Genomic DNA, 123,110 nt, shown 5'->3' with positions numbered 1-123,110 from the left:
CCCAGACCTGGATTAAAGCATTCGCCAACTCCTGGACAGTCTGTGGTGCAACGTGATGTTGGTGGATGGAGCGAGACATGATGTCCCAGATGTGCTCAATTGGATTCAGGTCTGGGGAACGGGCGGGCCAGTCCATAGCATCAATGCCTTGCTCTTGGAGGAACTGCTGACACACTCCAGCCACATGAGGTCTAGCATTGTCTTGCATTAGGAGGAACCCAGGGCCAACCGCACCAGCATATGGTCTCACAAGGGGTCTGAGGATCTCATCTCGGTACCTAATGGCAGTCAGGCTACCTCTGGCGAGCACATGGAGGGCTGTGCGGCCCCCCAAAGAAATGCCACCCCACACCATGACTGACCCACCGCCAAACCGGTCATGCTGGAGGATGTTGCAGGCAGCAGAACGTTCTCCACGGCGTCTCCAGACTCTGTCACGTCTGTCACATGCTCAGTGTGAACCTGCTTTCATCTGTGAAGAGCACAGGGCGCCAGTGGCGAATTTGCCAATCTTGGTGTTCTCTGGCAAATGCCAAACGTCCTGCACGGTGTTGGGCTGTAAGCACAACCCCCACCTGTGGACGTCGGGCCCTCATACCACCCTCATGGAGTCTGTTTCTGACCGTTTGAGCAGACACATGCACATTTGTGGCCTGCTGGAGGTCATTTTGCAGGGCTCTGGCAGTGCTTCTCCTGCTCCTCCTTGCACAAAGGCGGAGGTAGCGGTCCTGCTGCTGGGTTGTTGCCCTCCTACGGCCTCCTCCACGTCTCCTGATGTACTGGCCTGTCTCCTGGTAGCGCCTCCATGCTCTGGACACTACACTGACAGACACAGCAAAGCTTCTTGCTATAGCTCGCATTGATGTGCCATCCTGGATGAGCTGCACTACCTGAGCCACTTGTGTGGGTTGTAGACTCCGTCTCATGCTACCACTAGAGTGAAAGCACCGCCAGCATTCAAAAGTGACCAAAACATCAGCCAGGAAGCATAGGAACTGAGAAGTGGTCTGTGGTCCCCGCCTGCAGAACCACTCCTTTATTGGGGATGTCTTGCTAATTGCCTATAATTTCCACCTGTTGTCTATTCCATTTGCACAACAGCATGTGAAATTTATTGTCAATCAGTGTTGCTTCCTAAGTGGACAGTTTGATTTCACAGAAGTGTGATTTACTTGGAGTTACATTGTGTTGTTTAAGTGTTCCCTTTATTTTTTTGAGCAGTGTATATCCTCACGTACTTCGTTCCCCGTCTAAAATAACTGGGGCATGACACCCTTGTCTGACGTTGCTGCTTAATGTGTGACATCATGCCAAAGACCTAGATCACTGTGATATTGTTATTAAAAAGTGATACGTGTTTAAAAGGTCTGTGACAGACACACACGCACACACGCACACACACACACGGCTGTGAAGGATACTAATGGCATCATGATCATGTCTTACCCACTTTATACTTAAGCAATAAGACCCGAGGAGGTGTGGTATATGGCCAATATATGATGCTACGCGTAGTGCCTGGAAATATCCCTTAGCTGTGGTATATTGGCCATATATCACAAATCCCTCAGGTGCCTCATTGCTATTATAAACTGGTTACCAACATAATTAGAGCAGTACAAGTAATTGTTTTATCATATCCATGGTATACGGTCTGATATACCATGGCTGTCAGCCAATCAGCATTCAGGGCTCGAACCACCCAGTTTAAAATCAATGTTTAATTCCCTTTTGAAATGACAGGTGCAAACAGTCTGGCTCCATGTGTGGTGGTATATTATTTTATGTACTTTGACTTTGATATTTCACAAAAGAAAGAAATGCACAGACATGAGTCACTTTTTGAAACACTTTTATTTTTCCTCTATGCTTCCCAAAAGAAAAGCTCATATACAAACAATGTGTTCTTACAGAGGTGAGGTTTTAACAGGTGGTGGACACATGTACAGCTAAAATGAGTAAAACAATCCAAGTAAAAACATTTTAAATGTCTCTCATTGGCAGCAGTCTAAGAAAACTGAAATGAGTCAGAACCCCACTGTAGTGTATAATATCACAGTTTTGAAAGCGTTGGTGTGGTGTCTACAACACATCAGCATAAAACAGCATTAAATACATTGACTTTATTCAGCTTTATAAAACAAAAAACATGACAATGAACTGAAGGACAAAAATGTTCTTCTGTATATTAACCTTTCATTAAATACACTAAACATAATACAAAGGAAAGCAGACCATAATAATATTATCTCATGCTGTTTATATATATATATATATATATATATATATATATATATATATATATATATATATATAAACATATATATATATATATATACGTCACATTCAGAAGTGCTGGCTGGGAATGGGTTGAACATACAGTAACACCTAGGCTTTCATTTCAGTATCATAGAGCCAACACTTGGAGGGAACTAGCGGTTTCAATGCAAACCAGTGCCATGGAGACCCTGCAGCTGCTCTGTGATGATGTCAGAGGGGGCAGGGTGTCAGAGTGGGCATAGAGAGCTCGCTGAGGTTGAAGCTGAGGCTAGTGCCGGCTATCATACTGCTTTATAACAGATTCTATACGGTATTAAACTGTCTGTGCCTCTCTCCCTCATGGTTAGTGCCTGGGACACATGAAACAGGGCATGTATTGCATAGACCCTATGATATGAACAAATAGTGTGTGAGAGATTAGATTTTCAGTTGTTCACCTGTTGATTGAACTACATAATGTCCCTTTGTATGTAAAAGGCCCTCAGTCCTTACCCTGTTCCCTCCAATGTCCGAGGGGACATGTCATTCTGTGGTAGACTACCCTGGCCACATATCCCACCAGTGTCAAACACTATCAATAAATACAAGTACCAAGCAGTAATATCACAGTTGTAACATCGGTACAATACAATTAAAGGTTTATATCATCATATAGTAACAATATACACATACAGTTATAGTAACAATATACACATACAGTTATCTGATAAAGGCAGCTTCCTAAAAGATTATCTAGGAAAGTGATAGCAGTGAGATGATGATGGAGACAGAGGGCAGAACAAACTGACAATATATCAATGACAGAGGGAAAGTGAAGTGATACGAGAGAGGAGGAGGAGTGGAGGGGAGAATAGAGAGGGAAAGAAAGCATGAGCAGAGGAGACTGGAGTGGGGAAGAGATCATGGAAAAGGAAGGAGAAAAATGTGAAAACGACTGAGGTGAGATAGGAAAAGACGAGAGGCAAAATACACCATGCTAAACTTAGACCTAACATTCAATTATCTGTACTAAAATTGTACAAAAAAAACATTTCCAGCAAGGTAACTAAAGTTAATGGACACAGCTGGATAAACCATTCCTGCTTTAAAACATCACATGAATGCACTGGCTAGACCATTATCCTCAGCCACATTCCTTAAATAGGCTCCTTAGTAGAACAGCAGGTCGGCCAGGTCGCAGCATGCTGCATTCAATGACATTCACAAACTTACAGCAGAACAGAAACACATCTCCTCAGATGTACACACACAGACAGACAGACCAGCACGACACAGACACACACACACACACACACACACACACACACACACACCACCACACACACACACACACACACACACACACACACACACACACACACACACACCACACACACACACACACACCACACACACACACACACACACACCACACACACACACACACCGCAGTACTCCATATCCAGAGACTGCCAATGGGCCACCCTAAAAAGCTTGTGCAGTGCAGGTGCAGCAATGTTATGGCTGAAAGGTAACTGAATGTCCTGCTAAACAGCTCTCTCTGCTGGTACGATGCTGGCATTACAGCTGTTCAAGGCCGACATTTGAAAGCCTGAGTAGCTTGAAACTGAAGGTATGTCATGAAATAGCTATGTTGATTATTTTTCTTTACATTGATTGAGGATATGGTATGGATATGCTTCCATACATATTCCGTCAGTAAATGTCTTGCTGCTTCCCCCCGTCTATTAGCCTACAAGGCCCTGCTCACGCATTTGGCACATTACACATACACCCACTACATTATTCCATATGTCTGTTTTTCATGTAGCAACAACAGCAAAACATTACGCTGTGACAACATCAACAAATACCTTCAAAGTGAATCATGCTACCAATTTAAAGAAGAATGCCCCTCTCACTCGCTTCAGAATACTTCAGGCCAGGGAGTTGAAATAATGATGGGAATTTGATTATGGTATTGTCCCACCTCGCTAGATCTCCTTTCTCAATCTCATCATTGTTTGATAGATACATAGGCATTTAGACAAAACTCAAGACTGTGCTGGTGCCTTTATTGACCCTTTACATACAGAATACTATGTAAAAACACATGATTATCATAGATCACTTTCAGGACATTTAAATACAGGGAATGTATAATATCAACTCTATGTTTATTTTATGCATATTCACCAGGATATATTGTAAAACGACATATATAATGTATCATACAATATAAGCATAATATAGTAGTTGGCAGGTTATTAGAAAACATATGCCATACGTTTACTATAATAACACTTATGTATAATGACACTTGTAACAGTACACAGGAGGAGGGGGAGAATGTCCAACATCAACAGGTTATTGTAAAATGCTGTACAAATATTGAAAAAACAAGTACATTCAGGGTCTGCCTGGTGAGTGTTAAAACAGGTCTTATAAACGAGTGATTACACAGGGAGTAACAGGGAAGACATGTCAATACAACAGGATTGGTACAAAGACAACATAACCCAAACATTTTTTTTTCCCCAAACAGAAGAAAAAGGCAGAGCTCGATGCAGGCATGCTGAGAAAAAACAACATTCACGCACAGAGTAGTAAAAAGAAGCCTGCTGCAAGACAAAGCTAAAACAACTGGCTAGGTAGGAGGGTTAACAACTGTTATTAAAGGGGCAATCTGCAGTTTTGAACAATAACATAGCGGTTACCCTACCACTGATTTGGTAAACAGCTGAGGGATGGGGATGGCGTTTTGAGGCTATACCATGTTTGTTTACAATTACATTGTTTACAAACAAAGGAGTTAAACAAGTTTATATTTTGGGTTGAACTAAGCTCATGAGGCATTGATAGTTTTATTCTTCAAGAATCAATGGGCATATATATTAATCGCAGAAAGCCCCTTTAAGGAAAAGCAATTAAGAAACAATGGGCCTCTCTTGCTGAGAGGATTATTAAGTACAATTACATTTTTTTAACTTGTGTGTAGCTGTACAGTAGTAAACTAGTGTGGCTCAAATGACATCAACCACTCTGACAACCCATTTGGAAAAGATGATAGAGAGGGGAGCCACAGTTACCCCCTCTCTGAGACAGAGAATGTGAGAACAGGGGAACAGAGAGAGAGGGGGCAGAGATTGGAGCGGTCTGAAGTCACGAGAGCATAGTCTCTCGCCCTGACTTGGGCCAGGAGGGAGGGCTGCAACTGAGCCTCCATCGTGGATCCGGGTGTGTAGTGCACTGCCATTCTGATCCACTAGAGCCACCTTGTTGCCATCACATTTGCCCCAAAGAAGAGTTCAGGAGCTGTAAGTACCCTGGTCGTTAGCCTCCCTCATGGAATGTGGACACACCCAGATGTCGTGGAAAAAAAGGGAACGGCAAATGCAATGAGTCGAGGATCTAGCTCCTGTTACTACAGTACTGTAACATGTGTTCAAATCAATAGCACAGTCATCTGAGACTTAATGTGTCAAACGTGTAAACATGTTTGGTCCCAAATCAGAGGAAAACATTTCAAGAAAAAAGGCTGTAGGAGGGGTTTGTGGGAGAGGTGCCCTGAAAGAAAAGGAAAGAAAAAGATGCTGGATGGGAGTCCCTGTACGGCGGCGTTACTGCTTACGGGAGGAACCTCTGTCTTACCATACGGTATGGTACCGTCTATTAACGTATGCAGCAAGCCTTCTCTGGAATACCTTCTTTCCAAGCTACATGACCTCTCCAACGCTCCTCCCTCCCTCCTGTCCCAACGCACCGCTGGCATTGGCCAGTCATAGGATCTGCACCGCTGCACCTCCCCTATTGGCCGAGGAGATCGGGGGTGCCGGGTGGGGGCGCCATGGGGGGGGGGCATGGTGTATACAGTACACTCTCACCCCTCTCCTTTTCAAGCTCTTATAAGCCCCCTCCACTGGATTTCAAATAAAAACTTGCGCAGGGAGACAAACCTGCCACGTCATCACCACCCGGCGCCCCGCCCTGCCTCACTTCTTGACAGCCTGGCGGTAGCTGTATCTCTGGCCCTCGGTGTGCTTTGAGCCTTTTCCTATGCCACTGCAGCCCACTGGCTCCTTGGTGCTGCTGCCCTGGGAGGCCTGGCTAAAGTCCTGCAGCGTGGGGCTGGAATGGGCGCGCTGCAGCCCATTGTCCTCCAGGATCTGAACCTCGAATACGGACAGGTCATCCTCGCCGCAGCGGATCTTGGTCCGCAGCAGCATGGCATAGGTACCGTAGCGTGTTTTCTACATGACAGAAGAGGGAGGGGATGGAGGAAGAAGGAGACAGAGGGAGAGGAGGGAAGGGAGAGGGAGATTGGAACAGGTGATGAGAGAGCACAGGAGACAAGAGGGAGAGCGAGAAAAGGCAAAAAATGCAAAGAGGGGAAGCAGAGGAAGTGAATGAGACAGAAATGCAGTGCTGCATAATTACTTAACACTCGAATAAATTCCAATTTCTTTCTTTTCCTTTCTGTTGCCATTTAAAGTTCACACACTGTCGCCTCGGGCTCACCTCAAACTCCAGGTACTCGTCTCGCTGGCGGTACTCCTCCAGCTCGCGACCTTTGACCTTTCGGTCTGGAGGATACGAGCGCAGCTCAGCCAGTTCAGTGGAGATGGCCCGGAACCGAGTCTCATGGGACTGGACCTGCTCCTCCTGTAAGCACAGATACTCAGAGTTCAGAGTTCACCATCCATATCACCTGACCAGGGTGATGGGAAGATAGACGGCCATGCATTTTCTCCCAGCACATCATCATCACTCATGTCAACTCTCTAGGCCTGACTGAGTTTTGTCCTTGTGGACATTTAAAATAATCACATTTATTCATTAATTTTAAAGAGTGCCTTCAGGGATTTTTTTAAATCATGGTGGTGATATGGTATGGTCAATTTGATTGGTGATATGATGATATGGTGTAAAGGAGGGTACCTGTGACAGTTTGGAGGTGGAGCTTGGCAGCAGCGGTCGGGCAAATTTCTTCTGTGAACCAATGGCTGCAGGGAAAGGTGGCGCCGAGAACATGGCTGATACCGTATTGATGCGTGTGATCCACGACTGCATCTGCTCTGTACTTCTATGGTGGACAAAGCACACACGCACAGTGAGTTTGTGTTGCACAAACACAAACCAAGGATGGACTTGCACGCATGCATATACACAACACACACACACCACACACACCCCTCCCCCCACACACACACATTTCAATCCGCACCGCACAGAGCTAACTAAAACATCTTAGTGATTATCATCACGGCTGCTGAATTAAAAAAATGCTGCTTTGCTCAGACAGCGCTGCCACATCTCCCTGGACACTGGCTGAGAAAGGAGAGAGACAGAAAAAGGGAGGGAGGGAGGGAGGGAGGAAGAGAGAGAAAAGAGAGAAAGGGAGGGAGAGAGAGACAGAAGGAGGGAGAGCGGGAGAGAGAGGAAGGTATCTGGGACAAATGCAGGCTGCAACTGGAGAAGAGCCGGTCCTCCTGGGGGACTGGGACATGTGGCCACGTCATGTGCCTCTGCATCCTGAATTTACACCCCCACACTGCCCTCCTCCTCACACACACACACACACACACACACACACACACACACACACACACACACACACACACACACACACACAGCAGGAGGTAGCAACAGCCATTATTTGGCTGGTGAGAAGGGGAGAGACTGGGGCGAGACAGGTAGTGCTCAAACAAGGAGACAAGAGGAGGAGGGCGACCTTGCAAATTCAAGCCCAGGTTTATTGACCGAGGCGGATGTGTGCTGTGCAATTAAGAATAAGTTGCAGGATATGGCTCCAAGCAGAAGAATGAACCCTCTAGCATTCAATTGAAAGTGTGTGAACCGAACTCGTAGAAACGAGGGATGGCTCGATCTTACAGGAGTGTGAGAAAGCAAGGTATAAGTCAGTCTATGAGGTGTGTTAAGAATGAATGAGACAAGAACAGTGAAGTGAGGGATGGGACTCACGGTGCCTGGAAGAGGTAGACCCTCCAGTCGGCGGTGCGGAGGTAGAACACATTGGGTCTCTTGCTGTAGTCGGCAGCCCTCATGGCCAGAGAGTGGTGGATGGACACGGCGTTCTTCAGATCTTCGTCCGACAGCTGCTTATCTGGCCGGTACTCTCCCTGCATGGTCAAACAATGACAATCAGCATAAAGTGTGAATACATCATTATGTCATTATTGACCATCGCAGTAGTTCTTCTAACCACAGGGTAGTGTATTCAATGCCCAGATGGTTCTTTAAGCACCGATAATCTAATGTGGTTGTAATGTGAGAATGTTAAGCATCAGTAAGTTGGCAATGGATGTTACGGTGTGAAATGTCATCAGTCATAAAACATTGATTGTAACTGGATTGTGGATGATTGAATCAGGATAACTGTGTCCCGACCTCTCTTTCTGCAGGATGACTTGTTGTTGGGATGTTACAAAACAAACCATACTAAGGAAAGGGGTCTTTTTGACACCCCCAGTAAGGGGCCTTGCCTATACCCAAAGCAGACATGACTGTTGGACTAGAGACCACTGCCCATAGACATACAGTACATAAATCATTGGCACAGCTGCGTTGCAATGGTAACATCTCTGGACGGGACCCTTGCTTCCGTTCAAATTTAGCAGAACACAAGCCCAAGAAGCTGACAGGGTTGCCCGTAGCAAAGGCCAGGACCACAGGTCTATATGGGCATAGAGGGCAGTGCCAGGTCTGAGGACTGTAGTCTGAAGGCACTGAACAAAAGGCTAAACCTTTTGTGAATGATCTCATTCTGATAATATCCACAGTCAACAGGGTATGAAAATCCATCCGCATAGTTGGAGAGTGCATCTGTATGAGCAGTTTTAGTATTTCAGTGTGTGCCAATCAAATTTTGGTATACATGCATCACAAATGTTATTGTATATATGGGTATGTTGTAACAAAGTGGGATAGTCTTAGCAATCTTTTGGGGGGTTTTCTTTGGTGCAGAAACTGTATCGTTACTGAATACGAGTGTGTAAAAAGTGATTGGACATGGAAGTCTTTTTGAGACGTTTCAGAACATTTTGCCATGTTCTGTGGTGTGGAACAGTGAAAGTCTCGTGAGTTCATAAAGTGGGACAGAAGTGGCAGAAGTTTCTTCACACCTGCTCCCATCGGCAGGAGCTGCTCACCTTCTGTAGGTAGAGAATCAGCCCTTTCAGAATGCCATAGAACGTCTTCCATCCTCTTTTTCCACGCGGTGCTGTGAACAGGAGAATAGTTAGGTCAAAACTCAGGTCAGCTTCAAATGTCCATACTAACATCAGACCTATCAGACCTCAATACATTGCTTCATACTAAGTGGTAGGAATTATACGATTTACTGTATGTGGACCACAAGAAGTATACTGTAGCTGCTGCTAAAATAACAGCAAAAGACTAAATGAGTAGGATTAACAAATAAACAGCGATGAGGATAGGGAGCGGATAGGGGGTTTGACACATTCTATGCTGATTTATAGGGGTCGATAGTTGCTTTTTTTTTTACCAGTGAGCTATAAATGTATGTATATGGTTTTGGCACGTACTTCTTTTGCCGTCTGAGTCGGCGTGCACCTTGCGCACCAGGAAGCCGTTCTTGTACAGCAGGGCTCCTGAGGGCTGGGCCATGGCCACTAGGGGTTTCCCGCCGCTGGCCATGCTCTTCATGTGTTTAGAGGTGGAGTCTGCCTGGCTGGTGTCCCCCAGCTCTGAGAAAGACTTCCGCATCTCCTCCTCGTCGCTATAGAAGGGTGAGAGACCTGGTTACTACTTTTACCACTTTTACCACGCCTCCATTGGCAACAAGTCAACCAATCACATTCACTTTCCATCCGTCTCACTCTGTGACCGTCTATTATAAGATAGGATGAAAGAGAGTAGTTTCAATGGCAGAACACATAGGCCTATTCAAAGTTCCTCTTCCGGTTATAATGTGCATTTTGTCATCTACCAACATTTCTAAAGTGAAGTGTGTGGGTATAGCCTTGGTTATATAACATATTTACAAAGCACAATTCTACCTAGGGGGAACCTGAGTGAATGATAGTGTTTCTTCCTCTTCAAAGCCTTAATTTTCTGTCTTCCCCTCTTCCCTCCCTCCTTCCCTCCACCATTTATTTGTGATTTCCTCCTGGTCTCCAGAGAACCAGTCCACTCTCCTTGATCAAAACACACCGCAGCAGGAGAGCGACATGATCGATCGCATGGCAGCTTTGAGGTGAAAAACAAGGGCATTCTGTTCCACTAGGGACTTCCTATCTCTGAGATAAATTTCAGACTTGTCACTGACTTTTTCAGTGGCATGTTTCCCCATTGTTTATGAGAGGAACCCCTCCAAAATGGTGAAAAGTAAATGCGAAACTAGCTCAAACAAAACAAATAAATGGGTTACAATTGATGTGTTATCAGAAAACGATACAATGTCTGTGGTTATCAGTGCACGCTGAAGATATATCTGTATCTGTATCTTAGTATATAGTTGATTGTCATCCCTATACCAGTGAAGGCTGGTGGAAGGAGGGTGGATTATTGTAATGGTTGAAACAGAATGAGTCGAAAGGTATCAAACACATGGTTTCCATTCCAATTGGTTTCCATGTGTTTGATGCCATCCCCCATGTGTTTAATATCATTCCATTACAGCCATTACAAAGAGCATGTCCTCCGACTGAAGTGACACCTCCACTGGTCTATACTGTACATAGAGCCAGGAGGTTTTCCTGATCACATGGCCTGACAGGAAAAACTCTGTTCGTAGTTTTTCTTCTTCATGTCACAAGGTCAGGAAAAACTCTTGGCACTGCCTACTAAAAGTATTCAAACCTTGGCTTCCTACTATGTCTAGGATTTGGAGATAGTTTCAGCTCTCTGTTATGTACCCCATCAGAGCAGCCATGAGGAGCCATTTCTCTTAATGAGATCTTAGCAGATCTTAGCAGATCTTAGTAGATAAGCTCTCTCAACTCTCGAACTGAGTGTTATTATAGAGGAGTTAGTCCAACGATGTCACGTTAGGTCCCACTGGGCACAGACATCAGTTTACCGTCTAGTTTTGATATACATTTGGTTGAGTTGTCAACTAACGTGAATTCAACGTAAAATCAACAAAAATATTTTACCATGTCATTGGATAGGCATCGAGGCATTCAGTTAATGTTTAATTGAACGTTAGAATGGGCAAAATGAGTGACCTAAGCGACTTCGAGCGTGAAATTGCTCGTCGGTTCCAGACATGGCGGATCCAGTATCTCAGAAAAGGCTGCCATCCTGGGCTTTCTACGCACAACAGTGTGTAGGGTTTCCTGAGAATGGTGCGACAAACCAAAAACATCCAGTCAGCGGCAGCCCTGTGAGCAAAAACAGCTTGTTGATGAGAGAGGTCAAAGGAGAATGGCAAGATTTGTTCAAGCTAACAGGCGGGCCACAAAGAGACAAATAACGGCGCAGTACAACAGTGGTGTCCAGAACGGCATCTTTGAACGCACAACTTGTCCACTATGTTCGACTCTTATCAGTTATTCAACAAGAAGCACGCGATCACCAACACTGGACATTTCAGAAGTGGAAAAACATTGCCTGGTCCGACAAATCCCGGTTCATGTTGTGTCATGCTGATGGCAGAGTCAGGATTTGGCGTAAGCAGCATGAGTCCATGGACCCATCCTGCCTGGTGTCAACGGTACAGACTGGTGGTGGTGTACCGCCGTCCAATCTGCAGCAACTGCATGATGCCATCGCGTCAGCATGGACCAACTTCCCTGTGGAACATTTCTGACTTGTAAAATCCATGCCTTGAAGAATTTAGGCTGTTCTGGAGGCAAAGGGTGGTTGGACCTGGTACTAGATGGGTGTACCAAATAAACTGGCCGGTGAGTGTAGTTTGGAATTTTGAGGCAGGTTCAAATAATTACATTCACATTTACATTTAAGTCATTTAGCAGACGCTCTTATCCAGAGCGACTTACAAATTGGTGCATTCACCTTATGATATCCAGTGGAACAACCACTTTACAATAGTGCATCTAAATCTTCTAAGGGGGGGGGGGGGGGGGGGGTTAGAAGGATTACTTTATCCTATCCTAGGTATTCCTTAAAGAGGTGGGGTTTCATGTGTCTCTGGAAGGTGGTGATTGACTCCGCTGTCCTGGCGTCGTGAGGGAGCTTGTTCCACCATTGGGGTGCCAGAGCAGCGAACAGTTTTGACTGGGCTGAGCGGGAACTGTGCTTCCTCAGAGGTAGGGGGGCCAGCAGGCCAGAGGTGGATGAACGCAGTGCCCTTGTTTGGGTGTAGGGCCTGATCAGAGCCTGAAGGTATGGAGGTGCCGTTCCCTTCACAGCTCCGTAGGCAATCACCATGGTCTAAATAATGATCACTCTAGTTCCACTCAAGATGAAGATACTGTACTTAGTATAAACCATTTACACCACATCCCCCCCCTTACTTATGATAATCCTACAAACATGGTTGTGGTGCTGCTAACATATTTTTACATGTGGGATAATCTGGACCTGACGCGGCAGTTAAGAGGATAGCTCATTTTAAGAGCTGAACCTTTCCTATAATGTTTCCCAATACTAGTCAGTTAATCCACCAAATATCAGTCAAACCCAGTTTAAAACAAGGACTACACTTGTTACCTCAGTTTTACCTGTGTAAAAGTTCACAAAACAGACGTGTAAACTACCATCAAAATGGACTCCCTTGGAACCCTTTGAGATTAAGATATGAGTAACCATATTAGCTCTATATGAGTGAGAGAGAGAGAGCAGGATGGAGAGCTAGTGAGAGCTGGTGCTGGTGGTGAGCATGTGTCTCAGAGTTCTAGCCTGTTGCCTGGTAACTGCTGGCCTGCGTGAATCTCACTATACACTGTGACAAAGTAAAGGGAGAGAGAGAGAGAGAGAAAGAGAGAGAGAGAGAGCGTGAGATGGGAAAGACGGGAATGGGGGAGCGAGCAAGATAGACAGAAAACAACAGCCTAGAAAGACAAAGCTGATATAGGAGGTAGGAGCCATAATAAAGAGGGGATAGGTGAGATAGAAGGAGAGGAGGATCGGGTGGTGATGCGTAGTTGGAAGAGAGGGAACAGGTTGATCAGGTCTGGGGCTGGGCTGGCAGACCTGCACGGCATGCTGGGATGTGTGATGACATTGCTGCACCAGTAGCTAACGTGGACACAATAGTCTTGTCACACCTATGACACTTTCCCATTAAAACACATATGACGCGTGACAAAATACAGTATCAGTGTTCCTGTATACTGTGTGGTCAGGTGAAATAGGGCACCCGATGCAGAGCAGAAGTAATCACAACGCCTGACGTACATTACCGTGATGATAGAAAGCATTTCATCCATGGAAATGGTTCAGCTTTTATTTTAGTCCTCAAAATAATCATTATCGTAACCAAAATCTATCAAAATCATTGTTATGCAAATGAGCTACGTATGTAGCTGTAGGTGCTATTTGCATGGTCCCTTATAAATAAATGAATAAATAAATCATTGAAGTCATTGGACTGGTATATTGGTATTATTATGAGAATGTTTTTCAGAAGCCTGGTGGTGTCTATATTCTAATGCCAGTGAAATAGTTTCTTCTTATTCCTTCTTCTAACAGGTGATAGGAGCAAGCAGGAGAGGATACAATGGAAGACAGGATGATTATAGAGAAAATAGCCCAATTAAAGGTGCACTATGCAGAAATCGCTCCACCATTTCGTGGTTGCAAAAATTCTAACAGTTTGCTGAATTTCAGTTTATGTGACAATACAAGCATAGAGAATGTCGAAATCATTGTACCATCTAAAACTGTTGTGAATTATATTTTCAATTACCAAAATATTATTTTTTCAGCTGTTTGAAGCTGATGTACAAAACTGAAAGTAAGACGCAAAAACAAAACTTAAGAACCATATGCATAGAAATAGCACACATAGAACAGATATACCACTTCTTAAATTTGCTTTCAATGAGAATGATGATCTATAACTCACATTTCTATGTGAATTTGATTGGGTTGCTCTAAAAGTTATACATTGCAGCTTTACTGAAGAAAAAAAAATCAACAATGGCATATTTTCTATGAACTCTGAAGCTCTTCCAACTATTGTATTTTTTCACAACTGACGCCAGACATATTGACATAGTAAGGCGTGTAGCCTAGTGGTTAGAGTGTTGGGCCAGTAACCGAAAGGTTGCTGGATCGAATTCTTCGAGCTGACAAGGTAAAAATCTGTCGTTCTGCCCCAGAACAAGACAGTTAACCAACTGTTCCCTGGTAGGCTGTCAGTGTAAATAAGAATTTGTTCTTAACTGACTTGCCTAGTTAAATAAACAAAAGTGTGTCAAATATATAAAGGATATTTCATGCTGAAACCCTCATAATAAACACCACTGGTGTTGATGGTTATTTAGGATAATGTTTTACAGTTTTGTCATTCTATATTGTTTTATATAATCTTATTAGATTGAAAAATATATATTTTACACGTGATAAGACCACAAAGAGTTAATTACAGACATAATCTGAAGTACCCAAAAAGGCCACTAAAATTCCGTATATTCCTTATAAAATTTCCAAAATTCTGTTAATTTACTGGTAAACTTAACGTTTATGTAATATACTCTCCCCTTGCAACCCTAGATTTGAGTCAATAAGGGAGGAGAGCAAGATTAGCAGAATAGAAGAATAATAAAGCAGATGGGCCTCGTTTACCTTTATCTCTATTTCCTCTTCTATTACATTGTTCTTCCCCTCTCTCTCTCTCTCTCTCTCTCTCTCTCTCTCTCTCTCTTCTCTCTCTCTCTCTCTCTCTCTCTCTCTCTCTCTCTCTCTCTCTCTCTCTCTCTCTCTCTCTCTCTCTCTCTCTCTCTCTCTCTCTCTCTCTCTCTCTCTCTCTCTCTCTCTCTCTCTCTCTCTCTCTCTCTCTCTCTCTCTCTCTCTCTCTCTCTCTCTCTCTCTCCCTCCCTATCCCTCTCTCCTTCTGTATTCTCTCTCTACTTCCTCTCTATTCCCTTTCATTATTTTCTGTTTCCCTCATTCTCTCTTTTCTCTCTATCCCTCCCTCTCTCTCTTTCTATGGGGAACATGATGCCCACCCTCATTTCTCTCTGAATCCCCAGAGCTTCTCCCCACCCCCATTCCCGCGCTGAATGAGGAAGTGTGTGTGTGTGTGTGTGTGTGTGTGTATGTTTGAGTGTGCGTGTGGGCAGAACATGTGGGCGCATCCACCTGCATTGGCAAGAGTGGGTATGTGCGCTGTGTGTTTCTCTCTGTGGGGGTGTGAAATAACATTCTCGGCTATCTAGTGGTGCAGCAAATCTATCCGTGTTTGTGTAATCACATGTACACATATTCAATGGTGATAGTTTATGCATTCATGTATTCAAGGGTATATGTGCCTACTACAGTAACTGTATGAATGTTTCTAAAAATGACAACTCTATCGTCGGCCTCTTGTCCCCGGCATCTTGGCCATGTATTTTAATTGGCAGTCTGTTTCTATGGAGATGTTTGAACTGGATTTGCCTCTCTTTTGTAGATCTGTTCCCAGACCTGTTTCTTTGACCACATTTCAGTCAGCTGCTCCAGGATTGCTGCTATTTTGGGGAAGTTAGTGGGAGGCTGTGGTCATACCTTTGTAGAGGATGCAACGAGGACCCTTTAATGAAATGATAGGTGTGTGCGTGTGCGCGAGTGTGTGTGTTCAGAAGTGCGTGTTTATGCTTGCGCTGGAACACAGAGGCAAGAGCAGAATGGTAGCTATGGAGCTGTAGCCATGGTGCTGTAACTATGGCAACAAAGCTTGGAAAGCCAGCAACTGAATTGGCATCTCTGAATCACAGTGGGCTGAGATCCAGAATAGCAACCCTTGACACACAAATGTTTCCATCACAATCCGACAACATGCACATCATTAATAAGGATGCTAACAAATCTATCAATACTCTTCACTGTCCAAATACTATTTGAGTGTGTGTGGACTCTGGGTGAACTGTGTGTGTGTGTGTGTGTGTGTGTGTGTGTGTGTGTGTGTGTGTGTGTGTGTGTGTGTGTGTGTGTGTGTGTGTGTGTGTGTGTGTGTGTGTGTGGTGTGTGTCAGAACACACACATACCCATTCACACACTCAAAATGCACCTAAATGCACAAATACTGTATGTAGAGTACCAGTCAAAAGTTTGGACACACCTACTCATTCCACGGTTTTTCTTTATTTTTACTATTTTCTACATTGCAGAATAATAGTGAAGACATCAAAACTATGAAATAACACATATGGAATCATGTAGTAACCAAAAAAGTGTTATATTTGAGATTATTCAAAGTAGCCACCCTTTGCCTTGATGACAGCTTTGCACACTCTTGGCATTCTCTCAACCAGCTTCATGAGGTAGTCACCTGGAATGTATTTCAATTAACAGGTGTGCCTTGTTTTGTGGAATTTCTTTCCTTCTTGATGCGTTTGAGCCAGTCAGTTGTGCTGTGGAAAGGTAGGGGTGGAAACTTTGAAGAATCTAAAGTATAATATATATTTTGATTTGTTTAACACTTTTTTTGGTTACTACATGATTCCATATGTGTTATTTCATAGTTTTGATGTATTCACTATTATTCTACAATGTAGAAAATAGTCAACATAAAGAAAAACCCTTGAATGAGTAAGTGTGTCCAAACTGGTACTGTAGATAACAAGGCATGCAGGCATTGAAGTGGAACTCACATTGTCCATTGAAGCTTCTCATTCTTGATTGAGTTGTACAGAGCCTGTGGAAGAAAACCAAAGTAATACACCCATTAGATAATAATGACAAATAGTACACAGATTCACCTGGTAGAAACTAATGGCTGAATCCATCAATCAATAAACTATTTAGTCGTAAAGCCAGTGAACCATCAATCAATCAATAGTTTTGGCTCCTCCTTCCTTTCAAGAATCCTCTTTGTCATGTGGCAAAATTAAGTTTGAGCACTGCATGCTCAATTAAAGTGAGTCTATGGAATAACGCAGCAGGCAAAATAGGATTTTTAAGAAAAAGCAAGTGTTTAAGTGTGCATCCTCATTGATAAATGCAACAGGCTTTTGGAGAGTGTCTGCATTTCGCTTCGCTCTCCCATAAATCTCCTGTGACAGCCAAGCGATTTAGACATTCCTATTCAAATCCAGCCCCTTTAGTGACAATGGGATACGCCAACGGAATATGATCAACCGTTTAGCACTGAGGTTCTGTGAAAGGACTGTAGAGGTAGTGGAGTGCAGAGCTATCAGCCCCTGATGGTAAATTCATATCAAGGCCTAGTAGGGATGGGACTGACGGACAACTGTGACAGCTGACATGATGGAGAGGACTCTAGCAGGAAGTACATCATCACCACTACTGTCCCTCCCACATCCTCTGAATTCGGGGAAAATATACAATGGTGTACCGATTAAGGAGACAGGACACCATTATCAATACATAGTGGGTTCGGATCCCACTTCTAACACTAGCGTTGATAGAAAGACAGGACAAATGGCTGTCATGAGTAGTAGGTCTTACCTGCCATTTAAATCAGTGTTGGCTTTTTTTATTAATACATTCTGTCTGATTAAGAAACTGATGCTGATGATGTTCAATTCAATTGAATCATTCAAGTTGATTGACTGTTGGTGTTGGATTTCACCAACTATTCTACAAATAATTTTGCAGTGTGCTTTGTCAGTCAAACCCATTGAAATGAACAATGTGTTTGATGCAGTGTGTCCAATAAAACAAGTGTTCTAAGTTCCCTATTAAACTGTCCCTAACTGAAATACTTGAATGTCAGAGTTTGAGTATTCATGAGCAGCCAGACCATGTAGATTTTCAGTTCTGGGCTGAATCAAATTTCCCATTGCTATGGAGACAAACTGTATCAAATTGAAAATCAAACTGTGTTCCAAGCTTTATGAATATTAATATTCAGCGCAGATACGGCCATCTTTGTGGGAAGCAGGCGTTGGCACATTTCAAAGTCTCATTTACATGCAAGCTTTTGTAGCACAAAACTCTTCAACATAAAATCTGGGGGTGAATTTGTGAACCTGAAAAACAGATGGATTGATCTGCTGTTGCTAGTAGCAACAGTGACTACAGCCATAGTGGCTCATTGAGAAATCTCATTAACTTGAGATTCATGGTCATGTTTTAGTAAATTATTGGTTTCTACATACAGTGGGGAGAACAAGTATTTCATACACTGCCGATTTTGCAGGTTTTCCTACTTACAAAGCATGTAGAGGTCTGTAATTTATATCATAGGACAGTGACACATTATTTGTTGTTTTGGCTCTGTACTCCAACACTTTGGATTTGAAATGAGACATTGACTATGATTTTAAGGTGCAGACTGTCAGCTTTAATTTGAGGGTATTTTCATCCATATCAGGTGAACCGTTTAGAAATTACAGCACTTTTTGTAAACACTTCTACACTAATGTGGATAATACCATGATTACAAATAATCCTGAATGAATCGTGAATAATGATTAGTGAGAAAGTTACATATCATACTCTCCCAAAAATGATAACCTCCCCTGTTATTGGAATGGTGAGAGGTTAGCATGCCTTGGGTGTATGATATTTGTGCGTCATTCATCATTATTCACGATTAATTTAGGACTGTAATCATGATAGCATCGACATTGATGTAGAAATATTTAGAAACATTTTCTATTCTTATTTACAATAAAAGTAACTCCAAACTGGCACAATAGATTATTTACCATTAATTTCTATTGGGCACAAAATTATCAGAAACACAACCAAAACAAACAGCAAATGCATCCAACACATTTGTAGAGCCACAAGCTTGATGTAATCATTGTGTGCTAGGAATATGGGACCAAATACTTAACTTTTGACTACTTTAATATACATATAAGTGTATTTGTCCAAATACTTCTGGTCCCCTAAAATGGAGGGACTATGTATAAAAGTGCAGTAATTTCTAAACGGTTCACCCGATATGGCTGAAAATTAAATCTGACAGTCTGCCCTTTGACCTCATAGTCACTGAATCATTTCAAATCCAAAGTGCTGGACTACAGAGCCAAAACAACAAGAAATGTGTCACTATCCCAATACTTTTGGAGCTCACTGTATATCTCAGAATACAGTACTGTTCATCCAAACTCCATTAGCTAGCAAAATAGATTATCTCAAACTCAGGGTCCAAAATACGCGTTCTTTCCAAAAAGCCTATATCTTCATTATGGAAGTATACATAATTACTGTAGCAGTATGTTGGAATGAGATCAAGCTAAGAGAGACTGATGCTGATAAACACATTACATTGGTCCTGACTGCCAAGGAGACCGTGGAAGGGAGTCTAATGTAATGGAGATGAGAGGGGAGTTAATGGTGGAATAAGTGAAACTTATGGGGAGGACTTGTCAGAACCAGAAGAGGAGGTGAGGAGAGGGGAGAGAGAGGGTGAGGAGTGGGGGGAGAGGCGTAATCAGTGCCATTAGGATCAACTGGCCTCATTCAGATCAGGATGGATGTTCGTCACCTTCACCTCCGAGCTACGTCAGCATCACACGGCACCAGGGCAGCAAATGAGAGTTAGCCTTGAGGGCTGGTGTTAGCACCGGTTACTACACACAACATGCCTAGGTTGCCTAGGTTACGGAAGGGCCTGTCAGCCTGGTGAACACCTAATCTGCAATGTACTCAACTAATAAATGATTCACAACCACATTTGGTCCATAAACTGCATATAGAAATGAATGCATCTGTGGATGTACAAGGTTGCATTGTCTATGATTGTCTATGATTGTCTGTGATTGTCTATTTCCCTAAATTACACACACTTACAGTATATAAAGTACTAGGCATGGCATTTTACATTATGTTGACATGACAGCAATGCACAATGTAATCAGAAATAAGAAAACCCTATGATTCTGAGTGCTTAAAACCCAACCCCACTCACTTTAACCCATGCACACACAACCAAAGTAAGTGTTGAACAGTGGAACATGGTCCACAACAGGTTGGGCTATGTTAGTTGGAGTCTTACCCGGGTGGCACATTGTACCTTCTTCCTCTTGCGGGCCTGCGGGTGGTTCTGTCCATCCTGGGCCTTGCCCAGCAGGTCTGGGAACATAAGGGGCTTCAGGGAGCGCGAGCGAGGGGTTCGGGGGTAGCGGAATGGGTCAATCATACGGAAGTCTCGCCCATAGCGGACTGAGCACAGGGATCGTGAGCGCAGGCGCCCCGCCGAGTGCAGGCTGTTGACACCAATCATGGCCCCTGGGGGTGATGGAACACAGCAGGTAGCACGGGACTAGAGGCCAATTGCCTCAGTTTAGGCAGTCCGTTAGTGTGGACACAGAGAAAGGTACACACTGGACAGTGTCAGAAACGTCCTTTCTTTCTTCGCAAAATGTCTTCTTTCGTTCAGAGAGTTACACAGTACAGCATGGCCGAGAAAGAAATGGAAAAAAGGGTCTGTCAGTCTGTGTTGGCAGCTCCTAGGTACAATAGAGAGACTGAGGGCCAAGCAGTTGAGTGACAGTTCCAAGAAGGAAGCAGACGGCCACGGTGCCAGAGATCATCAAGCTATATCCTCTACACATACACACACACATCAGGTAATCCGGAATTTGATCAACACCTTCACAGGCAAAACCCAAAGTGCCAGGGCTTTATAAAACATGTGCCGATTGGACGATTCCTTCACTGCCACTCACTGTATTCCCAAGGTACACCATCCACAGGTGATCAGTTAACACTAGTTGGATCAGATCCTGATTGAATTGATGCTCCAGGAGGTTTGATAGTCTTTCGAGTCCTATCTGGAGAACACAGTAGAATCTCTCAAAATGATCCCTAAACAGCCGGCCTTCTGTCCCCCTTCTGCCCAGCTAAAACAGCATGCCTCGTTTCCAAAAATGGCTCTGATCCAATTGGCCAACTTTTGACCAGTGGCGTAACTGCGGGTGACAGATACGTACACACACTCACACTGAAACACACACAATGACACACTCGCAGATGGTGCGCGACACTTGCAGAGGTGTGAAAGGACAGCCAGCATGAAACAGATGGGTGCAAAGGGTGGAAATGAAGAGGTAAAAAGGACACAGGCTCACACACACACATACGTCCTTGTGCTCATATAAACACACACACAAACACACACAATGTAAAGGGTCAACAGAGGACAATCTTCTTGAGCAAAGATTCCAAAAAGCACTCTCGATTGCGTCACTTGCCCTGGAGAGATGAACAAAAAGAAATGAAGAAACAGGAGAAAAATGTAAGGAACAACTGACTGACTGACTGACTGACTGACTGACTGACTGACTGACTAGGCCAAAGTCCAGGTAAAAGAGAAAAGGAGAATGACACTGTCAGGGAAAGAGGTACAGTAGAACCCCCTGGTTCAGTCTTATCCACTAGAGGAAAGGGGGATATATCCTGTTGCTCCCAGTGTAAAAATGGGCACCCTTCTGTCTGTCTGTCAGTCAGAATGGAGTGGTGACTACCCCTCAATTTTAGGAGATCAGCATCCGTCCATCTGTCCAGGACCCTTGTCAGCATCTACTTTTAACACCTTGTTCTTGTAGATCACATGTCTTGTCTCGCTCCCACTTTTCACCAGTTCCAAATCTCTTCCCATTGTGCCATCTGGAGGGGGAGGTTTAGAGTAAAGCTTGTCCTCCTGCTGTTGTCTTTCACATCTTGTTTCTCTCCGTCTTTCGCTTGTCTATCTTTCAACGTTCTGTTTTTGGTTCTGTGTCTTTCTGCTGCTGTGGAGGAGAGCTGCCAGAGTCGTACCGAGGAAAGAAACCAGACAGCGACTGTGAATGTGCTCTCTTTCTCTCGCTCTCGTATGCGCACCTCCCTCCATCCCTCCCCTCTCTGTCGGGAGCAAATCACAGCCTTCCAACTCCCTCCTCCAGTCACACACTCACACACACACTCACACACACACACACACACACACACACACACACACACACACACACACACCACACACACACACACACACACACACACACACACACAAGCCTCAATATACTTTGAATGGTAACTAGCATTCAGTGCTTGTCTCCTCAGTGAGGTGGGAGAGAGAGCGTTAAGGTGAGAGATGGTTGGAATCAGCATGTGTGTTTTGTGTGTGTATGTGTGTGCAGGGTTGGGTAGGTTACTTTCTAAATGTAATCCGTTACAGTAACTAGTTACCTGTCCAAAATTGTTATCAGTTACGTAACTTTTGGATTACCCAAACTCAGCAATGTAATCTGATTACATTCAGCTACTTTAAGGTTACTTTCCCTTAAGAGGTATTAGAAGAAGACAAAAATGTATGTTACCAATTTAATGTATTTCAGGATAAATCAATGTTAAAGTTTACATAGCTGGCCATATATTGATGTTAAATTTTACTTTATAGGTTGGTTATGTAGGCTTCTTCTAACACATCACTTTCTACTACATATAATAATATGATTAAATTATACCTTTACATTAAAAACCAAAGCCTATCAGAATTACAGTCAATCCAATAAATGTTATTCCCCTTGATCTTCAAGAATAGGACTTGGATAGATTATAGATTAGCCAAATTGTTTTACCTGAGCATAACCCCAAAACTAAGGACTTATTAGCCAGCCCTACTCTGTTGTTTATGATTTGGTTGTCATGGAGGACTGATTGGGCTCAATGATTTGCGTTGAAAAATAAATGCTGCGCTCATGGAATGGCATGCTTTGAGCACTACTGAAAAGTGCTATTTACATGTGAAAAAGGAATTCCATATGCTGCATTTGCTATAGGCCTATTGTTTACCTTTTTGTTGGTGACACTTTGATATCTTGATAATATGCAGCTGTTTAAGGGCTAATCCACAGATGAAACAATAACAAAATCATCGCACCGCCTCTGTTTTGGTAAAAAGCTGAGGGATGGGCCTGGAAAATTGAACCACTCTCAGATTAATAGACAGAGCTGACCATCCATGATATCAAAATGATTGTTTTAACCATGTTATGAGGCTATACAGTGTTTGTTTACATTTACAATGTTACAAACAATGGAGAAAAACAAACGTATATTTTGGGTTCTCATGGAGTGTGACAGTTGAACTAAGCTCATGAGGCATTTATAAGTTATATTCTTCAAGAATCAATGGATTTAAATAGATATAACTTATAAGTCAATGATGAGATTAAAGATTGCCCCTTTAAATCTATCAAAAGTGTGCGAGTTTGAGCATGTGTCCATTAGGCCTATGGATTTATTTTTTATCAGCATGAATTAGATTGAACAATAAAAGCCATAGCCTGGGATCCGCACTATGTAGCTGTTGCAAGAGCGAATTTTTCACTGTCTGTCCGCTGGTTTCAAAAACAGTGATTGATAGGCAGCTTAAACCTCTTGAATTCAACCATTATTGGGCTTAAATACACATTTAGATTTGTGAACAGCCATCCACAACAACCACAATCTGTAAGGCACGAATATCTAAATGAGAGAGCAGCAGTGTGATTCACATCAATGCGCTATGTAGCGATCGATCAAACACATTTGGTGTGTCAACATCGTGGTCAGACTCGCTCAGGTGGAACAAACTTCAATTTGCGCCTTTTTTCAATGCTGATTTGAATGTCATTGCGAAAACAGAGAAGTGTCAAATATTTTTTTTCTGAATTTAAAAGTAATCCTTGAAGTAATCACCTAGTTTTTCAAAAGTATCTGTAATCTGTTTACAATATTTTTACTGGTAACGGATTACAGTTACCGTTACATTTAATCCGTTACTCTCCAGCTCTGTGTGTGTGTGTGTGTGGTGTGTAAAAATCCATAATTTCAACCAGTAATGAAAAAGCTCAAACCAGCCCATGCGTCACCAACAAGCGTGTGTTTAATAACAGTCTATTGACGCACCCGTGCGTCAATATAAGTAACATAATACAAAAAAATGCCATCAAAACCCAGTAGTTTAACATGGAGATATCCGTTTTTTTGCATGAGCTGCATCTCAATCCACCGCATCCGCCTATGTTGGCCTTCCGCATCTGCGGTGGAAAGGGACCAAGCTACAGCAGTGTTCGATGGTGTTCTCTGTTTTGCTCTACAACCCCCACAGGCCCCACGGGACTCGTCTGAAGGTAACCCATACAAATGAATGGACGTATGGAGGTAGTTTTGTGCCAACAAAAATAAAGGGTTAGAAATATGTGTCCAAAAAAACTAAAATATTTCCTGAGCTTTCTTACATATCCTAGATATAGGACAGACACTTCAAAACCTTATTCCCTTGACTGTCTTTTTTTTGCCATTTATGAATGTGATATTCAATGTGTTTCTATGGACTATAGTAGTGAAGGCCAAATTCAATATTTTATAAAAATATTTTTTAATACCTAAAGCGGTCCTAAAATTCTAAATCAAATAGCTAAATGTTCCATGGTATGACCATCTTAAAACAATTCCATATGTTAGCTTAGCACCCCCCAACTGCTTAGACTTTTAGAGGTTAACATTCAAGACAACCGCTATTAAATTATGAATATAACATCCCAAAACAAAATCCAGTAACACCATTTATAAAAGCATATTGCTTTTGCTCCTGTTCTTACAGTCAAGGCATTCGACTGCTGCACAAATGATTGAGTTTAAGTACTAACGCTTTCCCAAGAGTATGATAGCTACAATCGCACACCTGAAATTTAAAACAGTATCACCAATGCCAGAAAATACGATTCGTATGTATTGTATGCTCTACAATGATCCCCACCATGTACCCAGCCACTCAAGATATGAAGTAGAAAAAAACGGAAAGAAAAGAGATGGAGGAGAAAATGGAGCACCTGTCAGGAACCTGGGCTGAGAAGAGTGATGAAGGAGGAGGACTAGCCTCCAGAGAATGTGTCAGATAGATTTATTGACTTAAGAATCAGTAAGAGGGACAATGGAACAGGATTAATCACCAAATCTACAGCCGTTGGGCTGACGAGAGATTTAATGAGGGTTTCACTCACACAGTTTGTGATGCATCGGTAGGACCGCAAGACTGAAACAACTCAGGTTGGTATATCTAACCGGGAGGCAAGACAAAGGACTAAGAGCTAGATCTATTCTCTGTATGCTTAAGCACAGATGCAAAAAATACCACGGAAACAAGGTAGACTTGGGGAATATATTGCGTGAAGAGGGAGGGGCAGAAAGGACAAAGAGAAAAGGGCTACAACTTATACTAGGCATCCAACAAGATAATGCTTTGTCTAACACATCTTTCCTTGTCTTTTCATATATGCACTGCCCTTGCCAATGCCTTGTATGACCTTATCAAAGGCGGTGGAGCTGACACGTCTGTCTCAAATGAACAGGGGGAGCAGAGATGACCCTTTAGTGGAGCTTAAGTGAAATCCAAAGCAGCCTGCATTAAAACTGACAGTCTGAGGGACAACTTTAGTCGTGAGTAGAAGCCTGAGCCTCTCTCTGTTTCTCTCGCTCTCACATACACAAATGAGTGAGCACACACACACACGCGCGCACACTCTCTCCCTCTCTCTCTCTCTCTCTCTCTCTCTCTCTCTCTCTCTCTCTCTCTCTCTCTCTCTCTCTCTCTCTCTCTCTCTCTCTCTCTCTCTCTCGTCCACTCTCTCTTATGTTCACTTGTGAGACAGCTTGGGGAGCAGGGGGGTGCACTCTACAGCCCACATCTCTGCTGATCTAAGCAGCCAACCAGTGCCCCCCCCCTCCCCGCCCCCCTCAGACATGACCTCTTTCCCTAAGCCCAGACTGGCAAGGCTGGCACCCAGCAGCATGGCATAAGATATCCTTGCCTGGGCGAATGTCTCTAAGAGGTTTTGGGGACAGACACACAGCCAAATGTAGAAGCAAAAGCAAAGTTCACCCTTAAATTCCACAGAGGACAAAATATGATAAACTCTGCTAGTAGATAACCAATGATATAAATTATTACTGTTTTAAGAGTTCCCTAACATATGTAACCCACATATGCCTGATGTTTCATGTCCCCTTTTCAGTATATTTCCTCTCTAAGTGTAACCTAGTTCAGTGCATCGTTAACTGCTTTTAAAACCTCTGAGCTAGAGCAACTGTAGAGTAGAGCATGAGCGAGCAAGCTTACAGTCCCTGGCCTCTGCACAGTGCACAATGACTCACTGGCTTGGGCTAGCAGACAACCAATTAAAATAGGTATTTTAAGGGGTTTGGGGATAGCAGCTAAAGTAGCTTTTCTAAGACCGAGCAGCTATAGGAGTTAATGAGTAGCTAAAGGCTCAAGGTGAAAATCTTATCCATGTGCTACACAAGGGCCCCAAATCCTAATTGTTATGCGTCATTGGTTTCATATCCACATTTTTATAACAATTAAATAATCAGGAGACAGGAATTATTTCAATCATTTATCTAGAACGTGTTCACTTCAACACATAGAACCCTCATTATGCTCTGTTGCACAACCTCAATACAGAACATTTCCTCCCCTCCTGCTTAAATTGTCCCCATTATGAACAACAGTCCTGAGAAGATGACTGTCAGTCCCTAGGTGACAACTGCTGGGTCAGGGTGTCACCCAGTAAAAGTACTGGACCACTTCCTGGTGTGGACTGGTGATTATGTCGGTGTCGCTTTACTTAACAGTAACTGATCTGTGTGCCTTTACCAGATGACGTCCTCGGGAATCTGGACAGTCCAGACTGCCGAGGACGTCATCTGGTAAAGCACACAGATCAGTTACTGTTAAGTAAAGCGACACTGACATAATCACAAGACCAGTCTGAGCAGGGAATGTAGTAGGATCCCACTTTGGTCCGTTGAGGTAGTTCCTAGCTAAGACGGTTTCTCCAGGATTGAAAGCTCTGCCCTTTGCTCTCAGTTCAAAACGTTTGACTTGGCTCTCCTGTTAACGTTGCACTGTCTCCGTTGCGTTGGGAGGTCTGAGTAGGTTGAAGCTTGTGCGAAAGCTTCGATGCAGGCAAAGCCTTGGTGGCTGCATGAGGCATGTTCCTGTAGGATAACAAGAAGCTGTTCAAGCGTTGGTGCAGTGTCCCTTAACCCCGAGACACTTTTAGCACTAGAACCACTGGGCTTCTCAGCCTCCAAGTACCCCCTAGAGAACTCGTGTGTCGTACATCCCCTTTAACCTACAGTATGTATCAGATTCATCTACTGTGTTGTATTATGGGTGTTACAACATGGCTATACTCATAATCGTATCCTTATATTTAGTGTTTAATTATGCCTAGGTATTGTACCAACATCTACTTATCTCCCTGCAGGTTTATGGACCAAAAAAGATGCAGATTAGGAGCAGGGCGTGGAGTTGTGTGTGTGTGTGTCTGTGTCTGTGTGTCCTGTCCTCAAAACTTGCAGCGGGCAGACAAGTTTGCTGTCACTCAGTCAGAGTCCGCATCAGCGTTTCTTCTTCTTTCCCTACTCTCGCTTCGCTTGTTAGATATTATGCATATTGATAGCTTTCTAGCAAACGTCCTCGCCTATTGATTTATCATAGTAGCAGGCTAACAGGAGGCAGCAGCATTCTAAACGATCAGACCAAAACATGAGAAGTGAACAGAGACAGCTTCGGGTGAAATATGAAGTGAGTGAACGGAGACAGCTTCGCTTTATCCAATCAGAGCAGCGGGATCAATGTTCAGCCCGCCCTTCTCTTTACAGACAGGAAAACTAGCAAGTTAAGTTATTTAGAGCACTATGCTGAGGAGGAGTACGACGCGCTGTTGCTTTGGCTGCCTCCTTGGCAGCAGTAGCTGCTTTCTTGGTGTTCACAATTCTTCATCATCACCACACTATTGTTCTAAATGAAATCACCCTCTATCCAGTTAATTCAAATATCAATATTAAGTCACATGCACGATTATCAGTTTCTATCGCCCCTATTTTCTGCCCAGTAACAGGAGAAGGATGAAACAAGTTTCTAAAGGCTGTTGACAGCTAATGGAATCCTTAGGAAGTGCAACGTGACCCCACAGACACTGTAGTTTTGATAGGGATTCAAAAGAAGAACTACAATTCTCAGATTTTCCACTTCCTGGTTGGATTTTTCTCAGGTTTTTGCCTGCCATATGAGTTCTGTTATACTCACAGACATCATTCAAACAGTTTTAGAAACTTCAGAGTGTTTTATATCCAAATCTACTAATAATATGCATATCCTACCTTCTGAGTCTGAGTAGGAGGCAGTTTAATTTGGGCACGTTTTTCATCCGAACGTGAAAATACTGCCCCCTATCCTTAACAGGATTTAACAGGCTCTAAATACTTTTCTCTTTGTAATTAAGAAATTCTGACAACTGAGCAATTTAAAATACAACTATTTAGAAAAAGTCAGGAAAGGAGGAGGACGTTGCCTTCAAAATGGCAGATTTATTTTACTTACAAAATCATATGGCAGGGGGCATTGGCCTATGGCGGTTCTACTGTTAAGGCATGTTTCGTGGTCTGTACAAACCTCTCCGCCAGTCCATTGGTAAATGGATGATATGGTGCAGACCTGATGTGCTGTACACCATTGACCTGATTTTTGCATCCCCGACCAAGAGCAACATTCTGTCTTCAAATGGACCTGCGAAGTCGACGTGTATTTGTTGCCACACCTCCTCCGGCCAAACCCACAGATGAAGAGGTGCAAGATGAGGTGCAAGATGAGGTATGTTGCGAACCTTCTGACATGAGGAACATGTTTTCACTTTCTCCTCAATACTTCCATCTAATCCAGGCCACCAGAAGTAGCTTTGTGCAATTTCCTTCATGCAAACCATTCCACAATGACCTAGGTGTAGCTGTTTTACACTGGTTTCCTCAGCGAAGGCAGAATGATAACTCTCCTCCCCCACAGCAAACAACCGGACTGTACTGATAGCTCAGTTCTCATCGAAAGGTAGGGTTTCAGTTCCGGAGCATCTCCTGCAGCTCTAACTTTGATGATAATGTCCATCACTTCAGATAACACTGTTTCTGGTGTTTCTCCGCACTTGTGTTGAAGTGACTGGTGCACTTTCCACTTGTCTGAAGTAGAAGATGTCCACTTGATGTGACTCTGGCTTGACCATAGGTAGTGGTAACCTGGAAAGTCCATCTACATTGTGGTGCAGTTCTGACTTGCGGTACTTGATGTCGTAGGTGTGTGCTGACAACAACAACGCCTACCTTTGCATTCTGCTTGCAGCAAGTGACAGAATTCCAGTAAGCAGTCCAAAGATGCTCGTCAGCAGATGATGATCTGTAAGAAGGGTGAACTTCCTCCCGTACAGATACTCCAAAAACTATCCCTACAGCTTCTCGTTCTATCTGTGCATAGTTACTTTCTGCTTATTTCAATGTAAAAGCTTCTCTTACCAGAAGGCATGATATGGGGCACGACTGCTCCCACACCATACGGACTAGCATCATAAGCTAGTTGGATGGGCAATGACGGGTCAAAGTGTGTCAACGCCTCAGATTTCAGAAGTGTTTCCTTGGTTTTCCCGAATGCTTCCTTGCATTGTTCAGTCCATTTCCATGTTTTGTCCTGACAAAGCAACTGATCCCTTATGTAAAAACCACACGTTTTCATGTGATCATATGTGATCTTATGTGAAGTTAATGTGATATCATGTGACAACATGTAAAGCAACATGTGATACCATGAAAATACACATGAAGTGTTGCTAAAACACATTTCACAAGATTTCATATGTGAAATTTCATGTGAAATCATGTGATTTTCCATATGTGAAATCATGTTTTTTTTTCTGTAAAGGCATGCAGCGGCTTCAGCTTCGTTGCTAAGCTCAGAATAAAGCTTCCGGAGTAATTCAGTAACCCCAGGAAAGAACGTAGGTGGATGACGTTCTAATAGCCTTGATCTTGGATGGAGCCTTTTGCAGGCCCATGGCGTTGATGACGTGTCCAAGGTATTCAACCGATGATTGGAAGAATGCACATTTGTCCTTACAAACTTGCAGTCCGTAGTCCTTCAATCTCTGTTAGGTCACATCCAAGTGCTGGAGATGGTCCTCTTCATCTTTCCCAGTAATGAGAATGTCATCCAGGTAACATTGTACTCTTGGCAATCCACTCAAGATCTGGTCCATCGCCCTCTGGAACAGCGCTGGCACACTTGTGATTCCAAACGGTAGACGACAGTACCTGAAGAGCCCCTTCTGTGTCACGACAGTCAGCAGCTCCTTTGACTTTTCATCCACGTGCATCTGCAAGTAGGCTTGGCAGAGGTCAATTTTGCTGAACTTTTGACCCCCAGCTAAGCCTGCGAAAAGGTTGTTGATGTGTGGTAGCGGATGCTGCTCAGCAGACAACACAAGGTTAACTCTGTTAAAGTCTCCACATAACTTGATTCCACCATCCTTCTTAAGGACTGGTACGGTGGGTGTTTCTCATTCACTCCTGCTGACCAGCTCCAGTTCTTTGTTCTTGACTAAAGTGTCCATATCAGCCTCAACCTTTGGTCTGATAGCATAAGGTACTGGTCGTCCTTTCAGAAACTTTGTTTTGCTGTCTGGCTTAATGCTAAGCTTCACTGTAATGTATTTCATGCTACCCTGCTCTCCATTAAAGACTTATCCATGTTTCTTTAAGATGGCGGGAAGTCCTGTGTCTCCATGTGTCATAGTACGCATTGTGGCAGACCAGGGGGTTTAATCTAAATGTTTACGCAGATCAGACACAAGTGTGATAACTCAGTTTCAAGGATGTTTATTTGAAAACAATAAAGAAAAATAAAATAATATGGTCTCCTCCAGGAGACCTCTTCTGGGTTACCGTCTTCTGGGCTTTGGGGAATGCTGTCTCCTCTGGGGTAGAACACCGAGCTCCTCGGTTCTAGCAGACTGTGACGACGTCTATCAACCTCTCACTAGCAGTCTTCTTGATTTCTTCTGTGCACTGATGAACCTCTTTAGCATCATGGACACACTGACTTCAATGGCCTCTTCTGAGTACAAGTCTGTCTCTAATGGTGTCATTTAGTACATCAATCTCACAGTGCTCTGAAAGGTTCTTTAATGCAGCAGAAAACATTGCCACTGATTCTCCCTCTTTTTGATTTCTTCTGTGGAACCTTCCCAGCAATAACTACTGGTTTAGGTGAAAAGTGTCCTTTCAGTATTTCCACAATATCCCCATACATCTTATTACCTGGTCTGTCTGGCTGTAGTAGGCTGCGTAGTAATTTAAATGTCTTTGGCCCTATGCGGCAGCTTTAGCATCATTACCTACTCCATTCCTGCCCTCCCCTGGTCAAACTATGATGCCGTCTGCCATGTGGTTGCAAATCTTCAACAACTACTTGGTGGCTATCAATGCTACAGGAAATGATGGCCAGATGCTAGGAAGTGTTGTAACTTTGGCTATGGATATTCCAGATCATTTTCTGATTTATTAGTGGAATAATTAATTGATCTAATATATTGTAATACATTTGGTTATCTTATCCAAATGAATCAAAGGTGGGGCACCATTAATGTTTATATATATATAAAGAGAGAGATCCCTTGAATTAACTCTATCATCTATCCCTAGTTATCATTAACTGTTATTATCAGGACAGCAGAGGTCCGATGGCAGCCAGATGCAGACAGTTTGAATCACAGATGTTTATTTACAAAACAGAGGGCAGGCAAATGGCAGGTCAAGGGCAGGCAGAGGTCAGTAATCCAGGGCAGAGTCAGAAAGGTACAGAACGGCAGGCAGGCTCAGAGTCAGGGCAGGCAGAAGTCAGTAATCCAGGGCAGTGTCAGAAAGGCATGCCGGCTTAGGGTCAGTGCAGGCAGAATGGTCAAAACTGGGAAGACTAGAAAAAAGCAACTATAGAAACTTGAAAAATTGGAAAACGCGCTGGTAGGACTTGACGGGACAAGACGAACTGGCAAAGCTGAAGAACATACGCACATCCAGGTACTTTCCGCAGGTGCTGGAGTTATATGTAAACTCATGGAAAACAGAAAGAAAAACGCTGCACACTGCTGCAAGGTGATAACATTTACAATGTTTCAACCCTTAGGTCTTCATCAGGCATTCATATCTCAGGTGGGGGTGGAGGGTCCTATATATAGGGGAAGCACTCAGTGACATCACTTCCTGAAACAGGAGGTAAAAAATGTATAACATAGTTTCACAATATTAACATTCAATGTATCAAAATATATGATCATACACAGAGAATGTGATCAATATTTATAGTAATATACATACAATATTCAATTAGGATTAAAAAAACTATTTAGAATTATTTAAACTATAAAAACAGTTTCAAGTCAAACTACTCGTTAAGGCCAAGAGGAGACAGTGTGTTTTGCCTGTGGATCCAGAAAGATTCCCTTTGAGAGGAAAGAGAGGAAAAAGTTTCTTCTCGAAGGGAATCTTTCTGGATCCACAGGCTGAACACACTGTCTCCTCTTGGCCTTAACGAGGAGTTTGACATGAAACCGTTTTTTTATAGTTTAAATAATTCAAAATAGTTTTTTGAATCCTAATTGAATATTGTATGTGTATGTATATTACTAAACTCAGCAAAAAAAGAAACGTCCTCTCACTGTCAACTGTGTTAATTTTCAGCAAACTTAACGTGTAAATATTTGTATGAACATAACAAGATTCAACAACTGAGGCATAAACTGAACAAGTTCCACAGACATGTGACTAACATAAATGGAATAATGTGTCCCTGAACAAAGGGGGAATCAAAATTAAAGTAACAGTCAGTATCTGGTGTGGCCACCAGCTGCATTAAGTACTGCAGTGCATCTCCTCCTCATGGACTGCACCAGATTTGCCAGTTCTTGCTGTGAGATGTTACCCCACTCTTCCACCAAGGCATCTGCAAGTTCCCGGACATTTCTGGGGGGAATGGCCCTAGCCCTCACCCTCCGATCCAACAGGTCCCAGACGTACTCAATGGGATTGAGATCCGGGCACTTCGCTGGCCATGGCAGAACACTGACATTTCTGTCTTGCAGGAAATCACATACAGAACGAGCAGTATGGCTGGTGGCATTGTCATGCTGGAGGGTCATGTCAGGATGAGCCTGCAGGAAGGGTACCACATGAGGGAGAAGGATGTCTTCCCTGTAACGCACAGCGTTGAGATTGCCTGCTATGACAACAAGCTCAGTCCGATGAGGCTGTGACACACCGCCCCAGACCATAACGGACCCTCCACCTCCAAATCGATCCCGCTCCAGAGAACAGTCCTCAGTGTAACGCTCATTCCTTCAACGATAAATGCGAATCCGACCATCACCCCTGGTGAGACAAAACCGCGACTCGTCAGTGAAGAGCACTTTTTGCCAGTCCTGTCTGGTCCAGCGAGGGTGGGTTTGTGCCCATAGGCAACGTTGTTGCCGGTGATGTCTGGTGAGGAGCTGCCTTACAACAGGCCTACAAGCCCTCAGTCCAGCCTCTCTCAGCCTATTGCGGACAGTCTGAGCACTGATGGAGGGATTGTGTGTTCCTGGTGTAACTCGGGCAGTTGTTGTTGCCATCCTGTACCTGTACCTGTCCCGCAGGTGTGCTGTTCGGATGTATCGATCCTGTGTAGGTGTTGTTATACGTGGTCTGCCACTGCGAGGATGATCAGCTGTCCATCCTGTCTCCCTGTAGCGCTGTCTTAGGCGTTTTACAGTATGGACATTGCAATTTATTGCCCTGGCCACATCTGCTGTCCTCATACCTCCTTGCAGCATGCCTAAGGCACGTTCACGAAGATGAGCAGGGGCCCTGGGCATCTTTATTTTTTCACTAGAAAGGCCTCTTTAGTGTCCTAAGTTTTCATAACTGTGACCTTAATTGCCTACCGTCTGTAAGCTGTTAGTGTCTTAACGACCGTTCCACAGGTGCATGTTCATTAATTGTTTATGGTTCATTGAACAAGCATGGGAAACAGTGTTAAAAACCTTTACAATGAAGATCGGTGAAGTTATTTGGATTTTTATGAATTATCTTTGAAAGACAGGGTCCTGAAAAAGGGGCGTTTCTTTTTTTGCTGAGTTTATAAATATTGATCACATTCTCTGTGTATGATCATATCTTTTTTTACATTGAATGTTAATATTGTGAAACTATGTTATACATTTTTTACCTCCTGTTTCAGGAAGTGATGTCACTGAGTACTACCCCTATATATAGGACCTTCCACCCCCCCCCCCCCCCCCCCATGATATGGATGACTGATGAAGACCTAAGGGTCGAAACGTTGTAAATAAATATCACCTGGGAGCATGAGCAGTAGTGTGCAGTGTTTTCCTTTCTGTTTTACACAAGACAAACTGGCAACAGACAAACAGAAAACACAGGTATAAATACACAGGAGATAATGGGGACAAATGGGAAACACCTGGTGGGGGGGTGGAGACAAGAATAAGACAGGTGAAACAGATCAGGCTGTGACAGTACTCCCCCCTAGGGGCGCCACCTGGCGTCCTACCCGGGCACATACCTGGTTGACCGGGGTGCCAGCGGCGGAACTCAGCGATGAGGGCTGGGTCCGGGATGTTCCTAGCGGGGACCCAGCACCTCTCCCCCGGGCCATAACCCTCCCAGTCAACCAGGTACTGGAATCCCCTGCCCAGAGGTAGAACACTCAGGACCGTGTAAGTCGGATGGCCATTCGATGAGACGGGCGAGAGGGTTGAGCCTGGAAACAGGAGACAAAGGGCTGTGAGACAAGGGTTTAATTCTGGATACATGGAAAGTGGGATATATACGGAGAGTGCAGGGCAACAAAAGGCCAACAGCAGAGGGGCTAAGGACCTTAGAGACGGAGAAAAGGCCGATAAAACGGGGGGAAAGTTTGCAGGACTCCATCCAGAGGGGCAGGTCCCGAGTGGACAGCCATATCCTCTGCCCGAGACGATAGTGGGGAGCTGGGGTCCCAGACCGGGCTCTCTTCCAGCTACGGCCACAGTGGCTGACGAACATCTGGGCCAAGGGTATGCTGACCACTTACTCCTGCTCAGGGAAGGCTGATAACCCATGGAACACTTGAATAGTGAGAGACCAGTGGCCGAGCAGGGAAGGGTGTTTTGGGTGTATTCGACCCACACGAGTTGCTGGCTCCAAGTGGTGGGGTTGGCGGAGATCAGGCAATGAAGGGTCTTCTCCAGGTCCTGATTGGCTCTCTCCGACTGGCCGTTAGATTGGAGGCTGGCCGATGCCCCAATGAGGGTTCAGAACGCCTTCCAGAACCGGGACGAGAACTGAGGACCGCGGTCGGAGACCTTGTCCCCCGGAAGTCCATGGATCCAGAAGACGTGCTGCAGCATGAGCTGGGCCTTTTCCTTGGCTGCGGGTAGGGAAGGGGAATGAAATGGGCGGTTTTGGAAAACCTATCCACCACAGTGAGGATAGTGGTGTTGCCATCTGATGAAGGGAGACCTGTGACGAAGTCCAGGGATATATGGGACCGGGGATGCTAAAGAATGGGAAGAGGTTGAAGGAGGCCAGCCGGAGCTTGCCGCAGAGTTTTATTCTGGGCACACACTGTCCAGGCGGCGACGAACGTGGAGACGTCAGGAACCAAGGTGGGCCAACAAAAATGTTGTTGTTGCGGCTGGGAACGCTGTGCCTCACGGACATGGTTCTCCATACCCCAGATGAGTGCAGCCACGAGACAAGAGGAAGGGAGGATGGTCTCGGGGTCCGTTGGTGTAGCAGCGGGGCTATAGAGGCGTGAAAGAGCATCACATTCTAGGACCCCGGGCGGTAGGAGATGGTGAAGTTGAATCGAGTGAATAGCAGGGTCCATCGAGCTTGCCTGGAGTTGAGGCGCTTGGTGGTGCGGAGATATTCCAGGTTCTTGTGATCTGTCCATACTATTAATGGGTGTTCCCCCCCTCTAACCAGTGCCTCCACTCCTCCAACACCATTGTCACGCGAGTAGTTCTCGGTTACACACTTTGTAATTCCTTTCCGTGGTGTTGAGATGATGGGAGAGGAAAGCGCAGGGATGCAGCTTTGGGTCTTGGGCCGAACGCTGGGACAGGACAGACCCCACTCTGGCGTCCGAGGCATCGACCTCCACCACAAACTGCCGGGATGGTAGTGAATTGGTGTTTGAGGTCCAAGAACGTCCGTTCTGCAGCTGGAGACCACGTGAACGGGACCTTGGGAGTAGGGCTGGGTGGTATACTTTATTTTATGATATACCAGTATTGATGCAGGGACCGGTTTGGGTTTTTACTTTACCTTCTATACCGGTATTTTAATGTTTGGTTTGTTAAATGTGAAACGCCATGTGTAATGTCATTTTTTATAGTTTACTTCGCTACTTGAGTCACCTCGGCTTTCTCCCTGTGCCACTTTCTACACATACCTAGCCACGCCACCTGTCACTCAAGGAGCGCATTTGATGTTCAACCACGAGACCCTTGCATTCAGTCTGCATGGTCAATGCAGCACATGCAACAATGTTGATGACAACAATGTTGTTTTCACTTTGCTTCTTAATATAAATCCACTAGCGTTCTATAATGACACAGTTTATAGTTTGGGTTTCTTACATCAGCAAACAGCTAGTTTGTCTTTTCTTAGCAAGTTGCCCGAAATCCTGTTAGCCGCTAATGCTAATAGCTAGCTAGCTAATAAATGTACTGAGTAAAAGCAAACGTGGCTAACTAATACAGCCTGATAATACCAGTGATGGTGTTGACCTAAATCAGCATGTTGTTTGTGCAACAGTGTCTTCTAAATCAAAGAGGAATATGCAAAGAAAGCAAGAATATGTTAGCTACATGAAGTAGCTTAGGGAAAACATGCAATGTAGCCAAAGCTTATAGGGTCCCCTAGGAAACACGAATCAACACTTTAGTTCCTACCCTGTCACAATAACTCCTCCCTGGCATTTTAATTTGTTGTTTACTTTTTGCCAAAAACAAGAAAAGAAAAAGAAACCGTTAGTTTTAATAAATACATTGTAAATAAAATATTATATTAATGATGATAGGTTAATAATTTCATATTTAAAAGTATGTACCTAATGTTCTAATAATCTACCCAGAATGTCATTAAGTACTTAACTGATATGTTCAGTCGCAATGAAATTGTAAGCGATAATGGTGCCCAATTCACTTTAGATGAATGGATTTCGTTCCTACATTACAGAGACATTAAACACTCCAAAGTGTCTGTGTACTATCAACGAGCAAATGGCGAGGTGGAACGCTGGAACCATGTTTTAAAAGACTGTCTCCAAACCGCGATCTGAGAGGGAAAGCCTTGGAAACTATATGTCCGACACAGAGTGCGTGCCACTCAAGAAAAGTGAAATCCTACACAGAGGCCAAACTGGGGGCAAAACAATCAATCATCAAAGAGGGAGATTGTGTGCATGTAAAACTCCCATTTTATGTCAAGAAGGGTACACCGAAGTACAGTGCGCCACCAAAAGTTATCCAAACTAAAGGAACAAGCACCTATATCAGAATTTCTTTCATATTTCTTTTCATTTTACCTTTATTTAACTAGGCAAGTCAGTTAAGAACAAATTACTCTTTTCAATGACGGCCTAGGAACAGTGGGATAACTGCCTTGTCCAGGGGCAGAATGACAGATTTTTTTACCCTATCAGCTCGGGGATTTGATCTTGCAACCTTTCGGTTACTTGTCCAACGCTCTAACCACTAGACTACCTGCGTCGCATCCCTCACTGTGTCGGTGATGCGCATCTCAAAGTTCCCTTGCACTCGCAACAGACTATTCAAACTGATGCTCAGAGTTAATTTAGGGTCAGACGAAGCCCGGCTTGGCTAAAGGACTATATTCAGTAAATCTGGAAGGTTGTAAGTAAAAATAAAATATTATAATTGACTGCTAAAGTGTAAATTTGATATTCTGATGTTACTGTCATTATGGCTACTGTGCTGTCTTTTAACACTGTTATTATTATGTGCTTAGTAAAATAATAATGGTTAAATTCAAGCATTGTGAATTGCTTTATTTGGGTTATGCTTAGAGAGCTCTTTACTTTCACAAGAGGGAAATATGTTGTGCCCTGCTGCACTACTCAAGTTTACCACTAGAGACATACATGCATTATAACATACCTATTACATACAGAACGGAAGTATCTACTAAGGATGTAGTTATGTACAAGAAGAGTATGCATGTGCTGATGATGTATGCTGTGATGGAGTGCTAAGCTTGCCGAGTAAACTTACCCATAATTATACCCATCGTGTCCTCATGTTACTGAGCCTAAAGAATAACACAACAAATATTGTCCTCATCAATGTCATTTGCAAGAACAAAATATTCAAACCATTCTGTATATGAGCTCCACTGTTCAATACTTTAATCAAACTGTCCAATGTTTCCAACAATTCCAGCCATTTTTTGTTTCTCAATAGGCTCCTGATTGTCAATCACTTCAATATTGTCCAACCTCAACCACGGCAATATTTTTCTCAGTCACGTGATCTTCATTCACTTCACTCACTGACGTCAAGTTCACTCATTAATCAGTTTTTAATTCCAAAGTTCTACTGTAAGATTTGATAAACATTTTGATGTTTTATTGTTTTTTTTAGTCATGCTGCACGATTCCTCATTTGTCATTTTGAACCTTCGGTATTGCCCCCGTCTACAGCATGATTAAAATTCCCAGGGTGCATTTCGTCTCCCACGATGGAATGTGCCGCCTAGTTAGCTTGTAGTTAGCTTAGCTAGCTTAGTCTAAATACAGTGAGTGTACAAAATATTACGAATACCTGCTCCTTCCATGACATAGGCTGACCAGGTGAATCCAGGTGAAAGCTACAATCCCTTATTGATGTCACCTGTTAAATCCACTTCAACCAATGTATGATTTTTAAGCCTTGAGACAACTAAGACATTGGATTGTGAATATGTGCCATTCAGAGGGTGAATGGGCAAGACAAAATATTTAAGTTCATTTGAACGGGGTATGGTAGTAGGTGCCAGGGGAACTGGTTTGAGTGTGTCAAGAACTGCAACGCTGCTGGGTTTTTCACGCTCAACAGTTTCCTGTGTGTATCAAAAATGGTCCACAAACCCAAAGGTCGAAAACAGGTCATTGATGAAAGAGGACAAAGGAGGCTGACACGAATTGTGCAGAGCAACAGACAGGCTACAGTTAGTCAACTGACAGTCCAGTACAACATTGATGGACAAAGACCCATAAAAGAATGCACAACTCTTTGTACCTTGACACAAATGGGGTATGGCAGCCGATGACTTAAAAGAGTTCCACTTCTTTCAGCATAAAACAAGAAACTGCGATTGCAGTGGGCTAAGGAACGAAAACACTGGACACTGGAGAATTGAAAAAACATTGCCTGGTCTGATGAATCCCGGTTCCTGCTGTTTCACGCTGATGGGAGGACTAGGGTATGGAGAAAACCACAAGAATACATGCATCCATCATGATGCGTGTCAACATTGCAAACTGGTGGTGGTGTTGTGATTATGTGGGGTGCGTTTTCATGGCACACATTGGGCCCCTTGATAAAAGCGGAGCAACGTTTGAATGCCACAGGATATCTGAAGATCATTGCCAATCATGTGCATCCTTTCATAGCAGCAGTGTATCCATCTGTGAATGAATTTTTTCAGCCCCATGCCACAAGGCTAGGATTGTCCAGGAATGGTTCCATGGACATGACAGTGAATTCAGCTTACTGCAGTCACCAGATCTCAATCCAATTGAGCATGTGTGGGATGAGATGGAACGAGCTATTCGGAGTAGAGATCCACTACCAGCCAACTTGACACAACTGTGGGAAGCATTGGAGTCAACATGGGCCAGCATCCTTGTGTAACGCTTTCGACACCTTGGAGCGTCCATGCCCCAACAAATTGAGGCTGTTCTGAGGGGAAAAGGGGGTACAATGCAATATTAGGTAGGTGTTCCTAATGTTTTGTTACGAGTGCATTTCACATTACTTTTGGGTTGTAAATATATTATAATGCTTGCATGAATGTCATGCTGAATATATGTTTATGTCATTGTCACCAATCAACTGCAATAGGCGGGTTGGTTGTTTAGCAACAAAACTGACAGATGTGCAACTTTTGGGCAAAAAAGATGGGGTTGGCTTAGAATGTTGACAACATATAAACTATATATCCAATGTTTATTAAAAACATTTGCACAATGAGCACTTGCTGTCTATCATTGTGCTAATGTTTTCAATAAACATTGGAGACTAAATATAGTTTATATGTTGTCAACAGTCTAAGCCAACCCCAAAAATATTGGAGTAAACTGACTATGAATATCACTCTATAGGTTTTTGAGCGTCTATTTAAAATATTTACAGATGTTATTAGACAAAGACAACCAGAGCAACATATACAATAGCAGGGAGTTCCAATGTGATCAGAAAACTACAGACGGTTACATAGATCACTGAAAACGACTGTCCATAATTTATTGTATTAGTCATCTCAGGGATCCTACTTGAAAACGTCACAGAGAAGCAATAGACATGAAATCATATAATTACACTAAAACTGTGAAGGACATAACTAAACACGTCATAATAACAACCCAAATGTTAAAAGCGTGGTCTTTTAAGGCCTTCCCACACTGTATGTTGGATTCAGTTTTTTATGATTATTACATGTCACACTGTGTAACCAAATTAAAATCTTGATATCAATTATCATATGTATTATTGACTGTATGTTTGTTTATTCCATGTGTAACTCTGTGATTTGTATGTGTTGAACTGCTTTGCTTTATCTTGGCCAGGTCGCAGTTGTAAATGAGAACTTGTTCTCAACTAGCCTACCTGGTTAAATAAAGGTGAAATAAAAAAATAAAAATCAACCTGGTCAGATTGTACAATTTGCTTCAGATTTGTCATCACATCCTGGCTTTGGCTTGCGAGGCTACGTCAGCTGATGTAGGTTATGTCAACTGCAGCATGTATTTTAAAAAATTCTACCTGCGGCTATGGAACCCAGACCTGTTCACTGGATGTGCTACCTGTCCCAGACCTGCTGTTTTCAACTCTCTAGAGACAGCAGGAGCAGTAGAGATACTCTGAATGATCGCCTATGAAAAGCCAACTGACATTTACTCCTGAGATGCTGACCTGTTGCACCCTCGACAACCACTGTGATTATTATTATTTGACCCTGCTGGTCATCTATGAACATTTGAACATCTTGGCCATGTTCTGTTATAATCTTCAACCGGCACAGCCAGAAGAGGACTGGCCACCCCTCATAGCCTGGTTCCTCTCTAGGTTTCTTCCTAGGTTCTGGCCTGTCTAGGGAGTTTTTCCCTAACCACTGTGATTCTACACCTGCATTGCTTGCTGTTTGGGGTTTTAGGCTGGGTTTCTGTACAGCACTTTGTGACATCAGCTGATGTTTGAAGGGCTTTATAAATACATTTGATTGATTTGATTGATATTGGTCTGAGAACGATTGTTGTTTGGTACTCCAAAAATAGCCATTTCTGTACTAGGGTGCAACTTTATATCAAATGCTTCAGAAAGGGTTTTAAATATAGTGGACCAATAATCTGCCAGATAGGGACAGGACCAGAACATGTGGGTCAAGTCCTCCAAGGGGCCTTTACACCTGTCACATGTACCATCAATATTTGGGTAGATATTTGGGTAGAATTTGGATAATCTGACCTTGCTGAAATGGATACGGTGAAGTACCTTAAACTGTATAAGGCTTAGCCGGGCACAAGAGGAGCTTCCACTTACAGTTAGTAAGGCATCATTCCAGACTTCATCAGTGATCTCTCTGTAACCGATGTGAAATGGCTAGTTAGTTAGCGGTGGTGCGCGCTAATAGCGTTTCAATCGGTGACGTCACTCGCTCTGAGACTTGAAGTAGGGTTGCCCCTTGCGTTGCAAGGGCCGCGGCTTTTGTGGCGCGATGGGTAACGATGCTTCGTGGGGTGTCAGTTGTTGATGTGTGCAAGGGTCCCTGCTTCGAGCCCAGGTTGGGGCGAAGAGAGGGACGGAACCTACACTGTTACATCTCCACCAAGTTCCCTTTCCCACTCAGATCGGATTTTATTGAGTGATGGGTTATCAAGAGACATGATTATCTAAAAAATACAGGATATGAGTCCCTTAAGGTTGGGCTTCGAGTGCGAATAAACTGGCGGAATTGGAAATACCTAAATAAACTTGAATGGGGTAGATTCAATTTGATAGTGAGGTCTTCGAAATTGGCAAAGGTGTCATCAATATAAGGTAATTAAACTTAGTAAGGCCATTCCTCTGCCACAGCCTGAAAGCTGAATCCAGTTTGCCTGGAAGGAAGAGGTGAGTATTACATATAGGACCTTGAATATTAAAATATTGACAACAATTGGATTGGATGTGTAGCGCGAAGCTGAAAGAGGAAGATTGGAGGTGACTAAGGCTGACAAAGAGGAGGAGAAACAGGAATTGGCTTTTGTATGACACCAGTCATTTTATGGGGTGTGAAGCCAGTAAATAATCTTTTGTATAGTCGCTGCCCAGTAATAATACATAAAGTTAGGAAGGGCTAGTCCTCCATGTGTTTTATCTCTCTGGAGAAATGCTTTACGTATTCTTGGATTCCCACCACCCAATAGAAAAAAATATATAAGCTTATCCACTGAAGTGAAAAAAGACTGGTAAAAAAGAGAGGGAGACATTGGAACAAGTACAGAAATCTGGGCAATACATTCATCTTGATCTAATTCACTTTACCAGCTCAAGTAAAATGGAGAATACTCCAGCTCTGAAAGTCCAGTTTCAGTTTATTAATCAGGGGAGTAAAGTTCTCATCATGGAGGGAAGACAAGGTACATTGATCCCTAAATATTTAAAGCCAGCCTTTGACATACGAAATCCTGTAGTTTCTGTAGATTCAGACTTCCTTGTCGCCAATCTTTTGTTATGTCTGGGGGGAATTCATAACAACATCTTTATAACAATTATAAAAATGATGAGATGGGAGACAGGAATTATTTCAACCATTTATCTAGAACTTGCTCATCTCAACACATAGAACCCCCATGATGCTCTGCGGCCCAACCCCAATGCACAACACTAATCCTTTCCTATAATTGCTGATAGGAAAGTTATGTCTGTCTAATTCCCTGATTGAACACTGAATCATTTTGAGGGGTTGTGTCAGCACTATGACTAGTGTGCAAACATCTCTCTGTGTGACATACTATTTCTGCTGAGCGATAGTACGTGGGACTAGGGAACAGGACAGGGTCCCATAGTGCACATTTGAATAGTTTAAAGTGTCCTTTGTGTCAAAATTGGGTACACACAGATACAGACGTGTGGCTCAGTTGGTAGAGCATGGTGTTTGCAACGCCAGGGTTGTGGGCTCGATTCCCACGGGGGACCAGTACGGAGAATTTTTTTTAATGAAATGTATGCATTCACTACTGTAAGTCGCTCTGGATAAGAGCGTCTGCTAAATGACTAAAATGTAAAAATGTAAATGTAAAAATTAAAAGCTGAAATAAAGCATTCTCTCTACTATTATTCTGACATTTCACATTCTTAAAATAAAGTGGTGATCCTAACTGACTTAAGACAGGGAATTCTTACTAGGATTAAATGTCAGGAATTGTGAAAAACTGAGTTTAAACGTATTTGGCTAAGGTGTATGTAAACTTCCGACTTCAACTGTACCTACAGAAAGCTGACACCCTCCTCTCTTCATCAGGGACAAGAGGACAAAGCTTCCAAAGCTGTGTTTATCCTGCAATTGCATTTTGAAATGTTATACGATCAGAACGCATTTTTCTCTTGAGCGCTGGTGGGGATAGGAGAGTGGCTTGTTTTTCACAGCAGCAGGCCCCAGTGAGTGCACAGGTACAGGGCGGGGCAGGGCAGACACTTTCATTACAGGAATCATTTGATAATCATTTGATAATGCACTTTACTGTTTGACCAACTTACGGTTTTAGCCGCCCCAAAAATATGACATTTTGAGTGAGGTGACCATGCACAATGTGCACTTTCTAAGTTTATAGGCACCCTTTCTGTTTTTTACAATCCATGATCTTGGCTGTCTAACTGATGACAGAGTCAGAGCAGGTCTCTTTGCTGATCCCGCGTTTTACTTTGAATGTGAGTTTGCGTGACCTCATCTCAGCCTATCAGAAAACCAGGCCAGCCCATCTTGATAGGGGGGCCGGCCATTGCCCACTGGTCAGTCAAAGGCTCATTATAGATTCGTATAACAGAGAAATTGAGCCAAAATCTTTAAAAACAATCTTAAACAGACCCATGGGCCACCGGCCATGTCACCTTTTCATGGTTTTATTTTTTTTATACAAAAAGAAATGAGAGAAGTGTGACACCATAGCCAGCTAGTTGCACAGTACAGGAGATTTCTCCATTCTGTCCCTCTATTGTTGTCACGTTCTTCTTCGTCAGAAGATATGTTGAAATCGCTGTCGGACAAAGTGGACCAATATGCAGCGGATTGCGTGCTCATTATGAACACCACGAACAAAACAAGAAACCAACGACCGACAGGACCAGTATAGCAGGCTACACACGTATAGCAGTGCTAAAACAACTACCCACAAACAACAACACCAAACACACCCTAATTTAAAGGACTCCTAATCAAAGGCAACTAGAAAACACCTGCCTTCAATTGAGAGTCCATACCCCAATTAACTATCATAGAAACAGAACAGATAGAAAACCCATAGAAACACAAACATAGAAAAGAAACCCAAAACCCCGGAATACATAAACTAATACCCTCTGCCACATCCTGACCAAACTACAATAACAAATAATCCTCTATACTGGTCAGGACGTGACAATTGTAATGTTAATGGAAAACATATCACTGGGTTTAAATCTGAGAAAGCTGCAGTGCCGATCGAGAGAGCGGGCGCGAGAGAGAGAGGGGGATGGAGAGAGAGTGAGAGAGAAAGAGAAGGGTAGAGAGAAGGAGAGAGAAAGTTAGTGAGAAAGATAGTTAGAGAGTTAAATAGAGAGCAAGAAGGAGAGAGATAGAATAAGAGAATGAATGAAATAAGACACCTTGGTTCCTGATTTCAGCTGTAGTTGGAGGGTTCAGTTTAGTACCCCTCTGTGTACACTGTCCCTCTCAGCCATACCTCAACATACGTATGGAAATCCCCCAAAAATATCACCTCACATTTGTTTGTAATCTGTATAACTGAATGTGATCCGTTTGTGTTTTTCCAGTATTTTGGATGCAAAAGGTATTCTCCATGCTATATTGTACATCCATATACTGTACCACATATGGCACATGTTTATCACCTTACCCACCTCTATACTCTATATAACTATGTATCTTTGGAGATATGAGATCTATGTGATTTTTTATATTCGATTCTACAGTACTCTAGATACAAAACAAAGTCTCTATAAAATAGTTGAACATGAATGTACATAAACAAATAAACAAACAACGATACAACATGCCTCCTTACTTCACGATAAATAAAATATGCATAAAAGAATGAGTGCACATGGAGAAAGGAGAAAGAGCTAGAGGAGAGAAAGATAGTACGGGGAAAGGGGGAAAGGAAAAAACAGAAGACTGGCCATGACCTGCTTAGTATTAGGGGGTTGAGGAATGGAAGTATTGTAGCAGGGTAAGAGAAAGATGGTGAGAGAGAGAGAGAGTGTAATGTTAGAGATAGAAGAGAAGAGCAGCACATAGGTTTGCCTCCTCCGGGGGCCACTGCTATTTCATACCGCCGGAAATAAAACACTTTGAATCTCAAGAAAAAGGGAGGGAGGGAGGAGAAAGATAGTAGGCAAAGAGTGAGAGGGTGGCATGGTGGGTGGTGCTGCGGTGCTGGCAAAATGGTGCTATACTGAAAACGGAAACGAGAGGGAGAGCGAGAGCAGGCACGAGAGAGAGAGAGAGAGAGAGAGAGAGAGAGAGAGAGAGAGAGGGGGAAGAGAGAAGGAGATAGAAAGTTAGTGAGAAAGAGAGAGAGTTAAAGAGAGAGCTAGAAGTGGAGAGAGACAGAATGAGAGCATGAAATACAGAGACAGAGACAGAATGGGAGAATGAGTGAAATTGGATGGATTGAGCTCCTGCTGGTGCAGTCCTTTGGTGCAGATGTCAGGCTCAGGTTGGCCCAGTATGAGACACATAGCAGCGTGTGTGTGTGTTTGTATGTGTGTGTCTATGCATGCACATATATGTGTGTGTGCGTGCATTCAAGTGCACCCACGTGTGTGTGTGTGTTCATGTGTGTGTCTATGTGTATATAATGGAAAATTATTATGTGAACTCTGCTGCTGAACAGGGATACACTCCAGATATGGAGGGGGAAATGGGAAAGCAGGAAAAGGAGGGAAGGAGATTAGGGATATGAAGCCGATAACAGGGAATCGGCATGACAGTCATTCAGTCAGAAGGAAGTGATTGAAGGATAAGCCAGGAGGGGGATGGGGCAGAGAAGAGGGAGTGGGAGTGCAAGTAGGTGAGGGAGCATTTACAGTGACAAAGCAAAAGGTGAGAAAGACAGAAAACGAGAGCAAAGCATAGAGAAAAAAAGTGACCAGAAGATTTAGAAATCGAGAGATGGAGAGCGGGCAGGGAAAACATTTGGAGAGTTAGAGAAAGAGAGAGAGAGAGAAAGGAAAGTCAAAGAGAGTGGCAGGAGAGCCTGATTTTAAAAGACTTCCTGGATCTATACAGTGCATTAATAAAAAAGCTACCCCAAGTCAATGGGCTTATTCCTGTGCTTTCCCTCTCTCTCTCTATCGCTCTCAATTCAATTCAAAGGGGCTTTATTGGCATGGAAAAAGTGTTTAAGCAAGTGCAATAAACAATAAACAAAACAACGACTAAAAACCAACAAAGGAAATTAAACAAAACAAAGACCAAAAAAAAAAATCTGACATTAACAGTAAACATTACACACACAAAAAGTTTAAAGAGAATAACAACATTTTAAATATTATAATATTAGCGGTTAAAAAAATGTAGTATAACATTTAAAATGTTAAATAAACTATGTACGGTGTTGTGACGATGCGCAAATATTATAATGTATTTCGAATGACGGGGGAAATAAATAGGCAGGTTGAGAGCTTCAAGTTCCTTGGTGTCCACATCACCAACAAACTAGAATGATCCAAACACACCAAGACTGTTGTGAAGAGGGCACGAAAAACCTATTCTCCCTCAGGAGACTGAAACGATTTGGATGGTCCTTAGAACCTCAAAAGGTTCTACAGCTGCAACATTGAGAGTATCCTGACTGGTTGCATCACTGCCTGGTACAGCAACTGTTCGGCCTCCGACCGCAAGGCACTACAGAGGGTGGTGCCCAAGGCCCAGTACATCACTGGGGCTAAGCTTCCTGCCATCCAGGACCTCTACACATTGTCAAAGACCCCAGCCACCCCAGTCATAGACTGTTCTCTCTGCTACCGCACCAAGTCTAGGACCAAAAGGCTTCTCAACAGCTTTTACCCCCAAGCCATAAGACTCCTGAACAGGTAATGAAATGGCTACCCGGATTATTTGCATTGTGTCCCCCCCCATTACCTCAATTAGCCTGACTAATCGGTGCCCCCGCACATTGACTCTATACCGGTACCACCTGTATATAGCCTCGCTACTGTTATTTTCACTGTCATTTTACTGATATTTTATTTCTTTACTTATCTATTGTTTACCTAATTCTTATTTTTTACTTAAAAATTGCACTGTTGGTTAGGGCTTGTTAGTAAGCATTTCACTGTAATACCTGTTGTATTCGGCGCGCTTGACAAATAAACTTTGATTTGATATAGGTTATATTCACATTGGTGTTTCATAGATAAATCTGAAATCGCTATGACTATTTAAAAACACATTTTAACTTTAATACACATATGGGTGGACAAAGTAATGTTTTCATGACCTTTTCTCATGGCAGCAGGTAACACATTTTGCTATTGTGATTGCACACTGCGGTATTTCACCTATTTAAAAAATATATATTTCACCTTTATTTAACCAGGTAGGCTAGTTGAGAACAAGTTCTCATTTACAACTGTGACCTGGGCAAGATAAAGCAAAGCAGTTCAACACATACAACAACACAGAGTTACACATGGAATAAACAAACATACAGTCAATAATACAGTAGAAAAAGTCTATATACAGTGTGTGCAAATGAGGTAAGATAAGGGAAGTAAGGCAATAAATAGGCCATGGTGGCAAAGTAATTACAATATACCAATTAAACACTGGAGTGATAGATGTGCAGAAGACCCCAGAGATACTGGGGTGCAAAGGAGCAAGATAAATAAATAAATACAGTATGGGGATGAGGTAGTTGGATGGGCTATTTACAGATGGGCTATGTGCAGTGATCTGTGAGCTGCTCTGACAGCTGGTGCTTAAAGCTAGTGAGGGCGATATATATGAGTCTCCAGCTTCAGTGATTCTTGCAGTTCGTTCCAGTCATTGGCAGCAGAGAACTGTAAGGAAAGGTGGCCAAAGGAGGAATTGGCTTTGGGGGTGACCATTGAGATATACCTGCTGGAGTGCGTGCTATGGGTGGGTGCTGCTATGGTGACCAGTGAGCTGAGATAAGGCGGGGCTTTACCTAGCAAAGACTTGTAGATGACCTGGAGCCAGTGGGTTTGGCGATGAGTATGAAGCGAGGGCCAGCCAACGAGAGCGTACAGGTCGCAGTTGTGGGTAGTATATGGGGCTTTGGTGACAAAACAGATGGCACTGTGATAGACTGCATCCAACCTAACAGATACGGGAGTTTGTCAAAATGTGATTTGTGTTCTAATTTTTTGTGGGCTTGTGTAATTTGAGTGTAATACTAAATACTAATATAAATATATCTATATATACACTGTACCAGTCAAAAGTTTGGACACACCTACTCATTCAAGGGTTTTTCTTTATTTTTACTGTTTTCTACATTGTAGAATAATAGTGAAGACATCAAAACTATAAAATAACACATATGGAATGATGTAGTAACCAACAAAAATCTTAAAAGTAGCCACCCTTTGCCTTGATGACAGCTTTGCACATGCTTGGCATTCTCTCAACCAACTTCACCTGGAATGCTTTTCCAACAGTCTTGAAGTAGTTTTTCATTTGGTTGGGTCTAATTGTGTTGCTGCCCTGGTGCTCTGTGTGGTTTGTTTGTATTTGTGAACAGAGCCCCAGAACCAGTTGGCTGAGGTGTTCATCTCCTTGCAGGTTAGGGTTTTGTGATGGAAGGTTTGGGCATCGCATTCCTTTAGGTGGTTCTGGAATTGAATGGCTCTTTTCTGGATTTTGATAATTAGTGGGCAGGTATAGTCCTATTTCTGCTCTGCATGCATTATTAGGGGTTTTGCGTTGTACTCTGAGGATATTTTTCAGGACTCTGCATGCAGAGTCTCAATTGGGTGTTTTTCCTATTTAGTTAATTCTTGGTTGGTGAGTGGACCTCAGATCTTACTGCCATAGACGGCAATGAGTTCTATAACTGATTGGAGTATTTTTTGCCAGATCCTAATTGGAAGGTCAAATTGTATGCTCCTTTTGATGGCGTAGAAGGCCAGTTACCTGTGGTGCTGATGTTTGCTAGTTACCTGTGGTGCTGATGTTTGCTAGTTACCTGTGGTGCTGATGTTTGCTAGTTTCCTGTGGCGCTGATGTTTGCTAGTTACCTGTGGCGCTGATGTTTGCTAGTTACCTGTGGCGCTGATGTTTGCTAGTTTCCTGTGGCGCTGATGTTTGCTAGTTTCCTGTGGCGCTGATGTTTGCTAGTTTCCTGTGGCGCTGATGTTTGCTAGTTTCCTGTGGTGCTGATGTTTGCTAGTTACCTGTGGTGCTGATGTTTGCTAGTTACCTGTGGTGCTGATGTTTGCTAGTTTCCTGTGGTGCTGATGTTTGCTAGTTTCCTGTGGTGCTGATGTTTGCTAGTTTCCTGTGGTGCTGATGTTTGCTAGTTTCCTGTGGTGCTGATGTTTGCTAGTTACCTGTGGTGCTGATGTTTGCTAGTTTCCTGTGGTGCTCATGTTTGCTAGTTTCCTGTGGTCGTGATGATTGCTAGTTACCTGTGGTGCTGATGTTTGCTAGTTACCTGTGGTGCTGATGTTTGCTAGTTACCTGTGGTGCTGATGTTTGCTAGTTTCCTGTGGTGCTGATGTTTGCTAGTTTCCTGTGGTGCTGATGTTTGCTAGTTTCCTGTGGTGCTGATGTTTGCTAGTTTCCTGTGGTGCTGATGTTTGCTAGTTACCTGTGGTGCTGATGTTTGCTAGTTTCCTGTGGTGCTCATGTTTGCTAGTTTCCTGTGGTCGTGATGATTGCTAGTTACCTGTGGTGCTGATGTTTGCTAGTTACCTGTGGTGCTGATGTTTGCTAGTTACCTGTGGTGTTGATGTTTGCTAGTTACCTGTGGTGCTGATGTTTGCTAGTTTCCTGTGGTGCTGATGTTTGCTAGTTACCTGTGGTGCTGATGTTTGCTAGTTTCCTGTGGTGCTGATGTTTGCTAGTTACCTGTGGTGCTGATGTTTGCTAGTTACCTGTGGTGCTGATGTTTGCTAGTTTCCTGTGGTGCTGATGTTTGCTAGTTACCTGTGGTGCTGATGTTTGCTAGTTACCTGTGGTCGTGATGTTTGCTAGTTTCCTGTGGCCGTGATGATTGTTAGTTACCTGTGGTGCTGATGTTTGCTAGTTACCTGTGGTGCTGATGTTTGCTAGTTACCTGTGGTGCTGATGTTTGCCAGTTACCTGTGGTGCTGTTGTTTAGGCTGAGGTATGTGTGATTCTTTGTATGCTCTAGGGCAATGGTGTCTGGAATGAATTTATGCCAAATGGAGTCAAAAGCATTTTTGAAATCCACAAAGCATGAGAAGTCTTTGCTTTTGTTTTGTTTGTTTGTCAATTAGGGCGTGCAGAGTGTATATGTGTTCTGTCATATGGTATTTTGGTAAGAAGCAAATTTGCTCAGGACATTGTTTTCACTCAGGAAATGTTGGAGTGTGCTGTTGAGGATACTGTTGACACATTCACTGTAATTATTGAGGTCAGATTTGTCTCCACCTTTTTGGATTGGTCTGATCAGACCTTGGTTCCAAATATTCAGAAAGATGCCAGAGCTGAGGATAATATTGAAGAGTTTGAGTATAGCCACTTTGAATTTGTGGTCTGTATATTTATCATTTCATTTAGGATACCATCAACACCACAGGCCTTTTGGGGTTGGAAGGTTGGCATTTTGTCCTGTAGTTCACTCAATGTAATTGGAAAATTCAATGGGTTCTGGTAGTCTTTAATAGCTGATTTTAAGATTTGTAAATTGTCATGTATATGTTTTTGCTCTTGGTTCTTTGTTATAGTATATGGCTGAAAAGGTTTGAGAAGTGGTTCATTCATACATCTCCCTTTTTCTAGCTCTTCGTGCTGTTGTTTGTTCAGTGTTTTCCAATTTTCCCAGAAGTGATTCTTCAATCACATTCTGACGTGCTGTTCCTTCATTTTTCTTACTGTATTTTTGTACTGTTTTAGTGTTTCCCCATAATATTAGCGTATGTTCTGGTTTTATGGGTCTTTGTTTTTGGTTGGAAAGGTTTCTACATTTCTTTCTTAGGCTTTTGCACTCTTCATCAAACCATTTCTCAACGCTGTCACACCCTGATCTGGTTCACCTGTCCTTGTGATTGTCTCCACTCCCTCCAGGTGTCACTTATTATCCCAGGTGTATTTATCCCTGTGTTTCCTGTCTCTCTGTGCCACTTTGTCTTGTTTGCCAAGTCAACCAGTGGATTTCCTTGCTCCTGGTTTGCCCAGTCTCTGTTTGTTTCTAGTCCTCCTGGTTTCAACCCTTGCCTGTCCTGACTCCGTACCCGCCTGCCTGACCACTCTGCCTGTTCTGACTAACAGCCTGCCTATCCCCTTGTACTGTTTTGGACTGGATCTGGTTTCTGACCCCTGCCTGGCCTGACCTCGAGACTGCCTATCGTCTGGTACTGTTTGGACTCTGACCTGGTTTATGAACTCTCGCCTGTCTCTGACCTGCTTTTGCCTACTCCCTTTGTTATAATATATATTGGAGCACAACCATCTGCCTCCTGTGTCTGCATTTGGGTCTCGCGTTGTGCCCTTATAAATGCTATAATTTTGGTTTTCTGCTAGTATTTTTTTAAACATTTGATATGACAAATATACTGTTCAGGCATTCAACTGCTAAGTTTACACCTTTACTACTACAATAAACAGTTTGCCCAGAATGTCATCTAGGAGGGATTGGATTTGTTTTTGGCCAACTGTTCTTTGGTAGATTTCGACACTCTTTCTTTAATCTATAGCATTTCTTAATAGCATGCAGTTTGTTGGGCTTTGATGCCTCATGTTTGAGTATTGCTCTGTTCAAGTAGGCTGTAATTTTGCTGTGGTCTGAAAATAATGTCATTCTCTCTCTCTCTCAATTCAATTTAAGGGCTTTATTGGCATGGGAAACGTATGTTAACATTGCCAAAGCAAGTGAAGTAGATAATAAACAAAAATTTACAGTAAACATTACACTCAAAAAAGTTCCAAAAGAAAAGGCATTACAAATGTCAAATTATTTGCAAATAGTGAAAGTACAAAAGGGAAAATAAATAAACATAAATATGGGTTGTGTTTGTTTTTCCACTGATTGCCCTTGTGGCAACAAGATCTCTCTCTCTCTCTCTCTCTCACTCACACACACACACACACACACACACACACACACACACACACACACACACACACACAGCAAAAAGCAGTCGTTTTAGAATTCATACCCCTTCATTTCTGGGCGAAAAATATGCCATGCCTCCCTTTCTCCCTCATGTATTATAGATACATCATTACAACTTGTTGACTTATGCTCTGGGGAATTGTGTTGAGGGAACGCTTTGCAGACAAAATTAATAAAACGCATCATCATTAGCCATGTCAACAGCAGGCAACCCACTGATTTAGCTCATCTGGCATCCACTAGTGTGCCTGTTGGTTCTAAATTAAGTCCCCCAGATGGGCCTAATCCCATTATGTTGCCCACAACAGGAATAACCTAATATCATAATCTAATATTGTCTGATCTTGAGCGCAGATTCCCCGGAGGGGAGATACAGTATGTCTTATAGACAACATAACAATTAGCCTCCACCAACCCACAACGCCATGCAGAAGTGTGCTACAGAAAATGGTGACCGAGGCAGAGCCGTGGTAGGTGGACTCAGGGGACACGCGGAGGCCAGCTGACCAAGCTACTGTACAGAATACCATGGCAAAACAACACAGAGCACTCAGCAGGACACACAAACACACTCGCTGTGGCGTGTGTCTGTGTGTTCATGTGTCTGTGTGTCCATGTGCTTGTGCATACATGTGCATCAGTGCTTGTGTGCATATGTGTGTATGTGTTTGTGTGTGTGTTTATAGCAATGCACATTACAGTGACTCACCTTCAGAAGGTCTTTGGAAAAGTCTTGACCCTCATTCAGACCCTCCAGGTTGCCAATGAACTGTGTGCAGGGCATCCTTTTGCCAATGTTCTGAAAAACATGACACACAGTACTTACTCTATGCTATTAGTCTCTCTAGACAGACGGGTTGCCTCCCACAAATGTACCAATTTTCCAGCATATAGTACATGTCTGTATTTAAGCCAACGTCAATTTGGGAGAGACGAAAGGGCGGAGTTATGTGCCTCAAAATCCGTCCAGAGCTCTGCTATAAACATTTCCGGTAGTTAGCTAGATGGAGCTAACTACCGGATATATTCAATGAGTATATTTTGCAGGTGAGTCGTTTGCATGAGCCATGAAGTAAGTTACAAGTTTACAACCATTGACTGACTGTGGAAAAAATGTGCCTAGCCATCTGCGTCCTCATTGCGTGTCGACGTCGGTCACGTTTCAGAGGGGATCATTTTGAAGCCCGTCTACGCCAAACTTGTGATTTGTTGGAAGAGTTGTCTGTCTGAAGAGCACCCTCCCTGAATTGGCCAAGAAAATCCTACATAATTTCCTGACCTAGTACTCTTGCCCTAGCTCTGGGATTTCTGAGACTACTATGCTATATATACATATAATCCTTAAAAAGTATCACTAACATCAGTCATCAAAAATATTTGAACCACAAATCCATTCACAGATTTTTATAATTCATCAGACCTTCTGCAGCTCTCTGACAGCTATATTAGAATTCGTCTTTGAAGGATGTTATGGGGAGAAATTACATTCAGGGACCTCATCCAAATGATTTAATCTAGCTGATGAGCTGAGAGTGTTAAGAGGAAGACTGTGCAAAAGACGTCACGGCGCTTGCTTAGCGAGTATCACTTCCTCCTGATTCGGCTCATACCGAGGCTCAACCCAGGACCTCTGCCTCACAAACACACGTCACCACCCTCCTGAAGCGTCCTACTCAGTCCTGCCATCAAAAATCTAGCTATTCAGCAGCGCAAGTGGAGACACTTCAGACTGAGGACTTTCACAGATAGAGGAAATATTGATGAAAAGAGCAAGTTGATGATGATAAAGAGGAAGAAGAAGATGCTGGGGACTATGATGATGATCAGGATGACTCCATTGATGATGATGATGATGATGATGAAGAAGAAGAAGATGACTACATTGGTGACTACGATGATGAATGATGATGATGATGATGATGAAGCACAGCGCTACAGTGCATTCAGAAAGTAATCATACCTCTTCACTTTTTCCAAATTTGTTTGTGTTACAGCCTGAATTCAGAAACATTCTCACCCCATAATGACAAAGTGGAAATATGTTTTTAGAAATGTTTGTAAATGTATTGAAAATGAAATACAGAAATATCTAATTTACATAAGTATATATTGAATACATATTGAATTCAGGCTGTAAAACAACAAAATGTGGAATAAGTCGAGGGGGATGAATACACTGAAGGCTGTATATCAGCCTGGCATCTCTCAATAGAGAGAGTGGTTTTTTTATCCAGCTAGGTCTAGCCCTTTCAACCAGAGCTAAATGTATCCATATATTATATAAATGGCTCTGACTTAACTATCTGTAATCCTTTGCAGAGGCTGCACATCACACCATGCAGCTGTAGATGGCCTAGATTTAGAGTTATACTGAAATCAGTCTACAGTTTGATATGGACTGGATTTATGATAGAGTGTGGAGCACATTGTAATCAGGAGGCTCGTCCCAGATCAGCCTTCGATCAGTCTGTGGCTTTTCCCCCATAACTACCATTGTACTGAGTCAGTGGAGCCTGGGGGGATTGATCTCTGAAAATTGTCTCGACTCTAAACTCTAGGCTGAACTCACCTAACACTCACACACGCACACACACGCGCACATATGCACACACACACAGACTGAACTCTACTTACATGGCCATGCAGGTCTGTGTTTAGCAGCATCAGGGCACAGGTCAAGGTATGGACACCATCTGGATAAGGAAGACACATATCCATCTATTCAGTTGTGGAAAAAGTACCCAATTATCATACTTGTGTAAAAGTAAAGATATCTTAGTAGAAAATGAAAAGTAACCCAGTAAAATACTACTTGAGTAAAAGTCTAAAAGTATTTGTTTTCAAATATATTTAAGTATCAAAAGTAAATGTAATTGCAAAAATATACTTAAGTATCAAAAGTAAAAGTATAAATCATTTCAAATTGATCATAGTAAGCAAACCAGACGGCACAATTTGTATGTTTTTTTAATTTATTTACGGATAGCCAGGGTCTCGCCCCAACACTTGGACATAATTTACAAACGAAGCATGTGTATTTAGTGAGTCCGCCAGACCAAAGCCAGTAGGGATGACCAGGGATGTTCTCTTGATAAGTGCATGAATTGGACCATTTTCCAGTCCTGCTAAGCATTCAGAATATAGCTTAAGTACTTTTGGGTGTCAGGGAAAATGTATGGAGTAAAAAGTACGTTATTTTCTTTAGGAATGTAGTGAAGTGGTCTAAGGCACTGCATCGCAGTGCTAGCTGTGCCACTAGAGATTCTGGCTTCGAGTACAGGCTCTGTCGCAGCCGGCCGCGATCGGGAGACCCATACGGCGGCGCACAATTGGCCCAGTGTCGTCCGGGTTAGGGGAGGGTTTGGCCGGCAGGGATGTCCTTGTCCCATCGCTCACTAGCGACTCCTATGGCTGGCCGGGCGCAGTGCACGCTGACACAGTAGCCAGGTGTACAGTGTTTCCTCTGACACATTGGTGCAGCTGGCTTCCGGGTTAAGTGGGCATTGTGTCAAGGAGCAGTGTGGCTTGGTTGGGTTGTGATTCGGAGAACGCATAGCTCTCAAGTTTCGTCTCTCCTGAGTCCGTACGGGAGTTGCAGCGCTGAGACAAGACTGTAACTACCAATTGGATACCACAAAATTGGGGAGAAAACAGGAATGTAGTGAGGTAAAATATTTTTTTGATAAATAGTCAAGTACAGTTACCCCAAAAAACGACTTAAGTAGCACTTTCAAGTATTTTTACTTAAGTACTTTACACCACTGCATCTATTATTAACATGATGACTGAGCTGTCATAGTTCTATAGTAGCTATAGTAGACATTTGACAGTACTGTCCTCTTACCCTCAGAGGGTATAAGTTTGGGGTTACAGTGCAGGTATCTCCTGGAGAAGTGAGCCAGCACCCGCTCTCTCTCCTGAGTCTCCCCCATCAGGGAAAACTGTCTGAGAAAGGCTCTGGAACACACATACACACACATTAAGCAGGATTACACTGTTTCTCAACCCCAATCAAGTATCCAGTATCCTCAGGGTGGCAATTTTTAGGTTCCAGACCAGCGGAAACGTACCTCATTACGCACTTATTCACCTCATTCAACTACTTAATTAATCACCAAGCCCTTGATTAATTTATTTAGGAGTGTTATTTATGTGATATAAACACTATTGGCATATTAAGCTGCCATCACTCAACTTGCCACCAGAGAGCAGTATTACCATATACTAACTACAGTGAATGGATCAATGGAATACAAAATGAAGCCCAGCATCCCTTTTAAGGCAACTTATCCAAAACAATGTTTGTAATGTCTAGAAATCCAGTCATCAAGAACCAATTTATGGAAAACGTGTTTGTTTTTCGAGTTGAACAAGTCAGTCAGTCTGAACCCCTCACCTCAGAGCCTGGTCCACAGCAAGACCCTTGAAGTTAAAGAAGTGTAGATACTCTTCTGCAACCATACAACTGAAGTCATTGCTGGGGTGAGTGAGTGAGTGAGTGAGTGAGTGAGTGAGTGAGTGAGTGAGTGAGTGAGTGAGAGAGAGAGAGAGAGAGAGAGAGAGAGAGAGAGAAACATGTTAATCAGTCACACAGCACAGTCGGTTTGAGCCTTGGAGACGAAAACTTAGGGCCGCGGAGGAAGACAGAGGTTTAAGATAAGTTCCAGACCAGGCTTATTATAGCAGTATATGCACTATATATAGCATTGACAATGTATAGCAGCGCATAGTAAAGAGAGGGATTGGCTAGGTGCCAGGTGCTCACTTTTTGCTGAGGTGGCGGGCCACGTCGGACTTCCTGAAGCCGTCCAGGGTGAAGAGACGTTTGGCCAGGCGCTTAGCGGCCTCCCCGTTGGCACGGTTACCATTGGTGAGGGTGTCGCTGCTCCCCAGGCCCAGCAGCTCACTGAGGTCCTGGTCCAGCTCTGAGTCTGTCACCAGACGAGCCTTTTCCCTGAAGGGGGAGAGAGGGACAGAAAAAGAGTAGGGGGTACAAGTAGTAGGGGGAAAGAGAAGGAGAGATAAGTGGAGAGAGAGAGAGAAAGAAAGAGATGGAGGGGGATAAAGAGAGAGGGGGTAGAGAAGAAGAGAGGACAGGGAGAGAGAGAGAGGGAGTGGGAGGAAGAGAGAAAGAGTGAGGGGACTTGTTTACGCTGCTGTGCGTTTTTGTTGCCGATCTTACTTTGATACCTGACGGTTTTTTACTTTTTCATTACCGTATATTTTTACTTTTTCCCTCACTCAACTTTTTTCCTCACTCAACTTTTTTCATTCATCCCCGGAGGTTTTATCTGGACATGGTTCGTCAGGACTTCAAACAGCCGAAGCTAAGTAACATTAACATGATGCCTTCTAATTGCAGTCGTTGTACTTATAATATACAGGAGAACGATCGCCTTACGGCAAGGATAGCTGTGCTGCAAGCCCAGCTTCAGACGCGATCGTTAGGCAAGGGTAATTTCAGTGTAGGAAAGGATGAAACAGCGTCTGTGCCACCAGTAAGTACAGATAGTAACGTTAGTATAAACCCCCTCGCACGGTCCCCGCAGCCGGACATCTTTCTCATGGCTTCTGGAGGGAAACGCTGTAGGAATGCTCAACCGGTGTCGCTTATTCAGCCGACAGAAACTTTCAACCGGTTCTCCCCATTAAGCGAGTCGGGGTCGGAGGCCGAGACTTCTCTGGTCTCTACTCCTCCCGTTGTGGGGTCTGAGACGCCGACGGCTCCCACCATTAGCTCTGACAAATTGAAAACCCTAGTCATTGGCGACTCCATTACCCGCAGTATTAGACTTAAAACTAATCATCCAGCGATCATACACTGTTTACCAGGGGGCAGGGCTACCGACGTTAAGGCTAATCTAAAGACGGTGCTGGCTAAAGCTAAAACTGGCGAGTGTAGAGAGTATAGAGATATTGTTATCCACGTCGGCACCAACGATGTTAGGATGAAACAGTCAGAGGTCACCAAGCGCAACATAGCTTCAGCGTGTAAATCAGCTAGAAAGATGTGTCGGCATCGATTAATTGTCTCTGGCCCCCTCCCAGTTAGGGGGAGTGATGAGCTCTACAGCAGAGTCTCACAACTCAATCGCTGGTTGAAAACTGTTTTCTGCCCCTCCCAAAAGATAGAATTTGTAGATAATTGGCCCTCTTTCTGGGACTCACCCACAAACAGGACCAAGCCTGGCCTGTTGAGGAGTGACGGACTCCATCCTAGCTGGAGGGGTGCTCTCATCTTATCTACGAACATAGACAGGGCTCTAACTCCTCTAGCTCCACAATGAAATAGGGTGCAGGCCAGGCAGCAGGCTGTTAGCCAGCCTGCCAGCTTAGTGGAGTCTGCCACTAGCACAGTCAGTGTAGTCAGCTCAGCTTCCCCCATTGAGACCGTGTCTGTGCCTCGATCTAGGTTGGGCAAAATTAAAAATGGCGGTGTTCGCTTTAGCAATCTCACTAGTATAAAGACCTCCTCCATTCCTGCCATTATTGAAAGAGATTGTGATACCTCACATCTCAAAATTGGGTTACTTAATGTTAGATCCCTCACTTCCAAGGCAGTTATAGTCAATGAACTAATCACTGATAATAATCTTGATGTGATTGGCCTGACTGAAACATGGCTTAAGCCTGATGAATTTACTGTGTTAAATGAGGCCTCACCCCCAGGTTACATTAGTGACCATACCCCCCGTGCATCCGGCAAAGGCGGAGGTGTTGCTAACATTTACGATAGCAAATTTCAATTTACAAAAAAAAAAACAACAATGACGTTTTCGTCTTTTGAGCTTCTAGTCATGAAATCTATGCAGCCTACTCACTCACTTTTTATAGCTACTGTTTATAGGCCTCCTGGGCCATATGCAGTGTTCCTCACTGAGTTCCCTGAATTCCTATCGGATCTTGTAGTCATAGCAGATAATATTCTAATTTTTGGTGACTTTAACATTCACATGGAAAAGTCCACAGACCCACTCCAAAAGGCTTTCGGAGCCATCATCGACTCAGTGGGTTTTGTCCAACATGTCTCTGGACCTACTCACTGCCACAGTCATACTCTGGACCTAGTTTTGTCCCATGGAATAAATGTTGTGGATCTAAATGTTTTTCCTCATAATCCTGGACTATCGGACCACCATTTTATTACGTTTGCAATTGCAACAAATAATCTGCTCAGACCCCAACCAAGGAGCATTAAAAGTCGTGCTATAAATTCTCAGACAACCCAAAGATTCCTTGATGCCCTTCCAGACTGCCTCTGCCTACCCAAGGACGTCAGAGGACAAAAATCAGTTAACCACCTAACCGAGGAACTCAATTTAACCTTGCGCAATACCCTAGATGCAGTTGCACCCCTAAAAACTAAAAACATCTGTCATAAGAAACTAGCTCCCTGGTATACAGAAAATACACGAGCTCTGAAGCAAGCTTCCAGAAAATTGGAACGGAAATGGCGCCACACCAAACTGGAAGTCTTCCGACTAGCTTGGAAAGACAGTACCGTGCAGTATCGAAGAGCCCTTACTGCTGCTCGATCATCCTATTTTTCCAACTTAATTGAGGAAAATAAGAACAATCCGAAATTTCTTTTTGATACTGTCGCAAAGCTAACTAAAAAGCAGCCTTCGCAAATGGAGGATGGCTTTCACTTCAGCAGTAATAAATTTATGAACTTCTTTGAGGAAAAGATCATGATCATTAGAAAGCAAATTACAGACTCCTCTTTAAATCTGGGTATTCCTCCAAAGCTCCATTGTCCTGAGTCTGCACAACTCTGCCAGGACCTAGGATCAAGGGAGATACTAAAGTGTTTTAGTACTATATCTCTTGACGCAATGATGAAAATAATCATGGCCTCCAAACCCTCAAGCTGCATACTGGACCCTATTCCAACTAAACTACTGAAAGAGCTGCTTCCTGTGCTTGGCCCTCCTATGTTGAACATAATAAACGGCTCTCTATCCACCGGATGTGTACCAAGCTCACTAAAAGTGGCAGTAATAAAGCCTCTCTTGAAAAAGCCGAATCTTGATCCAGAAATTATAAAAAACTATCGGCCTATATCGAATCTTCCATTCCTCTCCAAAATTTTAGAAAAAGCTGTTGCACAGCAACTGACTGCCTTCCTGAAGACAAACAATGTATACGAAACGCTTCAGTCTGGTTTTAGACCCCATCATAGCACTGAGACTGCACTTGTGAAGGTGGTAAATGACCTTTTAATGACGTCAGACCGAGGCTCTGCATCTGTCCTCGTGCTCCTAGATCTTAGTGCCGCTTTTGATACCATCGATCACCACATTCTTTTGGAGAGATTGGAAACCCAAATTGGTCTACATGGACAAGTTCTGGCCTGGTTTAGATCTTATCTGTCGGAAAGATATCAGTTTGTCTCTGTGAATGGTTTGTCCTCTGACAAATCAATTGTAAATTTCGGTGTTCCTCAAGGTTCCGTTTTAGGACCACTATTGTTTTCACTATATATTTTACCTCTTGGGGATGTCATTCGAAAACATAATGTTAAATTTCACTGCTATGCAGACGACACACAGCTGTACATTTCAATGAAACATGGTGAAGCCCCAAAATTGCCCTCGCTAGAAGCCTGTGTTTCAGACATAAAGAAGTGGATGGCTGCAAACTTTCTACTTTTAAACTCGGACAAAACAGAGATGCTTGTTCTAGGTCCCAAGAAACAAAGAGATCTTCTGTTGAATCTGACAATTAATCTGGATGGTTGTACAGTCGTCTCAAATAAAACTGTGAAGGACCTCGGCGTTACTCTGGACCCTGATCTCTCTTTTGAAGAACATATCAAGACTGTTTCAAGGACAGCTTTTTTCCATCTACGTAACATTGCAAAAATCAGAAATTTTCTGTCCAAAAATGACGCAGAAAAATTAATCCATGCTTTTGTTACTTCTAGGCTGGACTACTGCAATGCTCTACTTTCCGGCTACCCGGATAAAGCACTAAATAAACTTCAGTTAGTGCTAAATACGGCTGCTAGAATCCTGACTAGAACCAAAAAATTTGATCATATTACTCCAGTGTTAGCCTCCCTACACTGGCTTCCTGTTAAGGCAAGGGCTGATTTCAAGGTTTTACTGCTAACCTACAAAGCATTACATGGGCTTGCTCCTACCTATCTTTCCGATTTGGTCCTGCCGTACATACCTACACGTACGCTACGGTCACAAGACGCAGGCCTCCTAATTGTCCCTAGAATTTCTAAGCAAACGGCTGGAGGTAGGGCTTTCTCCTATAGAGCTCCATTTTTATGGAATGGTCTGCCTACCAATGTGAGAGACGCAGACTCAGTCTCAACCTTTAAGTCTTTACTGAAGACTTATCTCTTCAGTAGGTCCTATGATTAAGTATAGTCTGGCCCAGGAGTGTGAAGGTGAACGGAAAGGCTGGAGCAACGAACCGCCCTTGCTGTCTCTGCCTTGCCGGTTCCCCTCTTTCCACTGGGATTCTCTGCCTCTAACCCTTTTACAGAGGCTGAGTCACTGGCCTACTGGTGTTCTTCCATGCCGTCCATGGGAGGGGTGCGTCACTTGAGTGGGTTGAGTCACTGACGTGGTCTTCCTGTCTGGGTTGGCGCCCCCCCCCCCCCCCCCCCCCTTGGGTTGTGCCATGGCGGAGATCGTTGTGGGCTATACTCGGCCTTGTCTTAGGACGGTAAGTTGGTGGTTGGAGACATCCCTCTAGTGGTGTGGGGGCTGTGCTTTGGCAAAGTGGGTGGGGTTATATCCTGCCTGTTTGGCCCTGTCCGGGGGTATCATCGGATGGGGCCACAGTGTCTTCTGATCCCTCCTGTCTCAGCCTCCAGTATTTATGCTGCAGTAGTTTATGTGTCGGGGGGCTAGGGTCAGTCTGTTACATCTGGAGTATTTCTCTTGTCTTATCCGGTGTCCTGTGTGTATTTAAATATGCTCTCTCTAATTCTCTCTTTCTCTCTTTCTGTCTTTCTCTCGGAGGACCTGAGCCCTAGGACCATGCCTCAGGACTACCTGGTATGATGACTCCTTGCTGTCCCCAGTCCACCTGGCCGTGCTGCTGCTCCAGTTTCAACTGTTCTGCCTGCGGCTATGGAACCCTGACCTGTTCACCGGACGTGCTTGTTGCACCCTCGACAACTACTATGATTATTATTATTTGACCATGCTGGTCATTTATGAACATTTTAACATTTTAACATTTTGACCATGTTCTGTTTTAATATCCACCCTGCACAGCCAGAAGAGGACTGGCCACCCCTCATAGCCTGGTTCCTCTCTAGGTTTCTTCCTAGGTTTTTGGCCTTTCTAGGGAGTTTTTCCTAGGGAGTTTTTCCTAGCCACCGTGCTTCTTTCACATGCTTTGCTTGCTGTTTGGGGTTTTAGGCTGGGTTTCTGTACAGCACTTTGAGAATATCAGCTGATGTACGAAGGGCTATATAAAAATAAATTTGATTTGAATTTGATTTGATGAATGAGGATGTGGTTCATTTCTTCTCAGCAGCACTGTAACGCTTACAGCAAACCGGTCTAGTCAGGTCTGTTGAAAAAGGAAATAACTAATACATTCGGTCGACCATAGGGTATTATAAGAGGATTACACATTATACAAGCTCCTTATTTCAATCTATCTTTCATGTAACTCCCTCTCTCTTTCTCCCACTTATTAAGCTCCCTTTGAAGTATTAGAAGGTTCAGGAGTGCAGGCCGTACTATATCTGAATTATACTGTGATAATAATTGAAGCATTTTACGTCACCCTGGCACAAGGATGGAACTTAAAAAAATGGAAGATTATGTAATTAAGACCTGTGAGTTCTATCTGTTGATAATAAATGGTTTTAAAATGATAGAGGACCACTATACAGTACCAGCTGCGGTACGCCCCTGAAACACACACTCAAATACTTTACCCAGACTACTAGGAAAATAACACAAGCACAGCACATCCAGACTTTCTTATCATCCCTGAGTCATACTAACCTCCACAGAGCAAACAGGCCATTTTATTAGCTGAATGAATGGCTACGTTACTGATCAATGACTGATCACCAGACACCCCTGTTTCATATATGGAGCTTTCAGAGGTAGTGAGAGGATTTGAAGGTAGATATTAGTAGGATTAATTGGACCCATGCAAAAGAAGCAGATCAGCTACTAGAAGTTTTGTTGTACTATGGTGTGCTTTCTGGACAGCAGCTACAGTAATTGTAAAGCACAAAACATTCTAAGAAAAGTTGAAAATCAGAGTCAGTCAAACAGTTGGAGCTGCAGGCCGGTACCATATACTGTAGTCCCAACCTTCCACTCTACCTAGTCTGAGAGGATAGGAGAGGAAGGAAGAGAAGAGAAGGACTAGGGCTCTTACCTCGACAGTAAGCTTGAGCGGCGAGTAAAAAGGTACATATCCTCTTCGAGTGAGCCATGGCAACAGAACACATAGCGGGCCTTCACTGTCGTACCTGGCCCTCCCTGTTTGAGTGTCTCAAACTAGTCACCCTACCAACCTCCCCGATCCCCCCCTTGTCTCTGCCCAGGCCCCCCGGCTGTGTAAACTTTTGCAACCATCCGGCCGACCTTGGGCTCTAAGCATGGCACGGAACTTGGACCGCCTTTCACTCAAAATCTCTTCCTCCCTCTCTCTCTCTCCCAACATCGCTCTCTCATCCCAATTACTCATAGTCAATAGGTACATCCTTTGGATGAGGTATACATTCTGTCCACCTTGACTCTTAATAGAGATATAATCACACAAATTAAAACAAAGAAAAATAGTGCCAGGGAAAACTTACATTGATAAACCCTATATGTGTGTGCTATACATAGGTGTGTGCTATACATAGCCACAGGAAGTAGGAATGATGAGGTTGCTGCAGCACCCTCTGAAAAATCTGAATGAAAAAAAAAATATTAATATATATTTTAAGTAGTTCACTGGGCCTTTACTAGTCCTGTATTAGCAGACCAATATAGCCAGCCACCTGTAGCGCAGACCAAAAGAAATGTCAGCATCGCCACCCCCAAACTACTTCCTGTGGCTATGGTGCTATAATATGATTATATTATTAACAAATCACAACAAATATTATTGTTCTCTCTTTCCACAACAATGATTTAGTATCCAGGGAAAGGAATTAGGTTATATTCCTCAACTCCAGCCCCGGAGACCGACAGGGTGAAACATTTTTTGTTCCAGCTCCGTACTCACACACCTGATCCAACTATTAAACTTATCATTAATCCTTTGACAGTATTTCCATCAGGTGCGTTAGTGCTGGGTGTGAATCCTGGTTGATAAACACACATGGAATACATACATGGATTAGAGAGGCCTATTGTGAACACCAGCCATTGTTGAAGTGCCGGTTTACTGTATGCAACTCCGCAGGTGATAAACACCATAACACATTACAGTAGTTAGGACTAATTGTTCAGCTATCACAATGCTGCTCAGAGGCCATAAGAGAATTCCCACTAGTGTCAGCCTCCGCTTCAAGGGGCCATTGCCACATAATTGGACCCCCTCTGTCTGTCTAAATGGGCAGTTCTACACAATGGAAAGAACTAGAACCTTGGCACAAACCATCTCAAAAGGGAGATTTTGACTTTTGTTATTTTTGTTTAACCTTTATTTAACTAGGCAAGTCAATGAAGAACAAATTGTTACTTACAATGACGGCCTACCCCTGCCAAACCCGGACGACGCTGGACCAATTGTGCGCCGCCCTATTGGACTCCCAATCACGGCCGGATTTGATGCAGCCTGGACTTCAACCAGGGACTGCAGTGACGCATCTTGCACTGAGATGCAGTGCCTTAGACCACTTCGCCTCTCGGGAGATGTGAGGGAGGGGGGGGATGTCAAAGAGTGAAATTCCAACTGTTATCACATTATGGAGTGGACAAGCCCTCTGCAGTATTTTCAATACCAGCACAATGTAAATATTTAACAGACACATAGAATAGTCAGTAACGGTGTGTGGGTAACATCACTGGGGAAGCCAAGCCAGTAAAAAAGCTATATTACAACCTATGTTGTGATAATTGCATTGTTTGCTCTATAACCCATTCGTTCATATGCCACCGTGATATACAATAAGGCAGTGACAGCAAAAAGACAACAGTCACACAGTGCCGGAATAAATTCAACTCCACATACGTTTGTTTCATCACAAAATTATATCCTCCTGATTCCTGCTTACAAGCTAAAATTAAAGTAGGACGCACCAGTGACTCGGTCAATAAGAAAGCAGATGCTAGCTATAGGATTGTTTTGCTAGCACAGACTGTAATATGTTCCCGCGATTTTTCCGATGGCATTGAGGAGTACACCACATCAGTCACTGGCTTCATCAATAAGTGCATCGATGACGTCGTCCCCACATTGACAGTACATTACATTTATTTAATTTACATTTAAATGTAAATGACAGTACATACAGTTGAAGTCGGAAGTTTACATACACTTAGGCTCATATGTCACTAAAAACGTGTTTTCAACCACTCCACAAATTTCTTGTTAACAAACTATAGTTTTGGCAAGTCAGTTAGGACATTTTTCCAACAATTGTTTACAGACAGATTATTTCACTTATAATTAATTCACTGTATCACAATTCCAGTGGGTCAGAAGTTTACATACACTAAGTTGACTGTGCCTTTAATTTTCTGGAAAATTCCAGAAAATGACGTCATGGCTTTAGAAGCTTCTGATAGGCTAATTGACATAATTTGAGTCAATTGGAGGTGTATGTGTGGATGTATTTCAAGCCTATCTTCAAACTCAGTGCATCTTTGCTTGACATTATGGGAAAATCAAAAGAAATCAGCCAAGACCTCAGAAAAAAAAATTGTAGACCTCCACAAGTCTGGTTCATCCTTGGGAGCAATTTCCAAACACCTGAAGGTACCACGTTCATCTGTACAAACAATAGATACTTTGATGTGTCAAGTGGGTGAGATGTGCAGTCTGTGTTTGACTTTATGATTTTTGAGATGTCTGAGTATAACTTCATAGAGAAACTCGTCCAAACCTACGTTGGCGCAGCTGTAATGGAATGTATCTGCTATTTGTATTTACAGCTATGTCCCCTGATGTTCCATGATTAAGAGGTGATGACTACTCCACTCCACTACCATTGTCAACTTTCTCCTGAAATGAACTGAAGCCATGACGTCTCAGGACTTCCTGACGGGCCGCCCCTAGGTGGTAAGTGTAGGTAACAACATAGCCGCCACGCTGATCCTCAACACGGGGGCCCAGTCCCTTCCTGTACTCCCTGTTCACTCACCAACAACGACAAGACAGCATATAGGGAGGAGGTCAGAGACCTGGCCGTGTGGTGCCAGGACACCAACATCTCCCTTAACGTGATCAAGACTAAGGAGATGATTGTGGACTACAGGAAAAGGAGTACCGAGCATGCCCCCATTCTCATGACGGGGCTGTAGTGTAGTTGAGAGCTTCCTTGGTTCCACATCACCGACAAACTAACATGGTCCAAGCTCACCAAGACAGTTGTGAAGATGGCACAACAAAACCTATTCCCCCTTAGGAGACTGAAAAGATTTGGCATGGGTCCTCAGATCCTCAAAAGGTTCTAAAGCTGAACCATCGAGAGCATCCTGACTGGTTGCATCACTGCCTGGTATGGCAGCTGCTCGGCCTCCGACCGCAAGGCACTACAGAGGGTACATCACTGGGGCCAAACTTCCTGCCATCCAGGACCTCTTTACCTGGAGGTGTCAGAGGAAGGCCCTAAAAATTGTCAAAGACAAAAGCCACCCTAGTCATAGACTGTTCTCTCTGCTACTGCACGGCAAGCGATACCGGAGCGCCAAGTCTTGGTCCAAGAGGCTTCTAAACAGCTTCTACTCCCCCTCTTTTTACGCTGCTGCTACTCTCTGTTATTATCTTTGCATAAGTAATTTAATAATTCTATCTACATGTATATATTACCTCGACTAACCAGTGCCCCGCACATTGACTCTGTACCGGTACCCCCTGTATATAGCCTCGCTATTGTTATTTTACTGTTGCTCTTAATTATTTGTTACTTTTATTTCTTCTTTTTTTTAGGTATTTTTCTTAAAACTGCATTGTTGGTTAAGGGCTTGTAAGTAAGCATTTCACTGTAAGGTCTACACCTGTTGTATTCGGCACATGAGACAAATACAATTTGATTTGATCACAAAACCGGAGAGCAACATCTGTCCTGTGAAGTTCACAAAGCAAATATTGCATGTAACAAACAGTTATGTGATCTGCAGCATGGTCAAGCAAGTTAATGTTTTCAACAGTTTACTAAACAACTACTGATTTAGAAGCATGGAGTTACAGCAGTCGGCACAAAGACAACAGGAGCACTGCCTCCGTTATTCCAGCACCATTTCAACTTAAACATTTAAACATCATTGAATCAATAAGGTTACACATGCTTAGTTTAATACAGTGAAAAACTTAAAGATACCAAAAACTACTTAGTCCAATCAATGTTGCTAAATATCATGTGGCTGTCCATGGTACTAATTTCTGTGTGTGTGCGTGCGTGCTTATGTGCGCGCACAAGTAAAACATTTTTGGGGGGGGACTCGCCCTACTTGTAGACTAGTTAAACGCCAATCCTGACCTCTTCTCTTTCATGTTGGCAAAACAGTCTGTGGCCCTGTACCCTTTAAGTTTTTGTTTTCATAGGCTACCTAGCTAAAACACTTAAAAGACTAACTTCCTTGCATAGGCAACAATGAACCAGTTAAGTTAGCTAGCTAGTTAACGTGAGCCTACTAGGCTACATCTAGGCTACATATTGAACTTCAATCGCCTTGGGGCAGTGGCACAATATATTAGTTTAAAGTTAGATAATCGCTGTCATAATCATTGGCTTGTACAGAGAATTAAGTCAAAACCACAAGTACAAATCCCCATCCATGGCTTAGGAACGGACAAATTGAGCAAGCTAGCTACTACAGGACATGAACACAAGCAGACCAGAAACAGACACGTTTTTCTGACAATGATGACATTTTGCTCAGGATGTGATTTGATGGTGTGAAGCCAAATCCAAACTGGCCTCCCTTGGGGTGGCGTTTTTCTGTGCCAGGACAGCCCACAGTTGAGCTCAGCTCAATGCTGATTGGTGGCATCAATCAATCAAATGCTACTGCGGCAACATGTCATACTCTTTTGTTCCAGACAGCATCAGATACATGGACTACACATACTGAGACAGAGGCATGCTGTTTCCCTCGCTCTGATGATTTCTCTGGTGAGATTCACTTTACCAACACTTTACACTTTATATTTTTATTCAGTATTCTTAGCATGCTAGCTAACCCTAACCTTAACCCTTTTAGCTAACCCTTCCCCTAACCCTAATCCTTAATCCTTTACCCTAACTTCTAAACTTAACCCTAACCCTTAGCCTAGCTAACGTTAGCGAGCTAGATAACGTTAGCCACCTAGCTAGAATTGATAACATATGATACGTTTTGGAAATTCTGAACATATTGTACATTTAACAAATTCGGAACATATTGCATGTTTTGCAGAGTCGTAATATATCCTACAAAATGGGTAATGGACTTCCACAAATGAATACATACCATACGAAACATAACATATCATACTAAATGGAGTGTCTCGGATTTACGTACAGAATCATCTGAAAATCTCTGAGACCAGGTTGAGTCCCTAAACATCTTTGACCCCTGAAAGAAGCAGAGATGACAGAGAAAAATGTACAGATCCCATCTAGATTCATTCTATCGATTTATGACATTTTTCTGAAGAGCAAGGGTTTATTTAGTCTTCTAAGGCAACATATAATGACGGAAGAGAAGCTGCTTGTACTGTATCTAATTATAGACAAGTTGACTAACAAATAGCCTACCAAAACGTCAAATTATAAGCAGAAACATATCTAAATCGTTCCATCATCTCTGACTGTAGCCAACTGTGCATTTTCTATATTAGCAGATTAGGGTGCGGGCCTGAGATTTTCACTTTAGCACATACAGTACATGAGTATAAAACATTAGGAACACCTGCTCTTTCCATGATATAGACTAGGGGTTCACAAACGTTTTCACTCAGGGGAACATGAAGGGGATGAGATAGGTTAAAGAAGGATTCAGAGGGTGAATGGGCAAGACAAAAGATTTAAGTGCCTTTGAATGAGGTATGGTGGTAAGTGCCAGGCGCACCGGTTTGAGTGTGTCAAGAACTGCAATGCTGCTGGGTGTTCACTCTCAACAGTTTCCCGTGTCAAGAACGGTCCACCAACCAAAGACATAGACAACTTGACAGAACTGTAGAAAGCATTGGAGTCAACTAGGGCCAGCATCCCTGTGGATTGCTTTTGACACCTTGTAGTCCATGCCCCGATGAATTGAGGCTGCTGTGAGGGCAAAAGGGGGTGCAACTCAATATTAGCAAGGTGTTCCTAATGTTTTGTACACTCAGTGTATCATCGGGCGGTTGCGATGGGTTATTAGCAATTTCTGCCGGGTGTGGGTGACCCGCGTACCACACTAACACACGCACACGCACGCATGCACAGAAGCGTATGCACCCGGCACGCACCTGCACGCACAGACACACACACCCACTAACTTGACCAGTCACTACTACCTTGTGTGGTTCAGTTGGTAGAGCATGGTGTTTCCAATGCCAGGGTTGTGGGTTCGATTCCCACGGGGGACCAGTATGAAAATGTATGCCCTCACTACTGTAAATCGCTCTTGATAAGAGCATCTGCCAAATGACTAAAATGTCAATCTTGAACAATAAACATAATTCTGCCATGTTAACTGAAGAATGCAAATATAATACTATTTTCTCCAAAAAAGATCACTTATAGTAGACACCATACATGGTCCACACGTTCAGCTATAAAAAACCTGTATGTTGGGGCCTCCCGAGTGGCGCAGCGGTCCAATCACTGCATTGCAGTGATTCCGGGCTGTATCGCAACCGGACGTAATCGGGAGTCCCATAGGGTGGCGCACAATTGGCCCAGCGTCGTCCAGGTTAGGGGAGTGTTTGGCCGGGGGCTTTATCGCACTCTAGCGACTCCTTGTGGCGGGCCGGGCGCCTGCAGGCTGACCCCGGTCGTCAGTTGAACGGTGTTTCCTCTGACACATTGGTGCGGCTGGCTTCCGGGTTAAGTGGGCAGGTGTTAAGAAGTGCGGCTTGGCAGGTCATGTTTCAGGAGGACGCATGACTCGACCTTTGTCTCCCGAGCCCGTTGGGGAGTTGCAGTAATGAGACAAGATTGAAATTGGAGAGAAAAAGGGGGTAAAATACAATATATGAAGTATGTTCAGACAGTTTTAACCACAACCTACAACATGGTCCTTTATCACCATCTAGTGGTCTGTACCACAAGGTGACAGTGTCTCAGTGCTGTCAAACACAATTACAGACACTCAAACAACAAGGCTCTCCTCTCTTCCTCATCAGCACCTCAGTTCCTCTCTACAGTAACCACAAAACCTACCAGATGGTGCTGGGTTCCAAACCCCTAGCATAATTCTGTTATCATGGTGTTGATGAATGATTAAAAATGTTAAATGAACAAGCAGAAGTGTATATTGAATATTTATGTAAAATTACAATGACAATAAAATTACAATATTCTAGCATTTGAATATATCCTAATATATGATAATACATAATAATTTATACTTATATAACGGATAGATATTGCCACGCAATCTGATTGGTAAAGAGTGCGTTCCAGCTATGCAGTTATTGACAGTAATAGCACAGTTAGCTTAATCACTTTGATATTATCAGTAGTTGAGATGTTTAAGGAGCGGATGGTTGAAGATGAGAGCTGTGCTGCCAGAGCCATCTGCCTCAGTCAGTACCAGTCACCTGCTCCAGCCATCACACACACACACACACACACACACACACACACACACACACACACACACACACACACACACACACACACACACACAGAATGCCATGGAAACCAGCGGTACGGTGAGGCAGGCAGCCTCCTAATGACCTTCACTAACAGTTCTGCTTCAAAATCGCACTGCAGCAGGTGATTGCCTGGCAGACAAGCCTGGGACTGGGGTGTCTGGAAACTGACATTGATTCAAAGTTGGGGGATGACACAAAAAAGTATATTTTCAATATATATGCACAGTACATAACCTACGCACAATATGATCATCACTTACCACATTTTCCTCTAATATTGTACATAGACAATACACTATAATATAGTGGTTATTTGTTTTTAATTTCATCTCACATTATACCATACTGTATGTATGGAATGGGATTCTATCTTGGCTTTACTTCATCTAGAAGAATAACCTCATACTGTATGTCAGTAGCCTATCAGGTCTGGCCTTTCATACAGTACTTCATCAGAATAGTAATGATGATAACACTGACCTGTGGAAAGAGAGGGAGGGGTTGCTGCTGTATGACATCACTGACCTAGGGAAGGAGAATGTGGGGTTGCTGTACCAGCTGCTCCCCAGCATCCGTGCCCCGCCCCCTCCCCCTCTCAGGGGCGTGTCTTCCGGGCTACTACTCAGCCTTTCGCTGGAGGGGGCACGCGTGGCGTCCGAGTCTCCCGTCACCGTGACGATGGAATCTGATAGGCTTGTCCCCCTCTCGCAGTGGGCCAATGGGGCGAAGCTCAGCTTGACAATCTGCCGGGCGCTCTGACAGATCATCTGACCCCCCTGAATCTCTGGGGTCAGCGTGGGGAGGTCAAAGGTCAGGACGGTCTGTGTGCTGGAGGTCAGCAGCTCCTCACTGTCCAGGTCCAGGCTGCCGTAGGACGTGCCCTTGGCGCGGTGTGACTCCATGATGCTCTCAAAATGGCGGCTGAAGCTGTCGTCGGAGGTGCCTGCAAGGCGAGGCCCCGACACCAGGACGGGTGACTTGAGGGCCGGGAGGTTGTCAAAGAAACTGTCCAACGGCCTAGAGGTAGAGAGAGAAAGATGGAAAGGAGGAGAGACCACAAATGAGACACAGGAAGACTACCTACTCTCTTAGTACAGTCTAATATTCTCAGTGAGTCACCCTGGAAATGATCTCAGCTGAAAGATTGCATTATTAGTGTAGTGACTGAGTATGGCACACTGTATACTCTAAATGTTTGACCTTAGAAAACTGTGAATGCTAAAGTAAAACATTTCATCAAACTGATTTGAAAGGTCTATTGTTAAGTAGGTTGCTAGGAAGATATAAGGTAGCAGAAGGAGACATACAACATAAGGTAGCGGAAAGAGACACACATTCATATACTACTGTAGCTCTTGCCAGATCCTGCTTCACCAGTGTTCTTGTGGGAGAAAAATGACGACACCAACTGAAACATTGATTATCTTCATTCAAAGCACCTTTGTTCTATACGCAAGGACAGATGCTAGAAATAGATAGTACTCATAGCAGTCTGTAATAAAAATCCTGTCAAACTTCAAATGTGTGAGCATGTGTTTGTGTCTCTGCATTATATAAGTGTGTATGATTATGTGTGTGTAAGCATATTTTAAAGTATATTTTTAGGAATGTGTGTGTGCGAGCGTGCACGTGTGTGTTGCATTTGTGCGTGTGTGTTTCTAAGTGCCTATGTGTCTATGTCCATCTCACCTCTTCAGCAGCTGACTAATCACCTGCTGCTGCTGCTGTCTCTTAATGTCCCCTTGCATCCTCACTGAGGCCCAGCTCACCACCTCCTCCTCCTCCTCCAGCTCCTCTTCCTCCTCCTCTCCTTCCACCTCCTCCTCCTCCGCGCTTGTGCTCTCATAGGGACAGACACCCAGGGGGCTGCTGTCTGTACCCGACGTGCTTTTCACGCTACGGTTACTGCCAAATGCTGAGTCGGCGTCTTCCTGCTCAGCCAAAAGCACCTCATCGATGTCGGTCTCACGGTAACAGCGCAGGGGCACGGCATCCAGGTCCGTCTCCGAGTACTTGAGGGTCATCCGGATGATGCCCGTCTTGGGCGACGCCCCCGCCACAGCTGGGTGAGGAGTCACCAGCTCCACCTCCACGTGCTGCACCTCATGATTAGCCAAGATGAGGGGGAGGGAGATGGGGGGCGTGGGGGTGGGGGATTCACTGGACTGGCCACTAGGAGGAGCTGTCGAGGCCTCGATGGTATCTGTCATGATGGAACAGAAGAAGCAGTTGATATCACTGAAAAGGAACGGAAAATTACTGTGCTGCCATGCTAATCCTAACGCTGTTGTAAGGTTGCTGAAGACTGACCTCTGAGCATGTTTTGACATGTGTTATGATAAATTTCATGTCACTTGACTCACATAGTACAGTATAGTGTCTACCCCAGTGGTATTCAAACTTTTTCACCGGGGACAACATTTTTTTCCCAAGAACTTCTCTCGACCCCACCCTACCCCAAATCTAATGACACAACCTCACAACTGGTACATTTCGATTTTTACATCAACAAATAACCATAAATTCATTGCATTTTCATCTCTTATCGAAATTAAAATAAACCAATAAATACATTTACTCAATACAATAAAATGTTTCTATTATCTTTCTCCAAAAAGTTTGTATATTGTCCCATACAATAATCTGTACTCTAAATATTAGTATTTTATTTTGGTGACCCCACTGCAGTTCCCTGAAAACCCACTAGGGGTTGCGACCCTGACTTTGAATACCACTGGTCTATTCTATACAGTTAAAGAGCCATAGACATAGTCATAGCGATAAATACTGTATATAGCGAATGCTGTATCTTTCTCTATGGGTAATGAGTATGGGTGGTAAATATGCTCTCACTTTTCTCCCCCCTGCTGGCATCCTCCTCAGCGGGGGTCCCAAATAGGAACTCCCACTTGGCACGAGCTATCCTCTGAGAGTGGAGGGAGGGGCCTGGGACTGCAGAACCACTGTCCGTCTGGAACAACCAAAGAGACATACACACAGACATGTACACATATACAAAAAACCCTCTCTTCTTATCCCTCTCTCTAGCCCTGGGAGACATGGCGCCGACAGATACGGAAGCTCTGATTCTAGCTCCTAAGCAACTTTTCAGTATTGTTTTTTGGGGTGTTATTTCTTACGTTATTAGCCCAGAAAATACTTTGTGTTATTACATACAGAGGGAAACAACATTTGGATATCAGAGTGGCAGTAACTCACCAGCATGACGACCAGGAATACGACTTCCCGAATTGGTTCCGCTGTTCATACCTCCCAGTGCAATTAAACTTATTCCAGAGGCTGCTCCAAAACACTGCCGGCGGAGAAGAGGTATTTGGATTGGACTTCTAGTCCTACTCAGGAGGCGTGCACACCATCCACCACTTCCGAGTACATTACTCACTAATCTTCAGTCTCTGGATAATAAAGTAGACGAGCTCAGGGCGAGGATCTCCTTCCAGAGAGACATCAGGAATTGTAACATACTCTGTTTCACGGAAACATGGCTCTCTCGGGATATACTGTCCCCGTCCATACAGCCAGCTGGGCTCTCAGTATATTGCGCATACAGGAATAAAGTACTCTCCGAGAAGAAGAAAGGCGGGGGTGTATGTTTCATGATTAACTACTCATAGTGTAATTAGTGTGATTTTGTTCACCCATCCTAGAATACCTCACAATCAAATGCCGACCGTATTACCTCCCAAGAGAATTATCTTCGGTGAAAGTTACAGCCGTGTATATTCCCCATCAAGCCGATACCATGATGGCCCTCAAAGAACTACACTGGACTTTATGCAAACTGGAAACCACATATCCAGAGGAGCATTAATTGTAGCTGGGGATTTTAACAAAGCAAATTTGAGGAAAATGCTACCGAAGTTCGACCAAAACATTGACTGTAGTACTCGCGCTGAAAAAACATTGGAACACTCCTACTCAACTTCGAAATGCCTACAAGGCCCTCCCCCACCCTCCCTTCGGCAAATCTGATCACGACTCCATTTTGCTCCTCCCTTCCTATAGGCAGAAACTCAAACTGGAAGTACCCGTGCTAAGGTCTAGTCAACGCGTGTCTGTGTAAGGACGACACTGAAGTAGAGAAGCAGGTACGGGGAGTCAACATTTAATGAGGAACAGACATGGAACAGGACAGGAACAGTGTCAGAACCGGGTAAAACACAGACGTGTGACAATTAATGCAGCAGCGGGGAACACAGCTGGGGAACTGACAAATATAAGGGAGGTAATAAACAGGTGATTGAGTCTAGGTGAGTCCAATAAATCCCTAATGCGCGTGACGAGGGAAGGCAGGTCTGCTTAATGATGGTGGCAGGAATGCGTAATGCAGGGCAGCCTGGCGCCCTCGAGTGCCAGGGGGGAAGAGCAGGAGCAGGCGTGACAGTACCCCTAGCCACCCAGCGTCCCACCTTGTCGAGCATGACGGGCCAGGCGAGGCACGGGCGCCGGACAAGCCAGCTGGGTGTAAAATTCCAACGAACCGGCAGAGGCATGGGAGCCTAGCAAGCCAGCTGAGGCATAGGAGCCTGAGCAGGCGTGACAGTCTGACCAATCAGAATCCATACTTCAAAATGTTTTGATCACGCGGACTGGGATATGTTCTAGGTAGCCTCTGAGAATAACATAGACTAATACATGGATACAATGACTGAGTTCATAAGGAAGTGTATAGGAGATGTTGTATCCACTGTGACTATTAAACCTACCTAAACCAGAAACCATGGATAGATGGCAGCATTTGTGCAAGACTGAAAGCGCGAACCACCGCATTTAATCATGGCAAGGTGACTGGGAATATGGCCAGATACAAACAGTGTAGTTATTCCCTCTGTAAGGCAATCAAACAGGCAAAACGTCAGTACAGAGACAAAATGGTGTCGCAATTCAATGGCTCAGACACGAGGCTTATGTGGCAGGGTCTACAGACAATCACAGACTACAAAGGGAAAACCAGCCACGTCGCACATACCACGTCTTGCTTCCGGACAAGCTAAACACCTTCTTCGCCCGCTTTGAGGATAACACAGTGCCATCGACGTGTCCCGCTACCAAGGACTGTGGGCTCCCCTTCTCCATGGTCGACATGAGTAAGACATTTAAGCGTGTTAACCCTCGTAAGGCTGCCGGGCAAGACAGCATCCCTAGCCGCGTCTTCAGAGCATGCACAGACCAGCTGGCTGGAGTGTTTATGGACATATTCATCTCTCCCTATCCCAGTGTGCTGTCCCCACTTGCTTCAAGATGTCCACCATTGTTCATGTACCCAAGAAAGCAAAGGTAACTGAGATAAATGACTATCACCACACTGTCTATGTGTGGTGATAGCACTATGTGTGGTGGTAGCATTACTTCTGTCATCATGAAGTGCTTTGAGAGGCTAGGTAAGGATCATATCACCTCTACCTTACCTGGCACCCTAGACCCATTTCAACTTGCAATCACCATCGCACTGCACACTGCCCTATCCCATCTGGACAAGAGGAATAGAAGAAGATAGAAGAATGCTGTTCATTGACTATAGCTCAGCATTCAACACCATAGTACCCTCCATGTTCATCATTAAGCTTGGTGCCCTGGATCTGAACCCCGCCCTGTGCAACTGGGTCCAGCACGCCCCTATCCATATTGGCAGGACCGCAGTGGAGAAGGTGGAAAGCTTCAAGTGCCTCTGCATTCATATCACTGACAATCTGAAATGGTCCACCCACATAGACAGTGTGGTGAAGAAGACACAACGGAACCTCAGGAGGCTGAAGAAATTTGACTTGGCATCTAAGACCCTCACAAACTTTTACAGATGCACAATTGAGAGCATCCTGTCGGGCTGTATCACAGACTGGTATGGCAACTGCACCGCCCGCAACCGCAGGGCTCTTCAGAGGGTGATCTGCCCAGAGGGTGATCTGTGGTCTGCCCAACGCATCACTGGGGGCAAACTACCTGCCCTCCAGGACACCTACAGCATCCGATGTCACAGAAAGGACAAAAAGATCATCAAGGACATCAACCACCCGAGCCACGGTCTGTTCACCCCGCTATCATCCAGAAGGCGAGGTCAGTACAGGTGCATCAAAGCTGGGGCCAAGAGACTGAAGAACAGCCTCTATGTCAAGGCCATCAGACTGTTAAAACCTGTTAAGGACAGGCGTTCCGCTAGCCAACATCCAATGGAACAGCAGGGCGTGAAACACAAAACATAAAAAATCTAATAATTAAAATTTCTCAAACATACCACTATTTTACACCATTTTAAAAGATACACTAAAAGATACACACCATTTTAAAAGATACATTAGATTATGTTAGGAGAGTACATAGACAAAAATAACCACACAACCATTTTCCAAGCAAGGAGATGTCTCACAAAACCCCAAAATACAGCTAAATGAAGCACTAACCTTTTACGATCTTCATCAGATAACACTCTTAGGACATCATGTTACACAATACATGTATGTTTTGTTCGATAAAGTTCATATTTATATCCAAAAACAGCATTTTACATTGGCGCGTGATGTTCAGATAATGTATTCCCACCAGAACCTCCGGTGAATGAGCACATCAATTTACAAAAATACTCATCATAAACGTTGACAAAATACATACAAATGATTTAAAGAATTAAAGATACACTACTCCTTGATGCAACCGCTGTGTCAGATTTTAAAATAGCTTTACGGAGAAAGCAAATTTTTCAAAATTCTGAGTACATAGCTCGCCATCAAAGCAAGCTATACAGATACCCGCCAAGTTCTGGGGTCAACTAAACTCAGAATTAGTATTATAAATATTCTCTTACCTTTGCTGATCTTCGTCAGAATGTACTCCCAGGACTGCTACTTCCACAAGAAATGTTATTTTTGTTCGAAATAATCCATATTTATGTCCAAAAACCTCAGTTTTGTTCGTGCATTCAGGTCACTATCCAAAGGCATAATGCGCGAGCGTAATTCGAGGCACGAAAAGTCAAAATGTTCCATTACCGTTCGTAGAAACATGTCAAACGTTGTTTACAATCAATCTTTAGGGTATTTTTTATGTAAAAATGCAATAATATTCCAACCGGACAATAGCGTATTCATTCCAGGAGAAAAAGAAGGAACGGCGCGCTCGCGGGATCGCGCATCACCAAGCCCTTTGTCCTCAGGCAGTCCACTCATTGACTGAGCTACTATTCTCTGCCCAGTAACAGGAGAATGATGAAAAAACTTTCTGAAGGCTGTTGACAGCCAATGGAAGCCTTAGGAAGTGCAACGTGACCAGACACTGTAGTTTCGATAGGGATTCAAAAGAAGAACTACAATCCTCAGATTTCCCACTTCCTGGTTGGATTTTTCTCAGGTTTTTGCCTGCCATATGAGTTCTGTTATACTCACAGACATCATTCAAACAGTTTTAGAAACTTCAGAGTGTTTTCTATCCAAATCTACTAATAATATGCATATTCTAATTTCTGGGCCCGAGTAGTAGGCAGTTTAATTTGGGTACGTTTTTCATCCGGCCGTGAAAATACTGCCCCCTATACCTTAACAGGTTTTAAATAGCCATCACTAGCCGGCTTCCACCCGGTTACATAACCCTGCACCTTAGAGGCTGCTGCCCCATATACATAGACTTGGAATCACTGGCCACTTTAATAATGTTTAAACAATGTTTAAATGCTGAGAACTGGCAGGAAAAGTGGTCTGTTACCTCAACTAATAGGGCCTGTGATTGGCTGAGCTATTGTCAATGAACAGCATTCTTCTGTCTTCTTCTATTCCTCATATGTATATACTGTATTCTATTCCACTGTATTTTAGTCAATGCTACTCCGACATTGCTAAATCTAATATTTATATATTTCTTAATTCCATTCTTTTACTTTTAGATTTGTGTGTATTCTTGTTAGATACTACTGAACTGTTGGAGCTAGGAACACAAGCATTTTGCTACACCCACAATAACATCTGCTAAATATGTGTATGTGACCAATTCAATTTGATATGATATGGAGAGACACGTTTTGTAGCCTTTTACTGCTAAGGAAGCTACCATCCTCTGCCTCAGCCTGACCTATTGTTCAGTGGCATAGGGCACTTTACACCTCTGTGTTAGGGACCAGGTTGCCAAGGAACACAGTCAGCTGACCTGGTCAGCCAATCACAGGCCCTATTAGTTGAGGTAACAGACCCCTTTTCCTGCCAGTTCTTTAGTTGGACACAGGGGTGCAGAGACAACAGATCAGAAGAACTCACCACCTGCACCACCTCAACACAACTCACCACTGGACCCAAGCTACCACCATGTCTGTTAGGCAGTCCAGTGCGTGAATGACCACAAAACCACTATACACTATGACTACAACAATTGCAGTTGTCTATCCTCCTTGTTTGGCGTGTGGTAATAAACGTGTGTTCCGTACATCTGTCTCCTACCGGTCATTTACGTCCTCTAAACTGGCATCCCTATCAGTTGGTGGCACTCTTTTACAGTCACACACACATGGTAAAATTAACAAAATACAAAATATATTTAGTTAACCTCTCTAGGGTAGGGGGCAGTATTTTCACGGCCGGATAAAAAACGTACCCGATTTAAACTGGTTACTACTCTTTTCCAGAATCGAGAATATGCACATATTTGGTAGATTTGGATAGAAAACACTCTAAAGTTTATAAAACTGTTTGAATGGTGTCTGTGAGTATAACAGAACTCATATGGCAGGCCAAAACCTGAGAAGATTCCATACAGGAAGTGCCCTCTCTGACCATTTCTTGTGCTTCTGTGGCATCTCTGTCGAAAATACAGGATCTCTGCTTTAACGTGACAATTTCTAAGGCTCCCATAGGCTCTCTGAAGGCGCCAGAAAGTGGAATGAGATCTCTGCTGTCTCTGGGCTAGGTACAGGAGCGCTGTTTGTGAGTGGTCAGGCTGGTGGCTCAGAGACAGGAGACATGGCCCCGAGAAGTGGCCATGTTTTTCTTTCAGCCTTTGAACGAAAACAACGTCGCCCGGTTGGAATATTATCGCTATTTTACGAGAAAAATAGCATAAAAATTGATTTTAAACAGCGTTTGACATGCTTCTAAGTACGGTAATGGAATATTTAGAATTTTTTTGTCACGACATGCGTCCGCGCGTCACCGTTCGGATAGGGACCTGAACGCACGAACAAAACGGAACAAAACGGAACAAAACGGAGGATATTTGAACATAACTATGGATTATTTTGAACCAAAGTCCTGGGAGTGCATTCTGACGAAGAACAGCAAAGGTAATCCAATTTTTCTTATAGTAATTCTGAGTTTAGTGAGCCTCGATGTTGGCGAGTGTCTGTTTAGCTAGCCTTGATGGCCGAGCTATCTACTCAGAATATTGCAAAATGTGCTTTTGCCGAAAAGCTATTTTAAAATCTGACACCGCGATTGCATAAAGGAGTTCTGTATCTATAATTCTTTAAATAATTTATGTATTTTGTAAACGATTATCAAGAGTAATTTAGTAAATTCACCGGAAGTTTTCGGTGTTTGCTAGTTCTGAACGTCACATGCTAATGTAAAAAGCTGTTTTTTGATATAAATATGAACTTCATTGAACAAAACATGCATGTATTGTATAACATAATTTCCTAGGAGTGTCATCTGATGAAGATCATCAAAGGTTAGTGCTGCATTTAGCTGTGGTTTGGGTTTTTGTGACATATTTGCTAGCTTGAAAAATGTCTGTGTGATTATTTCTGGCTGGGTACTCTCCTGACATAATCTAATGTTTTGCTTTCGCTGTAAAGCCTTTTTGAAATCGGACAATGTGGTTAGATTAATGAGAGTCTTGTCTTTAAAATGGTGTAAAATAGTCATATGTTTGAGAAATTGAAGTTATAGCATTTTTACGGTTTTTGTATTTCACGCCACTCGATTCCACTGGCTGTTGACTAGGTGGGACGATTTCGTCCCACATACCCGAGAGAGGTTAACATCAATATATTAAAATGAATATTTCAATGCAACATGTATGAAGAATAATGTCTCACCTGTATCCCTGAGGTGGCAGCCCCTGTCTCGTTGCTCTGGTGGCTGGACTGACTGGACTCTGGGGACACACAGTCCCTTTCCCCCAGGCTGCCGGTCACCCCGCTGGAGCTGCGTGATGAGGACCCTGCTACCCTGATTTGCTCCCCCTCTGGAGGCTCCTCCACCCTCAGCAGGCCTATCTGTTGCCCTGGTCCGTGAACCTCTTCCCCATCCCCATTCAGGCCCTCATCCTCCTCTGGCGAGTCCAGCACCACAGGGCCCAGCAGCAGAACCTCCCTCCTCCTACGCTCGGCCCTTTTCTGCTGGGCCACGCTTAGGGGCTGCTGCCCAGGTCCAGGTCCGTGTATGGGGTTGGAACTGGAGTTTCTGCTCTCCTCCCCCACTAGGTGGCTCCAGGGCTGCCTGGAGGTCCAGCTGACAGGGGCTTCCACCACACTTTGGCGTATGTAGAGCCTACGAGCCAGCTCGGCACTATCCCCCCTGTCAAAGCAGGAGAAGTCGGCTCTCCTGTCCGGCTCGAACGACCAGAAATCTCTAGTGTACTGAGGGGGCCGGCAGCGATGCAGTGTGGGGCTTTCTGTGACTCTGAGCTGGGCTCTCAGCAGCCTGGGGTCTTTCAGAGGGGAGCTGGTCTCGGTTGGGGGAATAGATGGACGGATGAAGCGTGAAGGCAGGGCAGGGGACCCTCCTACACTCACTACTGTGTCTGATAGAATGGAGCTCTGAGCCAGAGCCTGCCCTCTTCCATGCTGTGTCCCGTGATTAGTTGTTGTTGGAGAGTTTGAGTCCTGTGTGCGTGACGATGGTAAAGAGTTTCCAGCCCGGTGAGAGCCAGTGTCGTTCGACGCTGGTGTGTGTTGGCCATGTAAAGGGATATTCATCTTAACTGTCTGATGCTGCAAATGTTGCCCTTGTGCATTTGGGACAGAACTGTCAGCTTCTCCAGACATACATACAGAGTTGGGGCTCTCAACTTCGTCTAAAGCATTGTGCAATGTCAATGAGTTCCTCTTTACCTCTGCTAAAATAGAGGATACTTTAGTAGCCTCCTCTGCAAGCCTCCGGGCCACTTCAGGGCTGTTGGCTGGGGAGGAGGGTTTGCTACAACTTAGCTGATTCAGTACAGTTCCCGCCCCTAGTTTATTTTCAAGTTGGATGATGGTCCCTTGAGAGGAGGAACTGCTGTTACAGGGCTTGTGCACTTGTTTCTGTGTGGTTGGACTACCTGCTAATGCTTTGTCCAGACCTGCCCAGTGGTGTGGGCTCTGGGCCTGGAGCCCCATGCACGAACAGGGTCTTGAGTTAGGAGACATCCCCAGAGCGGCCTGCTTAGCATGGGACGAAAGCTGGACTGAGGCTGAGCTCCTGGGTAATGGCCCGCAAATGGCCCGGTTTCTATCTGCATCCACAGCGTGATTATTGTGGAGATTATTGCAGGCGCTGTGGCGCTGGACAGGAGAACCACCGGCCCAGGACAGGCAGCGGGCCTGCAGGTTGTGGCGGGAGCCCCTGGGACTCTGCTCGAGCCCATGGATGACCTTACTCCTGAACAGGGGGGAACCAAACCCAAACTCCTCCAGGGCACGCTGGGTGGCCGCAATACCGTCAGGATCCAAGACAGGGTGGCGGAGGCTGGGAGAGCCTGCCGGCTGCTGCTGGTGACCCCCTGGGGGACAAAACGCTAGTTTGGGAATGGAGCTGCATGAGGAGCCAGGACTACCCAACCAGATGGGGTCGCTGAGTTTATTCCGGGGGTGGGAAGGTGGGGACGACTGCTCCTCCCTAGACCTCCTCTGACAGGCTGAGTTCTGTGGGCTCTCCACTGTCTTGACGTTAGCCTTCTCAATGTAGCTGAAGGTGACCACCGACCGTTTGCCATTGCCCCCCACCCCCTGCCCTTTGGAGGGGTGTGTGTGTGGGGTGGTGCTCTTCCCAGTCCCAGAAAAGACTGGGGAGTGGGTCAGTGCTGCTGGTAAACTCTGTTGATGGGAGGTGCTAGGCGATTGGGTGCCACTACCTTGGTGGAGCTGGAAGCTCACTTTGTGTCTGGAGGGAGACTGGGTGTGGGTGAAGTTATGGGCCAGGCGGTGTGTTGGAGCTTTGGTAGGAGTTTGGCATTTTGTCTGGCAGGCTAGCTGGGACAAAAGCCCCGCAGGCCGATCCTGTGCTGAGGCTGAGTCACTCCCAGTCCCAAGCCCCTCCACTCCTCCTCCCAAGCCCCCCTTCCCATCCTGCTCTGGGGCTGACCTCACCTCCGCATACAGATGAATGACTTTTCCAGACTGGGACATGACCTCACACTCTGCACATCACGAGGCCAGGAAGAGAGAGAATGATAAAGAAGCGAGAGGAGTGTATCTTGAGGAGATCTTCTTTCCTACTCAGTAAGAATAAGGACATCGTGGACAAATGGGACCAACAGGCCCATAGGTTGCTTCCAGCAGATCTCTAGTCACCATACCTGTAAAAGAGGGAGAGAGGGATGGAGAGAGAGAAAGAAGCATACAGTAGGTAGTGAGAAGTCATACATTTCTGATCATGTGTGTTACACATGGAGATTGTCTGTTAATGAGTGAAGCAATGACTGGGGGATTAAGTGTAAGAGTAAAGAACTGAGGTAGTGAATGATTGAATAAGATAGTAAGGTGAATGAGTGAGAGTAGCAGTAGTACAATAAAGGGTGAACAGCTTTGCCTCAGATAACCTAGAAAAGTAATCCATAATCCCTATAGAATACTGTTCACTCCTGCAGACATGCAGGTACAAACAAGCATTTCTGATCCTCCAATCTAGACTTCAAACCTTTCCAATCTAGACTTTACAACTTTGAGATTATTGGCTTAATCAATAACAAAGGAAAGCTGCTTTTCCTGATGACTAAATGCCACCCTTCTGGCTCTCCACAAGTTTAAAACAGTGGATTAGGTGCCCTAGTAATTGAGAATGACACATTATCCTGATTGGCTGTTACACAGACCCTCTGTCTGGGCCAACGCCATGGGGGGGTCGCTACAACAACAACAACTCCTGGGTCAGTCAGGTCAGTTTGTAAGATGATCTTTATAGTAAATTGAATGACCACTCTAGATCCATCATCTCCTGCCTTTCGTCCTTATCTCATCCATGTTCAATGCCTTTTTTCACACCAAATGACATACTGAGGGGGTTGGACCTACTGTAACGAATACAAAATCTCTTTAGTAATAATGTTACATCTGTAGAAATATACTGTAAATATAGGATGATGCCTTAAATATTATAGGGTGATATATTTCGGTAGTTTTCATTGAGGATATTGAAGATAACACAGGAGCTGAAACACTTGCAGTCAGAACACTGAATGAAACCAATCAGAGCAAAGCACAGTATATATTCTGACAAGACACTTCAAGGGGATTCCGTTTAGGAAGCATTAAACTAGGAAATTAAGGCTTGGTTTTCTTCAGAGGAATCAATTTGACATTGATGCAGTGGGAAGGAGACTATAACTTTTGTCATTGCTTCCCGATATTCTTCTTCTTCAAAACATGTCATAACATAGAACTGGCTATGTATGTCAGCATGCCATACACCATGCTGTCCCTCTGTCATCACAAAAGTTTCAACACACAAAACCTCTATCAGATCGGTGTCCCTAAACCGGGACAGTTGTTGCTCAATATGCGATAATGTGACTAGAATGACGTTGCAAACAACAGCCAACTTGTTGACATGGACATGTCTTATATGGGCAGAAAGCTTAAATTATTGTTAATCTAACTGCTGCAGTGTCCCATTTACAGTAGCTATTACAGTGAGAAAATACCATGCTATTGTTTGAGGATAGTGCACATCAACAAAACACTTGTATCATGGCAACTGGTTTGATACATTCACCTCTGAAGGTAAATAATGTACTTACATTCAGTAATCTTGCTCTGATTTGGCATCCTGAGGGATAAAATGTAGTGTAGTTTTTTTTTTATAAAATACATTTTTATATTCAAATGTAGGAACTGGGTTCTACAATTTGACCACACTGCTGTCTCTGGCTCCACACCCACCCCGCGCGGCCATCCAGATGTGTGAAGGTTAGTGCCTTTTCTGTAGGGAAGCTAATGATCCATCAAGTATGACATTCCTGGGAGTGTGTAAAAACATTTTTTTTGCATGTTCTCAATAGTTATGTACTTGAAAATTTATAAATTGACCAATTTGGCACATTTGGGCAAACTCCTGGCAGACCTGGCAGACAATATTGTGAAGTGATGTAATTCTTCACTGGATCAGTCTGAAACTTTGCACACACACTCCTACCATCTTGTGGACAATATCTGAATTACACATAATCCTACATCAGTGTCTTTCATTTCAAACACATTAGATATTTTACCAGATCTAAGGTGTTATATTCTCCGACATTAATTTCACATTTCCACAAACTTCAAAGTGTTTCCTTTCAAATGGTATCAAGAATATGCGTCTTTGCTTCAGGTCCTGAGCTACAGGCAGTTAGATTTGGGTACGTTATTTTAGGAGGAAATTGAAAAAAAAGGGTCTGATCGTTAAGAAGTCTAACTACTTGCTGAACAAAATGCTTCCAGTTAAGCAATACATGCTGTCAAACTATCAGAAGTTTTGTTTCACATGTTACTCTGAGAAGCTACGTAGAAAGAAGGAGGACAATGAACTCAAGAGGAAGAGGGTAGCTAAGAATGACAGATTGAAGTTAGGACTTGAGAAAGTGTGCGTTTGTGGGGCACAAAGAGGACTTGACAGCATTTGAGACTTGGCATGCCAAACACACACATGAAAGCACGTGCGCGGACGCACACACACACACACAAACACACAAACACACAAAGCATTTTCCCTTGACTACTCCTCTATCCCACTAACAGCTTATATCCCTTCTCTTACCCCTTTTGGGTAACTATTATTTCACCTACTTTTTACCCTATGTCATAAGAGCACACGTTTAACTTCATAACAAACATGTTTCCCCAACTCAAGAGGTTATATTAAGAAATATGACTATAAAAGTAACAATTAAAGTGACAGGGTTGACCATAACAGGGTTGAAAATGTCATCTTAATTTAGCCATAGCTCTCATTGTGACAGAGGGAATAGAAGCTTGTTGTGTGCAACAGGGAGCGGGAGCGTAACAAAACATTTACACTTCTCAAAACATTTCTAGCCTATCTATCTATGGGTAACAGGGTTGACGTGGTATGCTTGACACACTCAGTTTTCAACCACAAAACAACAGGAAATGGCCAAAAAGAGTAGAACCAGCTCACCTGCTTTTACACTATGATTTGACTATTAGATGGTCTATGTTTCTTTGGGAGAAACAAAAATCTATAAAATATATTAAAACGAAAGTTCAGTTCATGTAACAGGGATGACCTTAGGGGAAAATGTAAATACATCCCTAATCATATGAAATATCAAAGCAACAAAATAACTAGGGCTTTACAATAATGGTGAAAACTTGGGGTAATGTTGGGGTTACGTGGGTTAAAATTTTCCTTACTCGTCCTCTGTAGCTCACTTTGTAAAGCATGGTGCTTGCAACGAAAGGATAGTGAGTTTAATCCCTGGGACAATTGCTACATATGCACGTACGACTGCAAGTCGCTTTGGATAAAAATGTCTGCTAAATGGCATATATTATACACTACCATTGAAAAGTTTTGGGTCACTTAGAAATGTCCTTGTTTTTGAAAGAAAAGAAAGCACATTTTTTGTCCATTAAAATAACATCAAATTGATCAGAAATACAGTGTAGACATTGTTAATGTGGTAAATGACTATTGTAGCTGGAAACAGCTGCTTTTGTATGGAATATCTACATAGGCGTAAAGAGGCCCATTATCAGCAACCATCACTCCTGTATTCCAATGGCATGTTGTGTTAGCTTACATTTACATTTACATTTGTTCTGGAACTCCAATTTGAGCAGCAGCAGCTGAAAAATGAGCTCCTACAAATATTGAAATTTACATGGTTTTTAGAGTGAAGTACATCGGAAAAAAGCAAAAGAAAACTGCAAGACTGAATAGGAGAAAAAACAAGCAACAAACAAAGAAGATAGGCTTTTGAAAAATAACTATTTTTCATAAAATTGTAGTTATCTTAGCTAGCTGAATTGTTTACCAGTTGCTAAGCAGTTGCTAGGGACTCTTTTGGAAGAAGCTAGCTAGCTAACGAAGAACAACAAAGAATATCTAGTTAACAGAAGAAAAGAAAGAGAAAATCAGGACAGAAGAAAAAGGATATCAAAGTGAAACAGTTCTCTAAAGACACAAGAGACAATAATACAAGAAACAACACTTCTGTAGCTTGTCAACTATGTGTCTGTCTATCCCTGTTCTCTCCCCTCTGCACAGGCCATACAAACGCTTCACACCGCGTGGCCGCTGCCACTCTAACCTGGTGGTCCCAGCGCGCACGACCCACGTGGAGTTCCAGGTCTCCGGCAGCCTCTGGAACTGCCGGTCTGCAGCCAACAAGGCTGAGTTCATCTCAGCCTATGCTACCCTCCAGTCCCTAGACTTCCTGGCGCTGACGGAAACATGGATTACCACAGATAACACTGCTACTCCTACTGCTCTCTCTTCGTCTGCCCACGTGTTCTCGCATACCCTTAGAGCATCGAGCCAGCGGGGTGGTGGCACTGGAATCCTCATCTCTCCCAAGTGGACATTCTCTCTTTCTCCCCTGACCCATCTGTCTATCTCCTCATTTGAATTCCATGCTGTCACAGTTACCAGCCCTTTCAAGCTTAACATCCTTATCATTTATCGCCCTCCAGGTTCCCTTGGAGAGTTCATCAATGAGCTTGACGCCTTGATAAGTTCCTTTCCTGAAGATGGCTCACCTCTCACAGTTCTGGGTGACTTTAACCTCCCCACGTCTACCTTTGACTCATTCCTCTCTGCCTCCTTCTTTCCACTCCTCTCCTCTTTTGACCTCACCCTCTCACCTTCCCCCCCTACTCACAAGGCAGGCAATACGCTTGACCTCATCTTTACTAGATGCTGTTCTTCCACTAATCTCATTGCAACTCCCCTCCAAATCTCCGACCACTACCTTGTATCCTTTTCCCTCTTGCTCTCATCCAACACTTCTCACTCTGCCCCTACTCGGATGGTATTGCGCCGTCCCAACCTTCGCTCTCTCTCTCCCGCTACTCTCTCCTCTTCCATCCTATCATCTCTTCCCTCTGCTCAAACCTTCTCCAACCTATCTCCTGATTCTGCCTCCTCAACCCTCCTCTCCTCCCTTTCTGCATCCTTTGATTTTCTCTGTCCCCTATTCTCCAGGCCGGCTCGGTCCTCCCCTCCTGCTCCGTGGCTCGACGACTCACTACGAGCTCACAGAACAGGGCTCCGGGCAGCCGAGCGGAAATGGAGGAAAACTCGCCTCCCTGCGGACCTGGCATCCTTTCACTCCCTCCTCTCTACATTCTCCTCTTCTGTCTCTGCTGCTAAAGCCACTTTCTACCACTCTAAATTCCAAGCATCTGCCTCTAACCCTAGGAAGCTCTTTGCTACCTTCTCCTCCGTACTGAATTCTCCTCCCCCCCCCCCCCCCCCCTCCTCCCTCTCTGCGGATGACTTCGTCAACCATTTTGAAAAGAAGGTTGACGATATCCGATCCTCGTTTGCTAAGTCAAACGACACCGCTGGTCCTGCTCACACTGCCCTACCCTGTGCTTTGACCTCTTTCTCCCATCTCTCTCCAGATGAAATCTCGCGTCTTGTGACGGCCGGCCGCCCAACAACCTGCCCACTTGACCCTATCCCCTCCTCTCTTCTCCAGACCATTTCCGGAGACCTTCTCCCCTACCTCACCTCGCTCATCAACTCATCCTTGACCGCTGGCTACGTCCCTTCCGTCTTCAAGAGAGCGAGAGTTGCACCCCTTCTGAAAAAACCTGCACTCGATCCCTCCGATGTCAACAACTACAGACCAGTATCCCTTCTTTCTTTTCTCTCCAAAACTCTTGAACGTGCCGTCCTTGGCCAGCTCTCCTGCTATCTCTCTCAGAATGACCTTCTTGATCCTAATCAGTCAGGTTTCAAGACTGGGCATTCAACTGAGACTGCTCTTCTCTGTGTCACGGAGGCTCTCCGCACTGCTAAAGCTAACTCTCTCTCCTCTGCTCTCATCCTTCTAGACCTATCTTCTGCCTTTGATACTGTGAACCATCAGATCCTCCTCTCCACCCTCTCCGAGTTGGGCATCTCCGGCGCGGCCCACGCTTGGATTGCGTCCTACCTGACAGGTCGCTCCTACCAGGTGGCGTGGCGAGAATCTGTCTCCAAACCACGTGCTCTCACCACTGGTGTCCCCCAGGGCTCTGTTCTAGGCCCTCTCCTATTCTCGCTATACACCAAGTCACTTGGCTCTGTCATATCCTCACATGGTCTCTCCTATCATTGCTATGCAGACGACACACAATTAATCTTCTCCTTTCCCCCTTCTGATAACCAGGCGGCGAATCGCATCTCTGCATGTCTGTCAGACATATCAGTGTGGATGACGGATCACCACCTCAAGCTGAACCTCGGCAAGACGGAGCTGCTCTTCCTCCCGGGGAAGGACTGCCCGTTCCATGATCTCGCCATCACGGTTGACAACTCCCTTGTGTCCTCCTCCCAGAGTGCTAAGAACCTTGGCGTGATCCTGGACAACACCCTGTCGTTCTCCACTAACATCAAGGCGGTGAACCGATCCTGTAGGTTCATGCTCTACAACATTCGCAGAGTACGACCCTGCCTCACACAGGAAGCGGCGCAGGTCCTAATCCAGGCACTTGTCATCTCCCGTCTGGATTACTGCAACTCGCTGTTGGCTGGGCTCCCTGCCTGTGCCATTAAACCCCTACAACTCATCCAGAACGCCGCAGCCCGTCTGGTGTTCAACCTTCCCAAGTTCTCTCACGTCACCCCGCTCCTCCGCTCTCTCCACTGGCTTCCAGTTGAAGCTCGCATCCGCTACAAGACCATGGTGATTGCCTACGGAGCTGTGAAGGGAACGGCACCTCCATACCTTCAGGCTCTGATCAGGCCCTCTACCCAAACAAGGGCACTGCGTTCATCCACCTCTGGCCTGCTGGCCCCCCTACCTCTGAGGAAGCACAGTTCCCGCTCAGCCCAGTCAAAACTGTTCGCTGCTCTGGCACCCCAATGGTGGAACAAGCTCCCTCACGACGCCAGGACAGCGGAGTCAATCACCACCTTCCGGAGACACCTGAAACCCCACCTCTTTAACCTCTCTAGGCTAGGCGGGACGAATTCGTCCCACCTACGTAACAGCCACTGCCAGCCTGTGGCGCGATTTTCAAAACCTTAAAAATCCTATTACTTCAATTTCTCAAACATATGACTATTTTACAGCCATTTAAAGACAAGACTCTCGTTAATCTAACCACACTGTCCAATTTCAAAAAGGCTTTACAACGAAAGCAAAACATTAGATTATGTCAGCAGAGTACCAAGCCAGAAATAATCAGACACCCATTTTTCAAGCCAGCATATAATGTCACCAAAACCCAGAAGACAGCTAAATGCAGCACTCACCTTTGATGATCTTCATCAGATGACAACCCTAGGACATTATGTTATACAATACATGCATGTTTTGTTCAATCAAGTTCATATTTATATCAAAAACCAGCTTTTTACATTAGCATGTGACGTTCAGAACTAGCATACCCCCCGCAAACTTCCGGGGAATTCGCTAACATTTTACTAAATTACTCACGATAAACGTTCACAAAAAGCATAACAATTATTTTAAGAATTATAGATACAGACCTCCTCTATGCACTCGATATGTCCGATTTTAAAATAGCTTTTTGGTGAAAGCACATTTTGCAATATTCTAAGTACATAGCCCAGGCATCACGGGCTCGCTATTTAGACACCCGGCAAATCTAGCACTCACCATAATCATATTTACTATTATAAAAGTTTGATTACCTTTTGTTGTCTTCGTCAGAATGCACACCCAGGACTGCTACTTCAATAACAAATGTTGGTTTGGTCCAAAATAATCCATCGTTATATCCGAATAGCGGCGTTTTGTTCGTGCGTTCCAGACACTATCCGAAATAGTAAAGAAGTGTCGTGCGCATGGCGCAATTCGTGACAATAAAATTCTAAGTATTCCATTACCGTACTTCGAAGCATGTCAACCGCTGTTTAAAATCAATTTTTACGACATTTTTCACGTAGAAAAGCGATAATATTCCGACAGGGAATCTCCTTTTCGGCAAACAGAGGAAAAAATCCCAAAGGCGGGGGCGGTCGGGGTCATGCGCATAAGCCAGTGTCCCTTGATCGGCCACTTGAGAAAGGCGATAATGTGTTTCAGCCTGGGGCTGGAATGACGACATTCTGTTTTTTCCCGGGCTCTGAGCGCCTATGGACGACGTGGGAAGTGTCACGTTAGAGCAGAGATCCTTAGTAAATGATAGAGATGGAAAAGAAGTTCAAGAAATGGTCAGACAGGCCACTTCCTGTAAAGGAATCTCTCAGGTTTTGACCTGCCATTTGAGTTCTGTTATACTCACAGACACCATTCAAACAGTTTTAGAAAATTTAGCGTGTTTTCTATCCATATGTAATAAGTATATGCATATTCTAGTTACTGGGTAGGAGTGGTAACCAGATTAAATCGGGTATGTTTTTTATCCAGCCGTGTCAATACTGCCCCCTATCCTAAACAGGTTAAGGAATACCTAGGATAGGATAAAGTAATCCTACCCCCTCCCCCCCCCCCCTTAAAAGATTTAGATGCACTATTGTAAAGTGGTTGTTCCACTGGATATCATAAGGTGAATGCACCAATTTGTAAGTCGCTCTGGATAAGAGCGTCTGCTAAATGACTTAAATGTAAATGTGTTAGCTAATCCAAGTTTATCATTTTAAACGGCTAATTGATCATTAGAAAACCCTTAGGCAATTATGTTAGCACAGCTGAAAACTGTTGATTAAAGAAGCAATAAAACGGGCCTTCTTTAGACTAGTATCTGGAGCATCAGCATTTGTGGGTTCAATTACAGGCTAAAAATGGCCAGAAACAAATAACTTCCTTCTGAAACTTGTCAGTCTTTTCTTGTTCTGAGAAATTAAAGCTATTTCATGTGAGAAATTGCCAAGAAACTGAAGATGTGTACTACTCCCTTCACAGAACAGTGCAAACTTGCTCTAACCAGAGTAGAAAGAGGAGTGGGAGGCCACGGTGCACAACTGAGCAAGAGGACAAGTACATTAGAGTGTCTAGTTTGAGAAACAGATGCCTCACAAGTCCTCAACTGGCAGCTTCATTAAATAGTACACACAAAACACCAGTCATATGGGAAAACAAAACACGGAGCATGCATATTATCTCTCTGATTACAATGAAGAGCAAAACATGCCGCTCCGTTCTCAGCCAGCTGCAGTTTAACTAGGTCTTTCTTTGCAGCAGTTGACCATATGACTGGACAATAATCAAGAAGAGATAAAACAAGAGCCTGCAGGACTTTTTTGTGTGCAAAGCTGTCATCAAGTCAAAGGGGGGCTACTTTGAAGAATCTCAAATCTCAAATATATTTTGATTTGTTTAACCTGTTGGGGGTAGGGGGCAGTATTGACACGGCCGGATAAAAAACGTACCCGATTTAATCTGGTTACTACTCCTGCCCAGTAACTAGAATATGCATATAATTATTGGCTTTGGATAGAAAACACCCTAAAGTTTCTAAAACTGTTTGAATGGTGTCTGTGAGTATGACAGAACTCATATGGCAGGCAAAAACCTGAGAGGATTCTATATGGGAAGTGGCCTGTCTGACAAGTTGTTCTTCATCTTGGCTCTTTTTATTGAAGACTGAGGATCTTTGCTCTAACGTGACACTTCCTACGGCTCCCATAGGCTCTCAGAGCCCGGGAAAAAGCTGAACGATATCGAGGCAGCCTCTGGCTGAAACACATTATCGCTTTTGGCAAGTGGCCGATCAGAGTACTATGGGCTTAGGCGCGTGCCCGAGTCGACCCCATGCTTTATTTTCTTTCGTCTGTTTACCTAAATGCAGATTCCCGGTCGGAATATTATCACTTTTTTACGAGAAAAATGGCATAAAAATGGATTTTAAACAGCGGTTGACATGCTTCGAAGTACGGTAATGGAATATTTACAATTTTTTTGTCACGAAATGCGCCATGCTCGTAACCCTTATTTACCCTTGCGGATAGTGTCTTGAACGCACGAACAAAACGCCGCTATTTGGATACAACTATGGATTATTTGGGACCAAACCAACATTTGTTATTGAAGTAGAAGTCCTGGGAGTGCATTCTGACGAAGAACACCAAAGGTAATAACATTTTTCTTATAGTAAATCTGACTTTGGTGAGTGCTAAACTTGCTGGGTGTCTAAATAGCTAGCCCTGTGATGCCGGGCTATCTACTGAGAATATTGCAAAATGTGCTTTCACCGAAAAGCTATTTTAAAATCGGACATATCGAGTGCATAGAGGAGTTCTGTATCTATAATTCTTAAAATAATTGTTATGTCTTTTGTGAACGTCTATCGTGAGTAATTTAGTAAATTCACCGGCAGTGTTCGGTGGGAATGCTAGTCACATGCTAGTGACATGCTAATGTAAAAAAGCTGGTTTTTGATATAAATATGAACTTGATTGAACAAAACATGCATGTATTGTATAACATAATGTCCTAGGGTTGTCATCTGATGAAGATCATCAAAGGTTAGTGCTGCATTTAGCTGTGGTTTTGTTTTTTGTGACATTATATGCTAGCTTGAAAAATGGGTGTCTGATTATTTCTGGCTGGGTACTCTGCTGACATAATCTAATGTTTTGCTTTCGTTGTAAAGCCTTTTTGAAATCGGACAGTGTGGTTAGATTAACGAGAGTCTTGTCTTTAAAATGGTGTAAAATAGTCATATGTTTGAGAAATTGAAGTAATAGCATTTCTAAGGTATTTGAATAACGCGCGACAGGATTCCACTGGCTGTTACGTAGGTGGGACGATTTCGTCCCGCCGGCCCTAGAGAAGTTAACACTTTTTTGGTTAATACATGATTCCATATGTGTTATTTCATAGTTTTGATGTCTACACAATAATTCTACAATGTAGAAAATATAAAAATAAAGAAAATCCCTTGAATGAGTAGGCGTGTCCAAACGTTTGACTGGTGCTGGTACAGTAGCTGTACCATGATATTTGCATTGCTACTAAGGAACCCTCCAATTGTTCTCCACTATTCCACACACTAAAGCCCTCCCCATCCCAAGTTGGGTTGTCATCCTAGTGACCGGCAGACCACAGCCGTCCCCCCCGGATCCATAGGCCCCTCCGAGAGGCCAGGACCCATCCTTTGAAAAGAGCACACAGTGCCACCCACAGAACAGAAGCAGATCAACTGCTGAAAGTAATTAAACACAAAAGCTCAGTTTAAAAAAGGAATTGGGTCCAACACAAGGAACTTACAGTGTAATCCTGAGACAGGTCAACAACCACCATTCTAAGTATATCCTTGCAGCAGAATAGCTGATAAATCAGGTTCTAGGTCATTTAAATAAGGTTCCCACATTTTGTAGAACTGATCTGTTTTAGAATGTAATGTACATGTCAGATATTCTAATGGCAACCATTCAAGTAGTATCTCATGACCTTGTCATTTATCCACTAAGTGGATGTTTTTCCTTGCTGCGAAGGTCAGGATGTTTTTAAAGCCTCCTCTTACCTACATAAGTAATATGCCTACTAAGTCAAATCAAATCAAATGTATTTATATAGCCCTTCGTACATCAGCTGATATCTCAAAGTGCTGTACAGAAACCCAGCCTAAAACCTCAAACAGCAAGCAATGCATGTGAAAGAAGCACGGTGGCTAGGAAAAACTCCCTAGAAAGGCCAAGGAGACCTAACAGCAAATAAACTGGGTCCAATTCTAGGTCAACCCCTAGGATGTTTTCAAGCGCATGTTTTTCAATAATTGGAAGAAGCAATTTCGTAAATTCCTCAGTTTCAGTGTATGGATACCGCTTATTAATCACATCAGACCAACAAAATATCATCATCCACATAAGAGTCACAGCAAAATCTATTGTATGATAGCTTATAGACTATTTTAGGCCCAGCTTTTGGAACTTTGGCTTTCATAATATTGTGATCACTGCATCCAATGGGTACGGATACAGCTTTAGAACAAAGTTCTACAGTATTAGTAAAAATGTGATCGATACATGTAGATGATCTTGTTCCTGTTGTGTTTGTAAACACCCTGGTCGGTTGATTAATACCCTGAACCAGATTACAGGCACTGGTTACAGTGAGAAGCTTCCTCCTGAGCAGACATCTTGATGAAAATCAGTCAACATGCAGGTCCCCAGGAAAGTAGACCATCTCAACTGGGTTGAGGTCGAGTGATTGTGGAGACCAGGTCATCTGATGCAGCACTCCATCACTCTCCTTCATGGTCAAATAGCCTTACACAGCCTGGAGGTGTGTTGGGTCATTGTCCTGTTGAAAAACAAATGATAGTCCCACTAAGCGCAAACCAGATGGGATGGCGTATCACTGCAGAATGCTGTGGTAGCCATGCTGTTTAAGTGTGCCTTGAATTCTAAATAAATCACTGACAGTGTCAGCAGCAAAGCACCATCACACCTCCTCCTACATGCTTCATGGTAGGAACCACACATGCAGAGATCATCCGTTCACCTACTCTGCGTCTCACAAAGACACGTGGTTAGAAGCAAAAATCTAAAATTTGAACTCTGTGAAGCATTTATTTGGGCTGCAATCTGAGGTGTAGTTAACTCTAATGAAGTTATGATCTGCAGCAGAGGTAACTCTGGGTCTTCCTTTCCTGTGGCGGCCTTCATGAGACCCAGTTTCATCATAGCGCTTGATGGTTTTTGCAACTGCACATGAAGAAACTTTCAAAGTTCTTGAAATTTTCCAAATTGACTGACCTTCATGTCTTGAATTAATGATGGACTGTCGTTTCTCGTTGTTTATTTGAGATGTTTTTGCCATAATATGGATTTTGTATTTTACCAAATAGGGCTATCTTCTATTTACCACCCCTACCTTGTCACAACACAATTGATTGGCTCAAACTAAATTTGAAATTCCACAAATTAACTTTTAACAAGGCACACTTGTTAATTGAAATGCATTCCAGGTGACTACCTCATGAAGCTGGTTGAGAGAATGCCAAGAGTGTGTAAAGCTGTGGCTACTGTGGCTACTATTCTACAATGTAGAAAATTGTAAAAATAAAGAAAACCCTGGAATGAGTAGGTGTGTCCAAACTTTTGGCTGGTACTGTATGTTAGGTATATCCTTGTATTGCTACTGCTGTATCATCAAATTCATTATCTAAGTGAGTCAGAAATATAAGAATGTTATCTGTTATTGATTTCATTAACCTTATTTCTAAGGCTACATATGAACTATATTCCTCCCTTTCCTGGTTAGCCTATCAGAGATAGACATAATATGGAAAATAGCAAGCAAGATTAAAAAAAAACATTCACCAGTCCATTAATCAGTTGGTGTGTGTGTTTGTGCTGTAGGGTTGACCATAGGCTTGGCTCTCTCATCCCTTCCAGGCTTTTGGGAGGGAGGGTGGACAATGATCCTGTCATAGCGGATGTAAGCAATGTCCCCACGCGCTCTGGTAGCTTTCATGACTGGGTTAAGTTCTTTCCTCTTCTGGAGTACAGCTTCAGGTTAATCCTTGTTGAGGAAGATAAACGTTCCTCTCAAGTTCTTGGCTCTTTCCAGAACAGCTACCTTGTCCTTGAACCTCAGGAACTTGACCACTATCGGCCTGGGCCTGTCACCGGTGGTGGGTTTTCCAGTCCTGTGGGCGCGCTCCACCTCAATCTTCCTGTGGTCCATCTTCAGTTTCTCCAAGATCATTTCCTTCACTTTGTCCTCAGACTCCGTCCAGGTCTCATGTGGAGATCCTGCAATTCCGTCCACAATCATGTTGTTCCCACCTTGATTGACCCTGGAGATAATCTGATTTCTCTGTCATTGTTATCATGGATTCACATACATAACTGATGCCCTCTCTCAATGACTTACAGATTGCTGTCATCTTGCCGTTTTCCTGTTTAAACTCATCAAGCTGACCCTTGGAGAACTGTTCTTCTGGTCGTCGTCCATTCTTTTATTAGTTGACTCCACCAGTATTTGGACAAAATACTTGAAGCTATTTTATTGTTGTCACAACTGCTTGTAGAACTCTCTTTGTTTGTTTAAAAGATCCTTCACCTGTGATACAGAGACACTACCATCCTCAACGGTACTCCCGTCGGCTTTGGTCTTTGTCATGGTAACAACGTAGGTTACTGGACACATGAATGTTCTTGCAACGTCCCATAAAAGGCATCTAGAACATTAATGTTGTATATTCTGAGAAAATTGTAAACACTTTCTAGATAAGTTCTGCTTGACATTAAGGGAATGTTCTAACTTTTACACCAAAACATGCTAAAAAGGTTCTCAGAAGGTTGTTTGCTAACATAGACTGTTCCCCTAACCAACGAAAAACTGGACACTCAAACATTAGGGGAACATTACGGGTAACATTACAAAAACTGTAATGCCTGCAGGGAGAGAGTGTGTCTGTGTGTATGTCTGTCTGTTTGTGTGTGTGCATGTCAGAGTAAGAGAGAGAGAAAAGAGAGAGAGATGGAGAAAATACATGTTTTCCATTAGTACTCACTAGCGGAATGTCATGAAGTTGTACATGACCTTGTGGCAGTTAAAGATCTAATCTTCCCTGCTTTAGTGACTTCTTAAAAACATAATGAAGAATGACAAAAACAAATATTTGTAAAAACGTGACCAAGACACCCCACAGCACAAATAAACCTATTTTCTTTCAAGGAAACATCCCTTATAACTTAAGCTCTTTCTGTGCCAGCACTACCTTGTTCAGTTTAAAAGGAGGATAATGTGTCCGTCCATTTATTGATTCATGGAGCATCAGAGCTATTACCAGGAGGTTCAAATTAATTTTATTAGTGGCTGTATATGGAGGCAGGAGTGAAAACGCATATTTGAATCTACATCACCACTATGATTAAATGTGTTCAATTGTTCTTCCTTTCTTTGTTCCATTGACATCTCAAGCATGAGAAAAACTACTCAGTCCTTGGAGACTCTCTTAGATGTGACAAACAGGAGAAAAAACATCTCAGTGTCACAGTATCCACAGAAGGTGGCGCCCCTCCTCGGTCGGGCGGCGCTCTGCGGTCGTCCTCGCCGGCCAACTAGCTGCCACCGATCCATGTTTCTGTGTCTTTTGGTTTTGTCTGTCTGATCCGCACCTGTTCCTTGTCTGTCATTAGTGGGGGGGGGGGGTATTTAGTGTGTCTTTTCAGTTCAGGATTTCGTGCAGGATTGTTTTATGACTATTGAGGACAGACGTTAGTAAGCGCTGCTCCCTATTCTAGTTTAGCCGGGCTGCGCCCCGTGCGTCATTTGTTTTGGAAACGTGTTCCCTCTTTGAGTATTGTGTGCGCCCTGTGCCTTTCGGCTTCTTGTGTTGTTTTCGGGTTGTTATTAAAACGCTATCGCACTACCGGACCTCTGTCTCCTGCAATTGACTCTGCCTCTCTACTGCTCCCGGTAAATTGTGACACTCAGTGAATATGTCCTAAACAATAGCATTTTTTAAGACTCGATAAGAACTAATACAAGTTTATGTTGCTTTCAATTAGCTCTGTTTTCCAGCGAGGGATCTGGTTGGCCCCAATACCTGTATATGTATGTTTGTCTTTCGGATGGGTTGGGTTAACAGCGGAGGTCAAATATCTGTTGGACCTTGTGTGTAATTGACCAATAAAGTGATCTTAATCTGGGTGAACAGAGTGAACATGCGCTACATTGATGACAGGACTAAATCTACTGGCTATGATAAAAGGTAAGGAAACTGTGAGCGTCTGGTCACTAATTCCCTACTGAGAGCCAAAGCAAAAGATTTCAGATGCCTATATACATGTATATGCCTAAACTGACCTGTATGCTATTGACAATAACACATGCACATACGCACGCACATGCACGCACACAACTGTATTCAACCTGCCCAGTTTTTCTGTAAAAGCCATAAATGTGGGACAGAAAAACTACTTGAAAATGCATGCATTAACATGGCCTCATATTCTGAGTATAAACAAACATAGCCCCATGCATACGCCCATGAATATGTACACACTCACTAACACATTCTATTGCTCATGCACGCACATGTACATACACACCTCAGGTATACACCCCTCATACACACACACATGGGAGCATGCAGTCTTACTTTACAATGCTCTGACTAATAGGATCTCATTATATCTTTCATTTGTCATCATAATCACGCCCAAACATTAGATACAACTTCATCCTCTGTCAGAGCTCTCTGTTCTCCTAGTAAAGCCTTATCTTGATCGACGGCGAACACACAGCACCGTAATAGCAGCGGCAGAGACAGAAGCTGCAGTCTCACACAGAGCCAAATCTCCACTCCTCCCTGCCTCTCTTCTCATCTCTCCTCTATCACACTCACCTCTTCTCTTCTTAGCGCGCTCATCCACAGTGGATTTACACCTCCCACATGACTTCTTAGCCCGCCTTCCTTCCTTCCTTCCTTCCTTCCTTCCTTCCTTCCTTCCTTCCTTCCCTCCTTCCTTCCCTCCTTCCTTCCTTCCCTCCTTCCTTCCCTCCTTCCTTCCCTCCTTCCCTCCCTACCCGGCTGCAGTATGCAGTAGATTCATGGAACTGCCCTACTACTACTACTACTACAGGCTGCTGCTACACTGGCCAGCTTTCCCCTGCAGGCAACGCTGCCTCAGACCACACCCACCGAACGCACCACCAACCAATCAGCACGCGCACACCAGCTGGACCTCTCTCTCACTCTGCCAAACACACTGTGTAAAGGGTAAGAGTGAGTGTGGTGGTGGGTACAGTAGTTTAAGGGTTGATTTCTAGGCACAGAGGGCACTGGGGCAGAAGGGAAGAGTGATATGTGGAATAGAGTTCAGGAGGGAGTTGGCAGATAGGAGAGGAACAGTGTGGTGCCAGGACAACAACCTTTCCCTCAACGCCAGCAAGACAAAGGAGCTGATCGTGGACTACCGGAAACAGAGGGGCGAGCACGCCCCCATCCACATCGAGGGCGCTGTTGTGGCGCGGGTTGAGAGCTTCAAGATCCTTGGTGTTCACATCACTAAGAAATTAACATGGTCCACACTAGGGTTGCACAATTCCTGGAACTTTCAATAAGTTCTCTGGTTTTCCTGAAATCCCAGTTGGAGGTTCCCAGAATCAGGAGGAAATAAGTGGGGCGGCAGGTAGGCTAGTGGTTAGAGCGTTGGACTAGTAACCGAAAGGTTGCTAGATCGAATCCCTGAGCTGACAAGGTTAACTGACTTGCCTAGTTAAATATAGGTAAAAAATTATTAAAAGCAGGCAATCCAGATTTCTACAACCAGGATTTTTGGAAAACCAGATCATTTATTTTGCAACCCTAGTCCACACACTGTCGTGCCGTCTTCCCCCTCAGGAGGCTAAAAAGATTTGGCATGGGCCCTCAGATCCTCAAAAAGTTATACAGCTGCACCATTGAGAACATCTTGACTGGATGCATCACTGCTTGGTAGGAAAACTACAAGGCACCAAATCGCAAGGCGCTACAGAGGGTGGTGAGTACGGCCCAGTATATTGCTGGGGCAGGGCTCCCTGCCATCCAGGACCTCTATACCGGCGGTGTCAGAGGAAGGTAAAAAAAATTGTCAAAGACTCCAGCCACCCAAGCCATAGATTGTTCTCTCTGCTACCACATGGCAAGTGGTACCAGTGGACCAAGTCTGGAACCAACAGGATCTGGAACAGCTTCTACCTCCAAGCCATAAGACGGCTAAACAAGACTGCTAAATAGCTAATCAAATGGCTACCCGGACTCCCTGCATTTACCTTTTTTGCACTAACTCTCTTGCACTGACTCTATGCACACACACTGGATTCTACCCACACACTCATACATACTGTACTTACACCCCAACACACATACACACACCCTACATACACCCACACACACATAACACGCGCACACATGCATACTGACGCCACACACACACTCACCACATACGCTAATGCTACTGTCTATTATCTATCCTGTTGCCTAGTCACTTTACCCCTACCTATATGTACTGTAAATAGCTACTTCAATTACCTCGTACCCCTGCACATCGAGTCAGTACTGATACTCCCTTAATATAGCCATGTTATTTTTACACGCTATTGTTATTCGTTATTCACTGTGTATTTATTCCTCGTGTCATTATTATTATTATTATTATTTAAATCTTTGTTTAATCTGCATTGGTGGAAAATGACCCGTAAGTAAGCATTTCACTGTAAGTCTACACCTGTTGTTTATGAAGCATGTGACAAATAAAATGTGACTTGATTTGAACAACAATAGCCAGATAGACCCTGACCAATGCTGCTTCTGTAGTGTAGGGTACTCATTATGGGAAAGTGATAGTTTTCAACACACACACGTCCAAACATGTACCTAATATACCTGAATAAATAAATGATAACAAACCTTCAGCATGAGCTGTAGGTTTAGGGTTAATATAGCCATATTTACAATTCATAGGCACCATAAATAATGTAAACATATTGTGCAATGAACATGGGTGGCTTTAATAATTCAAGAAAATATAACAACTTGTTCCTCTAACCAGAAGTAAAATGTGTTAGGAAATTTTATGGGCTTTCCTTTGAGACCGCCTATTATATAGGTCCTGGATGGCAGGAAGCTTGGCCCCAGTGATGTACTGGGCCGTTTGCACTACCCTCTGTAGCGCCTTATGGTCAGATGCCAAGCAGTTGCAATACCTGGCCCCCATTTTCCTGTAGTCCATGATCAGCTCCTTAGTCTTGCTCACATTGAGGGAGAGGTTGTTGTCCTGGCACCACACTGCCAGTTTAACCAGTTGACCTCCTCCCTATAGGCTGTCTCATCATTGTCGGTGATCAGGCCTACCACTGTTGTGTCATCAGCAAACTTAATGATGGTGTTGGAGTCGTCTTTGGCCACGCAGTCGTGGGTGAACGGGGAATACAGGAGGGGATAAGTACACACCCCTGAGGGGCCCCAGTGTTAAGGATCAGCGTGGCAGACGTGTTGTTGCATACTCTTACCACCTGGGGGTGGCCCGTCAGGAAGTCCAGGATCCAGTTGCAGAGGGAGGTGTCTAGTCCCAGAGTCTTTAGCTTAGTGATGAGCTTCGTGGGCACTATGGTGTTGAACAGGCAGTGTGGAGTGCGACTGAGAGTGCATCATCTGTGGATCTGTTTGGGTGGTGTGCAAATTGGAGTGGGTCTTGGGTGTCTGGGAGGATGCTGTTGATGTGAGCCATGACCAGCCTTTCAAAGCACTTCATGGCTACCGACATGAGAGACACGGTGCGGTAATCATTTAGGCAGGTTACCTTCGTTTCCTTGGGCACAGGGACAATGGAGGCCTGCTTGAAACATGTAGGTATTACAGACTCGGTCAGGGAGAGTTTGAAAATGTCAGTGAAGACACTTGACAGTTGGTCCGAGCATGCTTTGAGTACACGTCTAGGTAATCAGTCTGGGCCAGCGGCTTTGTGAATGTTGACCTGTTTAACCTGTTAGGGCTAGGGGGCAGTATTGACACGGCCGGATAAAAAACGTACCCGATTTGATCTGGTTACTACTCCTGCCCAGTAACTAGAATATGCATATAATTATTGGCTTTGGATAGAAAACACCCTAAAGTTTCTAAAACTGTTTGAATGGTGTCTGTGACTATAACAGAACTCATATGGCAGGCCAAAACCTGAGAAGATTCCATGCAGGAAGTGGCCTGTCTGACAAGTTGTTGTTCATCTTGGCTCTTTTTATTGAAGACTGAGGATCTTTGCTATAACGTGACACTTCCTACGGCTCCCATAGGCTCTCAGAGCCCGGGAAAAAGCTGAAAGATATCGAGGCAGCCTCTGGCTGAAACACATTATCGCGTTTGGCAAGTGGCCGATCAGAGTACTATGGGCTTAGGCGCGTGCACGAGTCGACCCCGTGCTTTATTTTCTTTCCTCATTTTACCTAAACGCAGATTCCCGGTCGGAATATTATCGCTTTTTTACGAGAAAAATGGCATAAAAATGGATTTTAAACAGCGGTTGACATGCTTCGAAGTACGGTACTGGAATATATAGAATTTTTTTGTCACGAAATGCGCCATGCTCGTCACCCTTATCCTTTCGGATAGTGTCTTGAACGCATGAACAAAACGCCGCTATTTGGATATAACAATGGATTATTTGGGACCAAACCAACATTTGTTATTGAAGTAGAAGTCCTGGGAGTGCATTCTGACGAAGAACAGCAAAGGTAATAACATTTTTCTTATAGTAAATCTGACTTTGGTGAGTGCTAAACTTGCTGGGTGTCTAAATAGCTAGCCCTGTGATGCCGGGCTATCTACTGAGAATATTTCAAAATGTGCTTTCACCGAAAAGCTATTTTAAAATCGGACATATCGAGTGCATAGAGGAGTTCTGTATCTATAATTCTTAAAATATTTGTTATGTCTTTTGTGAACGTCTATCGTGAGTAATTTAGTAAATTCACCGGCAGTGTTCGGTGGGAATGCTAGTCACATGCTAGTGACATGCTAATGTAAAAAAGCTGGTTTTTGATATAAATATGAACTTGATTGAACAAAACATGCATGTATTGTATAACATAATGTCCTAGGGTTGTCATCTGATGAAGATCATCAAAGGTTAGTGCTGCATTTAGCTGTGGTTTGGGTTTATGTGACATTATATGCTAGCTTGAAAAATGGGTGTCTGATTATTTCTGGCTGGGTACTCTGCTGACATAATCTAGTTTTGCTTTCGTTGTAAAGCCTTTTTGAAATCGGACAGTGTGGTTAGATTAACGAGAGTCTTGTCTTTAAAATGCTGTAAAATAGTCATATGTTTGAAAAATTGAAGTTTTTGCATTTTTGAGGTATTTGAATATCACGCCACGGGATTACACTGGCTGCTGAGTAGGTGGGACGCAAGCGTCCCACCTAGCCCATAGAGGTTAAAGGTTTTGTTCACATCGGCCTCCGAGAGCGTTATCACACAGTCATCCAGAACAGCTGGTGCTCTCGTGCATGTTTCCGTGTTGCTTGCCTCGAAGCGAGCATAAAAGGCATTTAGCTCGTCTGGTAGGCTCACGTCACTGGGCAGCTTGTGTCTGGGTTTCCCTTTGTAGTCCGTAATAGTTTTCAAGCCCTGCCACATCCGAGCATCAGAGCCAGAGTAGTACAATTCAATCTTAACACATCTAGACGTTCCGCTAGCGGAACACCTGCTCCAATATCCAATGATGGGCGTGGCGCGAAATACAAATTCCTCTAAAATCCGAAAACTTCCAATTTTCAAACATATGACTATTTTACAGCATTTTAAAGACAAGACTCTCGTTAATCTAACCACACTGTCCGATTTCAAAAAGGCTTTACAACGAAAGCAAAACATTAGATTATGTCAGCAGAGTACCCAGCCAGAAATAATCAGACACCCATTTTTCAAGCTAGCATATAATGTCACAAAAAACAAAACCACAGCTAAATGCAGCACTAACCTTTGATGATCTTCATCAGATGACAACCCTAGGACATTATGTTATACAATGCATGCATGTTTTGTTCAATCAAGTTCATATTTATATCAAAAACCAGCTTTTTTACATTAGCATGTGACGTTCAGAACTAGCATACCCCCCGCAAACCTCCGGTGAATTTACTAAATTACTCACGATAAACGTTCACAAAAAACATAACAATTATTTTAAGAATTATAGATACAGAACTCCTCTATGCACTCGATATGTCCGATTTTAAAATAGCTTTTCGGTGAAAGCACATTTTGCAATATTCTCAGTAGATAGCCCAGCCATCACGGCTAGCCATTTAGACACCGACCAAGTTTAGCCCTGATCAAACTCCGATTTACTATTACAAAAGTTTCATTACCTTTGTTGTCTTCGTCAGAATGCACTCCCAGGACTGCTACTTCAATAACAAATGTTGGTTTGGTCCAAAATAATCCATCGTTATATCCAAATTGCGGCGTTTTGTTTGTGCGTTCCAAGACACTATCCGAAATGGTAAATCAGGGTCGCGAGCATGGCGCAATTCGTGACAAAAGATTTCTAAATATTCCATTACCGTACTTCGAAGCATGTCAACCGCTGTTTAAAATCCATTTTTATGCCATTTTTCTCGTAAAAAAGCGATAATATTCCGACCGGGAATCTCCGTTTAGCTAAACAGAGGAAAGAAAACAAAGCTTTCGGTCGACGCGGGCACGAGCCTGAGTCTCACAGTACTGTAACCAGCCACTATCCAAACGCGCTACTTCGTTTCAGCCAGAGCCTGCAAAGCCACGATTCAGCATTTTGCCGCCTTCTGAGAGTCCGTGTGAGCCGTAGAAAGTGTCACGTAAGAGCAGAGATCCCCTGTAATAGATAGAGATTATCAACAAGGCCAAGAAATGGTCAGACAGGGTACTTCCTGTACAGAATCTTCTCAGGTTTTGGCCTGCCAAATGAGTTCTGTTATACTCACAGACACCATTCAAACAGTTTTAGAAACTTTGGAGTGTTTTCTATCCAAAGCTAATAATTATATGCATATTCTAGTTTCTGGGCAGGAGTACTAATCAGATTAAATCGGGTACGTTTTTTATCCATCCGTGAAAATACTGCCCCCTAGCCATAACAGGTTAATACTGTATTGACGCTTTGCTTGTTTGATGGTTTGTCTGAGGGCATAGCGGGATTTCTCCCACTCCTTGAAAGCGGATTAGTCCGGATTAGTCTCCCACTCCTTGAAAGCGGCAGCTATAGCCTTTAGCTCGATGCAGATGTTGCCTGTAATCCATGGCTTCTGGTTGGGATATGTACGTACAGTCACTGTGGGGACGATGTCGTCGATGCACTTATTGATGAAGCCGATGACTGAGGTGGTGTACTCCTCAATACCATTAGATGAATCCCGGAACATATTCCAGTCTGTGCTAGCAAAACACTCCTGTAGTGTAGCATCCGCGTCATCTGACTACTTCTATATTGGGCGAGTCACTGGTGCTTTAGTTTTTGCTTGTAAGCAAAAATCAGGAAGATAGAATTATGGTTAGATTTGCCAAATGGAGGGCAGGGGAGAGCTTTGTATGCATCTCTGTGTGTGGAGTAAAGGTGGTCTAGGATTTTTTTTTTCTGGTTGCACATGTGACATGCTGGTAAAAATTTGGTAAAACTGATTTAAGTTTGCCTGCATCGAAGTCCCTGGCCACTAGGAGTGCCGCTTCTGGGTGAGCATTTTCTTCTTTGCTTATGGCCTTATAGAGCTGGTTGAGAGCGCTCTTGGTGCCAGCTTCGTTATGTGGTGGTAAATAGATGGCTACGAATAATATACATGAGAACTCTCTTGGTACATAGTGTGGTCTACAGCTTATCATAAGGTACTAACATTATACATCGCGCACCAGCTATTATTGACAAATAGACACACACCCCCACCCCTCGTCTTACCAGAGGTAGCGTCTCTCTTCTGCCGGTGCATGGAAAATCCCGCTAGCTCTATATTGTCCATATCGTCGTTCAGCCACGTTCAGCCTTGCCCCAAGCTCTTATCAGTTCCATCGAAACTGATATAATCCCTATAATGGTGATATTGAGAGAGATACACTACATGACCAAAGGTATGTAGACACCTGCTTGTTGAATATCTAATTTCAAAATCATGGGCATTAATATGGAGTTGGTCCCCCCTTTGCTGCTGTAACAGCCTCCACTCTTCTGGGAAGGCTTTCTACTAGATGTTGGAACATTGCTGCGGGGACTTTCTTCCATTCAGCCACCAGAGCATTAGTGAAGTCGGGCACTGATGTTGAGCGGTTAGGCCTGGCTCACAGTCGGCGTTCCAATTCATCCCAAAGGTGTTCGATGGGATTGAGGTCAGGGCTCTGTGCAGGCCAGTCATGTTCTTTCACACCGATCTGGACAAATCTCTGTATGGACCTTGCTTTGTGCACGGGGGCATTGGCATGCTGAAACAGGAAAGGGCCTTCCCCAAACTGTTGCCACAAAGTTGGAAGCACAGAATCATCTAGAATGTCATTTTATGGTGTAGTGTGAAGAGTTCCATTCACTGGAAGTAAGGGGTCTAGCCCAAACCATGAAAAACAGCCCCAGACCTTTATTCCTCCTCCACCAAACTTTATAGTTGGCCGTGTGCTCGATGTTATACACCTGTCAGCAAACGGTTGTGCTGAAATAGCCGAATCCACTAATTTGAAGGGGTTTCCACATACACTACATGACCAAAAGTATCTCAAAGGGTTTGAGATACAGAACTATGCAGTCATATCGTGTTGCATCAGGAGTCACAGTTGCGAGATCTAGCTGTGAAGTCTAAAAGCATTCTCAGACGCTCAGATCTGCACAGGAAGAAAGTTAGCACACTTTCAGTCTTTTGAAATATTAAAGAGCATCGCTGGTAGCTTTAAATAAAAGAGCGAACCTATCTTTTTCTGTGCATTTCCATCCTGTGTGAAAACGCATATTCACTTCACTCAGGATGGAAAGTCTGTCATTTGGTGTGACAATCTCTAATGTGTACCAAATGACTCAACAGAACAGTGACGATCAATAAAAATAACAACTTATTGCTCTTCTTCTATTAAAGACTGATCCTCCTGTCTGCTTGTATGCTGGGGTTCACAGTCTGGACTAAAGGCTCAGCAGACAAAGACATACACATTAACTGTCTGGTTAGAGATAGACAGATGGACGGGCAAGTAGACAGGCAGGAGGCAGGCAGGCAGGCAGAACTGTCTTTCTGACAGGACGAGCCACCAGCAGCAGACACTGATAGCTCGAGAGCACCGAGGATTTACGAGCCCTGATAAACAATAGACGGGTGAAGAGAAGAAGCCGTAACTTTCCTCTCCTCTAACAGCCTTGGCCAATCCCAAAACATGGCATTCTGTAAGCACAGCCATCCTCTCAGAACAAACCTTTAGTGTGATGACACCGGGACTGCCAGTGAAAGCCTTTGCCCGCAGTCAAGTGAAACCTATTACCAGTCACAATAGGGGAGTGCTGCAGGGCAGCTGGCCACCTCTCTACCCATGACCTCCAACGGAACCTGTGGAGCTGACAGGTCATTTATCCAAATGTACACTGGCCTGTCGTCTCATCTGTAGCCCTACTCCTGTGTCACTGTCTGCAGCCGTGCGTTCCCCTGCACACTGTTGGATATGGGGGATATTTGGTGGCAAAAATAATGATAGTCAACTTATTGTGTCCTCTCAGAAGACAGGAAATGGAATTTGAAAACGTATGCCTAAGCTTACTATTTATGAATAAGTAGCTTGCAGGACTTGAAGACATTTACCTCTGCTGGTTTTGCTTCCAAGATTCTCATCTTGCGCAACAGATTAGTGTCGCCTGTCTTCACAACAAACAACCGTATATGGATAAACATGCACAATCACACGGCTTCACTCATAGCAGGGCGTCCTCATAACAGACATCAGAATTTCAGAGCGACCTATCGACTATCACAACAAGCTATCTCTGCAGAATGCACCACTGAAGCCAGCTTTTACCTTTGAGCAGTGTCAGCACTCCTGAAGGCAGATGCATGCGGAGGGTTTTAAAAGCATTGAAGCTTAAGCAGCCTCACTATAGCCCACTGTAAAAGCAAACCATAATCATGTACAGTGTTCCATTTCAAACAAAGTGTTAAGGCCAATCAAATGATCTTGATTGCTTCCACCGTTGCGGCAATTTGGCTCGTTGTCCACAGTCCCCTTTACAAAGACAAACAATATCACTGTTGTTTTGGGGGTACTAAAATAATGTCATAATAAGACTCCCAAACACATTAATGTGAATGGGGCTAGTTCTTCTCTCTTACGTTCTATCTAAAATGTTCTAGTACTATTTGCCTAACCTCTTTATTTGATCTCAATCTCTTCAGTCAAAGACTCAATCATGGACACTTACTGACAGTTGTGGCTGCTTTGTGTGATGTATTGTTGTCTCTACCTTCTTGCCCTTTGTGCTGTTGACTGTGTCCAATAATGTTTGTACCATGTTCTGTGCTGCTATCATGTTGTGTTGCTACCATGTTGTTGTGATGTTGTGTTGCTACCATGCTGTGTTGTTGCCTTGCTATGTTGCTGTCTTAGGTCTCTCTTTATGTAGTGTTGTCTCTCTTGTTGTGATGTGTGCTTTGTCATATTATATATATATATATATATATATATATATATATATATATATATATATATATATATATATATATATATATATATATATATATATATATATATATATATATATATATATATATATATACATATATATATATATATATACATACTGCTCAAAAAAATAAAGGGAACACTTAAACAACACATCCTAGATCTGAATTAAAGAAATAATCTTATTAAATACTTTTTTCTTTACATAGTTGAATGTGCTGACAACAAAATCACACAAAAATAATCAATGGAAATCCAATTTATCAACCCATGGAGGTCTGGATTTGGAGTCACACTCAAAACTAAAGTGGAAAACCACACTACAGGCTGATCCAACTTTGATGTAATGTCCTTAAAACAAGTCAAAATGAGGCTCAGTAGTGTGTGTGGCCTCCACGTGCCTGTATGACCTCCCTACAACGCCTGGGCATGCTCCTGATGAGGTGGCGGATGGTCTCCTGAGGGATCTCCTCCCAGACCTGGACTAAAGCATCCGCCAACTCCTGGACAGTCTGTGGTGCAATGTGGCGTTGGTGGATGGAGCGAGACATGATGTCCCAGATGTGCTCAATTGGATTCAGGTCTGGGGAACGGGCGGGCCAGTCCATAGCATCAATGCCTTCCTCTTGCAGGAACTGCTGACACACTCCAGCCACATGAGGTCTAGCATTGTCTTGCATTAGGAGGAACCCAGGGCCAACCGCACCAGCATATGGTCTCACAAGGGGTCTGAGGATCTCATCTCGGTACCTAATGGCAGTCAGGCTACCTCTGGCGAGCACATGGAGGGCTGTGCGACCCACCAAAGAAATGCCACCCCACACCATGACTGACCCACCGCCAAACCGGTCATGCTGGAGGATGTTGCAGGCAGCAGAACGTTCTCCACGGCGTCTCCAGACTCTGTCACGTGTGTCACGTGCTCAGTGTGAACCTGCTTTCATCTGTGAAGAGCACAGAGCGCCAGTGGCGAATTTGCCAATCTTGGTGTTCTCTGGCAAACGCCAAACGTCCTGCACGGTGTTGGGCTGTAAGCACAACCCCCACCTGTGGACGTCGGGCCCTCATACCACCCTCATGGAGTCTGTTTCTGACCGTTTGAGCAGACACATGCACATTTGTGGCCTGCTGGAGGTCATTTTGTAGGGCTCTGGCAGTGCTTCTCCTGCTCCTCCTTGCACAAAGGCGGAGGTTGAGGTCCTGCTGCTGGGTTGTTGCCCTCCTATGGCCTCCTCCACGTCTCCTGATGTACTGGCCTGTCTCCTGGTAGCGCCTCCATGCTCTGGACACTACGCTGACAGACACAGCAAACCTTCTTGCCACAGCTCGCATTGATGTGCCATCCTGGATGAACTGCACTACCTGAGCCACTTGTGTGGGTTGTAGACTCCGTCTCATGCTACCACTAGAGTGAAAGCACCGCCAGCATTCAAAAGTGACCAAAACATCAGCCAGGAAGCATAGGAACTGAGAAGTGGTCTGTGGTTACCACCTGCAGAACCACTCCTTTATTGGGGGTGTCTTGCTTATTGCCTATAATATCCACCTGTTGTCTATTCCATTTGCACAACAGCATGTGAAATTTATTGTCAATCAGTGTTGCTTCCTAAGTGGACAGTGTGATTTCACAGAAGTGTGATTGACTTGGAGTTACATTGTGTTGTTTAAGTGTTCCCTTTATTTTTTGATATACATTTATTTATTTATTTATCCCAGGTCCCCGTCCCCGCAGGAGGCCTTTTGGTAGGCCGTCATTGTAAATAAGAATTTGTTCTTAACTGACTTGCCTAGTTAAATAAAAGTTAAATAAAAAATTTATAAAAAAATAACCTTGTAAGATCGAAAATTGATTGAATTAATAAAAAACTATATATTTGTTATAAACCATCAAAGCTGGACAGACTGTAGCTAAAAAGGAAGTACTCTCGAGGTAATATACTTTTGGACATGCCTTAATTGGCATTGGAAGCAGACATGTAGGGTGACATAAATTTGGCTATTAAGCACGACTCTCCAAAGGACATTGTGACTATCAAAGAACAGACTACGAAATCTATTACTGGCAATGAAATAGCACTTAACAAACATCTCACACATGCCAAGAATGCAAGCTAAAACACTTTGACTCTCTCTCTCTGACTCTCTCAGGCCAAAACATAGCTCTAAACAAAGTAGCAGAGGAGGCATTTCGGCTCTAACAATAACAGAGTGCCTCTTTAACAGGTTTTATTTTCATTAATCACACAAGGAATCCAGGCTACTGCAAGCCCTCCATCTGCAACAAAGCCAAGACAGCTCCACAGACTGTGCTAGTTCTGTAGCAGCCCTAATTATAGCAGCAGGAACGTGAAATGCTTGACATCATCACAGATTCCAAATGTAAACTGCCCTCTTTAGTGCCAGCAGCACCACCCCAAATCCTACAATGAGATATTGCTTGTTTGATTTAACCTTATTGTCCATGGCTTTGACTGCATTTTGATTGTATTTGTATGCATTTTGTATGTAGCTGTAAATTGAAGGACTGTCTGAAGATTAGCCTAATGATTAGCCTAATGAACAGCAACAACAATATTGACCTGCTCAGTATCTCTTGTTCAAAATTAGCAGCACAGTCAGGAACCTCTTTATGGGATGAATATGACTGTACAATCTATGAGCTCCTTAGCCATCCAATGATTTCAAAGGGAAAAACACAATACCACAAAATTATGAAAAAGACAAAAGCATAGGGGTTAGTGAGAGGGAGTGAGAAACAGTGTGTGTGTGTGTGTGTGTGTATGGAAAGAAACAAAACAAAAACGTGGGAGGAAGACAAAAGAATCTCTCAAGCTTGATCAGTCACCAATAGTGTGCTGTTTTCTTAGCCTGGCTAACAATGCAAGATAAAGAGGTCAGCAGACAATCACAAACACTGTTACACCAAGAATCAATTGGGTTCCTCCGGACATGGTTAGTGCTGCATACCACTTTATCCTGTCTCTGAAACATAACATGTTTCAGGGCATTATGTTAGATGCAATCTGTGGTGGATCTTATTTCACAGCTATTATGTTCCTGCATTGCTTGCAAATTAAAGTCCCAATACACAAAAGACAAATCATTCTAAGATATACAGTGCTACCGCACAATTTAGTCGTTAACCTGGGCCTTACACTAGAGATCTTTTCCAATTCATGATCAATTTGTGATCAATTAATAACCAACAGATTGAAATGGATTTTATCCTATCAGACACCAGATTGTCTACAAAATGTTTTTAAGGGATTCATAATGAGGTACAACCATCCAACTTAAGTTTTTGCAGCTAGTTTTCAGTGATAACATGAGAAGATTCTTGTGCATCTGAAATCTATGAATACTTAACTGCTGTTGTGTTTCTAGGGAAATGCAATGGCAAGCAGAACTGCAAAGGTGATGAAGGAGGTATCTTTGTGTGGGTGTGTGTGTGCGTGCTCTGTATCTGTAGATATGTCTGTGTGTACAATCTTAGAAAAAAAGGATTCCAAAAGGGTTCTTCAGCTGTCCACATAGGAGAACCCTTTTTGGCTCCAGGTAGAACTATTTTTGGTTGCAGGTAGAACTTTTTTGGGTTCCATGTTAGACCCTCTGTGTAAAGGGTCCGACTATGAGGACAGCTGAAGAACCCTTTTAGGTTCTAGATAGCAAATCATTTTCTAAGAATGTATGGGGTGGGGAGGACAGTAGCATTGGGAATACAGTGATACACTATCGCTGCCTGTGTCATCCCATCACAGAGCTAATAGCCAGAGAGAGAGGAGCCTGGTTGAAGACTGGGGAAAGCAAGCACTTCATAAAGTGCAACAAATGAAGCCAGACACTTTCGGCTGGCCTTAGTAATAGGGGAGAGGGTTAATATTTTTTCCAAGGAGGCATTTGACAGGGTGCCTGGAATGGTAATGTATCCTTCTCCCCTAAGGCATCTGTAAAAACGAGCAGTCTCTGCAGTATAATTCATCATCATTAGCATATATCATCATACATTATGGGAAATGTTGTATCTGTACTAGGCCTCCCCTTACAAGAAAAAAAAACATGTCAAATTTGAGCTTAAATTTCATGTAATACCATATTTTCACATGTATTACATTTTGAGTTCACATGTTAACACCACCTTTTCACATGTGAGGAGAATAACATGTTTTCACCTCACACGTGATTGCACTTTCACATGTGAAAGTTTCAGTTTTACATGTTAAAAACGTGCACGTGAGAATTGGATATGCAGTTTCACATGTGAAAAACTCCACGCAAAAATCAAAATTTCTAATGTGGAATTGCAAGTTCAGATGTGAAAATCAATCCCGTGAAAAAAATGTTTTTGCAGTTTCACATGTAAGAAAACATCACACATTACAATCTCAATTTCACATGTAAAGTTGCAAATTCACATGTGAAAAACAATAACATGTAAAAAATCTAATTTGCAGTTTCATATGTAAGAAAACAAAAAATTGTGATATTTACATTTACATTTACGTCATTTAGCAGACGCTCTTATCCAGAGCGACTTACAAATTGGTGCATGGATGGTCAGTCCTTGATCCATAGCATAGTCTATGGATTTGAGAGTGGTTGCATTTCTCTAGCGTCATCTCTTAGCGTTTTACCGAAACTATGGGAAAACATTTTGTTAAAGTTTCAATTAAGAATTCACGCTTTCAACAACTGAGTAACAGTGTTATTATATACTGCAATCCTCTAGTGAGTAAGTTACTTTTGTGCCATTAATATCAAGCAAAACTTCTGAAGTCAAGAACAACACTCTTAGTATTGCAAACAAAAATAATGATATTGAAAGCAAAACCCAAAAGTATTGATCGCAAAACAAAATATTGCAAGAAAACAATTTTTAAATGTGAGAGCAAATGAATTGTAAATTAATTAGTGTGTCAAATCGGAGGGCCTGTTGTCCGGACCTCTGGCAGTCTCTATGGGGGTGCCACAGGGTTCAATTCTTGGGCCGACTCTCTTCTCTGTATACATCAATGATGTCGCTCTTGCTGCTGGTGAGTCTCTGATCCACCACTACGCAGACGACACCATTCTGTATACTTCTGGTCCTTCTTTGGACACTGTGTTAACAACCCTCCAGTCGAGCTTCAATGCCATACAACTCTCCTTCCGTGGCCTCCAACTGCTCTTAAATACAAGTAAAACTAAATGCATGCTCTTCAACCGATCGCTGCCCGCACCTGCCCGCCCGTCCAGCATCACTACTCTGGACGGTTCTGACTTAGAATATGTGGACAACTACAAATACCTAGGTGTCTGGTTAGACTGTAAACTCTCCTTCCAGACTCACATCAAGCATCTCCAATCCAAAGTTAAATCTAGAATTGGCTTCCTATTTCGCAACAAAGCATCCTTCACTCATGCTGCCAAACATACCCTTGTAAAACTGACCATCCTACCGATCCTCGACTTCGGCGATGTCATTTACAAAATAGCCTCCAATACCCTACTCAATAAATTGGATGCAGTCTATCACAGTGCCATCCGTTTTGTCACCAAAGCCCCATATACTACCCACCACTGCGACCTGTACGCTCTCGTTGGCTGGCCCTCGCTTCATACTCGTCGCCAAACCCACTGGCTCCAGGTCTCCATCTACAAGACCCTGCTAGGTAAAGTCCCCCTTATCTCAGCTCGCTGGTCACCATTACAGCACCATCCTGTAGCACGCGCTCCAGCAGGTATATCTCTCTGGTCACCCCCAAAGCCAATTCCTCCTTCGGCCGCCTCTCCTTCCAGTTCTATGCTGCCAATGACTGGAATGAACTACAAAAATCTCTGAAACTGGAAACACTTATCTCCCTCACTAGCTTTAAGCACCAGCTGTCAGAGCAGCTCACAGATTACTGCACCTGTACATAGCCCATCTATAATTTAGCCCAAACAACTACTCCTTCCCCTACTGTATTTATTTATTTATTTTGCTCCTTTGCACCCCATTATTTCTACTTTGCACTTTCTTCCACTGCAAATCTACCATTCCAGTGTTTTACTTGCTATATTGTATTTACTTCGCCACCATAGCCTTTTTTTTTGCCTTTACCTCCCTTATCTCACCTCATTTGCTCGCATTGTATATAGACTTATTTTTCTACTGTATTATTGACTGTGTTTGTTTTACTCCATGTGTAACTCTGTGTTGTTGAATGTGTCGAACTGCTTTGCTTTATCTTGGCCAGGTTGCAGTTGTAAATGAGAACTTGCTCTCAACTTGCCTACCTGGTTAAATAAAGGTGAAATAAAAAATAAATAAAATGCAAAGAAATTGTTTACCTCTCTCTTTCCTACAATTATCCACCATTTTGGTTGTTACCCAGGCCTTTGCTTTCACTGCCTCTTTTCCAGTTGAAAGTTTTGGCACATTCATTCCAACAACATAGCAACACGACATCCCACTGCTAGTTTCCCTCTGAAGCTAAGGAGGGTCGGTCCCTGAATTGGAGACCATATGTAGCAGGAAGTGGTAAAAATGTATGTGTGGGGAACAAAAACATTTTTCTCACTTTACATTTTTCACGTGAGTTGTTGATGTTGTTTTTTTGTAAGGGTCTCTATATTCTTAGTTATACCAAGACCTCATCTGATGTAGAACTAATTCAACATTCAATGTAGGCTATTAGTAATGGTATGTATGTTGACAATAGCAACATGACAATCTCATAAACTCACTGCCACTCACTGTGGCAATTGCTGAAAATGCAGTTGTTAAATGTTACAGAGGTATTCCTTACTAAATTAAACAATGAAGTGTTTTTACACAGATTGAATACAAAGCACTTTCAGTAAATATATTATGCTCTAAAATAGAATAGAATTTTCAGTAGATGTAGCCTTTCATCTATTAGTTTTCGTCTGTATTCAGGTGAAGATGGCCTGTCTGATACGGACATGGTAATTCCCATGTAAAAGGACCCATGAGCACCAACGTGAAGTTCATAGGAGCATGTCAAATCTTGTGTCAAATGAAAGCTTTTTATAAGATTTTTTTTATTTATGGCATACAGTGCATTATTAAGTATTCAGACCCTTTTACTTTTTCTACATTTTGATACGTTACAGCCTTATTCTAAAATGTATTATTTTTAAAATCCTCATCAATCTACACAAAATACTGAATAATGATGAAGTGAAAACAGGGTTTTAGAAATGTTTGTAAATGTGTTAAAAATGTTAAACAGAAATACCTTATTTACATACAGTTGAAGTCGGAAGTTTACATACACATTAGCTAAATACATTTAAACTCAGTTTTTCACAATTTCTGACATTTAATCCTAGTAAATATTCCTTGTCTTAGGTCAGTTAGGATCACAACTTTATTTTAAGAATGTGAAATGTCAGAATAATAGTAAAGAGAATGATTTATTTCAGCTTTTATTTCTTTCATCACATTCCCAGTGGGTCAGAAGTTTACATACACTCAATTAGTATTTGGTAGCATTGCCTTTAAATTGTTTAACTTGGGTCAAACGTTTCAGGTAGCCTTCCACAAGCTTCCCACAATAAGTTGGGTGAATTTTGGCCCATTCCTCCTGACAGAGCTGGTGTAACTGAGTCAGGTTTGTAGGCCTCCTTGCTCGCACACACTTTTTCAGTTCTGCCCACACATTTTCTATAGGATTGAGGTCAGGGCTTTGTAATGGCCACTCCAATACCTTGACTTTGTTGTCCTTAAGCCATTTTGCCACAACTTTGGAAGTATGCTTGGGGTCATTGTCCATTTGGAAGACCCATTTGTGACCCAGCTTTAACTTCCTGACTGATATCTTGATATGATGCTTCAATATATCCACATATTTTTCCTCCCTCATGATGCCATCTATTTTGTGAAGTGCACCAGTCCCTCCTGCAGCAAAACACCCCCGCAACATGATGCTGCCACCCCCATGCTTCATGGTTGGGATGGTGTTCTTCGGCTTGCAAGCCTCCCCCTTTTTCCTCCATACATAACGATGGTCATTATGGCCAAGCAGTTCTATTTTTGTTTCATCAGACCAGAGGAAATTTCTCCAAAACGTACGATCTTTGGCCCCATGTGCAGTTGCAAACCGTAGTCTGTTTTTTTAAGGCAGTTTTGGAGCAGTGGCTTCTTCCTTGCTGAGCGGCCTTTCAATTTATGCCGATATAGGACTCGTTTTACTGTGGATATAGATACTTTGTACCTGTTTCCTCCAGCATCTTCACAAGGTCCTTTGCTGTTGTTTTGGGATTGATTTGCACTTTTCGCACCAAAATACGTTCATCTCTAGGAGACAGAATGCGTCTCCTTTCTGAGCGGTATGACGGCTGCATGGTCCCATGGTGTTTATACTTGCGTACTATTGTTTGTACAGATGAACGTGGTACCTTCAGGCATTTGGAAATTGCTCCCAAGGATGAACCAGACTTGTGGAGGTCTGCAAAAAAAAATTCTGAGGTCTTGGCTGATTTCTTTTGATTTTCCCATGATGTCAAGCAAAGAGGCACTGAGTTTGAAGGTAGGCCTTGAAATACATCCACAGGTACACCTCCAATTGACTCAAATGATGTCAATTAGCTTATCAGAAGCTTCTAAAGCCATGACATCATTTTCTGGAATTTTCCAAGCTGTTTAAAGGCACAGTCAACCTAGTGTATGTAAACTTCTGACCCACTGCAATTGTGATACAGTGAATTATAAGTTAAATAATCTGTCTGTAAACAATTGTTGGAAAAATTACTTGTTCATGCACAAAGTAGATGTCCTAACCGACTTGCCTAAGCTATAGTTTGTTAACAAGAAATTTGTGGAGTGGTTGAAAAACGAGTTTTAATGACTCCAACCTAATTGTATGTAAACTTCCGACTTCAACTGTAAGTATTCAGACTCTTGGCTATGAGACTCAAAATTGAGCTCAGGTGCATCCTGTTTCCATTGTCCATACTTGAGATGTTTATACAACTTGATTGGAGTCCACCTGTGGTAAGTTCAATTGATTGGACATGATTTGGAAAGGCACACACCTGTCTATATAAGGTCCCACAGTTGACAGTGCATCTCAGAGCAAAAACCAAGCCACCAGGACGAAGGAATTGTTCGTAGAGCTCCGAGACAGGATTGTGTGAATGCACAGATCTGGGGAAGGGTACCAAAACATTTCTGCAGAATTGAAGGTCCCAAAGAACACAGTGGCCTCCATCATTCTTAAATGGAAGTGGTTTGGAACCGCCAAGAAACTTCCTAGAGCTGGATGCCCAGCCAAACTGAGTAATTGGGGGAGAAGGGCCTTGGTCAGAGAGGTGACAGAGCTCCAGAGTTCCTCTGTGGAGATGGGAGTACCTTCCTGAAGGACAACCATCTCTCTGAATGTCCTTGAGTGGCCCAGCCAGAGCCCAGACTTGAACCCAATCGAACATCTCTGGAGAGACCTGAAAATAGCTGTGCAGCAACGCTCCCCATCCAACCTGACAGAGCTTGAGAAGATCTCCAGAGAAGAATGGGAGAAACTCCCCAAAGACAGGTGTGCCAAGCTTGTAGCATCATACCAAGAAGACTCAAGGCTATAATCGCTGCCAAAGGTGCTTCAACAAAGTACTGAATAAAGGGTCTGAATACTTATGTAAATGTTATATTTACGGTTTTTATTTTTAATACATTTTCTAAATTTTCTAAAAACCTGTTTTTGCTTTCTCATTATGGGGTATTGTGTGTAAATTAATTAGAATAAAAAAAAAATACATTTCAGAATAAGGCGGGGTACTTTCCGAATGCACTGTATGGTTTGTTAAACTTTGAAATGGTTTTTGTTTGGCATACATTTTGAAGTGAAAAATCTGAGTCTCCGTTACGATGGAATTGCCCACATCCTGATAAAAATCTTAATTTACAATCTCCTCACGTAGCTCACAATCCATATGACCTAGTATTCGATCACACACAACTTTTCCACTTACGAGCAAAACTTAATTTGCCAATGTGTAAAACCAAAATATGCAATGCGGGACAAAATAATAGATAAATTACAGCAACATCGACGGCACTTTTAGAGGTTGCACATCCTAAAGGTACACCACGAAAACATGGTACAATGTCCTGATATTAGTCATTGATATATCGGAGAAGAAGGCTACTTTTGCCATTTGATATAATTTAACCTATAACAAACGACCTGCAGAGGAACGTGACATCCTGTAGATTAATCACATGCAAATGTATAAAACGTGTCACTTACCGGACCATTAGATAGGCTAAACGTTGCAGAAGGACAGCAAGGTTTCGGTGAGTTGGTCTGACCGCATGTTACTATGTAGCATAGACCATGGAATAAGAGATGCGTTGTCTATTACACCGGCGTACTGCAGGCAACACGCTGTTATTGGCACTGCAGTCCGCAGCTTCGAGTTCCATCAAGTATGGAGGTCGTCAAGTTGAAATAGACATTACGTGATGTAGATACACAAAGGCGACGGTAGCCTATGTAGTGCTGAAATGGACAGCTTCTTACGTTGTTCCTATGGGTTTTTTATGGGAACGAAATATGCCGGTGGAGCGTCTACTGCAACATAACAGTCGGATATTCTATCTTTCCAGACGTCACAACACACTAGAGCATGCTCACACCATCTCACACCCTCCCTGCCGGTTCGAGCATGCTCAGTCACTGCAGCCCAGACTCATTAGTTTGCACATATGACAAGTTATTCAGTTGTTGTGGGGAGGGATACGTGAGCACGGCTAGACTACAGTATGATGGCAATGCTGTTAGCAAGGACTTGTCTGGCACTGAGAGACTGGGGATATTCTGAGGATATTCTGGGAGTCACAGGTGTTGTCCAGACCACTGATAAGGGGAGTACAGATAGATCTATGACATGATTTTGCTTATAGGTGTTACTCATAATTTCTACACATTTACACAGCATAGCCTACACCTTGATGAAAATCTGAGATAAGCAAAATACAGTATGTCTATGGATTTCATGTTTAGGAAAAGTCAGGAGTTGATTATGAACCCTTTATGAAAAGTTCCTGGTGCGAGTGGAACCCCCTCATAGATGTAGCAGTACAGGGAAGAGCAGGCTATGATTTATGTGAGATGCAGTATACATAAGGGGTTTCATTGGAAAACTCAACAGTAAGGTAAGATACTGTATTAATTCCCAGGCTCCTGACACAAACATAAACACACATTTTAAATACTTTATTTGAACCTACAAATCACATTACAGTCGAGAAGGATAAAACATTTCAAAGGACATGGATATCTGGAAACTTATGGATACAGAAAGCACATTCTTCTCCATACAGCTACCCTGCCCATGACCGCTGACACGGAGCAGTACCTTACGAGCTGGTTTGCCTTTGTCCTATGCAGGCCTGCAATCTGAAGGCCACGTACTGTCAGCATATGTACATGATGGCCGAGATTCCCAAAATTCAGCACCACAAATTTGCACTGATAACCAAGCCTGTTTAGGCGTGACACAAGGGGCTGGTATGTAGGAGATCTGCTCCATGTCGGAGTCAAACGAGCAACATACTTCCAAAATGAACACCTTCCTTCAGCTTTCCCCCCATAAGAAAAAACATCTTCATCAATATCAAACCAGCCTCCTCTGACAAGAGAATGTTTGTCAATATGCACTGATGGTGGTACTGCCTGTCTCACCTCTCTCTCTCTCTCTCACACTCACACACACCTTGATACAGGTCTTTTTGAAATTATAGACATGACAGGCAACTAGAAAGCAGAACCACTGCACAGAATGCTGCTCCACTGGTTTCCCTGTTGTAATGAGTGAAAAGGTGTTGCACTGAACAATTTACTCTTTTATACTGCATACATTACAGTAAAAATAACTCTACATTATTTCAGTGGAGTTTAAGAGAAGGCATTGGTAAAACATTTGTACTTATTGAAATACATTTCACTGAAAGATTGACAGTAGTATAACCACCAAGTTCAAATCAAATCAAAGTTTATTTGTCATGTGCGCCGAATACAACAGGTTTAGACCTTACAGTGAAATGCTTACTTACAAGCCCTAACCAACAGTGCCATTTTTAAGTAAAAAATAGGTATTAGGTAAACAATAGATAACTAAAGAAATAAAAAATATACACTGCTCAAAAAAATAAAGGGAACACTAAAATAACACATCCTAGATCTGAATGAATGGAATAATCTTATTAAATACCTTTTTCTTTACATAGTTGAATGTGCTGACAACAAAATCACACAAAAATAATCAATGGAAATCCAATTTATCAACCCATGGAGGTCTGGATTTGGAGTCACACTCACAATTAAAGTGGAAAACCACACTACAGGCTGATCCAACTTTGATGTAATGTCCTTAAAACAAGTCAAAATGAGGCTCAGTTGTGTGTGTGGCCTCCACGTGCCTGTATGACCTCCCTACAACGCCTGGGCATGCTCCTGATGAGGTGGCGGATGGTCTCCTGAGAGATCTCCTCCCAGACCTGGACTAAAGCATCCGCCAACTTCTGGACAGTCTGTGGTGCAATGTTGGTGGATGGAGCGAGACATGATGTCCCAGATGTGCTCAATTGGATTCAGGTCTGGGGAACGGGCGGGCCAGTCCATAGCATCAATGCCTTCCTCTTGCAGGAACTGCTAACACACTCCAGCCACATGAGGTCTAGCATTGTCTTGCATTAGGAGGAACCCAGGGCCAACCGCACCAGCATATGGTCTCACAAGGGGTCTGAGGATCTCATCTCGGTACCTAATGGCAGTCAGGCTACCTCTGGCGAGCACATGGAGGGC

At 43.4% G+C, this 123,110-nt stretch overlaps 1 protein-coding gene across 2 annotated transcripts; it reads right to left on the bottom strand.

Moving 5' to 3' along the window:
• Positions 1 to 4,317: 4,317 nt before the first annotated feature.
• On the bottom strand, positions 4,318 to 120,942 carry LOC106589263 (uncharacterized). Of its 2 annotated transcripts, none has more exons than XM_014178990.3 (17): positions 120,552 to 120,942; positions 81,933 to 84,394; positions 74,753 to 74,870; positions 73,589 to 74,102; positions 72,380 to 72,916; positions 57,729 to 57,917; positions 57,360 to 57,440; positions 56,808 to 56,920; positions 55,598 to 55,656; positions 53,673 to 53,762; positions 17,001 to 17,044; positions 9,825 to 10,018; positions 9,429 to 9,499; positions 8,242 to 8,399; positions 7,198 to 7,342; positions 6,778 to 6,921; positions 4,318 to 6,509 (listed from the first exon to the last, which is right to left on the bottom strand). In XM_014178990.3, the coding sequence occupies exons 2-17, from the start codon at positions 84,222 to 84,224 to the stop codon at positions 6,252 to 6,254; spliced, it is 5,007 nt and encodes a 1,668-aa protein (XP_014034465.3). In that variant the 5' UTR covers positions 84,225 to 84,394; positions 120,552 to 120,942; the 3' UTR covers positions 4,318 to 6,251. The 2 variants fall into 2 exon arrangements, with proteins under 2 accessions (XP_014034465.3, XP_014034463.3); XM_014178988.3 differs by having other exon boundaries at positions 72,425 to 72,916.
• Between the last annotated feature and the right edge of the window lie 2,168 nt (positions 120,943 to 123,110).

Source organism: Salmo salar, chromosome 28 (assembly GCF_965601325.2).
Source record: "Salmo salar chromosome 28, fSalSal1, whole genome shotgun sequence".
Lineage (NCBI taxonomy): Eukaryota > Metazoa > Chordata > Actinopteri > Salmoniformes > Salmonidae > Salmo > Salmo salar.
The sequence above is the reverse complement of the archived record's forward strand: the minus strand, read 5'-3'. Positions and strand labels throughout refer to the sequence as shown.

Bases quoted from the DNA above. Each gene is read 5' to 3' on its own strand.
- LOC106589263 (XM_014178990.3), bottom strand. From the start codon at position 84,224: ATGTCCCAGTCTGGAAAAGTCATTCATCTGTATGCGGAGGTGAGGTCA. The intron at 10,019-17,000 runs GTGAGTTCCACT...ACCCTTCTATAG, and splicing joins GAGAAGCTTCAATGGACAAT to CGACGAGGAGGAGATGCGGA. The intron at 7,343-8,241 runs GTGAGTCCCATC...TGTCCACCATAG, and splicing joins GTCTACCTCTTCCAGGCACC to AAGTACAGAGCAGATGCAGT.